This window comes from Cupressus sempervirens, chromosome 8 (assembly GCF_028749045.1).
Source record: "Cupressus sempervirens isolate cs-2001-9-10 chromosome 8, ASM2874904v1, whole genome shotgun sequence".
Classification (NCBI taxonomy): domain Eukaryota; kingdom Viridiplantae; phylum Streptophyta; class Pinopsida; order Cupressales; family Cupressaceae; genus Cupressus; species Cupressus sempervirens.
In genome coordinates, this window is record NC_143125.1 from 745375103 (window position 1) to 745519281 (window position 144179).

The window sequence follows — 144179 nt, forward strand, 5'->3', positions numbered from 1 at the left end:
CAATGCTCATCGGGCTCCCGAAAATAGCATAAAATAGCCCAGAATCACCACAAAAACTTAATAATCTATCACAAAAGTATAATCATATCCAAATACATATATTCAGCTCTATTTTAATATTTAAAAGTCTGATATACAGCAGCAACCCAAACTGATATAAAATACTCAACTGGAAACACCAAACTCTTACAAAATATACACCCAAAAACCCACAAATTTGTACTGTTTAGCACAAAGGCAAACTCTGCATGAGCATGCACATGGAATGGCTTCAAACTCCTGTCCTTAGCCTTCTTGGAAACCTACAAACTCCCATTCTTGGGTCTCCCTGGAAACCTGCAAACTCCCGTTCTTGGGTCTCCTTCTACACAGGTTTGGCAGCCTCTGAAGAATAACAAAGAAAATGAGCAAAAATCAAGTTCTGGAATTAGCCCAAAATGCCTCCAAACCCCTTAAAAGAGGGAATAACCCTAACTCACATCCAAGAGGGGTTAATAAAATACATTTTAATAATAATCTTCATTTATTAGTCCATTAGCTTCCAAAGATTATCCCCTTTTTCCAAAACTTCACCTTTTTGGGCATGCCTGCCTTAGCAAAGATTATTATTTTTAATTATTTGAAAAGGGGACATGACAAGTCCTCCCCTCCCAAACATTTCTTGTCCTCAAGCAATGGCTGAACAATAAACCAATCAATCCACCTAGATCCCAAATGTAGTCATGAACTATACTACTACCAATTAACATAGGCTCCTACAATATCCTCTACAATATGACCAAGAGGAATCCATAATCAAACTGACAATTATAGCTCAACCAAACTCCAAAATCACAACTTCCACAGTCAGAAACCCACGAGACACAAAATCTTAGAACATCAAAACCCAAGTAAAGTGGACTACCAACACAGTAAATACCATCAATGCATTCCACTGGCCTATACGGAATGTACAATCCAACTTTGCAACAATGGTGAATGCTCCCGAATGAAACTGTACCAAGTATGGAGAATCCACACACTATATAATGCCTGCAGTCAACACAACTCTGTAGATCACCGACCACTATCTCATAACCATAACTACCATCACCCTTGACGGTGAAAAGCCATCACAAGATAAATAGCAAGAATTGGAACCCAAACCAAATTTTCCTGCCATCAACTCCTCAACACAAGGATCAAATGCTAACTGATGTACATACCTTGCAATATAATGTTGATAAAAAAAACCATCCTCAGTCAACAACTCACCATGAACAAGTGATACAACCCACTATGACTGATCACTGGCTAAGTCAAGAGATGTCATAGCCAAAGGAGTAGAATCAATAAAAACACCCACTGAAGCATCACTCTGAAACTCCTGCTCTATGTAATGTATTATCAAGCTGTCAATTGTAGAACCTATCGCCATGTTGTGTCCATCACAACTCTCATCTTGAGGCGTTAAACTATCCCATAACTGATGATAAGCACTAGGAACCAAAGTACATCTCTGTATCATCATCTCATCAACATGGTCATCAAAGGTAAATTGATGAGCATACCTTACAATGTAATGCTGATAGAATGCACCAATCTCAGTCAGTGGATCAGACTGCAATCTAGATGTAACTAACTACAATTGATCACTAACCAAGTTGGAACTGACTACTACCTCTAAAGACATCACCAAGGGAGTAGTATTACTAGCAGGAACCATGCCAACTATCAGCTCACCAACATCACACATGGTCTTTGATACAACATCTCTAGTCTTCATGCTATTAGTGCTAGAAGTCACCACCATGTCAGGCATACCACAACAATCTGCTATAGTACCCAACTCAACTGAACCTGAATCTAGTGGGGATGAACTCGATATGCCAATGTTAGTATCAAGGATGGATGCATCCCCATCTCCACTATCTTTGACAATCTCAACCATGGACATCCTCAGATCATCAGACACCACAACTTGTGAATGTACAGAATCTAGTAAAGACTGTAGTTGCTCTAACTCCATGGTCACCTTAGCCAAATGAAACTGTGACTCCTTGAAAGCCAACTGTGTACTCTCAAGAATCTCAGAAGTCACCTCAAGCTGCTCAGTAAGCTCACTCACCTCATCTTCCTTGGCCAACAATGCATCATATGTTGTACTGCCCCACTCCATAAGATAATCTCTGTCAGCTACCAATTGCATATAATCCTGTCTCAGAATCTGGATAGCCTCCCATAAAGAGTGGAACTCTGTCAAGGAAAGATAATTGCCTCCCTACTCATCACTAGTAGGAGAACCCCATCCATAAACTACTAATAATTGACGAGCAACATCAAAATGTTGGCAAGCAATAGCAATGTCTCGCTCACTAACTCTCAACTGATTAGACACATGATAGCACTGGCTTGACTGTCTCCTACAAACCTCCTCTGATGCACTGTCTAAAGGAGTATCCTCAAAGTTACTAGTCTCTAGAGTATTACCATCCATATCATGTGAATCAACTCTAAAGCTCATATCAACATATGGAGTATCAAAAAATGTAGCACTGCTGTCCAACTCCTTTGTACCCAAGGAAACTAAGTCTTCAAAACTGCCCACTGCATCCTCCTAGATGTCATCAATGTCAATATGATCCTGGGACTCATCTATACACACTGCCAAATATGAAATATCATCAACACATTCTAGCAAGTATGGTCAACTAGATATATGAACAAAGCCCAACACCGGTGTATAAAAACTAATACCAACATCGGACAAGCTGCTAGCACAAGAAAAGACAACACCATGCAATCTGCTAATCAAATCCATGATAGCACCCAAACAAACACTGCTACCAAAAAGTTTTAAAGATCTCCAGTCAACTAAATCCCAAATGCCAATATAACAATCTTGAGTCCATATTTGTAAACTAGAATTAGCTAGTAACTCAAGCAAACTCCTCACCTGAGTAATATGACCAATACCAACTAACTCCACATACCTATCATGATGAGATAATGTAGTCACAATACTGTCTTCACTCACCTTCAGCTGGCGGGATAAATCATGTGAAGTACTACTAGCCTCAACCTCATGTGACGAAGCATCTAACTGTGTCTGGTACTCTCTCTCAGAAAAGTCATGAATGCTCAATGTCTTCTCATCTCTACCAGGTATCTCACCATCATGCACAACAACAACCTCATAATCATCTTCCTTGAGGTCAAATCTATCTATCACTCTTTGACTAAAATCAACAAATGTAGTTACCCAATCATGACCTTGAGTAGTCATTCCATGATACCACCAATCATAGGCTGCATCTTCCAAGTGTAGACTTGCAATTTGAACAGCATCACTCTCCTTCATGGGGTTAAGTGTGAAGAAGGTCTGTAATTTTTGTAGCCATGCTCTAGCTGAAATTTTATTTGTTCCATCAAAAGTAGGTGCTATAAACTTGCTTATTTTATTTTTGAGCTCTCTTCCACTTATGTCATGCTCCCTTTTGTACTATTTCTTGGGCATCAAAGTGTTCATCATATCCACATATTTTGTAAAAGGAACTGAACTACGAAAGTCATCATCTAAGCCATTGTAAGTAGCTCTTAATGTAATCAAGTTACTTGTAACCTCTTCCACAGGATTAATGGCTGGTTTTGGTACTGGTGGCTCATCTGCAGGCAAAAAAATAGTTTTGGTTGATTTAGATGGTGTGGATTTCAAATTTTTTGGCTCCTCTGAAGTGCTCCCTTTCTCATTAATAGATGCAACTCCTTGTAGTTTTTCTATCAATATTCGCAAAGCCTCTCTAGTTTCTACCAAACTATCCGCTGTTTGCTTCTGAGTATTTTGGATGTCTTGGAAGAATTTCTTTGCCATCTCATTTGGATCAGCCATACTTTTCCCTTCCTTGGATTTTGTACTTTTAATTTCAACTGGAGGTTTGATCAAAATTTTTTTATTCTTTTCTCGTTGCAAATATCTTTTTTCTCTTTCACTTAGTTGCATGCGACCATAAATTTTGACATGCAACTGATTAGAAGCAACATGCAACCATAAATTATGACATGCAAGATCTGGGTAGTTGTCTAAACTGACATGCAAGATCTGGGTAGTTGTCAAAACTGATGTGCAAGATCTGGGTAATTGTCAAAATTGACATGCAAGATCTGGGTAGTTGTCAAAACTGACATGCAAGATCTAGGTAGTTGTCAAAACTAACATGCAAACTTCTATAAACCCTCAGGATGGCAAGATCATGGCTCTGATACCACTGAAATGTCCCTTTACTGATTTTGTATGATATTTCCAACCTCTAATCAGATCTTTAAGATCAAACAACCAATATTTCAAAGATCCACCAATTTCTCAATAAACCCCAAATCGGGTATGCCAGAAATAGTGCCAAAAGCTTCACAGCTTCACCTATTATTAATAAATCTAAAAGTGGAAATTTCTATAGAAATTTGAGCAGCATAAAAGCCTATAAAATGTTATTTCCAGATCTGTATAACATGCACACAATAGCTCCCAAACGGAGGACAAAAACAATGCTCATTGAGCTCCCGAAAATAGCACAAAATAGCCCAGAATCACCACAAAAACTTAATAATCTATCATAGAAGTATAATCATATCCAAATACATATATTCAACTCTATTTTAATATTTAAAAGTCTGATATACAACAGCAACCCAAACTGATATAAAATACTCAACTGGAAACACCAAACTCTTACAAAATATACACCCGAAAATCCACAAATCTACACTATTTAGCACAAAGGTAAACTCTGCATGAGCATGCACATGGAATGGCTTCAAACTCCCATCCTTAGCCTTCCTGGAAACCTACAAACTCCCGTTCTTGGGTCTCCCTGGAAACTTGCAAACTCCCGTTCTTGGGTCTCCTTCTCCACAGGTTTGGCAGCCTCTGAAGAATAACAAAGAAAATGAGCAAAAACTAAGTTCTAGAATCAGCCCAAAATGCCTCCAAACCCCTTAAAAGAGGGCATAACCCTAACTCACATCCAAGAGGGGTTAATAAAACATATTTTAATAATAATCTTCATTTATTAGTCCATTAGCTTCCAAAGATTATCCCCTTTTTCCAAAACTTCACCTTTTTGGGCCTGCCTGCCTTAGCAAAGATTATTATTTTTAATTATTTGAAAAGGGGACATGACAATTTCCTTGGCTAGACTTCGTAATATGTGTTTGGAGGATGTTTGTTTTGGTCTTTCCACATCCTCCTTGTGATCATCTTTAGTGGTTTAGGGTTGTATTTCTCAAGTTTTGGTTTTCTCCTCTAGCTGGTGACTAACCAAAGTTGTACTTCATGTATAGCCTTGGTCTTTTTTTGTTTGTAACCTCAAGCCCTTTCATCTTAGACCTCTCAGATTATGTAAATCTTGACATGATTTATAAATATTATATATTTTAATTGCTAATACGAATCTGGGTAGCATTTGGGAATGCTCTTTTTTTCTTTACTATTTTTTTTAAGTAGACAATTTTCCAATCATGAGATGAAGATTGTTTTAGTTTTTCATTTTGTAGATGTTGTTTATTTTCTTAATATGGCAATATTTGAAAAGATGAAATAAGGACAATAGCCTTCTCAAACCTTTCAACCATTTCCATAGCCATATGACAATGAGGTCTTTTCGAGTGTAGATTCAGTATAGTTTAACATTCAATTTTAGCAATGGGAGGTATTGCTCAAGATAATAAGAAAATTATTAACATAAGGATTAACACAAACTAAATATGATCGTTTAATCTTCTCTAATTAAATAACAACTTTTAAAACAATATTTATCACAACAACACTTTTTAAACCGATTGCATGTATTCCCATCTAAAAGTACTAAACAAACAATCCATCGAGTTGAATATGTAATGGAAGTTAGATCTATCTAAACACGAGATTGTATTGGGATATTTTGATCTTCATTATTTAAGCTTATGACTAACAATTATAATAAGGTTGATACGATGTGCAAAATTGCAGATTTACATGGTTATAAGGATTATTGTAGTAGAAAATAGTAATTTAAGTCCCAAGGATGAACTAATTTTAGTTTAAAGATTATATATTTTATTTCTAAGGTACAAAGGGACAAAAGGACATGTTTCGAGCATTGGTTCAAAATAACTAGGGTATGCCCTTCTAAAATATGTAAATAGCAAAGAAAGAATTTATAACCAATCTCCTAGTTCCAAAAAGGACACATGGAAACATTTATGTCAATCCTAATGTGGTCTTGATCGAAAGTTTTATTACTGGGGTATGTAATCTATAAAGGACTACATCTCGAGCAAGACTGGATGTTTTGTTCTCTGTTTTCCCCTACTAGTGCCCATTTGAACGGAGACTCAGTAATTTCCTATTTCTTAATTAATATATCACATGGCTTAGGCCATTTACCAATAAAAATAAATCCATCTTCAATCATACTTTGAAGAATGATGATCAACCTAAATAATAATGATGATCAAAACCCAGTGACATTTCAACTTTATATACATTGCTATTCTAAATTACATCTTTTCTTAATTTTTTCATTCTCACATAATCACTATCAAAACCTCATATCATGTCCTATAAATATTAAATAGTAGTGGTATTGCTAAATCTTTCATCTCATCGATTGATTTTGGTATTGGTATTGGTATTGCTAAATCATTCATTTCATCTATTATTATTAGTCCTATCAAATCTTTCATCTCATCCATTGATATTGGTATTCATTTATTTATTTTAAATCGACTATTACAAATATGTGAAATATTAAATGAATAGAATTTTTAAATTAAAATTATGATTAAAATTAAATATGTTTATTTATTTATATATATAAAATTAAAAAGTAACATGATATAACTTGTCAAATATATTTTAAAATATATACTTAACAATAATATTTATTTTGTTTAAAGAAATCAATCTTTTATATGTTTTGTTCAAGTTTGGAATTAAGAGTTCGCACAACATAACCATATTATGTATGTGTTAAAGGGTTCTTCTATGCTTAGAAAAATGCTTTCTGAACATAAAATAATGGTGCCATACTCATATATTTAAGGATAAATTTGCATCAAAATAAAAGGTAACATAAGATATGCAATTCTTACATTTTATTGACTTCAATATAATTTTTAAAAAATTACATTGCAAGTGTTCATTAATAAATATTGGTGAATTTAAAATCTTTAATTCCAACCTGGTTATTATGCATAATATTAAATGAAAATACAAGGCTCTCAATCTAATATTGTGTCTACTAAATTTCAAGTGGGAGGTCATTGGGAATGTCAAGTACAATGCTCACATGAACTTTCACCTTCTCTATGCTCTTCAATTATTCAATTCGATAATTTTAAAGTCTTCAATTTCAACTTGATCATTATCAATCATTCTAAATAAAAACACAAGGCTCTCAATTCAATGATGTATCACTTAAATTTCAAGTGGGAAATTGGTGGGAATGTCAAGTACAAGTCTCACATGACCTCTCACCTTCTCCCCCCTCTTGAATTGTTCACTTATCTTTATATAAATAAATGCATACAAGTCAGGCATGACATGGCATTCCAAAAATGAATAGAGCTATTTCATGATTCAAGAGTGAATGTAACAATTTTATTTTGAATCACTAATAATTTTGAGTTTTCTTCTACTTTTGGACTCTCTTATGTGTTCTTTAATTTGTAGACATCATTGCTACTTGAACATGTGTAGTGACGTGGCATAACTTTTGTCTATATTCCTCCACCACTATGCTGAGAAAGTCCTTTGGGGCCTGCATATTGCCAATTAGGCCTAGAATTTGATGGTCTATATTAGCTGTTTTTGCACTTTTGTACCGTATATGACAGGCTAAAAAATTATAAGACCGTGTTAAATGATAGTCTAAATTTTTAGAAAACCATCAATATGACAACCAAGTTTATTACTATACTATAATAAACCATCAATATTTGTTATAATTAACTTTGTATTTTATTTAATATACATAAATGTGATTTTATAATATGTATAATATATATGTATAATAACTATATATTATTTTATATTTATGTTTCTATTTTTCCTTTACATTGAGATATGTTTCTATTTTGATGATTGCATATTTATATTAATTTAGAAACTTGTTGAAATATAACATAATGAATTTTAAAATTTTATTTTTAATAATTTACAATATCATATATGTATTTTTATATTACATTTTATTAATTATATTAATTTAAAAATCTCTTAAATTAACATATATGATTTTAAAAACTACTTCTTTTATTTGAAATATATATATATATATATATATTACTAATTAGTAATTATTATTTTCTAATTTATTAAACATTTAAATTTAAAATGATTTGAAAACAAAACAATTTCAAAATGTCAAATGAAAGACATGAAAAATATTTAATTTTGTATATGTTACTAATTAGTAATTATTATTTTCTAATTTATTAAACATTTAAATTTAAAATGATTTGAAAACAAAACAATTTCAAAATGTCAAATGAAAGACATAAAAATAATTTAGCGGTCATTAAAAAAATTAAAAATTGTATGACAGGCAGGGGCAACCCTCAAATTCCAGACCTGTTGCCGATAATGAACGTGGGCACATGGGCACTCGTACTCGTCAATTGTGGATCATTCATTATGGAACAGCTCGAGATTAAGAGCTGAAGTGACATCAACGATAGAGATTCATTGCAGATATCAGCTGTTGACTGCAGTTATGAAAAAGCCAGTCATTAGCACATGGGCGATTGCCTAAAATGTGTTCGCACTCTCTCGGAAGTTTCCTACTTACCTATCAAGTTTGCGTGAGAGACCGGACGATGCGGACGAGCTGCCTGCCTTCCTCTTTTTTCATTGCAATTACCCCTGCTTCCTTCGATGAAACTGGCTTTGTCCAACAGCAGAGCCTAGAGATGGAGTTTATAGGAGGTACGCAAATACTAGTTTTTTTTTCACAAAATCTGTGTTTTTCAAATGACTTTTTTTCAGTACCCTTTATAGCTTTGAGTAGTTGTGACAGAGGAAAGTAGATTTAAATTTCTTTGCGCTCTGATTTGATATGTATCTGGTGGAAGTGGGTATGTTAAAAATAGCTTTTTATGCATCTGATATGTGTTATATATGCCTATTTAAGTACCTTTCAAAGCACCTCTTTAGATTCGTACAACTGTGGCCGAGAAAATATTTAAGATTCTTTTTATCAATTGTATTAAGCCAAGTAAAGAAAAATGCAATAAACAATCAAAGGACGCGCGCCAGAATTGTTTAAACCATCAAAGAACGCACAGCAGAGTTGTAATGTCAAAACTACTAGTGAAAAAGCAGAGAGAAAGGTTGGGGTTTTATGGGGTTTCAGGATTATAACAGTAGGAAGTCTGGTGAAGTCGATAAAGAATTAAAAAAAAGAAAAATTCTTAATTCTTTTCACCAAAATAAGCGATCCTATTATTAAAGGTCTAGAGGGTTGGGGCAGAGCTCTTGGAGAGCTTGAGTCCCTGTCTTGTGAAATTTAGGAATGGAAAAACTATATTTTGATAATAGTAGGCTTCAATGAAGTAGACATTGTGCTCAAACAATACACAAAACTTTTGCCAATTCTTTTTCTTATAAATATATTTTTGTTGGGAAAATGTCAAATCAGTTAAAAAAATTATACTATTAAAGATAAAGTCCTCAAATTTCTAAATGAATGGTTTTCAAATTATAAGAATTATTTTTTATTGTGATATTGCTATAAGGATATAACTATGTGATTTTTGAGTCAAACTCATTGACCCATGTTTCATGAGTAGTGATTCAACATGAATCCATCTCTCATGAGATAAATATAACACTTAGCACTCATTGGATGTGATGGCACTCAAAATTGCATTCTCATTTTGAGTGTCCATTTCAAATTTTGAGTCATTTTGAACCCCTATAAATGCATTTTTTTGCTTATGTACCCGGTTGTCATATTAAAGTGGAAGAGGTGTTTTATGTTTCTAACACCTTGCATTCAGCCTGCATATGCATTCTATAATGATTGTTGTTCTTCTATTTGTGACAATGAATATTCTAATGAGGTTGCATTTTGTGAACTCGAAGATGAGATGCTTGATGGAGTTGTCTTTGAAAATAAGCTGACATTTCATAGTGAGTTTTATGATGATTCATATGAGGTAAAAACTAATCAACATTTGAATTTTGATTATGATGGTTGATGAAATGGTTATTGAAAATATGCCTGCACTTTGCAAAGATTTTTATGATGAATGCTTTACTATGACTCATCCACTTGTTGATTGTGAAGAATCAATGGAGAGCCTTGGATTAGTTTTAGTTATTGACAAGGATAATTTATTGGTGAGTACAAATCTGAATACTCCTTTGAATGTCAACCGGCTATACATAGAGATACACATTTTCAAGGTGTGTTTGATCTTTTTCTCAAATTTGATAGCATGCATAATTCATCTATCGAAGATAGTTATCAGTTTGATCCTAGTATATTTGAGCATGCTGACCTCTATTTTCATAGTGAGCATTATGTTAAGGAACTCCCTAGTATGCACTATGAAAATTAGGGAAGTTATTTTGTTTTGCCAGCTGAGCTAATTGATAATTTTGCGTTGTTTGGTAAAACTAATGGAAAAGTTTTTTCTAGCTTACCTCAAGGAGACATAAGTGAAAATGATGTTTTTGACAAAGGTAAGAAGTTTGGAGAAGTTTGGTAGCCCGGGGTCACCATCTTGTATAGTAAATATATTCCTTGTTTTCAGTAGTTGGTTAAGAAAGTTTTTGAAGTGTTTGCTTCCTCTAGAGATCCGATTTTTTGCCATGCTTGCAAGCGGCATGCATCTCCAGATAGAGCCATTGATGGCACTCAAAATTGCATTCCTGTTTTGAGTGTCTATTCCAAATTTTGAGTTACTTTGAGCTCCTATAAATACATTTTCTTGCTTATGTGCCTGGCTATCATATTAAGGTCTAAGAGGTGTTTTATGTTTCTAACACCTTGCATTCAGCTTGCATATGTGTTCTATAATGGCAAACTGATATTTTGAATCATTCTGCGAAGTTTCATTTTAAGCAGTCTTTAGTTTTGCATTTTCTACTAGTGTCAAACAGTGATCGGAGGCCCAATTTGCCTTTGAATATTTTTCACCTAGTTATGATTCATGACTCACCACTTTGAAGATTTTTAGTATGCATACCAAAGAACCTATGTTCCAAGTTTCAAGTCGTTTCGACATGTTTTGACTAGGTTTTGAATGTCTCAAAGTTGGTCAATTGCCTCTGTTGTAAATTTGCATATTGTTCATATTTATGAGTAGCCCTATTTCACAAGTTATAACTTTTGACCATTTGATCCAAATAGGAAAATTCCTTTTGCATCATATTCTAGGGGTCAGAGACTTGCTACACTCCAGTTTTAAGTTTATGATGAATCTGTTTGACCAGTTTTCAAATGCGATTCCTAATGCAATTTGTAACTTTTTACTGGTGTCATAAAATGTAGATTTATTCGTGCCCCTGTTTGTCATGTCATATCTTTGAGTTTGTGATTGGTGAGACCAAATGGATTGCATCACTGTGTTTTATACTTTAAATACTACAAGTGTGCTAGTTTTTAGGTCTTGACAAATCCATCTGCGCACTTTCCCATGACCATTCCATTTGCAAAAAATATTTTTCTACTAATGTTTCAGTCTCACAAATTCTGAATAGCCCACTTCGCACGCTTGCCAAATTTGCCCCGTGATTCTTCATGAGTCCAAATCATAGAATTACTTTCTCTTCATGGCAATGAACTATTCCCCTAGTTTTCAAGCCCTCAAGTATTTGTTTGCTCTGTTTTCAAAGCTCAAACCAAACACAATTTCCAATTTTCTAACTTGTTTATCTGTAGGTAATTTCGACTAGGCAACTTTGAATGCCAATATCTTTTCACTGGATGGTCGCCATGTGATGAGAGTTGTCAAGGAGTAGGAATGCAGAACAATGAACCAACATTTTAGCTTTTAGAGCCTAGTTACCTGTTTGGGTCAGTTTTTAAAGCCAACCTACAGGCCTTCCTGTAAGCTAATATTAGTTTGTGAAAATAGGGTAAAAAAGTTTTTAATGATGATTCAGTGCTCGATTTTGATTTCAATCATTTTGAGAAGTTCTCAATGTATCAATTCCAAGAATTAGTAGTTTGAAAATGAATTTTTTTTTAACTGGACCCACTTTGGGGCTCGATTGATTTCATCAGTTGTTTAGAGCCGTAATAGTACTAGCTTTGCCAATGTTGCTTACAGAAGTAATTGAAACAATCTTTTACTATATGATTTTAAGGATGAATTCATTTTAATATGCTAGCATTGGTGTAGGGTCTCTGCCTCAATGGTAATCTTTACTCTAAGATCAGTGCACACATTTTACAGAGGCTTATGTAACAAATTATGACACTAGCTCCAACATTTATGCATTCTCCTGCAAATGAGAATCATGTATTACTCTTAAACTTAAGTCTCAAACTACATGCCCAAACTTGAGAATCATATTTTTGGGGTATGATACAAACTGAATCTCAAATGTTTTGAAATAAATATTTGGAGAGAGAGCAAAGCCCACAATGATGTATGAATCCGAAAAAAAAATGTAGTAGTCCCAAGAGATGAAATGACAAGGCACGGACTATAGTTTACTTTGAAGCTGGATACCTATGATTGGAGGCGCCATCAAAGGAAGTGAGGTGCAGGAAAGAGAGGAGTTTCCATCAGAGTTGAAGCTCCATTCGTAGCAATCAATGGTGGTAAGTGAGCAGGGGAGATGCCAGCCAACATCTAAAAAAGAGGAAGACCACTCCAAAGAGGAAGTCCACGTTAAGTAGGAGACACCTCACAACTACTGTTTGCAACCATCAGAGAGCATCCACGACAGGGGAGGCGATTTGCAAAAGCTGTTGACAACATAAAGGGGATGTACAGAGGCAGAGGCATCAATTTGTACATCCGAGAGAGCTCCAGGCAGTCTACGAAAGCTAGAGCAAGGGATCTCCGCAGTAAAAGAAGATGCTGCAACAACTGGAGGGAGTTTTGTGGATGGTTGAGCAGAATAGGAAGCTCTACGTCTAAAAAGGAGGGACGGCATGTGGTAGAAGCCCATAGTTCATGGTGTGTAGAAAGAAAGCCGCGACTTATAAAGACACGCCTTCAGATTTGCAGGCCCATGCAAAAAATGGAGCATCCAATTAAACCATAGCCCACGCAAAGAGATGAGCTGGTAGGGCAATCTATTGCTAGGCAGAAGGAAGATCCATGCATATGAAGTGTAATCAATCCATTCGGCTTCACGTGCATAACAAAGGTCCGCAGCTTGCAGGGACTTGGAGCAAAGCTCAACAGGTGGGTACCCATGTCCAAGACAGGACAGGGGCGGACATATCACATTGTCCCACATTCTTTAAAGGCTGGGAGTCGATGGTTTGTAAAAGCCCAAGGGCACAAGAGAGTAGCGCCTTATAGACAAGGTGAGCTACTGCCTGCTCGGATGGGGCCCGCCATGGGTAGTTGGACGACGAAAACAACAAAAATTTAGTTTTATATTCAAGTGTGGAGGCGGCTAGTTCGTAGCATCGAAAGGGTTCAATCCAAAGATTTAGTTTTATATTCAAAGTGTGGAGGCGGCTAGTTCGTAGCATCGAAAGGGTTCAATCCAAAGGTATCCGATGTTACAACCATACAGTGTATTGGATCTAGGTTTGGATCTAGGTGATCTTTACAGGGGTGAAGCATCGGGACTCTTTGGGAGGTCACCCATCCCTGTACTACTCCAACCAAAGCGTGCTGCTTAACTCCTGTGTGAGCATCACCTAGATTCAATAAATGCTATGTGTTCCATTTATTTTCATGAGAGATATATTCATGTTGGATCACTACTCATGAAACATGGGTCAATGAGTTTGACTAAAAAATCACACAATTTATACTTATCAATTATTTTTTAATTGTATTAAATTAATTTTGGTCATATAAAGCTTTCCATGAGTTAGTTTTGATTGTATAAAATGTGATTGTCAAAATTTAATACCATTTTATTTAGTTTTGAAGTTTAGAAAACTTAAAATGTATGTCATATATTCGAATTGTAGCACATGAATTTATTGAATTCCATATGTTTGCTTGGTTGATGGAGCAACCATGATTTAACTATAAAAAAAATCTAAAGATAAAGAAATACTTATAAAAATGAATATATTAAATTATATGTTTTATATTAAACATAATGATAAGTAAAATTAGATTAAAAAGTTATATTTGTTTATAGTGTAAAATAATGCAGTTCCATAAATTTAATTTATTATTTTAAATCAAAATCAAATTTATAAAATTGTAAGTATAAGAATATTTCATGAAAACATCAAATTTTATGTTTATTTGTGGAAAGATATATGCAAGAGTAGAATTAAAAGTTAAGTAGGTGGATTGTCTTTGGAAGGCATCGCAAGGAAGTAAGGTTTCATACGTCGCCATAGCTGCACAGTTTACACATGGAATTTTAGATACAAAAATTAAGCTTCTATTTGACGCTGAAAAACAAAATGAATTTGGTGACATACGTAACAATAATTAATATTAACTAACAATCATACTTTTGTGTTTGATGAGTGTGACAAATAGGTGTGGGAGGCAAATTAGAAAAAAAAATGGTCTACTTTTTGCATGATAGGAAACTAATGTTTCTCAGATCATATTCACCATAATGAACAACTATTTTCTTGGCTATAATGGAGGAGAAATCTATGTATGTGAAAATAGTTTCCATTAATTTGTTGGTTTTAGGAATAATTATAACTATCACACTAACACATTCTATATAGATGAAATTTAAGATAACTTGTATATAATAAGTTCATTAAAATAATATGTGATTAAGCCTTCTTTCCTATACAATACCATCTTGATTTCAAGATTTAAAAAATGATAATATTTTTTTCTTTTCAATATACCTTTTACATATTGTTTAAAACATAAATGTTGTATTGAATATTGGTTGTTAAATTTATATAAAAAAGACAAAAAATTTGAACAACAAAATCACATTATTTCTTGAATATTTCACACTCAAATTTTGGAGAAAGAGAATATTCTCAAATGATATATGTTGATGAATTTATTTTCCTAATATAATGATATCAATTTTTAGTATTCATATTATGTTCATTACAAAAAGTTATGTATTTTACAATACAACACAACAATCGAAGATTGTATTTAGTTCACCAATTATTATTATTATCAGTGCATTGAATTAAATTATTTATAAAAATATATTTTTAATTTTTAAAACTTTCTAAATGCTATTCATATTTCCACAATTTTTTCAATTTTTCAATTAAATAATAAATATAATAACAATCATTTATAATTTTTTTGGGTTGAATTACATATAAAAGTTGTACAACATTTTTTAGTGTCTCCAAATGAATTGGTTTGAATTGAACTTATAGAAACATGAAAATATGAAAAATATTTTTAAAAATTAAAAAATAATGCATAAATATTAAATATCAAGAAATTATCAAATCCAAATTGGCGACAACAAAAAGAATAGGAAAAAAAGGATGGTTCTATGGGGGCATAACAAGTGGCATGGACTGCCATCATTAACCCTTAATATTATAATTTTGAGGGAAACCAAGGATATTTGAGAGTGCATAATTATGAAAAATATGTTCTTCACAAGGTTGCTTTGTTGAGATATTGCAATATTTTACTCTGTTAAAAATATGGTGTCAAATGAATCTATTCTGTGTGTTTAAGTGTAGGAGCCACTCTATCCAAAATGTTTGGTAGCAACTTTTCAAAAGCTCTACTTTTTTTGGTTGTTTATGAGAAAGAAAAGGAATTTTATGCACTGTTTCTTGATAGTTTTGTTTCTGAAACAATTCATAGTTTTAAAAAAAATCAGGGAACAATTCCTTAGATCTCACCCACCACTCTCCTTTGGTCAATTTAACTTAGGCAGGTCACAGGTATGAGAGAGGAATATGCTTGCAGCTTGGATTACAAGTTTTTTTTTGACAAATGCAATGAAATGCTATCATTGTTATCATAATCCAAAAAATAGAAACCCTCATTGGAAATAATTAGAAAACAAGTTGTTGCCATTTCTTGCGGCCATTGGATAACATAAATAATTAAGAAACAACCATAGCTTTTGACACAGACAAAAAATTGTATAACTTTAGGGAAGATTCAAGAGATTATTTTTTGTTATTTTGTGTGTGATAAAATTAATTTTAACCCCACTAAAATTGATATCAACCGATAATAAAATAAAAATTACTACATAGAAATATATTTAAAAAATAAAAGCATTTAATACTTTAGAATGTAAGAATTATATTGTTCTGAAAATTCATAGGAGGGGGTTTAGTGAAAACATTAGTTCCCTGCATATATATATATATATATATATATATATATATATATACATATATATATACATACATATACATATACATACATATACATATATACATATACATATATATATATACATATATATATATATATATATATATATATATATACATATACATATATACATATACATATACATATATACATATATATACATATACATATATATATATACATATACATATATATATATATACATACATATATATATATATATACACATACATATATATATATATATATATATATATATATACATACATATATATATATATATATATATATATATATATATATATATATATATATATATAGGCAGGGACTAATAATTTGTGTACCTTTTTATGTTTTTTTTAATAGTATTGCATATTTGTTATATATTTATACATGCATTGTTATATGGGAATGCATATTTTAATCTTGAAGATTTTGTACAACTAGCAATCGCATCTTAGTGTATGCCACAAATAATTTGGTTTACCTCCTTTGAATCATCATTGTTTGAGATTTTATGTCTAGTAGACATAGGTGTTCCAACTAGTTTGAAATATTCCATTCCAAGTACTTTTAATATTTCCTTGATATATTTTGACTAAGTGATGAATATGTCATCCCTCATTTGATGAACTTGAAGACCCACAAAGAATTTAATCTCTCAAAACATAGACATTTCAAATTATTTTCTTATTTCTTTAGCAAATGACTTGCATAACATCTCAAGTCCTCCAAATATGATATTGTCTACAAATATTTTTGCAAGAAGTATCTTGTCTTGTGGTCATTTGTCAATAGACAAATTGCTATTATCACTTGTCTTTTCACAACCTAGTCTTACCAGATATCCATGTAGTCTTTCATAACATGCTCTAGGGGCTTGCTCCAATCCATATAAAATTTTGTGAAGTTTGCATACCATGTCTCTTTTGCTTGTATTGATGAATCCCTTGGGTTGTTCAATGTAGACTTCTTCTTCCAAGACTCCATTCAAGAAAGTTGATTTAGTATCCATTTGATATACTTTAAATCTATTTTGTGTTGCATATGCTAGAATTATTATGACTCCTTCAAGTCTTGCAATAGGGGAAAATTTTTCTTCATAGTCAATACCTTCTTCTTGAGCATAATATTTTCATACAAGTATTTCCTTGTTTCTTGTTACTTCTCCTTTCTCATTCAACTTATTTTTGAAGATCCATTTTCTACCAATCACATTCTTAACCGTAGGTCTAGGAACAAGAGATTGGGTTTCATTCGTTTCCTTTTGCTCAATTTCTTCATTCATTGCCTCTATCCAACTTTCATTTTCTAATGCATCTTTTACATATCTAGGCTCAAATTCACTAAGAAAACATATACCTTTTATTTTGTTCCTTGTAACTATTCCTTCTTGTTAGCATAAATGTAGATGATACTATACTAAGGGAGTATCCTGAGTATTGGAGAGTATTCATATGTTGCATTCATGACTGTGTCTATCATTAATGTCAACATGGCATTGTTTTTGTAATGACTGAGAGAGTAGCAAACATAGATCTTGATGGTATAGACAATCGTTTGATTGTATAGTCATGTGCATTTATGAACATGTACAACATAGTGTCTTGATGATGTGGTTAAGTACGCAGAGTGTAAGTCAATGGCATACGAAAGTTGTACCTCATTTATAGAGAGAAATTCAAAGACAGAGTATTGGGAAAGTTGTTCCTGATGATTGTTGTCCATCTTACATTTAAGATGTAATGAAGAGATGCATGGTCATGAAGTGATAAAGGATAGTTAGATGATGATGTCAGTGAGTGCACGAGTCTTAGTATTGTATGTGTAAAGTTTTGTATAGACTATGAGCCAACAATGCTATTGGAATTGTAATTCAATTAATTATCTTATTTTAATTAATTGGGAAAGCCTCAAGGTCGACTCAAGGAATTATTATGAAGATATGATACAAAGGAAATATTTTGTCCTTGATTGTAACTTTTCGAGTATTTAGATCATTGTTCAAGTGCAAATTGTAAAAAGGAGCGGAGTGCTTATTGAATGTGTGTAAGAAATCCAAGGGATTATTGGATCTATAGTTTGAGATCTGGTTACAAAATTTGAAGGAGTAGAAGTTTGATTGATAGGATAGAGACAAAGGAAAGAAGTACAATTCAGTTCTATTATTCTGCAAGGAATATTATAGAGATCATTTGGACAGTGGGTTCATTGGTCTTGCCCTTGGAGCTATTTGGGCAGTGGGTCCAGTAGCCTTCCACAACTCCTAATAGGGTTGGCACAACTGCTAACAGGGTTGTAATCTCCTAACAGGGATTCAAATTCTCCTAATAGGGACTCATATGTACTGAATGTTGTAATAGATTCCTAATAGGGTCTATCCTCTAAGAAAGAATATTTATATTAGTACATCATCCTATGGGTACCATCCCCATCGAGGTTTTCCCTCTGATGAAGAGTATCTTGTTGTGGTTTCAATTTACATTACTCGTATGGTTAAGATTATTTAAAGTTATTATTTGTGATATTATTCGGATAATTGATTCACCACCACACCCACCCCCCGCCCCGCCAGTTATATTAGTGGACTATATATAATTGATTCACCCCCCCTAGTTATATTAGTGGACTATATATTCTAACAATTGGTATTAGAGCATTAGGTCCTTGAAGGAAAGGCTTAAAAATTTTGGGAGATTAATGGCAAATATGTTCAGAAATATTAGTCCAAGATTCGATGGGATCAACTATGATAGTTGGAAGGAGAAAATGAAGACTCATCTATTGTGCATGGGTCTAGGATATTGGATCTTGAGAAAAAGTCAAAAGACAATCATTAAAAAAGATCTTGAAGGTTGTAGTGAAGAAGAGAGATCTATTCATGTGTAACATGAGAGAAAGAGAAGCCCTACTGAAAACACTTCTAGAGAATGAGTACAATCAGGAAAAATCACTTATAGCATCTCATGAAATTTGGAAAGCTTCAGAGTCTACTTTTGAAGGTGATGATCATGCAAAAAGAATGAGATCACAAAATTAGATATGCGTGTTTCATGATGCTAGAATGATGAAAGATGGATCTATAAGAAGTTATATTGGCATAATATCGCAAATGGCTGTAGGTATTTAGTCTCATGGTGGAACCAAGGAAGATGATGAAGTCATATTGAAGATCTTGAAAAGTTTGACACCACCATTCAAGCCAATAACACAAATGATTTAACTAATGATGCCTTGAACTAAAGATTTCACTAAGGAAACATTACTTGGAAGATTAGAATCAACATAAGTAGATCCGAGGCAATCTACTGCAAGATTCGAAACAACCTTTAGTGCCCTAAACATTTGACCTAATTTGACAAGGAGTGCAAGCACCTGTGGAGATTTTGCTAGTAGCAGCAAAGCTGATGAAGACAAGAAGATTGAGGAAGGAATAGCCCTTCTAGGGAGAAGATAAAAAGATGGTAAGAAAATCTTTAAATGTTGGACTTGTAATGAATTTAGTCATTATGCATTTGAATGTCCTAAAAGAGAGAAAAAGTATAAAGGGAGAAGAGATAGAGATAGAAATTGTTTATATGCAAATGAAGATGAAGAATTTGATGAGAAAGGTTAATGTGAGAGTAATGATAAATAAAGATTTGTGGCTATCAAGGAAGATGATCTTGATAGAAAAATTAGAGAAGAAAGAGCTTTGGTTATCCAAGTGGAAAAGAAGTTTGATTGGATAATTGATAGTGGTTGTTCACATTATGTTCACATCACATGATTGGTGATATGAATAATTTTTTAAAGTTTAAGAATCATGATGGAGGTATTGTTAGAGTTGGTAACAATACAAACTATCATATAATAGGAATTGGATCCATTACTCTTGATGGTAAAACTAACACTGATGATGTCTATTTTGTCGAAGGATTGAAGCATAACTTGTTGAGTGTTGGAGAGTTGGTGGACAAAGGTTATTAGTTGCAATTTACCAAGAAAACCTGCACTATCAAAGATAGAGATGGAAAGATGATTAAAACTGCAACTAGATCTAGGGATAATGTATTTCAGTTGAATCCTACCGAGATTGCGTGTTTTGTAGCTTTAGTGGATAACAGTTGGCTATGGCATAGAAGATTCTATCACATAAGCTTTGATAATATTGTGAAGGTTAGTAGCACTTTTGTAGTTAGAGATTTTCCTAAGATTGTCAAGCCTACTAATGTTGTGTGTAAGGAATGTATTTTAGCTAAGTAGAAAAGAGTATCATTCCCTAGTAAGAAGTTTACTACCACATAGAAGCTAGAGATCATTCACATAGATCTGAGTGGTCCCTCTAGAACAAGAGGATTCTATGGTGAAAGATATTTTATAATTTTTGTTGATGATTTCACTAGAATGATGTGGGTAGCATTTCTTAAAGAGAAATTTAAAGCTTTTAAGAACTTTAAGATATTTAAGAGTAAAGATGAAAATGAATTTGATGATAAGATTAAGTGCTTAAGATTTGACAGAGGAGAAGAATTTACCTCTAGAGAAATTAACATGTTTTGCAAAGAAAATGGAATAAAAAAACAACTATCTACACCTAGAACACTTGAGCAAAATGGGATTGTTGAGAGAAGAAACAAGTCTATAGCAGAGGCAACTAGAGCAATGTTATTTCAAAATGACATTTCTAAGACATTCTAGAGAGAAGTAGTGAATACAATAGTATATACTCTGAATAGAGTACATATTAGAAAAGGTATGAACACAAAACCTTATGAACTATGGTTTGGAAATTCACCATCAGTCAAACATTTCAGGATATTTGGGAGCAAATCTTATATTATGAGAGACAATGAAATTGGTAAGTTTGATTCAAGAAGTGATGAAGGTATGTTTCTATTGGTATCCAATATGGACCTGGTATTTAAATTTTTAGTTTATGATCTCGAACTCCTTTGAACCATAGTTCAAGGCAGTTCGAAGTGGTTCAATGGTTCTGGTAGTTAAACAATTTTGAAAGTTCTTTTTGTATTTCAACCAAAATCAGTGGTTTGATGTGACACAACTGATGTGTTTAGAGGATGGTGCCCAAAATGTGCAAGGCTATGGTGAGAACCTCAGGTTCAGTGATTCATATTTTGGTCAAGAGACTTCCTTGTTCCAAGTTAGTTGTTCAATTAAAAAGTTTATAATGCAATTTCAAAATGTAGATTCAGTTTTCAAAATTTGGAGTCCAAAGTTCAAAATTCAGATTCATTGGTTTGAAAGTTTAGAATTAGGGGATCAAGTCCCATAGATTTTTGTTCCAATTTTAGAGGCACAAATGATTAGTTAGAAGTCCAGGTTCACAATTCAAATTGCATAAGAACTCATGATTTGATTTAAAATTAAGTTCAAGAGATCAAGATGCATGTTTTAGACTTAATTGGTCAAAATTCACCATTCAAGTTGTACTAAGAAAGTAGGGTTGAACAAACCTGACTCTGTTGCTAACACCCCACATGATGAGAGTTGGAGGAATGTAGTAAAAAGAAGAAATGATGTGGTTCATCCTGATTAGTTCAGATGTTGGCAAATTATGAGGCTAAAGGAAGCTATATGAAGGAATCATTATCTAGCAGCAGTAATAGAATCATGGTTTATTAAAAGAGAGATTAAGAAATATATATCCTTATATAACCTAAACTAACCTGAGTGCATGGAATGGCTCAAAAGAAACACGGTATAGGTTCCTCATGATGTGACAAAATCATTATAGCCGAGCATCAGTCTTAATGGTAGACTCTCTCATCAAGTTCAAGCACAAATGCACTCAAGCTTAATGGAAACATGAACTTCCTATAGTAAAGACTCCTCATTGCAAAGCAGTTTTCTCATTGTGAGGAACGAGAACACTATTAGAGATACACTATGTCATTGTTTGGGCATGTTCACTAATTGCTTGACAAGATATATCAAACCATGGCACCTCAGTCCTTTCCTTTCTCATTGAAATCAACTTGGGCCCGAATACCTCTAATGTAGAAGGTCATAAATATAAGATGCTCACCCACATTTCCATCGGGCTGTTTGATGTTACACTTAAGGCATATCACAAATTTATTCCTTCATGAGCCCGATGCCAGTTTGGGGACCTCAATTGCAATAGTGAGGCTGATACTATCATTGATTCCAAGTTTGGAATATAATCCCACGGTGAAGCACATGGATTGCTTGATAGTTTTCCTATCGAAATGTGTAAAGACTTAGTTTCAAGTCATAAAGTTTGAAAATTGATGATAACGGCTAAAGTTATGTTGATAACTTCGAGCTCATAGTTTGAAGTCTCAGGTTCCTCAAGAAAGAGAAAGCATAAGGTGTGGCATAGAGATTGGCATGATGAAGGTATATAAATTGTTTAGAAAAATGTTCACAAACATATATTCCCGCAGATCACCTCACTCATTGGGAAAACATAAATTTTTGTGGAGGCGTAGAGGTACTTGAACAAAGGTGGATCATGATATCATCAATGGTCTATGCAAGTGTAATACAATCCGACATGTGAGAAGTATATCTAGACCTCACTCCTAGGCCCCACTCACTTCATTAAGAAAGTTTGAAGGCTCACAATCGTGATCGATAGCCAGGGACACTTTGTGCAACACATTATCATTGGATACAATGAATGCCAATGGTAGGAACATCACCTGCAGTCCCTCATGGACTCCATGTCACAAGGAAAGGCAGAAAAATGTTCGATCTTCATGCTCTTATACACACCTTAAAACACGAGGTCACTAGTCTTCAACCGTGGAGGATAATATCTTTACCGTGCCCTATGCCAAACTAAAACATTCGTTTCTGCACCAGTCAAATAGGAGGAGGCAACGATTTAGAGGCCATGCATATGAGAAAAGAAAGAGCATGAATGTCATCTGCTCATGGTATCAACTACGTGGCAACTCTATTCTGCTTATCGTGCTTTGTGATTCCATGTCTGCAACGGCTGTCAACGATGTGGTAGCATTGATTCTCTTAGCAATTGTTGTTACTCTGTCAGGCTCTGGAAAGAGTCTAGTTATATTGGTTTATGTTTTGCTATGTAGTGTAGTAACTGTGGCTTTTATGATGCTTGCAATAAGACCCATGACTGAAATCTCTGCATTCCAAGACATGCATGTAAACATTTGCAATGTTGCAGAAGAAAAGAGAGTCACAACGATTATTCTAGTCTTCAATAAATACCAACGTGTAGATGGAGTCTTGGAGTCTGTAAATGTTGGAATAAGGACAGTGAACTAGAAGGTATTGAAGCATGCTCCTTGCTTTATTGGCATTCTAGTAAACAGAGGTCTTGGGGGTCAATCCTAGCTAGCACCTTCCAGTGTCTCCCACAACATTGCATTGCTTTTCTTTGGGGCCCAGATGATTGTGAGGCTTTAGTCTATGGCGGAAGAATGGCAGAACATCTTGGTATTAAACTACTGGTCAAAAAGTTCTTGCCTAACAATGAAATGAATCACATTACACTCACTTAACCTCACTCCCCGCACATGACTGCAATGAGCCATCTGAATAAAATTAAAAATAGAGATAAAAGTCGTTGAGGCATAGTCATAACTGCATGTTCTGCATCAAAATGGCACGACAAGGGAAATATTAGGAATCAATCAGCATGATATCCAAAACTTTTGAGCAATTATCTCACTATCCATAGTCTCCTATACGTAGTGTCACTAATTGGGCCATATAAAGAAGAAATGATGCATGTTATTATAATGAAATAGAGATATGACAATCCTATACAGACAGATATAAACCCGATACAATGTATTACAACTTAGGGGGACATAGGTCACTAGAGTTGTAAACTAATATTTATTTGTGAATTAAACATTATATCTATGGGAGAAAAAGAGAAATGAGGGGGATTTTCAAGATTCAAAAATCAGTTATTCAAACCGAAAGGAAAGATTACTGGGAAAGCTTGGTAATAAATATGGGAAACGAGGAGAAGAACGGGTTCCACTCTTCTTTCTTGGATGATGGACTTTGTGTAATAGGAGAGGGAGTTTTTAGTGGTACCAGTTTTTCTCAGTTTTGAGAGTTCACCCGAAGGGGAAAGAAATCAGACTTTGGGTTGCGAAAAGCAGAGATGTTATTTTTCTAAACTTTGTATTAAGAAAAAGGGAAATCTTGTTTTCAAAGTGTAATGCAGGGGAGAGAATTTTAGTTTTCTTTTGGATAGTGATTTTGATGCAACTATGTAATAGGATCTTTGTTATTTTATATGCTTTCAAGAAGGGAGATTTGGAAGATAATTGCATATCAAAACTTGAAGTTTGGGTAGTTTTCTTTCCACTAAATGTGATCTTTGTATCGCTTTTAGTTTCTTCTAAATGCATTTGAATGTTGTTGTTTCTTGAATACATTTTGATTGCAAGATATCTTTAAAGCTTTGATTCTTCACTATCTCAAGAGGATGGAAAATATATTCCTTGATTTCATTCTCTTTGTAATGTAGCATTCAGGTAGATGAATTGTGTGTCATTTACTATTTATTTTCTTTCAATTAGATTAGTTTTTACCATGTCTATTTTATGTCTATGGATAGATGTTTGTAAACCTTTTGTGCTTTTTGGTTAAAAGCATCCATATTTGAATTCATTGTAAATCATGTACGGGAAGCTGTACTTAGATAAATTCAGAGGGCATTTACACTCTTCCAATAGTGAAGTGACCCAATTGTTTGTGCTGATTTAGTCTTCTCATCTGGGCATTTAGATTGATTTTGTATGTATTTTCTTGGAAGACAATCCGTTCACTAACAGTTTCTTGGCTACTCTTTGAAAAGTAAGGCTCAGATATGCACAACTATAGAACTAAGACAATAGTTAAATGCAAAAATGTAAGGATTGATAAGTATGGAATAAAAGAAAATGTGATATATTATAATTCAGGCGAAGAAGAAAACAACTATGCAATTGTTAAACAAAATGCTGAAGTTTTGTTTAAGACTAACAATGACTTATAGAATGATGTGCTAACTTTTGAGCATATAGGAGAATAGAGTTCTAAACCTAGAGAAGAGATAGGAATTGAGATGTCAACTCCTACCCCAAACAAAAATATGACAAGGATCCACCCTCCCAAGTAGATAATTAGAAGTAAAGACATAGGTGTTATGACAAGAAACAAAGAAAATAAGGAGATATGCATGATATCTCAAGTTGAACCTAAGTGCATAGATGAAGCAATCAAAGACAATCATTGGATCCAAGCAATGAAGCAAGAATTGGATCAAATAATAAAGAATGATAGACCAAAAGACAAAAATGTGATAGGAAAAAAATGGGTTTTCAAGAATAAGATGAATGAGCAAGGTGAAGTTGTGAGAAACAAGGCTAGACTTGTTTGTAAAAGTTATTCATAGCAAAAAGGCATTGATTATGAGGAAACATATGCACCTGTAGCAGGAATGAAAGTTGTAAGGAATTTCTTGGCTTATGTAATGAACAATAAATTCAAGGTTTATTAGATGGATATCAAATCTGCCTTTTTGAATGGAGAATTAGAAGAAGAGGTTTATATTGAGTAGCCTATAGGTTTTCCTTTATCAGAAAACAAAGATATGCTATGCTTATTGAAGAAAGCTCTTTATGGTCTAAAGCAAGCACCAAGAACCTAGTATAAAAGGTTGGACAATTATTTGGCAAAGCTTGGATTTGCTAAAGGTACGATAGACAGTAACTTGTATCTAAAAGAAATTAAAGATGGTTTGTTGATCATTGTAATATTTGTTAATGACATCATTTTTGGAGGTAGTGATGAAGCTAGTGATAAATTTTTTCAGGAGATGAAGAATGAATTTGAAATGAGCATGATAGGAGACATGAAGTTTTTCCTAGGCTTGCAGATTGTGTAGAATAACGATGTATATTCATTTCACATGCTTAGTATTTAAAAGATTTTTTGAAAAGGTTTGTTTTGGAAGCTTGTAAACCTATTGGCACACCTATGATAACTAGTCACAAGTTATCCAACAAATATGAAACAACTGAAGTAGAGTAGAAGAAGTATAGATCAATGATTAGAGGTTTGCAATATCTCACTCACACTAGACCAGATATAGAAAATGGAGTTGGAATTGTAGCTAGATTTCAAGTTGATCCTAAGGAATATCATTTTGCAACAGTTAAAACAATATTTAGATATGTGAAAGGGACATCTGATTATGGAATTTCATATGACAGATCAAGTGATTTCACACTTTGCACATATACTAATGTTGATTGGGCAGGTAGTATGGATGACAAAAAGAGCACCAGTGGTAGAGAATTTTTTCTTGGAGGAAGATTGGTTTCTTGGTTGAGAAAGAAGCAAGATTGTATTTCACAGAGCACTGCTAAGGTAGAGTATGTTGCAATAGAAAATAACTGTAATCAAGTTATGTAGATGAAGCAAATGTTGAAGGATATCAAAATTGAGATCAAATAACCTATTATCATTTACTATAATAACACAAGTACAATGAGCATGTCTAAAAATCTTGTATTACATTCTAAGACAAAGCATATATCCATTAAATGTCATGTGCTGAGAAAGAAACAAGTAGAAAAGGAGATCAGATTGGAGTATGTAAGTATTAAGGATCAAATTGTAGATATCTTTACAAAGTCGTTGCCCAAAGATACATCTGAATACCTAAGAGGTATGTTTGGGGTTATGCCCCTGCCTACTTTTGAACAGTTGATGCAGAGAGTACATTAGTCCAATGGTACAAAGAACTACTATTTGACTAGACTGAATGATGATGCTTCCTGTATGGGGGAGTATTTGGTATGTATTGAGTCATTGAAGACTCTTGGTATTTTGATATTTGGTATTGAACAATGTCTTTGGACACTTGAGTTGTTAATGACTTAGAGCAATTGATTGACAATTGGTATTTAACAATTGGTATTGAGATTGACACATTTGACATTGATGTCAATGGGGAAGAGAAAATGCATGAAAAACACTTCCTAAAGCATGGGGGAGAATATGCATGAGATGAGGATAGAAGCAACAATAAAGTACTACTTGGTATTCTTCACACTTGGATGTTTTTTATATATATTTCCATCAATGCCAAAGGGGAGATTGTTAGCATGAATGATGATGATAGTACATTGGGGGGTATCCTAAGCATTGGAGAGTATTCATATGTTGCATTCATGATTGTGTTTGTCATTGATGTCAACATAGCATTGTTACTATAATGACTAGCAGAGTAGCAGACAAAGATCATGACGATACAAACAATGGTTTGATTGTCTGGTCATGTGCAGTTATGGACATCTACAACATAGTATCTTGATGACGTTCTTAAGTGCACAAAGTCTAAGTAGATGGTGTATGATAGTTGTACCTGATTTACAGAGAGTAGTTTAGAGACAGAGTATTGCGAAAGTAGTTCTTGATGATTGTTGTCTATCTTACTTCTGAGATGTAATGAAGAGATGCACAGTCAAATAGTGATATAGGATAGTCAGATGATGACATCAACGAGTGTGCAAGTTTTAGTATCACTTGTGTGAAGTTTTGTATAGACTGTGAGTTGATAGTGCTATTGGAATTGTAATTTAATTAATTATCTTATCTTACTTAATTGGGATTTAGAACTTGTTCCACTTGCCTTGCCATGATCATTTGCATCATTCTTAAGTCCCATTGTTTGTGACTCAGGTCCTTGAGACTTGGTTTTCTTTGGTTGCAACTTGATATCTTTTGAATGGGACTTAGGTCCTTCAAACTGTGACTTGGGTTGCACTGGATGCAACTTGGTAGCTTCTGGAGATTTTGGGGACTTGGGAGGTGAAGTTTTTTGACTTCCAATTAGATTTGGCAATGTATTAGGTTTATATTAGATAAAATTTCTATAATCCTTAGGTTCATTGCTACTCTCTTTTTCAGTCTTTTCTGCAAACTCATCAATTCTCACATGTGCACATTGTATGATCTTGTGAGTCAATAAGTTCAACCATTTATATGCTTTACTTCTGTAGGAGTATCCTAGGAATATGCTTTCATCACCTTTGACATCAAATTTACCTTTCCTAGATTCTTTTAAGATATAATATTTGTTACCAAATACTTTCAAGTAACTTACATAGTTTTGTATCCATATCATAGTTTATAAGGAGTTTGATTTGAGTCTTTCTTCCGTTGTACTCTATTCAAGGTATGTACTATAGTATTGATTGCTTCCTTCCAATATTTGATTGCAATATTCTTTTCTATTATTAAAGTTCTTGCACAATGCATGATGTATCTATTCCTTTTTTCAAGTATACCATTTTTTTGTGGTGTACCAAGGGCTAATACCTGTCTTTTAATTCCTCTTTCAATGCAAAATTTATTGAATTCATTGGAAATGAATTCACAAACTCTATCTGATCTCAAACACTTCAACTTCTTTTTAATTTTCTTCTCTACTCTTGCTAGATACCACTTAAACTTTTGAAATGCTTTATACTTATTTTTTAGATACATTACAGTCATCATTCTAAAATAATAATTAACAAAAAAAATAAAATACTTATCTCCATTGTAGCTCTCAATTCCAATAGATCCACGTAACTCTATATGAACTAGCTCCAAGACTTCTTCAGAATGATAGTTTTTGTCTTGCCCATCTTATCAATTTGACTATTTTAACATATGCCCATATTAGGTTTTCTCAAACTAGGAATACCTCTCACTCTTTTGTTTTTTCTTTCTTATCCTGATTAAGTTATCAAAGTTCACATGACATAACCTTTTATGCCATAACCAACTTTCTTCTACTTGAGCAATGAAACATGAACATTCACTAAGATCTAGGTAGAATAAGTTACCTTTTGTTTGGTTACTAGATCCAACTAGATTCCCTTTTCCATCTAGCAGCACAACCTTCCCATGAACATTAATTCTACCTTGAATCCAATGTTATTCAATTGTGCCACACTCAGCAGATTATGCTTTAGTCCTTCAACCCAATAAGCATTATCACATCTAAGCTCATTGGTTAGTGAGATGCAACCTTTTCCTTTTATGAAACATGGTTCATTGTTTCCAAATCTCACACGTACACCATCATAGTGTTCCATATGTTCAAACTTTGTTTTGTCACTAGTCATATGATATGAACAACCACTATCAATAATCCATCAATCATTTTTGCTAGTTCATGAGAAATAATGCTATTTTATCTTCTTCATCATTAAACTCATCGTTTACAATAATAAAGACCATCTCATCATCATCACTACTATCTGAATCTTTAGCCATAAAACAAGACTTCTTACCTTTGTCCTTGTAGTCCTTGAAGTTCTTGAAATCCTTCTTGCATTTGAACTTGTTGTGCTTCTTTTCATCTTTGTCTTCTCTGTTTGGATACCTTGTAGCAATGTGACCAACCTCTTCAGAAGAAAAATAGATTAAAGGTATTTTACCTTTGTACTTTCCTTTTCCTTTGGGATACCTTCTTGCATGTAATGTTTCAATAGTTTCAAGATCATAGTCTGAACTTTCTTCCTCTTCACTTTCAGATTGTTTTCCTTTTGACCTTTTAGCTTTCTTCTTGAGTGACAACTTGGCTTCAAATGCAAACTCAAGATTGCTAGAACTAGGAGCATAATTATCATAGTTATCTAGCTCAAATGATGTCAATCTTCCAACTACTACATCCAATGGTATATCATTCTTTGGATTGCATCTCATTTCTTGAATTATTGATACTTTGATTGCATATATAGGAAGAAGTGTTCTAAAAAACTTACTTACCACTATCTCATCTTCAATCTTTCCTCCTGAAGCTTTGATTGCACAAACACTGGCTTTGATCCTATCACTGTACTTTGAAATGTTCTCATCTTCTCTTATTTTTATTTCTAACCTCTAATACTTTCAGCTTTAGCTCTTCTTACATTATCATCTCCTCCATATATAGCTTTCATCTTGATCCACATCTCATAAGCAGTTCCATAGTCTTTGACTTCATCAAATTTGACATAGATGAGAGATGAAGCAATATTAATCATCATAATGTCATGACTCTTCTTTACAATTTCTTCAACAGTCATAGTTTTAGCAGGTATCATATACTTGGTGTTTAGGTACATTAGGCCCATATCTCCAATGGTTGCCAAATGTGTTCTCATGAGTTCCCGCCATGCCTTGAAGTTATCTATGTTCAACTTAGGGATCTCCCTTTTGTAAGACATCCCAATCTTTAGCTTAGGTCCTTGACTCCTCTACAAGCACCAAAAGCTCTTATGCCAATTGTTGGATATATAAGAGGAATAACTAAGAAGGGAGGGGTGAATCAGTAACCACTAAAATAAATATCAGATCCATTAGATGTCAAGACAAAACATAAACTTAATTGAAAAATATTGTTGCTTAACAAACACATAGGCACTCAGTTAATATTGATAATGTGTTGTAACTTGGTAACCACTGAAATAACAACTGTAGCTCGAAAAATGCTTAACATGAAAATCTTAAGATATTATTTGTTATTAACTTTAATTAACCTAGTTGCATACACATGAAAGAAATGGCATGACCACAAGTGAGACCAAGATTTAACATAGAAACCCAATTTGGAAAAAACCACCAATTACAACTAGTTACTAATTTTCGCTCTTATGAAGTAAGCCCTCTTAGGATCCAACCCTGTTAAAGGTTACAAAACATAATGTTAGGTGTGACTTTGTTAGAGGATTTAGTCACAATGTTAGGAGTGGCCTTGTTAGAGGTCTGTAGACACTTCAATCTAGAATTGCCACCTTGTTAGAGGATTTACAAATAGCTGTTAAGCCAACTTTGTTAAGAGATTTAGATCATTGCTACAATGGCTAGAGAGTAACAATGAGATGACCTGATTTCTTATACAACTGAATTGTTGATTAAACAGATCTCAATTCTGGCTTGAATACTTGATCCTTCTTGATCAAATATATCTTTGCAACTCCTTAAGGATATTTTGTTTATCCTTCTAATTCACTTCCTCTTAACATCTTCTATTCTTCCATACACTTACTCACATTCAATCCTCAACTTGACCTTATGTTTATATCTTATGCATTGTCAAGTCAGGTTGAATACAACTTAGAATAATTAATATTCATCTCCTCAGTTAACTAGAACCAACAAACAAATCAATTTAACTCAATATGTCAAAACAAGAAAATCCTTCATTAGCTCGGTAGACACTAACTCACAAATAATTTTCCTGTGTTAACCAAGTGAACATGGTTAATACTAAATCTTTGCTAACTTCCTTTGGTAACTGAGTAAGCTCGGGTAACATTAGTTCCATCCAACATTTCCTTCGTTACCTGAGTGAGCTTGGTTAACACTCAACTTCTGCAAACTTTTCTTTGACGCCTGAGTAAACTTGGTAGATACTACCTTCTGAACTTGGAAAACACTGGAATGCTTGAAGGACACAAGAAACTATCTTCATTGTTCAAGTGAGCTTGACATACACTGACTGATAAAGATATGACATATTGTGTAACATCAAAGACAATACACAATTAACCAATTATCTTCAATATATATATATAAAATTTGTTATTATATAAATTATATAATTAATAAATACACATGTCCATTACAAATACAAGAGATTTTTCCATTTGGAAAACACATACCGATAGGCAATACTTAGTACATTTGCAACAATCCTGAAAATGACATGGTATGGGAGCCAAGTTCAACTAGGATGGAAACACCACAACACATACAATAGAAATATGAAGAGACTTATCATCATCTAAAAGGAAATGTTCTATCATTAGACGTTTCAACAATGAGAAAATGGGTAGAAAAAGAAGAAGTAAATATAAATAAAATAAGATAGTAGTTAGGTCCGTTAAGGTGTGGGTACTTGGCCCTATAAGACATAAGATTGTAATTGAAAAAAAGACATTATAAAAAGGACATAAAAGGAGTTTTCAAACAAAATATCCTCCTTATTGCTTGCAGGTTACATTCCAAGGTAACCACATAATAATTCCCCCTATCATGGATTCCAAAATGGAGTAGCAAATTGTTTGATAGAGTAACATCAAATAAATGCAAATTGTTTGATAGAGTAACATCAAATAAATGCAAAATTGGAAAGAGTTGATCCATCCCAAATAATGTAAAAGATAAAGATAAGATCATGGCATAATCAAGGTGGATAAATACTCCATTAGATTTGGCCCTAAAATTTCCCCATGTGTGCCAAATTGCATGTTGGAGGTGCCAATTGGTATTAGGATGATAAAGTCCCAATTTATTATGCATGTAAAACTAAGATTGAGTCTCACTAGCTATCTGATAAAATGGTGAAATGTAATCCTTATCTTATTCCATTTCAAACATAGTAAAGTTACCACACAAAACCCAAGTGACCATAAGCAATTAGTCATAAATCCATCGCTAGAGATAAGCTCTTTGTGTTGCATCAGTTGAGGTATTAATATTAATGGTACCAAAATAATTATTGTTAATATTGATTGGAATCTACTCTAGCCTATGCATGGCATCTTTAGCATAATCTATTATTGTTATTTTCCATTGTGGCACTAATAGGGTAACCACCCCTCCTCTACCAACTTCAAGAGATGATGACAAAACTAAGTTGAGGCCAAATAACATGACATATTGTTGTAAGATTAAATCCATTCAACTTTATTTCCTAGATACACATAACATATTTATGGGGGAACCAATCACATGAAATATCATGATTAAAATATTTTCAAGTGATGTTATTTAGATGCCTTACATTCTAGGAGAGAAAATGCTCTACACCCCATCATTTATGGTGTCTTCATACACAAGTGAGGAGAATTTGTTGTGCAAAAAATATGATCTTCAATAGAAAGTAGGGTAAAGATCTACAAGGAATAATTATCACTTTCCTATCCTTTCATCTTTGATCTCATCATGTCTTGGTGGTCTATAAGACTGGCGATGCAAAGAGACTATATTATCTAATGAAGATCATTGTAGAACCTTGGTTTACATTGTGGAACCATGAGAAAGGGTGGACTCCTCTATGATTGATGGACCTTTTCCTTATGATAAATAGGTTGAAATGGCCTTATCAAGGTTAAAAACTAAAGGGGCCTAGGATGGTGAAGCTTAAGTAGGAAAGCCTTGCTTTGGATAAGAAACTATGGGCTCTATTTCCTTATGGACCACTTCAGTCCAATTGTCATCTTATTTTGAAGGCTCTACTCCTTGATAAACTCCTAACTCCTCATAAGGAGGCTTAATTTTTTTAGCATCCAAAGGACAATCCTCAATTTTGTGATCTACATAGTAACATTGAAAAAATGTATTGGGAGAGTTCAAATGCATGACATACTGTGTACATTTTTTTACACTAATTTGAATGTTAATGGTTTTTCTAAGGTTGTGAGTAGGTTCAACTTCTAGAAAAGCCATATTCTGAAGGTAAGCATGGTAAAAATGCTCATGCTCCATGTAAAAAAACTAACCTAAGGTCTAAGCAATATTTGGTAAGAAAGGCCAACAATGCAAGGGAAAACTAAGAAAATTTACCTAGAGTAGGGCATTGAGTTTCATGTCATTGAAGATTACAAAGTTTCTTAGCCATGGGTGGAAAACATGGAAGGAAGTATGAACAAGCTATGAGCCATGTTTGAGAACACCCTCGATGTGTGAAGGGCTTCCAAAGAGGAACAAAAATAACTCCTTGGTGAGGTTCTGGATGCCATTAAGGAGAACCCCATGAGGGAGCTACAATCTTGTAACCCAATCCAATAACATATTTTCATGAGGAATTCTATAGACAAAACAACCAATCAAAGTGAAGTTTTCAAGCCATTCACATGCTTTGTTAAGATTTGGAAAAGGAAATGTTACTGTTGGACTAACTTCTAGCCTTCTGCTTTGGAATTTATGACATGGCTTAACTGCCTCTTGTGTCCTATAAGTCTAGTGGTTGTATCAAGCATTAACATGTCAATCTTTTGGTGCAACGACAACTCTAGCCTGTAACAAGTGGTATTAGAGCTTGGTCACAGGTTTGAATCAAATTGGGTAATTCTAAGGGGGGAATTGTTGGACTAATTGGCAGCCTTCCCCTTCGGGATTTGTGACATGGCTTAACCACCTCTTGTGTTCTATAAGTCTAGTGGTTGTATTAGGCATTAACAGGTCGATCTTTTGGTGCAACGACAACTCTAGCTTGTAACAGTTACAGTAAGAGTAGTAGAGGGTTTACTTTGTGAAATACTTTGGGAACAATTTCGCTAGGTATTTATTTGATGGAGCCATGAACTCCAAGAGCCAATGTTTCAACAACAACAATAATTGTTGTGGTAAAAATATTTGTATCTATACAAGTTTTCTTTTTAAATTCCCATGATAAATGTAGTGTAATTGGATTGACAAGAGAAAATAGTATGGAAATCCTAAACAATACTAAATGAATGCACATGCATAGATAATTGTAGAGCAAATATTTCTCTTTGATGAAAAGACTAAAATATCATCTTCATTGGATTGCCACATCTTTCTTCATAAAGATATACAATAATAACATTTGGTTAATTCTATGACTATATATAAAGATATATAATAATAATATTTGGATAATTCCTTGGCAGTTAAAAAATATTGAAAATTATTTTTCCTCTAACATAATTAAAGCTGAAGAAAAACATATAATATCTTCATCCAATATAATCAAATTTAGAATATCAAATTTTGACTAAAATATATTCCTCTAACAATCTTTTCTTAACCCATGGAAAATATAAGAATCTTCTGCACAAATTTAAATTAATTAAAAATTGGACTTTATATTCAAACAATTAAAATCATTACATTCTTATTATCTAGTGATTATAATCAAGTTTCAATCCGCAATCCCTTATTCATTAATTTTGTTGCAAGAAGCTACCCAATCATATATTATGAAATCCCTAACCCTAAGCCATTTTATACAAGTTTTTTGCCACTTACAAAATCAAGGCTAGAATAAGTTGTCCAATAGAACAATAGTAGTTGATCCACTTTACAATAATAAAGTCATTTGAACTTTCAGTGGTGATGCTCTTGAAAACCACTGTGGGGTGTTTTCCATCAACTCCACCCTATATTGCAATGGGGAGCAACCCCAGAACCCTACAAGGGGCATTTTCCCCAAACCTTGTAGATCAATATGAGGGTAATCTCACCAATTTAACTTTTGAGTCTTATTAGGCTCCATATAACAACATACAACACTATAAATAATCATTTACATATTCCATATTTGCTTGTTATCTTTTATCATAATTCTAAACTTGTTTAATCAGTTTGTCTAAATTTTTATTTGAAGAAAATAATTTTTGTAATTATATAAATTTGTTAAAGTTATTTTTAAATAACATTAGTCCTTATTGAGATTTAAGTTTCATATCAAGACAAGAAAATTATAGTTGTTGAATTTCACACAATTCATTAACATGAAAGATAATTTTATGTTTGAAGATTGGTTAACTTCCATAAGTACATGTTTGAACCTAAATAAAACATACAATCACTTATCTAATAGCATTTTGAAACTTACTTTTTAATTTTTAAAACTCAAATTTTTTTAATACAATTAATTTAATTATTTTTTATTTCTAATTTATATATCAAGTTATTTATTTCTAGTTATTTATACCATGAATATTAAAATCAGTTATTATAATTAACCCCCTAAATTTTTATCTATCTTGTTCGTATTAATATTTAAATTGATAAATCTGAAAGCTCTATATGACCTTTATGGTTAGACAAAATGGACTACTTTTGTTTATTTATATTTGAATGAAAGGTGCTATTTTGATTTTGTTTTATAATTTCATAGCAAAATGGAAATATATATGACCTAGAGATGTCTTGGAATTGCCCTAAGCGCTCTCGTGTCTATATATATACAGATACTCAGTGGCAACTTGTCTTCACAAGTGCTTTTATCCATGTATCCTCATGATCTCTTTCCAATTTATTGTGTGAAGAAGAATTTCCGATGGATCAGACCGGCACCACTCAATCGATTAATGGGGAAGGTTCACGCACAAACGACCACCCTCAAGCTAGGTGAGCTGCATTTTATTTGAACGTTACCGTCTTTTATTCCCCAAAAAATGAAAAAATTAAGCCGACTGGTTAATTTGATTAACAGTGATGATGGTCAGAAGTTTGATGCATTTCTCAGTCACAGCGGCGAGCAGAAAGAATTTGTGAGGCAACTAAACGAAGACCTGACAAACCAAGGCGTGTCCTCCTTCTTCGATCAAAATCGTGATTGCTTGCCAGTGGCAGACCGTTTTGGCGCTCGTATATTTAGGGCCATCGAGACATGCAATGTATCAGTTTTGCTTCTCTCACAGAGATTCCTCCATTCAAAGTGGCCCATGCTAGAACTCGCTGCTTCCGTGGAGAGATACCTCTCCGAAGCACATACACATCCGAAACTCACAATTTTACCCGTATTCTTTAGGATAGAAACCGATGCCCTGAAGCAAATCACGCCTGAGAATGAAGAGTGGACAATACTCGAGGGAATATCAGAGGAAGTGCGGGCCAAATGGCACAGTGCATTAGGAGTTGTAGGAGTAATTAATGGGTTAAAGTTTAAAGAAGGCGAAAATGAAGTGAAGTTCAGAGCTGAAATAGTGGATGAAATCAGGAAAAATCTTCCGACACCCACCCCAAGGTATCATGTCCGTGGTATGCAAGGAGAAGCACGAATGTGCCAGGTGAAAACACGTGATCACTGAGCCACTTTTTTACGATTCATTTATTTTTGTTACCTTGAACTGTTAGGCATATATGCATAGGAAATATGAATTTAGTATATTTATTGGTAATATGGTTGCAGGAGGTAGCAAATTTCATAGTGGACAAAGTTGAGCCCCAAAAAAGTAAAATCCATATTGCAGGATTGTGTGGAATAGCAGGCCAGGGGAAAACTACACTCGGCAAGGCTTTCTGTAACGTCAAATTGCATGAGTTTAAAGGTAAAGTATGCCATCTGGAGTTTTCTGGAGGCGATCCAATCGAAAGAACAAAACTGGCCCTGCAGTATCTGACTCCCCGCGGCTCTCAATCTTTTCTCCAAACACTGATAAGCCAAGATCAGGTGAACAATTTCATATGTCACTATGGAGGGCAGTGTGCCACATCATGATGTTTTTTATTAGGTTCATACACTTTTGGATCCCTACAAAAATAAAATATTTTTACACGATTATAATTTTGTTTTCAAACAGCTCTCCTATTTCATGTAGAATTGTCTTTACGGCTCCAGTTTTATGCAAATGACTCTAAACAAGATGACTCGTGAACATGATGTGTAATTCTAGCTTTTCTAATGTAAATTTCAGGCTCAAGCTGAGTTCGATAAAAGAGTGAAGGGCCAAAGGGTATTGTTGGTTCTGGACAACATCACAGACGAAAACATAGACGAAGTGAGAGATTATCTTCGGGTAGACCTGGGGGAAAACAGCCTAATTCTTTTGAGCGCTCGAAATGTTGATTTACTAGTAAAGTATTTCAATATAGACTCACAGTCATGCATGCAAGTCCCGAAGCTTGAAAAGAAAGAGGCCATAGCAATAATGTTGGATAGGGCATTTCCTAGAGAGCCAACGTTCACGGTAGAGGACGCAGATTTTGCTTTGAAGTGTGCAGAAAGATGTTCGTTCAAAGAGACCTGTTGCAACAGTACTGATCCGAGAACTCAAACATTTCATCCGTTGGCTTTACAAGCTTTTGGCGGCTACCTCTTCTGTAAATACGGTCGGAATTTGTCAAAATGGGCTGCTAAGATAGATGAAATGGTAGACAGAGGCCGTGACGGTTTGGATAAAGTATTCGCTTTGCTGGACAAAGCTTTTGACGACATGCCTGACCATTACCGCACCATATTCATGCTTCTCACCGTATATATGTTGCCAAATATTTCTCTCGGCAAAGTCATTGAGTGGGTCGCAATAAGCTGCAACCAAGAGATCTCATCTGTTGAAAAAGCAGTGAGTTGAATAATTGCTCTTGAACGCTCTCTGTTTGTGATTCAAGTGTTTTAATGGACAAACCATTGAATTTTTAATTTATATGTGGTTCCAGGTTCAGGATCTATGTAGGAAGGCATTTATTGAAGAATTTGAACCTCAAATTCGTATACACGATTTGTATATTGAGTTCGCTAAAATGAAAGCAACTAAAATGGAGAAATGGCTGTGCTGGAAGGAGGAGGACGACCAATCTAGTATACGCCAATTAATTGCAAAAGATAATGGCGGGTTTGAATTCGCCAAGTTAGAGCACTGCATGTATCAAACGATCTCCCCGAGGTACGTAAGACATTTATTTGTGCTTCAGCTTTCAGATGTAAAGAATGTGACCAACCTTGACTTGGGTAGGATGAAGAGCCTCAGAAGCCTCACATTACGCGATTGCAAATTACTGGAAAAACTTGTCAGGATGAAAAAGTTGCCTTACCTTGCGTGGCTTCAGATAAGTGGGGTACATCCAATGTTCGAACTTCCCGAGCTAAGCAGCTTCAAAGGGTTAAAACATCTTGAGATCAATATTCCAGGCAGTCAGGTCATTGATCAGCTGGGAGATCTTAGGAATTGTTGTCGTCTCAGAGAGATTTATGTTTTCTGTCCATCTCTCTTGGAGTTCCCAAGGTTAGAGGGTTTACAGCATTTGGAGAAAGTTGAATTTAGTTCGTGCGAAAAAGTGAAGGGACCCGTCGACTGCAGAGATTGTCCAAAGCTGCAAACTGTTGTCCTCAATGGATGTGAGAATCTATCCGAGCTTATTTTGTTGAACCGTGATCCAGTGACTGCTCCTCCATATGTAGATGCACCAAATGCTTATGATTTGGCGGCTAAAAATTCGGAATACATTTGCGAACTGAAAATTCTTCAACTGTGGGATATGCGAGAACTAGTGGAGCTTCCGAGTTTCAGACCTTTATCAAGTTTGTCTGTGCTCGAACTTGTCAAGTGCAGTATAAGGGAGCCCCCGGATCTTACGTGTTGTCCCAAGTTGGAAAATGTTTATTTTTTCCAACTAAAAAATCTAGTGAGTTTTCCCAGCTTCTCGTCACTAACCGAGTTGAAGAAATTAAGTTTATGTAACTGCAACAGTGTTCAAGATCCTCCGGATATCAAGAGATGCCATAAATTACAGGTGTTTCATCTTCTATACAACGATAGCATGAAAGGATTTTCAAAGATTGATGAGTGGGCAGAATTAGAGGAAATCCAAGTGAGTTGGCATTCTGCGGGTGAGGTTCAGTATCTGGGATTTAGTCCTTACAGTTGTCAAGCCAACGACGATCTTGAAATTTGTCTGGAGCACTTTAGAGACGAGAGGTTCGGGAACATAAGTGATGAAAGCATGCCAGAAGCATTGAAAGAGTTGGAGTGGTTGAAGGGCAAGAAAAAGCTAGTGAAACGGTATTTCCGTGGACTGAGGCTCTATTACTCACTCACAGCTCCGTTTGAGGATGGAGATGTACCATTGAAGGATTGCAGAAAAAAAAGAATTATTTTAGGAACGATGGATGGCAAGGTGACCGCGCTGTCCCTGAAGTTGGACAAAGACTCTCAAGATGATTGTTGGTTAAAAAAAGTGGAAGGATATTTTGGTGCAATTGCACCTGCAATCTTCACTTCAGGTAAGGGTTTACTACCAGCTTTAAATGGTTTATGTAGGGAAAGGAAGACGCAATCTTTCTTATAATTTGAAATTTGAACATAGGACGTTGCATTGTCTATTCCGTTACTTTCAAAACCTCATGTGGAAGGAAAATCAAAATTTAAGATATATATATATTTTAAATTGTTATTTCAAATTGATTTAATATATATTTGTATTTTTCTATGTATGTCATGATGTTTTAATTAAAGATGTTTATTTATTTGTAAAAAAATATTTTCTAGGATCCTTCATGGTGGGGCGAATATAATTGAGTTATAAGTTTTTACTAAGGGAATAATCAGGCTTCTTTCAAAGAAAATGAAATAAAACTAACTTTGACAAGGTTTGAAAAGTTAATCTTGAACTATTACGTTTTGTTGTATTGTCATGAACTAGTCAAGATATCTATTGGTGTTGCCTTCGGAAAACTTAAAGAATGCACTAATTGAAAGCTATACAACTTATTTTCCTATTGAATAACTTGGAAACCAATACCATATATCACATATGTAGAGAGATAAATATTGAATTCAGTTTTCTTGCCAATCTAATAATGAACATGGTTCAAGTTACTATTGGAATTGCAAGATTATGCATCATCCAAACACCACGAATTAGTTTAAAGATAACTAACAATACATTTTAAAAGTTTCCATTAGAATTCCAAGTCTAACTCCTTGACCTTAGATTCAAGCATTATCCAAACACCAAGAGTTTTCTTAAAAGATAGCTAACAATAGCACCTTTTAGATGATCATTTCAAATGAATTTCACTACATAATGTAAGTGATATAGATACATGCATCAATTTGTATTTATTTCCTCATTTCAAAAGATGGTTCATATAATAATTTTATATTCATCTGTCAAGGATCTTTAAATTTAGTAAGACACTTGATAGATTTTATTTAGCCCATTTTTAATACATTTAGTATCATCTCTTTTGACATGGTTCTACCAAATTCTTTTAAATATATTAGTGTATTTAATTACCGAGACTTACAAGAATATAACAATATTACATATAATTTTATGATATGTGACACCACTTTTTTATAATACATAACAAACACACTTTTTCATAATATATTTAACAAAAAAACACTTATGATTAATACAACGTTCTCACTTTGAAAAATGATAAAAAATTAATCCCTAATTACATCATTGACCACCTTTATCATGAAACTTAACGTAGAACTAATATAATGTCATTTTTGAGGATGAACAAAATGCACTAAAGACAAAACAAAGTCAACTTTTTTTCAGATTCACAAAAAGGTAGTGATTCTTTTCCAAATTTATTGTTGTTTTCAACTACAAACTATGCAGATCAAATGCTGAAATTTTCAGAAAAATCTATGATGTTTTCAATTTTTTGAAAATTGATCAACTATATAGTTTGTAGGCAGGATAGCCGTGTCCTATTTCACTATCATATGATTATATTACATTGAAAATGAAAAGAAAACTTACTTTAAATTGCTAACTAGTTCAGAATATTCCTTAGGTTGGTTTAGAGGAGGCGCAATACAATTATCGTACTATCAGATTATTCAATATCCTTTCAACTTTTATAGACTTATAATCTTGATATAGAATTTTTTTTCGGAAATAGATTAAGAAAAATCATTTTAGCGATAAAATAAATTAATATAGGTAGTAGATATTTTCCACAGCATAAATTATGTCAAAACATTTTTGTTGGTTCTCCATTGCAATTGGCACTCTCCCAGTTTGGTCCATCTGGTTCTAGATGTCGTTCTCTGTGTTGGAAATCTTCTCGTCGAGCGTATCCCCGCCTGCTGCTCCTTTGCATGGGGTTTTTGGGAGATAGCGTGTTCTGTTCTAGTTTATGCATTTAAAGCATTCAATGAAGCTTTGGGATGATATATATATATACACTAAAGATAAACATGTACAACGAATTGTGTGCTAACTTGGCTTCACTAGTGTGTCTTCCTCAGACATTGTGGAAGACAGCTCCTCCGTACTTCCACTCTCACCCATAGAAGGAGAAGACCGCATGTGCCAGGTTGAATATCCTTGCTAACTTACCTTACCTTATTCATTTTCATGTTTGATTATTATTATAAATATGTAGATATGTTTTTATATTAACTATATTTAAATATTGTAGGAGCTGGCAGATTTCTTCAACACTCTGAAACCAAATGGAAAAGGAATCCGCATGGCAGGATTATATGGAATGCCGGGCCAGGGGAAAACTACACTTGCCAAGGCTTTCTGTCGTCGTAATCTGAGGAATTTCGATGGAAGGGTATGCTATCTTGACTTACAGGCACAACATCTATTCAGGGCGTTAGTAAATGACGAGAAAGTGTTGTTGGTTCTCGACAATATCAGTGACCAGAACATCGACGAGGTGAATAATTATCTTGGCCGGATAGAGTTTGGGAAAGACAGCTGGATCCTATTGAGCACACGAAGGTTACATGTTCTTGAAAATGATTTGAAAATTGACTCGAGGTCCTGTATGCATGTCCCAAGCCTTCAAAAGAAAGAGGCCATAGCCATTTTCTTAGAAAGAATATTAAAGCTTTCGGGGGATTCGGGTTTGACGGTAGAGATCGAAGAATTTTCTTCGAAGTTCGCAGAGAAATGTTTATTCAAAGACGACAGAGGTTTAGATCAATTTCATCCATTGGCTTTGAAAGCTTTAGGCCGACACATTTTGTTACATTGGGTTGCCCATAATAAAGCTGGCGGCGGTTCAGAAATACAGTTTTTAGGTCAACACCTCCGCAAACAGTGGTCACATTGGGCTGCCGATGATTCAAATGATGTGTTCGGTTTGGTGGAGAAAGTTTTCGATGCAATGGGGAACAAATGCCGCACCATATTCCTTCTCCTAACTAGACCTATGGCACCCAAAATGTCTACCGTAAAAGCTTTTGAGTGCCTACAAAAAAGTTACAACGGAGACTTTGAGGATGTTCAAAAAGCAGTGAGTTGGTTGTTCTCTATGCACAGATTTATGTTTTCGTTTCATTTCCATTCTATTTGTTTAGTTCCAAAAAGTGGTATGGTATGTATTTTAAATTCTCTTTTTATAGGTAATGGATTAAAGTTTAGATTGATTATTATAATTTGTTAAAATAAATTATAATAATATTTTTAAGTTTGAGTAGATTCTAATTCAAAACTTTTTAAATATTTTGTCATTGTATTGTAGGTTCTTATCTAATATTTATAATGTTTGACACTTTCTTGATATTTGTATTGAATTTATTTTATAATATTTCTATTTATTTTATTGGTTCTCTATATTTTAACTAAGGATTTTGTCTTATTTTTCCATTTCTAAATTTAATAATTCTTTTGTTGATAATAATAAAGAATAATTTATACTTTCTAATATTTTTGCAAACTTAATAAATATCTTTTTAATGGTAATTCTTTCTTTTCTACCAATGTATAATTCTCATATCAAATTAAACACTTTATCTAATCAAATATTCAACTTATATTCTATTAATTAACAAGTATTGAGTTTACATTTTGATGTTTAATTTACTAATGCATTTCATCATTTCATAAAGTCTAAGAAATACAAATGTAAACCTTATATTTAAAATCTATAATATAATTATAACTTCAATATTATAACAAATTCAAAATTCAAAATTCAAAATTTAAATCACACCAATACCATTACAAATTCATGTATTATAACTTTTATAAACTACTTATATCCATTTGTACTCTAATTTCAACTCATCATTGAATTACTTAATTATAAAAGAATATAAAATTATATTAATTAATATTACATTGAGACTTTTTTAATTTTTTAAATTAATTTTATTTTTTTGGATTCTTTTTTATATTTTGAGTAGATGTTATGTCCACAACTCTTGTTTAGTCCACCATTAGAGTTTTTCTTTAAAAATGATGAATCTCACAACACTTAATTTAATTTTGGCCTCAGGTTTTGGATCTATGCGAGAATGGTTTCATTGAAGAAATCAAACCTAAAATTCACATACATGGCCTCTTCAAAGAATTTTCTTATAGTAGACACAAAGACAACTTATCCATGGGTATGTTTTCAATATCATTTTTTAGCGTTTTAAATTTAAAAGGTTAGATTTATTTTATAATTCTTTATTTATAAAATATTAGATTAGGTACAAATATTTATAAAATTTTATTTTAGTTTGAATATATATAGCTTTTTATTGTAAAAAAGAAAAAAAGGAGGTGGAGTTTTCATTTTTTTCAAGACGATTGATAATTGTTGCATCTGTGAATATATGGGGTAATAAATTGATCATGGTCCATCTAAATATTGTAGCTACGTTGTTCAATATTTTTTTTCATTCACTCTTGACATTGTGAGACTATGGTTTGGTATTTGTTTTTGGATTGTCATTGGAGGTGACATTGCTTATACTTTGAGAGTGTACATTTTACTACCCACCTTTGGATATAGTGCATTATTTTCATGTGATTGCCATGCTACATTTGATAGAAATCTGGTCATGCAACATAGAAATGCAGATATTGGTTCTTTATTGGTAAGGACAACAAAAGAAAAGGAGTCGTAAATCAAGAATCAGTCATAGAAGAAATGAAGAAGATTTGGGTGAAGAAGGGTGAAGATGCAACTTCTATAGAAGACCTCATGTCAATCAACATATGAAACTCATTTCATAATTAAGAAACTAATTTAATGCTTAGGGACTTAGAACTTCATTGAAAACATCAAACAATCACTTATATCATTTGAGCTAGGACATCCATCAACATAAACATATGCATTGATGATAAGAAGTATATGAAGTAAGAAGCAAGACAAATATGACCACTATAGAGCTATAAGATTGAAAGAAGTATATTTCTATGTTAGCAAAAGAGAAGTGAACTATTAGAATGGAGGATATTATCTATGATTGAGTCCATGTCGGTAAATAAAATCTTGTCGGCGAATTGCATTTAATGATTAGTACAAATAATTGTTGGACACTTTACTACTATGTATAGGAATGCCCTATTTTTCATTGTTACTTTACTTTCAAAGAACTATTGTGTGAACTAGTGAGCATGGTTGTCTACTGAATGAATTCATTATTTAGAAAGAATTTGAAGATCGATCAAGTTTTCTAACCCTAAGTGTTTATAACTCTTAGTAGAATCTAAAAAGTGTGGAAAACTTGTAGAAATATTATGGTTAAGAAGGTGGACACACTAGCATTAGTTTAGAGATTGAAGAACATGAGCTTCAATATAATCTACAATCATTGAGAGCTATAGAAGTAAATAGAGTTGGAGCATTGTCTTGGATACTATCTTGAGTCATACTAACTGAAGATGTTAAAGAATGTTTATTCATTAAAAATCAACTGAAATTGGAGATGTAGATATTGATCATGAAAGGGAATGAATGAATGATCAAGAAGAGTTTTGCATGTGCAAAATAGGACATTCATGGTGATTAAGGCATTATAACTTGAATTGCAAAATTAGTTAGAGGAGAATAGAGGAAGGAAGCAGTGAACAACAAAGAGACATCTAGTCAAGAAGGATCAAGTACATAGTAGGATATAGGTGCTTTGTCATAAAGCATAAGAGTACTAGTCACAGGATCAATGCTGAGACATTCTAACAAGTGAATTAGTTAAATCTCTTAACAAAGTAGTCCTAATAGGTTGTATGGAAGTCCTCTAACAAGATGCTTCCTTAATTGTGAACTAAAGTCCTCTTACTATGCACACTTCTAACAGGGTGTTGAAATCCTCTAACAAGGTGAGACCTAATAGTCTTTTTAAGCCTTTATCAGAGCAAACATTTCATAGGGTAGATCATGGTTCATGATCAAACATTGTAGCCTTCATTGGATACAGTTTATTACTGTAGTAGTGAACATTTGTTGGTGTCATCCCCACCTAGTTTTACCTTCTCATTGGAGGGTTTCTGGGTAATCAAATCTAGTTTCATATATGTGTGAATGCTTACTTATTTACATGCTTTAGATGAATATGCTTTATATGGTATTTCAGTTTATTTTTTGAATGTATGAGATGGATGTGTGGTGAATATTTTATGGGTCAAAGTTTAAAGCATTGATTCACCCCACCACCCACCCCCCTCTTAGAAGTTTACCTTTCCTATTGTAATTCCAACAAACTTTATTGATATTTCTTTTCTAGGTTGTTTTTTCTAGATCATTCTTTGGCATATATTTTTCTTCCTCGATGTATGCTTCTAATTTAATTTCTTGTAGAATAATCATTAATCATATTTTTCATGATGCAAAGTTGGAGGCTCCTTTAAGCGTGTCTTACAATCTTACATTATTTACCATTTTTTTAGGTTGAATACGTTTCAATAGGTTTAAATCTGGTGTAAGACCAACTGAATTTATCTATGAGTATGGCTCTCATATGATGTAAAAGATGAGAGATCTTTGGATAAAGTGTGTGTGTGTGTGTGTGTGTGTGTATAAAACTAGTGATCAATATTGCTTCAAAATACATGTATATGTGTAAATGATGAACCTTATAAAATGTAGATATGGAAGACTGATTGTTGCTATAGATGCTTGAGATTATTGTTTTGTTATATATCTTTCACTATGTGGTGACAATCTTTATTTATATGTGAAACTAGACTCAAGTTCCTATAGGGACATGACATTACATGGCCTATGGGCACGTAGGGTCATGCCCCATGGGCACGTAGGGTCATGCCCCTACATGGACTTTTGTCCATACGATCCGTAACAAATATATTACTTAGTTTAACTACCAGTAAGTTTAGCCCGATGATAATATAAGGAATGATCAATAAAAAGGTAATTTGGTACATGTCATTTATTATTATAATATATATACATATTGTTGAGTTGTCGTTTGGCACAATGCTTTAACAACAGGAATCCTTTTGAATTCTTCCCTTGAAAAACTAATCTGGGATAAACTCCAAGGTTTTGGGCAATCTTCTGACCTACCAGAATCCGCTTAATTGAAGATAAATGTTTTCGTTCATAGGGAGGTCTTTTCTTGTTCGCACCAATTTAGTGAAGATGTCTAATCTACTGTTTGAAAAAGTGACCACGAAAAAAATCTATTTTTTGGATTTTCCCTTTTGTGATGTATGCAAGTTATTAATGCAGCTATATGAATTCCTAATTTAACCAAGTGTTTTTAAAAGAAAATTACGAAGATAAGGTAACAAGAAGTTTAAGCAAATGACTTTGAAAAGAAAATCCTAACAGACATAAGCCATAGAAACAAAACATCTACGAGTTAAGTCTTTGAAAAGATTAGTCGGTAACCAATGAAAATAGGATCAACGCTTCCTCAATGCCACTGATTCAATCGTTGATGGGAATTCAGTAATAACCGTAAGATGTTTCACTTCTCATCAAATTGCAAGACCACAGAAAATGCACTCATACGAGACCAGAAGCTATTGTAGGAATAATAGGTGATCTCTTCTCCAACTCATTACATCAAAAAAATTTGTATACATGTGGCAAACACCGGAACTGAAAGATTGCACATTCAAAATAACACAATAAAATAATTGGCTTCCTTATAATTCATGAATATGCATTCACAAAATATTACACAATATGGCAATAATAACTACTCTCAAAATGAGAGCACCAATAACATATATTATTGTATCAAAATAACGGCCTATAATACATATTGTGTTCTTGAATTCATAGGAAATTGTCTCCTCAATTTCTGTTGAGTGTGAGAGATTTCTTCATACAAATATATGCTAAAAACTAATAAAAAAAATCTAATTATATACAAACTGACTCTCTAAATGGTGGTAAGTATGTCTCAACCATTGTTAATATTAATTATTGGGTGCATGAGCCTTTACATGACTTAAAACAATAAAATAAGGAGATAAGAAGAAGGAAGTTGTAAGAGGATCTGAGAGTCACTAGAAGCTCTAAAAGTGGAAGCTTGACCTTCTCTAGCCATTTATAGGAGTTGAACTACCATTAAAATGTGTTTTTGGTGCATGGAATGCCCTAAATTAGGAACTGACAGTTAACTATTGGTGCATTGTTACTTCTTCAAAATTGTCAGCACACCATTGTGAAAAGCGCACATGCACATCTTGATGACAAGTTCCAAAATAATAAAATTTCCCAAGTGTCAAAACTGAAATTCTAGTTTCTTGGTTTTGTTTCCCTTTATACCAGGGCTATGTTTGGATGTTTCCTCTTGAATTTCTTAATTATCTCCATTACTTGGGCGACATTTGACAAATCTAAAGTTTCATACTTGTTCTTTACTATTTGTCGACAATTGCTGATTTCAATGTGAGGGTCTGAAAAGTCCTCAAGTTTAGAGTCTAGTTCTAGAAATACCTCTTTAGTCTTAAATGCTTGCCTAATATCTTTGTCAGATGAAGCACTCTCGAAAGTTCCTCGAAAATGTTGAACTATTAAGTGCATTGAATTGAGCTTTATTTTTGACTTGTCTTAAAAAATGTCTAGGCCAACAACATTATAATATCTATCTAATTCCAAAATTTGCTCTTAAGTTTACTCTCTCAACTTTTGTATCTCCACATGTAGTGTCTCCATGACTTCAAAATGTTCAACTTGAAAGTGAGATTTCCTTGGTGCACCTTGGTGTTTGAAAACTACTAGTTTGGGAGAAATATTTTCCGCCGGTGAGGATGATGAAGATACCATTTTATCTGTACAAGAAGTAGGCCTTAATCTGGCAACCTAGAAATTAGCCCCAAACGAAATCCTAATTGATAAAAAATGTAACTAAAATATTCAAAATAGAGAAAACCTAGTTAAAAATCCCCAAAAAAAGCCCTAGAATGCAAAACACCACACCTAGTGCACCCTTAAAGGTGTGCTTGGTGCACTAAATAGCTATGTTAAGGCCATTGTCATGGTTGCACACCCGTGCACCCTCATGAGGTGCGCACTTGCGAATGTGCAGAACTGCACACATTGCGCGTGACAAGTGCAGTGGGGAATTTCAACTTAGTTTTATATTTATGTGCAGAAAGGGTGCACACATATGCACCTTTGCATGCACATCCTTATGAGCCTTAAGTGCTCGGAAAGCACACAAAAGGTGCGCATGTGTGCACATTGGGGAGTTGTGCACATGCACACTTTTCCTTTGGTTTTTACTTAGCTTAGTTTTGTAGAAGGTGCCCATATGCGCACCTTGAGGAGGTGTGCATGTGTGCACCTTCTAGTGTTCTTAATCATAGGTTTTATTAAGGTTCTTTTAGGTTTTCTTGGGTGAACAAAGTGCACATATGGGCACCTTGAGGAGGTGCGCATGTGCGCACCTTCCAGTTTATGTTCTAACATTGATGTTTTAGCTATGTTTGACTTATCAACCTTTCCTGATTAGAGATTTGGGTTTGACCTAGACCCAGTTGAGGATTTACAATAACCAAGACTTCGGACTAGATGCCTCATAGGAAATTTTGAAACTAGAGGGTCCCCATTTTGTGACTCAAAATGGGGAGTGTGTTGTGATGCCATAATACACACACAGACACAGACACACACATATATATGTATATATGTGTGTCTATATATGTATATATACATAAAAATATGTGTATATATACAAATATGTATATGTATATATATACATGTACACACACACACACACACACACAAAATTAGCAGAGACATATACATAAGCATATCAAGTTATAATATCAGAAGTACATGTATAAGTTATTTGGTTATCTGGTTCCATATCCATGGCTTGTTACTCCTTCCCTTCATTGCCAAGCTCCTGTTCCTCTTGCTCATCATAGTTTCTCCTAGTGTCTTTTCTTTTATGTCTAGGCCCCATTTTTCCCCTGAATTCTCCATAAAGTCAAACTTCTCAAGTTTCTCTGTTTAATGTTAGCTAAGAGTTTCTTTTCTCTCAATGTTTTTCTTGAGTATTGGTTCCCTTTCTAATTATGGTACCCATACTCAACATCAAAGACTTCATTTGTTTCCATTTTTATTTTCCTAGCAGCTATCTCTCGAGGTTTTGGTAGAGGGGGATGAAGTTTGGGAAGCCTTAGTAATTTTGATGGGTGTAATGAACCTACTCAAATCTAATCTCAAGGTGCTGATAAGGAACTCAAGGAATATCGTCAAACAATTCACTTGCAACCTCCCAGCTTGCTAGTTTATGTGATCAGACTGATATAATGCTTGTAGAAGAAACCAAAGTACTCTAAATGCTACAATGCATAAACTCTAACCTAGAAGCATCAATGACTAAATTTCATCTTTAACAATGTCATATATGACTTCTAAATGCAAAATGTGCACCTATAGCCAACTGGTAATTTTAGCAAATAGTTGGAATGCAACCTATATGTTGATAAGAACATCTATAGCCATTGACATTTTGTCAAATAGTTGGCATACATCTTCATATCACATTCAAATGAACATTACAACTATGTGAGACTTCCCAAAGATGATGTCTTATTTAAATGCAATTGCTTACACAAGTTTTCATGGAAATGCCAAAATTCTTGGCTTACAACATCACCCAACAGAAAATGCCAAAGTTTGATTACAATGTCTACCTACAACAACTCTATAAAATGCATCTAAATGACACGTAGATAGCATGAAATCTTCAAGGAACCTATAGCTTGAAGTTGACTTGAGTCTCCAATGGTGAAGCAAGCATTATCTCAGAAAATGAAGGACCTTATGAACCCAAATTGACCCACCTATGATGTTGCCCCTATTTTTGAAGCAATGGCAGATATAAAATAATATGCAGCCTCTGTTGCCAACAAAGCTTCCAACAAGATTGCTTAGACCCCTAATATGAAGTGCCTCCACTCCTAGATGAAATTGTCCCAAGATGAAGTGTCTATGAGCAAAATTGAACCTCTCACACAAGCTGATATGAAGATAGAAATTCTAGAAATGACTGATATAAAAATTTGAGCATGCAATTGAACTCCTTCATGCCAAACTTGCGGAAGACTTAACACCAAAGATGTCTCCATAAAGCCCTAAATTGAATCATATAAAAACTTGGCCAAAGGCCACTAAGTTTTAACAATGGAGCTCAAATAGAAAGTCTAAAGTAACTTTCTCCTAGCTGCAATAATTCAAGTGATATTTCACACCCTCAAAATTGCGCACCAATTGACAGTTTTCATTCTCAATGACCAAAGACAACTATAGAAACTTTGGGCTCCACAACCTTCAAACATCAACATCAACAACAACAAATCTGGATGGTGAGAATGAAGTCTAGGATGCCTATTTATTCTTTTTTCTCCACTTTCTCTAGAATCTTCTAGAACATTATTTTATTTTATTTGTTAAGTGACTTTATAAGATATTTTATAATTCAAGTCACTTTATTAAATTATTAAATATAAAGTTACCTTTTAATATTTATTTATTTGATAACTTTATAAATAGTTAACTTAATACCACTTATTTATTTAATTAAAATAATTACTTAGTCATCCTCATAAAATATTCAATATTTTGGACAACTTAATTAATTAAATTAATTAAATCAAATTACCTCCAAAATGAGGACATTACAATGGGTGAAGGGTTCAGGTTCGAGATTTGCAGATGGAGGCCTTTGAAAAATTTATACATGTAGAACATAAGGGCTTGATGGCAATTCGTGAAACTTTTACCCGCCTTTTTTTTACAAATATTTCTCACACAATCTTCCATAGAATGTAACAACAAGAATGGAAAGAAGATACATTCCCTATTCCTAATGTGGTTAAGGATAGGAAACTATTAATAATAACACACCTTGACTCTATGTTCCATGGTTATATGTCACATTATGACATGGTAGACCATATTGCATGGTTTTGGAAGCTTTTCACGGGTAAACCCTCCATGGAGCCACACAAGGGCTTCATTGGGTTGATATAATTTGTACAGTTTTATGCTTGTCTCATTTGCTTCAACCTGTAGCTTTTTTCCATCCATGATCAGGCTTGTTGCATTCATGGTCAACTCCTTGGTCACCTCCAACTAGATGCATTAATTGAAACCTGACAATTCTTTCATGATTGAACAAACTGCCAAGTGACCTTCTCATCATGCCCTTCTGTGCTCTCCATGAACGGAATAAACCCTCCCTCCTTTAGATACGTCCACACTGCTTTTTCTATCATTATGATTATGTTACTTTCTTACCATTGTGATAATTAAATTATTTAATAGGGCAGGATTCCTAGTTTAGAGTGTTGAAATCTTTTGTCAAGGTTACTCCCAAAAAAGTAAAGACTATAACAAATTTAGAGGAAAATATTTTAACATGGTACACCTGACAATGTTTTGTAACCCTTAACAAGGGAAGCTCCTAAGAAAGCATATTCTAGAAGAGTACAACTATTTGATAGGACTTATCTTACACCATGGTTTTCACCTAGATCAGGTTTCCATGAGATAAATTTTTGTGTCATTGTTGTGTAATTTTGTTTACTATTGTGAATGAATGTTTAATGAACTTAACTAATAACAATGTTATAGGAAAAATTGAATCTTATCGATAACAGTATTGAAAGTTGTTAAAAGTTTTGTTTTGGTGATTACTGATTTAGGCCAGTAATCAATCCTATACCTACATTACAACATATAATTTTCCATACCATTTTAATTTCAATGTCCATGGTTTGATAATACTAACGAGCTTAAGGAGTTAGTTGATAATTGCTTTTGGATTTCCAATCCATAAGTGGTAGTATTCTCTAGTTTCCAACCTGATTGATTTAGCAAGCATGCTTCATGGAACCCTAATTAGGTTTAGGAAGCCATAAAAGACAAAGGGCAAGGAATGATATATATAGGTGATCAAGGAGAAGCTAAAGAATATAGAGAAGAGAAAGGATATAAAATAAAAAAGATAGAATCATGCAGTGATCATAAAATAATTTAATTGAAGAATAGTCAAAGAGCTTAAAGGATCCAAAAAGCTTTTAGATGAAGCAATCAAAGATCAAAATGCTTGTTGACTAATTATTAACATGTAAGAAAAAAATTATGAAATCCCTTAACCATGTAGTCTTTAACAGGACTTAAAAGTTCTATTCTAAACTTTCGTAAATCCTTTGACATGGTGAACACTACATAAGAGGGATAAAAAAAGGTGTTTTGTGTAGATGCAAGATGTGTATGAGGAAGATCAAAGTTAGCAGTAGATTGAAATTCTGATAGTTTTCTATCCTCAAGGGCTATGTATTTTGGACAAATTTGTTGAGTGTGAGTTGTGTGTTAAAGGCAAATTTAGACATTATATTGTATGTAAGTTGTTGTAAGGGTTGCATTATTAGTTGTATCCGACACCCTAGAGTTTGGTTTAACAAATTGATGAATCATGTACCTAAAAAGAATTCCTATAGAATTAGCGAATATGACTGACACCTATGTATCTCAGTAGATGGATTTCTTTTTATATGGACTTAATAATCAATTTGATGCAGGTCAAGAAGGAGAAAAGCCAAAGTGATGATAGTTTTTCCATCATGTGAGTTTTTGGTAATTTGGAACCATTTCCAATGTTTCCACATCATGTGAGTTTGTAGTAATTTGAAACCATTTGTGATATTTGGTGGTCTATTGTAACCACTATTATGTAAGGTTTGTGGTTAGCTAAAACCATTCAAATGCAAAGTTTTTGGTCAGCTAGAAATCATTTGTGTTACATTGGTTAGGGGTAAGTTGTAAAACTAGAAGTGATTATGACAAGGAAAAGTAATATAAATGCAGTAGCATTGGTGGAAGAAATTAAGGCCCGAGTGTTGGCAAATATTAATTTCTTCTCCAGCCAGTCGTTCTTCAACCATCTCAGCCAACAACCCTCCAAAAGTAGTTGACAATATGTCGTCCAAGCACTTTCCAACACACCAGCTACACCACCCAACATTAATTATATAGCTAACTCTCTGTAATAGTAAGACTAGCATTTAATATGTATTTCATTATAAATATAATGGATTGGGCATGTGATCAACAGAGCCCATTTTTGGGTTTCTCCATGGCTTCTCCTCTTCATGGTTTTCTCTATTCTAATTTCTATCAAAAATCTCAACATAGTAGTCAGACAGTCACTCCTAATAGGGTGAAGTCATTCATAAGATGAAATTATTGTAAGATCTTAATTAGACACCTTATTATTGCAGTAATGAGTTGTGAGTATCATACCCACTACAGTCTTTCCCTCTAACCAAGGGTTTTTTGCAAGACCAAAATACTGTGTTATGTGTGTGGTCACTTATATTACATGTTTACCACTTTGAAAGCTTTACATTTCAGCAATAGGTAGCAAGTCATTTCATATCAGTAGATTACTTGATGGTACAATAGATATCAAATAAGGTGAATTAGAGTTAATTAGTTTATGATCAAAAAGTAAAGTGAAAATGTTGATTCTCCCCCTCTTTCCCTTAGCTGAATCATTCCAACACATGATTTTTATAAATAAATGTAATGTCATAGATTAGTGCATGGAATAATAATAAAAAATTGATCTTTTCTAGACAGACCCATGCCTCTAATAAATTTAAATTTGTTTGTGTACAAACCTTTCATATTGTTTGTGTGCTCTGTTCTGCCCCAAATCTCCCTTATCTTCACTGTCATGTGATCAATCTCCATTGCTTTTAGACTCTCATCCTTATGAAGAAACTCATGAAAGTGCAATAACTTATTTCTAAGATTGCTTCATAACTCCTCAAAATGGATCCCTTGAGCATTAGGTTTAAGTGAATGCCCATAAAGTGCATTTCATTGTCTTAGTTATTGAAATCGGAAATGAATTGTTTAGTCCTTAGTGTTATTTGATTTTTTGGGATTTAGATTTCATATAACAAGCTATAGCATTTGCTCTATCTTATCAATGCATGTCATAGAAACAATTTCACATTTCTATAAAATTCAAATAGTTAACTAGAAGAGTTCAATGCATCAATTGTTCTGCATTTGTATTATTTGGAGTCTAGGTGTTAAGAATGTTAGCTTATGTGAAATTGAATTTGTAATTTTATGATTATTCTCAAATAAACTTTACATAACTTATTATAGTAATTATATATATATATATATATATATGTAGAGAGAGAGAGAGAGAGAGAGAGAGAGAGAGAGAGAGAGAGAGAGAGAGAGAGAGGTCTATGTAATGTAATCAATTTTTAATCATATACTACCGATAGCACATGATATTATAATCTATCGATAATCATATTACTCATGTTGACCAATATTACTATACTGTCGATGGCATTTATAAACCTCTTAACAAATCGTAGATCATACATTGTGTTTACCGCCGAAGCATATTAACTATTATCATTATTGTGTCAAACCTTCATGACCTGTCCCAGGATCATTGGGATATATATAGGTTGATATGTGACTCTTCATCACGTCCTTTCACAACACCATTTCTTATACATATATATTATGATTCTGATTTGTAGTGTGTAGTAGATCAATAATAGTGGTAATCGGGTAAAAGCATAGATCTGTGTCACCGTTTGTGATACAAAAATCTGTTTTGGTCAAATCTCATTTCTCTATCAAAACTCAATTTTAAAAAAAAACTAAAAATACCCTTTTATAGATTTCAGATTCGATATCATCATTATATAAATTTTTGAGTGTTTTGATTAGTTATAATATGTTATAATCTAAAAATATTATAAGTCGATATTTCAACATTTCAGAAGATGCTCTCTCAAAAAATGAAAAAAAATAGTAAATCATATCAAAAAAATTAAAAAAAAATATTTATCACTAGAGGAGAGAATCCTCTTCATGAATATGTAATTTTTTTCAAGAAGGTATAGATTTGATAGGGAAGTTTTGACGGGAGGAAAAAACTGTTGGATTCTGACAAGGTCGAACTTGAGTACTTATAAAAAAGAAAATATACATCAAAAATAATTATTTCTTTTTTTGTACACTAGCTATACTTGTCATCTATAAAATATTTTCAAATCATAACAAAAAAAGATGATTTGCACATACTTGTTTGACGGGAACTACATCCTATATTTTTTTCAGTTAAAAAAGGGACTTCAAAATAAAATAAAATGAATAAATTCTTAGTCAAAAAAATAATAAAAATTATAGGCATAAAATTCATACAATTCTACACATTTCATCAGTTTACATCATCTTCATATTTTAAACACAAATACCATTTTTTTTGTCATTAATGTTGAACTGTCACATTCTGATATCACTTTTCTTTATAAAAGGTGACACAGGTTTGTGCTTTTACCCAATCATACTTTCACACTTGTAGATCATAATACATAAATCTAGGATATATTTTGTTCAAGAAATTATCATCAATAACAATCCAGAATTTAATATCAGTATCTTAACATCTTCATTTTCAAGATTAATAAAAATTGAGATTTACACCAATCAAGATCACAACATAATATAAAACTTTACATGGTATCAGAGCCAAATTGGTAGAGAAATCTCAAATTTTTTAAGGAAAAAATAATGGCAAATAAAGTCAGGGTGGAAGACAGACATGAAGGTGCATCAAATTTCTTCTCTTTGAAAACTTGTATCATCACGATTTTGGAAGAATTGGAACTTGAAGAATACATTGAAAAAGATATCCCAATACCTCAAGATGAAACCAAAAAACTCACCTGGAAAAGACAAAATAATAAAGCAAGGAAACTCATTGTTGATTTAGTTAAAGATCACATTCTTCCTTCCATATCAGAGATCAAAAGTGCATATGAAGTATTCAAGACCATAAAAAATACATTTAAGATAAATAAGTCAAGTAGACTAATCACTTTAAAATCCTAATTACTGAATACTAAAATGGAAAAAGGAGATTCTATTCACTCTTATTTTGGAAAAATCTTTAAAACAAAGAAACAATTATCTTCCATTGGAAACAAAATTGAAGATCAAGATCTCTTATTAATAGCTCTAAGAGGGCTTCCAATGTCTTGGGATACTTTCATACAAGTTGTAAGCAGACCCTCTATTCCTACTTTTGATCAATTGAAAAATGAATGCAAAGCATAAGAATCAAGGCTAATCTCTAGAGGGATAACTTCAAATCAAGAGGGAGAAAATAAGGCTCTTCACACTGTCTCAAACAAAAGAAAGAGAAAATTCAATAATAATAATAATAATAATAATAAGTTTAAGAAAGATCATTCACTTGTTAAGTGTTTTAAGTGTGAGAAAATAGGACACACATTTGGAAATTATCCAAAAAGAGAAAATTTTTTAGCCTCCCTTGTTGAAACAAAGGAAGATGAAAATCAACTATACTATTCTGCACTTTCAAGTGAAGTAAATTCAAATAAAGAAGCTTGGATTGTAGATAGTGGTGCATTCCATCACATATCTGGATTCAAAGATATGTTTGATACATTTGGAACTCATATCACTAAAGGAGTTACTATTGGAGACAATTCTACCTATCTTGTAAAAGGTATCGGGACATGTTCTATAAAATTAAAGGACGGAACTACACTTAATCTTAAAGATGTCTTATTTGTACCAAGCATAAAAAGGAACCTAATTTCTATCTCAATTCTAATAGATGATGGATATCATGTCACCTTCAACAAAGACAAAGTACTATATTGGCATAATAACTCAAATATGAAAAATGCTATTATCATAGGGTCTAGATTTGGAACATTATATAGATTAAGCAATATTAAACTCAAGCTCTTAGTCTTGAAACATCCAATGTTAATGAATTATGGCATAGATGACTTGGGCACATTGTGTTTAGTTCACATCCTAATTTAGATAAAGTAACTTTTGGTACTCCTTAACTAGACTCATCTCATAGAGGAACTTGCAAAGGGTGTGCTATAGGGAAAATCATAAAAAAACCTTTTACCTCTAGTGAACATAAGTCAAAATTAGTTTTGGAACTAGTTCAAACCTTTGTGGACCCATGCCCACGCCTTCTCTAGGAGGTTTCCTTTATTACATATCTTTCATTGATGACTTTTCTAGGAAGACTTGGATCTATTTCTTGAAAGTCAAAGAATCAAATGAAGTTCTATCAAAATTCAAAACCTTCAGAGCATTAATAGAAAATTAGACAAGTAAAAGGATTAAGACATTAAGATCACACAATGAAGGAGAATATACATCTAACATCTTCAAAAGTTTTTGTAATTCTATTGGGATTAAGAGGGAGTATATAGTACCTTATAATCCTCAACAAAATGGAGTCGTAGAAGGGACAAACATGTCATCATTGAAGCTACAAAAGCTATGTTACATGATCAGAATATGCATGCCTCATTTTGGGCAGAAGCTTCTAAGAGTATAGTATACATTCAAAATAGATGTCCACATTCATTTCTAAAGAATACCACACCTGGAGAAGTTTTCTTAGGGATCAAACTAGACCTAAGTCATCTTAGAATATTTAGATGTCCAATATACATTCACATACCCAAAGAAAAGAGGACTAAACTTGAACGTTATGGGAAGAGAGGTATATTTATAGGATATTGTCAAAATTCCAAGGGTTATAGAATTTACATTCCTGGACAAATATTAGTTAAAATAAGTAGAGATGTAATTTTTGAAGAGGATTTTGCTTTAAAACTTTCAATCGACATAGAAGATGAACAAATCTCAGATGATGAGGAAATTAGACAAACTGAAAATTAGAGGAAGCACACACCTGAAGAGAGAGAGCCAGATATAACTAATGGGAAGAAAAGACCATTATGGGCAAGGAAGATGCTTGAAGAAAACAATGTGGAACTAGATGAGATCTCAAAAGAAAACAAGAGAACTCGAAATCAATCATGTTATACTGCTCTCATAACTGAGATAAACAAAATCGAACGATCTGCAACTAAAGAAGCCCTAAAGTCACACGAGTGGAAAGATGCCATGGTAGAAGAATACAATTCCATAATTCAGAACGATGTTTGGGATATTGTACCTAGGCCTAAAGACAAAATAGTTGTATCTTCAAAATGGTTATACAAAATCAAATACACTGCTGATGGAAGTATTGAAAAACACAAAGCTAGATTTGTTGCCTTAGGATTCTCCCAAAAAGTTGGCATTGATTATGAAGAAACCTTTGCACTAGTAGCTCGTTACGCTTTTATAAGAACAATTATTGCAATTGCAGCATCAAAACGATGGAAGATTCATCAAATTGATGTAAAAATTGCTTTTCTAAATGGGGTCATTAATGAAGAAGTCTACATAGAACAACTTGAAGGGTTCATCATAAAAGATAAAAATTTATTTGTATGTAAACTCAAGAAAGAACTCTATGGTCTCAAACAAGCTCCTCGAGCCTGGTATGAAAGGATAGATAACTACCTTTCCAAACTCTGATACTCAAAAAATGAAGCTGATTCTAACATATACTTCAAAACCACAAGTGATGGAATGGTAATACTTGTTCTCTATGTTGATGACTTGTTAATAATAGGTGATGATAAATTAATTGAAAAAGTAAGCAAGAATTGATAGCGGAATTTGAAATGAAAGATTTAGGGTTATTACACTACTTCTTGGGATTAGAAGTTAATAAAAAAGAAGACTACATTTTCTTACATCAAGGAAAGTACACTCATGATATTCTAACTAGATTTGGAATGATGGATAGTAAGCCCTTATCTACTCCGATGGAGACAAACTTACACAAGCTAAAAGAAGAAGCATCAAAATTTGAGGACATTGATCCTACTCTCTTTAGACAAATAATTGGATCTCTTATGTACCTTGTGAATTCCAGACCCAACATATGCTATGCTAAAAATGTTCTTAGTCATTTCATGTGTAAACCTAAGAAGATCCATCTTATGGCTACAAAACATATATTAAGATATTTATGAGGATCTATTGGTTTTGGATTAAAATAGGAAAAAGTTGAGATAAATTTGGAAGGATATACTGATTCAAATCGGGCAAGATGTTCCTCTAACCACAAGAGCACTATAGTATGTTGCTTTAGTCTTGGGTCTGCAATGATATCTTGGTTCAGTAGAAAAAAACCAGTTGTTACCTTAAGTTCTACCGAAGCCGAGTATGTAGCCGCTTCCATGGGAGCACATGAAGTAGTTTGGTTAAGAAAACTTCTATTTGGGCTATTTAGAAAACCTCTAAAACCAACTGTGATCCATTGTGATAATCAAAGTTGTATCAAGCTATCAGAAAATCTAGTTTTCCACAATCGATCAAAGCATATTGAGACTCCCTATCACTACATAAGAGACATGGTCAGCAGAGATATCATTAAATTGTGTTGTATCAATACAAATGAACAAAATGTTGATATTTTCACCAAACCTCTTGCAAAGTTGAAAATTGTGTACTTCCAAGGAAAAATTGGTATGATATTATTGTAAATGCATCTATTATTCATGAATACAAATTATTTTCTTATTTTTGCTTGCAAGCTTGTATTGTGAAAAGTGATGACTTTTCTTGAGAAAGGTGACGACCTTTCATGTGTTCTGATCCTATGATAAAGTGATAACTTTATTTTAGTTGATCTATTTTCAAACAATGGTTGAAATTGTTGTTATCTTTTAGGCCGGATTCTACCAGACACATTGATAACCTTCATGGGTCTTTTTGAGTGATAGTCAAACACCATGAAAGCCCATTACTTTGAAAGTTTGGGCTATCTTGGTTCTTTGGGCTAGATTTTGCCAGACACATTGATAACCTTCATGGGTCTTTTGGGCGATAGCCGAACACCATGAAAATCCATTATGTTTTCTTTCTTCTTTCTCTCCCTTAGTTTAAAACATAATGTTGATTATATTTTATTGTGTAATTCAATTTCCCTTGCTAAAGAGGGAGTGTTAAGAATGTTAGCTTATGTGAAATTGAATTTGTAATTTTATGATTATTCTCAAATAAACTTTACATAACTGTTTACAATAATTATATATATATTTTTATATACATATAACACACACACACACACACACACACACACACACACACACACAGAGTGAGAGAGAGAGAGATTAGTTTATATAATGTAATCAGTTTATAATTATATACTACCGATAGCACACAATATTATAATATGCCGATAATCATATTACTCAATTCGACCATTATTTCTATACTGTCGATGGCATTTATAAACCTCTTAACAAACCGTAGATCATACATCATGTTTACCACCGAAGCATATTAACTAATATCATTATTGTGTCAAACCATCGTGACCTATCAGAGGATCGTTGGGATATATATAAGTTGATACGTGACTCTTCATCACGTCCTTTCAATGCACCATTTCTTATACATATATATTATGATTATGATCTGCAGTGTATAGTAGATCAATAATAGTGGTAATCATACTTTCACACTTGCAGATCATAATACATAAATTTAGAATATAGTTTGTTCAAGAAATTATCATCAATAACAATCTAGAACTTAATATCAATATCTTAACATCTCCATTTCCAATATTAATAAAAATTGAGATTTACACCAATCAAGATCACAGCATACTATAAAACTTTACACCAGGAAGATGGATTTGCTTTACTCATCCCATTTTCTGACTGAGACATAAGCATTCTCACATTTTAGAATTATCAAGCTCATCGAACTTTGCAAATTCTTCTCTTCCAAAAATAATATTTTTAGAATTCATAACTTGTGAAAATAGTTTAAAGGTGGGCCCCAAAAAGATGTTCTTGATATCCATAATTTTTTTCGAAAAAGTAGTTGTTTCGGCGAACAATTATTGAGGTCATAAATGTCATGGAGATTTATTCATGTGAACTCTAGAGTTGAAGAATTTAAGATATGATTCTGATATCTTGTTTACTTGCACCTCAGTAAGTTATCCCGTCGCTACCATGCACGGAGGAGCACGAATGTGCCAGGTAAAAGTAAAACCCTGTTGCTTCACTTCTATTGTATATTTCATTACTTTTTGAATATTCACCCATGAATGGTTTATTTAATGATTGCAGGAGCTTTCAAGTCTCTTCAACCAGCAAAATGGAAACCGCATTGTGGGATTATATGGAATGCCGGGCCAGGGTAGATCTACACTAGGCAAGACCTTTTGCATTCTTAATTTGCAGAATTTTGATGGCAAAGTATGCTATCTGGATTTTGGTCGAGTTAATAAGCTCGACAGACTAAAGCATACTCTGCGCTGTCTCTGTAATTTCAGTAAGGCCCAACTGGAATCGGTGACAGCGGAGGATCAAGTAAGCGATTTCGAGAATTTCCATCTTATTTGGAAGTTAACCTTCCTTCGCTGAAGCGATGCTTCTTGCACATAATGTTTAGCTAATATGCATTATTTTTTAAATATGATATACAGGCATACATGGCATTGCTTCGTGGCAGAGACAGAAATGAAAGAGAATTATTGGTTCTGAATAATGTCCCCGTAGAGTCAGGGAGAGAGGATGAGGAAGTGAATTGTTATCTTACAGGAAGGATAAACAGCTGGTTCCTTTTGATCGCACGAAGCGAAGATATTCTAACAAAGAATTTCAAGATAGAAAAGCAGTCTTGCATGCGAATTCCAAGGCTCGAAGAGGAAGAGGCCATATCCATCTTATTAGAAAGGGCATTTCCAGCGGAGTCAAAGTTAGGGGCACAAGACAGAGATTTTGCTTTGAAATGTGCAAAAAGATGTTTGTTCAAAGAGGCCTGTAGTTATAATGCCGTGGAGGATCCCACATTTCATCCGTTAGCGTTACAATGTTTTGGGAGACGACTCTTCCGTAAATACGGTGCCGATTTGTCACAATGGGCTGCTGAGGCAGATGGTTTGGGCGACGTTTGCATTTTTCAGGTGGACAAAGCTTTTGATTTTATGGATCCGAAACTCCGTACCTTATTCGTTCTTCTCAGTCTGCACATGGAACCTAATATGTCTCTCCGCCAAGTTGCTGAGTGGCTTGAAATTACCTGCAAGAAAGACATCGAGTACATAGAGAAAGCAGTGAGTTGAATATTTTACTTTCACAATGTTTTCTTTGTAATTGCGTCATTTAAATTGGAAAACCTTTGAACTATTGTTTTGTTGTTTGTGGTATCAGGCTAGCGATCTATGGATGATGGGTTTTATTGAAGAAATTGAACCTGAAATTCGCATACACGACTTTTATCTGGAGCTCGCTCAAAGCAAACCAAGATGGCTGTTGTCTAAGTGCAACCCCGTTACTTCAGAAGTTGGCGCAGCGTTGTTCTCAAAAGACGAAGCAGGTGTTGAATTGGTAAATTTAGAGTATTGTCAGAACTTAATTGCTCTTCAGGTTGTCAACCATAGATGCTGGTCGATGTGAAATCTAAGGAGCGTGAAGAATAATGTGGGAGTACTCCTTGGAAGAATGGAACATGGATTGCTTCACATAGGGAAGGTATCAGATTTCCAAGTCTTGAATTTAAGCATCCTAAATGTGTTGCAATATCTTTATATAGACATTGAATTTTGCGGTGAGCCTATTAACCTGGGAGATCTTACGGGTTGTGTTTTTCTACGAGAAATTTATGTTTCCGGTCCATATGACCGCGGTCTCTCGAAGTTCCCAAGGATAAATGGTTTGCCACATTTGGAGATAGCGAGCTTTGAAAAGTGTCGAGATGTTGTCGGCCCACTTGACTGTAGCAACTGCGTCAAGCTTCGAAGTCTTGTCTTCAAGTATTGCACGGATATGGTAAACATACCGATGATCGACGGTTGCACCAACCTATCCAAAATTGTTCTCAATGAATGCTATCCACCATATTCACAAGGAAAATATTTAGAGGGTGCAGAGATACCAGAGTTGTACATTTCATCTGAAGATGCTTTATCTTCGACCCCAGAGTGTTGTGGTGGAATTAAGAAGGAGCTCTTGTGGAATATTGTGACGCGGTGCGAGCTTCCGACTATGCATCGTATTTCAAATTTAACCGTGCTCAAACTATATGCCTGTAATGTATATCATCTACCGGATGTTACACGCTGTAGCATGTTGGAGGAGGTTTACTTTTCCGCATTGGAGAAGATATGGAGCTTTCCCAGCTTCTCTTCACTGAAGAAGTTGAAAATATTATGTTTGTCCAATTGCAAGAGGGTTCGAGCTCCTCCGGATATCGGGGGTTGTGAGGGACTAGAGGTGTTTCATCTACTCTACAACGGTGGTGAGTATTCCGAGTCGTTATTTCCAAAGATGGATGGCTGCCCTCTATTACGGGAAATCAGACTGAGTTGGCGGAATCCAGGTGCCGATGGTGAAGGGGAGAGCGAGGAAGACGAGATCTTGCCAGATTGGAATGATGTTATGCCGAATCTAGGTGGCGATGGTGAAGGGAAGCGCGAGGAAGAAGAGATCTTGCCAGACTGGAATGATTTTATGCCGAATCCCGGTGGCGATGGTGAAGGGGAGCGCGAGGAAGACGAGATCTTGCCAGACTGGAATGATTTTATGCCGAATTCCGGTGAAGATGGTGAAGGGGAGCGCGAGGAAGACGAGATCTTGGCAGATTGGAAAGATGTTATGCCGAAGGAATTGGAAGAGTGGCAGTGGTTACAGGACAAGGAAAAGCAGATGAAGAAATGTTGTCGTGGAGGGAAAGGGTATTATTGTTTAACAGCTTCATATGCATCAGGCGGTGGAAGCGGAATATTGGAACAAGCTCCTAATGCCTTCTTTCTTCGGAAATTTAGGAAACGGCGACGGAGTCGGTAATTCAGAGGTTTTTAAAAAAAAACGGAGTATAGAAATTCCCCTTAATACTCTCTCTTGAGTCGGTTATCTTTCCTAGTGCAGCTGCCATCACCGGTTTAGCTTTTTAGTCCCAACTCTAGGTGCCTTCTACACAAAAAATATATTGGGCAGGATAATTTAAAACATCTTACTTTACACTTTTAGTATACAATGGTCCTTGTTTTATTACAATAATCATAAAAATAATTATCTATATAATTTGGTATTTAGTATTTTTTTTAATAAGTTTAAAATTTAAACCTAGTAAAGTATTATAGATAATGAAAAATGTATGTATGTTTATTTATTTAAAAAGTATTTAAAGTTATTAGATTTATTTTTATGAACTATCATTATGGGTTTGCATCTTTTTATGCAACAATGTTTTGTATTAACAAAGCTATTACATTATAATATTTTTTTTATTGAATATATGATAGAAATAAAATTTTAGTAGGGTTTCAAGACACTAGGTCCATCTAAGTACTAAACATTGATACACTTTTCCATCTCGAGGGTTTACATCAGTTACACAAATATCAAAGTTATAGAGATGAATCATAACAACACTACACTTAAAACTTAAAGTATCACACCCTGTTCATGGTAGGGTGACTCATACCAAAGGGGCATGTCAGCTTCTATATATTCTTCAAAATGACATTAGGAACAATTTGTGGTCTTTTGGGTTAACTAAATTATTTATAGTGTACTTAGCAAATTGCATAAGGGGTGTGTAGTTTTTTGGTAATTGTACATCTTGAGGCTAAGCTCATTCCTAGTTTTCCATAATATGCACTCCTTGCATTGTCAAATTTTGTTTGTTGGCATCTTAGGAAGCCTTCTTTTTACTATCCCTCTTGAGTTGCTAGATGAATTCAACAAGACTAATTACCTTCTTATAATATTTTGTTTTTATTCAAAATTTGAAAATAGATGATATAGTGGTATTAGAAAATATTTATTTTTATAATACATAAATAGTGGGATTTTGTGAAATCTAACTTAAATGAAGTAGAAGGAATTAATATCTTTATTAATCTATCTTTGAAGATATGTTGAGTGAATTCCATAGAGAAATGAAATAGAATAATCAATGTAGTAGATTCTTCCATCAAGAAAGATATGCCTTTTGTTAAATATTACAATGTTGTGAAGATAATAAAATGCATAGAGGAAAAGATTAACATTGTAAAGATATCAAAAATAATAATAAAAAATATTTACGATGTATAAATATATCTAGATATTTGATGTATGAACTGCTTTTTCAATCTTGAAATGGTTGTCAAAGTTGGGTACACATATGTCCCTAAAGTCCATCTATGAGAAGTTGTTGAGTATTCCACCTTGTACCTTAAGGTTGCAGCCACTAAATGAATGTTCCATGGAATGGCAACATATAAGCATTTCTTAGTCACTACAATAGAAGAGCTCATCCAAATACTGAGCCAAATATTGAGGGAGACATTTTACAAGAAGGGTCAAAATATTTACTTAAAAGGACTAGAATAATTAATACAAGAGGATACTCACATCCCTCGAGAGTGAACCAGTGTTGTTGATTATCTATATAAATGGACTTCTAAGCATATGCATGATTGGATTATTGTTAGTAAGAGAAAACTATCCTTGATTTATTTCAAATTTTTAATCACCATGTTGATCAAGATAGGGTTCAATAGAGAGCTATCATGCTATTTTTGTACTTTTTCTTTATGTATTAATAAAAAATTACCCCTCATTTTGGTTTAATAACTTTGGATAACTTATCTAAATAAATAAAACTCAAATAAATTGAATTTTATTTGTACATACAAAGAAAATCTAAGGTACTAGTATAATGTCTAATATAGTTGATTGCATCAAGTTTCCTTCTATTCTCTTTTGAAATTTGACAGTATGCCTTAGTTCTCAAAATTCTCAAAAATGACTAGCAGCTGGGTTAATTCCAAGAAGAGCTTCATAAGGAGTATTTTTTGTAAGATATTTGGTAGATCTTCTATTTAAAATATAAATAGTTGTATTAACTACTTCAACCCATACATTATTAGGGACATTCTTCTCTTTCAACATACTCTTATCACATTCAATAATTGTTCTATTTTTTTCTTTCAGCTACACCATTTTGTTTAGGACTATGGAAAACTATATATTGCTTAAGAATTCTATTATCTTTGTAATATTTCACAAAATTATCTATAGTATAGTTCCCCCCTTGATCTTATCGAAGAATCTTAACATTGTGAGCCATTTGTTTTTCTACCATTGTTTTCAATTCTTTAAAATATTCAAAACTTCACTCTCATTCCTTAAGAAATGCACCCAATTATATCTAGTTCAATTATAAAAAAAATATAAGAAAGTAATATGCTCCACCAAGTGATTGAGTTTTCATAGGACCATACACATTTGAGTGCACTATTTCAAGAATGGTTCTTTCATTTACATTAGTTCTTATTGGAAATTCATTTTTATGTTGCTTTCCTAATGCACATCCAGCACAACTCATTTGTTCATCTTTGAATATTGGAAGACCTTGCACCATCTCTTTTCTTAGTAGAGAAATCAAATCTTTTAAATTTAAATGACCATACCTCTTATGCAATAACTCTTTAGTACATGCACATGTAGAAATCATTGTATGATGACTTTCCATTTTGACATCGAGTTCATATCTAAACCTCCCATCCTAATTCCTTCAACAATTACATTATTGTGATTTTACATATCTTTAACTTGACAACCTTTCTTCAAGAATTCAACTTTTGGACCTTGATCGACAATTTTGAAACTGAAATCAAATTCCTTATATTTCAAGGACTTACATAACATTAGAAAGATTATTTACATGACCATTACACAGTTGTACACTTATATCACTACATCCTTTTACATTATGTGACCTAGAAATCTCCTAAATAGATCTTTCTACCATTATTTTTATCTTGAAAATTTTAGAACCAATTTCTATGATATGACATGTAGATTGATGCACTTGAATCTATAAACCAATCATTACAATCACTTGATTTAGCTAAAAGAGCATAATTAGAGACAAACAACTTTATAGCATGAATATTATCACTATTCATATTATTACCCTCATATTTGTTATTTTTGGACTCATTTATTTTCTTTTTGTAATATTCATATGCATAATGACCAAGTTTGCCACAATAATGACAATTTCTATCTTTTCTTACATATTATTTTGATGTTGTCCCATCATGATACCTTTTTCTTTTCTTTTTTTTTTCCTTTTTTTTTTTCTCCTTTGGTTGTAAAATTTACCCCATCCTTTGTTCTTTGACCATTGCTTTCCTATATTGGCTTTTGTTCTTCCATCATCAAAGTTGACTCTACACTTTGATATCTATTACCCAAATATTTATTTCTCTCCTCTTCTTGTAGAAAGATACCTTCCAAATTTCCAAAAGAAAGTGTATTTTCTCTTGTAGCCAAACTAGTAATGAAAACATGATAGCCACTAACTATTTCATTCAAACAAACTATTACTAGGTCATTACTAGATACTTGTTCACCACCATCAACTAAGTTATGCCTCAATTCCTTAACTATTGATAGAAATTAACTAACACTTGCATTTACTCGTGTTTTGACACACAATAATTTTATCTTTAAAAAAAAGTCCTATTTGAGTTTGTAATCTCACACAAACCTTTTAAAGCTAACCATGTGCCACTACCAATAGCAATGACTCTTATGTCATGTAACTTAGGCTTTTACTGACATGCACAAGAGAATCTTGGGTTTTAATTCTTTTTTCTCCCAATCCTTGAAAGTAATAGGTGATGTATGCTTGGCCTCTTTTCCATTTACAATAACCCAAAAATTACAACCCTCCATTAGAGTTTGCATCTTGAACTTCCAATTAACATAATTGTTACCATCTAACTTATTTGATTCAGTTAGAGATGAATCTACAAGATTGATCATCACAAAAGAATAAGAAAAAACTAACAAATTTCTTTTACTAAAAACTTTCTTACGCTTGAGACTACTAACACAATGAGTACTCTTCCCAATAACACAAATTATATCAACACACTAGATGATATTATTTGCAGCTACTCCTTCTTTTGCAAATATATTATATCTTCAACACTCCAAAGAACTTTGAAAAACACTACTAAATAAATCTTAGACTTGGATCTAATACCATATTGAAAAATAGAGAAGCAATACTCAAGAAGAAAATAGACAAGAGAAGAAGAACTAGCAACTTAATATAATTTAATAATGGAAGCTTATTTATACAGTTGAATGAACAACCTACATTCCTAAAATATTGCAAAGAGGATTGACAACAAATTTTTAAGAGTTTGACAACTCACTAAGAGGATTTGACAACACAACAAGAGTAATGGACAAGTGGACTACCCTAGACAACTAACTAGATCAAAGAGAAAGATCTACTATTAGTCATTTGTTCAAGCTAGAACTCTATGACACAACTACAATTAAACTAAAGTCTTGCTACCAATAACTCAAACTTGAGTTGCCACATGTGCACTAGTTATTCATTATTCTAACATAATCTACCTACATAGTCACTATTTATTTGTCATGATGGGAATAGTATTTTAAAAATAAATTAAATAATAATCAATGCAAAATACATTATAAAGAATTTTAGTTTGGAAATAGTGTATTGGGTTTTCTTAGTGATCCACAACGAACTAACATTGCTCCTATTTTATTTTGCACAACAATGATAATAATAATATTGCTCTATTATAATTTCTCATATGTTAGTGCATGCTGAGATGATGAAAGAAGTTACCTTGTCAACTTTGGAGGTGGGATTAATGATCCCACTAGGTAATTGAGGTCTTGGCAATAGTTCAACTATTACCAATGTAAGGGGGTCATTTGTGACTATCACTCTAGCCATGTTATTTTACTTGATCTCAGAAACCATAGCTTTCATATAATTTTATAGTGTGAGATCGATGGGATGATTCATCCATTCACTTTTAATATTTACAACATTTGGATTTGATCAGAGATAAGTTTGATGTTGCTATTATTTCCCCTCAGTTAGCAAAACTCTAAAGGCTTACTTTCCTTAGCTTGGATCATACTAAATTTGGATATGAGATCCCTATGGAGTTAGGTAACATTACAACTTTGTGCCATCTAGATATGTTGATAGAAATAAACCCTTACTTGGAGAGTAGAAGTACTAGAGAATGGATAAGAAATCTATGAAGCTTGGAATACCTAGATATGTCTTTTTGAATATTTTAGTGGGATCTAAGGATTTGGGTAAAGCCCTAAGCATCCTTTATAATCTAAGTGAGATTCACCTAGATTATTTTTAATTGTCAGGTGCAATACCTTCTTTACTAAATATTACTTGGTTATTGCACCTCCATCTACAACTTTTTATACAATCCAATTCCAAGTTGGTTTAAAAATGTCTCATCCTTAGTTTCCCTTGATCTATTTGGTTGTGATCTTAGTGGTTCCATCCTTTCAAATTTCTTGCACTACTCAAACTTTAGTTATCTTCACTTGTCAGTTAATGACTATCTAGAAGGAGCAATTCATCACTCCTTTGCAATAGCTTTTCCCATGCTTAAGACGTTGTATCTCTCGTGGAGAAATTTCTTAGGTGATTTACCCCCTTTTGGATCAGCATCTAAAAGTGTATTTTCTTTTTTGAGCATAGGTCTTGAACACATAAAAACTTTGAGGGAGGTATTTCGACATCTTTTGGTAAGCTTTCTTCATTTAGACATCTAGACCTTGATTATAATCAACTAACTAGTGCTATCCCACTATTTTTGAATCAGTTTTGTGCACTAAATGAACTTAGATTTGATTATAATCAAGTTTATCAATTCCAGACACAATTTTGGAGCTTGTCCAAGTGAAAATATTATTTCTCAATTGCAAAAATTTCACCAATAGGGTTTATGATTCCTTGTTGGAAATTTTGGTTGAACTCAAGGAAGTGGACTTTTCTAGAAATAAATTAATAGTTGATATCTCATTAAGTTAGATTCCACAATTTGCACAATTGGATTACTTGGGTTTAAATTCTTGTAATCTACACAGTGAGATTTATTCTTTTTTGTCCACTCAATATTCACTTATGGCATTGGACTTGTCAAATAATAAATAATGGGAAATATTCCTATGTGATTGTGGGATCTTCCCCATCTTCAAATTCTCAATCTTTACATAGCAAACTAGAAGGTTCTCTACCCCCTGTTATTTCATAATATGTGTTTAGTTTAGAGTTGCATAGCAATAGCTTGTACGACTCTCTTCAAGATTGTACTCCATATTTATTAGGCCCGTTAGAAAATAGGCTCAATAGTTCTATTCCAAGATCTATGTGCTCCGCTGAAACTTCTATGTTGTTTTTGGACTTGTTAAAGAACAAGCTAAGTGATATAATTAATTTAGATATGGGAGGATGTTTTTGTCTAAAAATCTTCAATTTGGCTCAAAATAGTTTACAAGGTAAGGTACTAGAAGAGCTAGGGAATCTAACTGATCTCAAGACACTAAGTCTCAGTCTAAACAAATTGGAAGGTAATATTCCATCTTGTATTTCAAAACATGCATATCTCCAAGTGTTTGACTTGGTACATAACGGAATTCATGGGAGTGCCCCTTTTTGGATCAGACAACTATGGGAGGTATAAATTCTTAGCTTGGCTTTTAATGAGTTTCATAGTAGTATTCCACTAGAGTTGTTTAAAGTCTATTGAATCTTCAAACTATGGATTTGTCTCATTATAATTTATCAAGACCTATGCCTTACATTTTGGGGAAGTTGAATGCTATGGTGGATTAATCACAAAGTGACAAAATAGAGATGAGTTGAGGTGGGGAATATGCATTTAGTACTAGTCTTGTATTCCAAATATTAATGAATCAAGTAACAATTCGTATTAAAGGACAATTAACTAGATACCCTACAATTATCAATGTCTAGAAAACCATGGATATTTCACACAACAAGGTATTAGGGAATATCACTAAGGAAATGAGAGAATTTAAGGGTTTAATTGCACTCAATATTTTCAAACAATAATGTTAGAGGAAAAATTACCAAATCCTTGGGAGGTATGACTGATCTCAAACCTTTGGATTATTCAAGAAACATGTTGTTTGGTGGCATTCCATCTAAACTTGTAAGTCTCACATTCCTTTCTATTCTAAATCTTTCAAGCAATAATCTCTTAGGATTTATACTGCAAGGAAAGCAGTTTGCAATATTTGACGTTATTTCTTATCTTCTAAATTCCAATCTTCATGGTTGACCATTGGAAAATGGAACACTAAGATCTAGCTAGGCTGAAAGAGGCAATTGGGTACTGTTGAATAACATAGAAGATATAGATAAAGATCGGGATGAGATGGATTAATGGTGGACAATTTTTGTGGGGCTATATTTTGGTGTAGGATTTGCCATCATGATTGTAGTCTTGTGCTTTCATTTAGAATCAAGGTACCAATATTTTGGATAATTTTTATAGTATCTTTTCCAATGTTGAATAAGGTGTTGGATGGAGGGTGCAAATATCCTTCCTATTATATAGATTATATTAAGACTTAATTTTGAGGATGCAATTTGGTCCTTTTTATTTCTTACATCAATGTTTGTAGTTAATCTATGATTTATGAATATATTTTTCTTATTCGTAAGAGGCCAAAGTCAAGAACAAAAAATCTTCTAAATAAGAAGCAATTTTTCAAAATATGATTAAATATTAATGATATAAGTAAGAAAACATTTCAACTTGCATTAATTCACAAGATGTTGCTATTCTACAATATAGTAATACTTTACTCAGTATATTTTATTAAATTTATTAATCATAATTTACAATTAAAAATATTAAAATAGCATTATTTAGTTGGACATATCATTTAATAGGGTTCTAATTTTATCTTTATTGAAAAATATATTAAAAGTTATCTATTTTATGACTTTAAAGGACCCCAAGTTTATTCATAATAAAAGAGCTTATCTATTTTCTCCTTTTAAAAATTTAATTATAATAATTTATGGGTACGCCATAATTTTTTGTTCTAGGACAACCATGTGCCTTGCCATCTTCATTAACGACTAATGTACTCCCATTTAACAATTTGTATTTAAATACACATTAAGACATTTTAAATTTATCACATATGTGATCAATGTAGTTATTGATGTTGTGGAATTTGAATCTATGCCAACAAGACAAGAGTTTGAAACATAAATCAAAACATAAACTTCGAAGTGTACCCCTTGGTAATATTTATGTTTTAGTTTACATTTTAGCCAAGCATGTCAATTTTTGTGCGTGAATAGATACAAATCTATTACATCATATCATCTTACTTCTCTCTAACCTACAATAGCTTTATAGAATATTTACATAGCAATTAAAAAAGAGTTCCAAAAACTAGTTTGAAATACATAAATCTGTGCCGACATCTAGAAGCTTCATGAACTTGAAAATTGTAATAAGTGTGTCATGCAACACTAATGCGACTTTCTAACTAACTTGATGATTATAGGTATATTACTTGTGACATATAATAAAAGATTACATATAACATTCATAACATGATATTAAGGTTTTAATTCTTTCTTAATAAACTATTCCTCACTACCCAAAACAAGTACCAAAAACTTGTTTGAAATACAAAACTAGCGCAACCATTTTGCACCTAGAAGCCACATAAATTTCAAAATTCAAATGTTACGTGCGATGTTAACATAACTAGTTTAAATGTATGAGCTTATGTGTTATAACATATAGAACAAAAGATACATAGTTGTTTCTACGTATAAACCATTCATGTCCTTTCTTTGAAACTACATAGTGGAAGCTTTTCTTTTTTGACAATTAACTATTTTTCTTTCCAACAACCTCACTTTCCTCTATTAACAAATGTCACATGTGTTCATTAAACTCTCTTTGACCAGAAGTTTAAAGTCATCATGATTTGGACCATGTCCAATGGATGCACATTGAATCTCCACCTATATCAATGCATGTATTTTCTTTCATTTTCCCATATAACAATGTTGCTTTTTGCATTAGGATAGACAACTCCTATGAAATTGTAAAAACATCAACAAGTATTGATCTCTCTCTCTCTCTCTCTCTCTCCTATTATTATTATTAAAATTTTGATTTTCCCTCAACAAGGAACTTTACTCTTTGAATTTGAATGAGTCAAAATGTTGAAGTCACCTGAATAGGAAGCATTAGTTTATTTAATTGGAAGTATTCAAGAAATAATCTAGTCAAAAGGAAAATTAAGAAGAGTGTAGGCTCGAGGAAAGACACATATAAGATAAATTAATAAATAATTTAAGTCTTTCATCACTACAAACAATTGTAGAAAAGAGAGAGGAACATGAAAGTGCTCATAATATTTTTCATTAGAGCAACATTCTTCATCTTGTCTCAATCATCCATAGCTTTGTCAACTTTTCTTTCAGATACAATCATGGCTCCCTTTTGGTTCTGCATAACCACATGATGATTACTATGCTCTTCCACTTCTCATTCATAAATATATGCCTAGAAGATGAAAGAAGTTACCTTCTTGAATTGAAAATTGGGCTTAATGATCCCACTAGTCTATTAAGGTCTTGGAAACAATTCAACTTTTGCTAATGGAAGAGTATCATCTATGACTATCACTCTGGCCATGTTGTTTCACTTGATCTCAAAAAATCTGATTATGATTAGTGACTTCTATTACAAGGGAAGATCCATGCCTCCCTATTTGAGCTGCAACATCTCCAATATTTGGATTTGAGCTAGAATGAATTCAATAATACTACCATACCTCCTCAATTGGAAAAACTTTAGAAGCTTACATTCTTGATATTGACAAGTGCCAATTTTGGTGGTTAAATTCCTCTAGATTTGTGTAACATTACAACCTTGAGCAGGAATCACTTCAATGGTAGTACAATACCTCCTCAGTTAGAAAAACTCCAGAGGCTTACTTTCCTTAACTTGATAGACAATGATTTGGGAGGTGAGATTCCTCTAGAGTTGGGTAACATTACAACCCTATACCACATGGATCTCTTATTAGTTGTCAACAATCCCTCATTGAGTGCCTTGGAGAGTAGGAGGTTTTCAAAATGGATAAGAAACATAAGAATCTTGTAATAACTCGATATGGAAGGAATGAATATGTCAATGGCATTTGAGGATTGGGTAATGCCCTTGAAAGCCTCTCTAATCTCAAGGAGATTCACTTCTTTGGATGTGGAATTTTAGGTACAATACCTTCTCTCCTTAACCTCACTCAACTATCCCATCTAGATCTTCCATGGAATTCATTTTACTCCTTGTTGCCAACTTGGTTTCAGAATATCTCATCCTTGGTTTCCCTTGATTTGCATAGTTGTGGTCTTAGTGTTTACATCCCTTTAGATTTCTTGCATTGTTCATGAAGCCTAAGATATATTAGCTTTTTTTGGTAACTAGTATGTAGGAGAAATCCCTTACTTCATTGCAAAATTTTCAATGCTGAAGGAGTTGGACCTCTCATATAATAATTTTATAGGGAATTTACTACCATTTATGTCACTCATTGATAGGCATTACTTCCTTGGGCATTTGTACATTAGTAATATTCAATTTTCTAGAACAATTATAGATTGAATTTCAATGCTTCATTTTCTCAGTGATTTGGACCTTAGTTATAACCAATTGTGTTGAATAATTCTAGATAGAATTTCAAAGCTTTCTTCCCTCAGACATCTATACCTTAGTAAGAATAAATTATGTAGAACAATTCCAAATACTATTTCAAAACTTTCTTCTCTTAGGCATCTAGACCTCAATAATAATCAATTGTCTAGAATAATTCCAGATATCATTTTAAAGTTGTCTTTCATTAAACATATAGACCTTAGTGGAGACCAACTATCTTGAACAATTCTAGAATCCTTTCAAAAGTTCATACATTTAGAAGAGTTGTTACTTGGCTCCAACAATTTAATCAACAACATTTATTCTTCTTGTATGAAAGGTACCATACCTCAAGGAAGAAGATCTTTTTGAAAACCATTTGATGCTTAATATCTCTTTAAGATGGATTCCATTGTATGCCTAATTGATGTTTCTCAAATTAAGGTCTTGCAATCTTCAGGGAGAGATTCCTACATTTTTGTCTCTCCAATTTTAATTAGAATATGTGGACTTGTCAAATAAGAGAATTGTTGGTATTATTCCCACTTGGTTGTGGGAGCTTCCCAATCTTAGAGAGCTCAACCTTTCACATAATTGACTTGAAGGTTCTCTATCCCTTATTGTTAGAAAATACATAATACTAAGAGAGGGGGCAAGTTAGTATTTTACAAACTTTTTCCCATAACTGAATATTTTAAATTACTTTATAACTTGCATGTGAAAGTAAAACAACAATATTGAATAGTAAATATAACCATACAGATAGATAACTCATAAAACCATTATTTATTAACTAGGGAAACTTTGGCTAAGGGAAAACCTTGATGTGGATGATACCCACAAGATGATTCACTGCACAAAAGGATTCTGTTAAGGATATTGACCCTATTAGGAGTCTATGAAGTACATATAGTATATTGAGTCCTTGTTAGAGGACTAGGCCTTGTTAGAATCCTCAACCCTATTAGGAGTTTCTTCAACCCTGTTAGGAGTTCGTAGATCAAATATAATGTATGCAAGAAGAGTCTACTTCCCTAACATGCAATTATATAATTAAGTTCTTCACAAGAATAGGTATACATACAATACTTTCTCACTACTGTAATTTTTAGTTCCTCTAATCATATATTAGATCTTTTATTACATAAGGTTTGCATATCTTTTAGGTTATCCATACAATAGTTCACATATCATACAACTTCCACACTTATTGTGCAAGATAAGATCTTTACTTATACCTCACACATTCATAATTCATTGCTTAGTCAGCCTTCATGTCTTCACACACATAATATAAAATCACTTATGGATTAATAGTCACAAATTCGGCTCATCATGACTGGGTAATTAATTTTTTACCAAAATAATTCATACAACTCTACAACTCAATTCTCTACTATGCTCTGTTAAATACCCACACTAGTATTTTGACTATAACTCATTCCATACTATTTGTACAGAATCACACACTTAACCACATCATCATGACATTTTCATAAAGCTTTCCTCAACTATGCATAAGATAACTTGAAGTGTGTCATCCATACACATCACATCTATCTCTAAATTGCTACAAATTATCTAACACTTAGAGAATTTCCTATCTCTAAATGCATAAATAAACTGTTGAATATATGTTGTGACAACACTCAAGACACATATCTAGTGACATTGCCAACAATCTCCCAAAATGGTGTTATACATAACAAAAATAAGTAAAAGTAACTACACAAAATTTTCTTCAAGACATAAAAATTTTATTCATGTTTTTATGGGTCATTACATTCCTTACGACTCCTTACATTGATACATTAGTATGCCCCCACCCCATCCCCACCCACCCCTCTACATATACATATACATATACATATACAACTTCCTTACATATATTATTTCTCCCTCTTTTACATACAATACATATAATTTTCCTTACATATTACTCCCCCTTTGACATCAATGGCAAAGGTGTCAAAATTGTATCCACAAAACTATGCTTCCTTCTATTGACTAGCTAGACATTTTGGATATGCAATCTACAAAATCATATTTTAGCTTGTTAGAGTCCTTCTAGTTCTCTTTGACTGTATCTGATATATCGATGAGTGTGCAATGTACATAAGATGCCACTTAACTGTGCTCAAGTTAGTATAGACAAATTTATCATAAGATGTCTTAGCTACTAGACACCCCTCCAATTACCTCTACAAAATGAAAACATTGGGTGATAATTATTTTCCAAGGATAGAGAATGTCCTTAATACATTTTCCTTGTCAAACTTAATGCTTCTGATAGCATTGTGGATCTTCTCCATCTTAGTTTCAAAATCTTAAATTTTGGCCTTTAGTTGCTACAGTCTTGTAGTGAGTATCTGAAGCTTACTCATTTGGCCTTTGATTTTATTATCAAAATATGACAGATAACTATATGACATTGCACAATTGTCCATACAACTTCTTACTTTCATCTGTGCTCTTCCTTAATTCTTTGATGCATGCATCTAAAGTTTTTAGATCATTTGTGACATTTGTGCATATTGTATCAAACAATGATCCATCATACTTTTTCTGTATTTGTACTAAAGCTACTTTTGATAGTGTTGTGAATTCCTTATCAAAGGTCTTCACCAATTCCTTGGCCTTTGACTGTAGGTCTAGAATAGTTACAGTTTTGGTAATTGTCTTCTGTATTCCATCCAGGACTTCACTTAGTGTTAGTCTCTAAAGACTTTATTTATTTTTTCTTTTGGAGCAATTTATTCAAAGAACTCATTAGTGTCTTTTGATCATCATCATCATTAGATCCACTACTACTATTGTTGTTTCTACTATTGCTACAGGAGTTACAACTAGAGTGGATGTAACTACAATCTTCTTTTCTTCTTCCAATTTCTCAGTTTCTTCTTCTACTTTCTTTCTTTTCTCTTCATCTTCTTTCATCTTCCTCTTTCTTCTTCTTTTCTTCTTCCTTCTTTCTCTCCTCTTCTTCTTTCTTTTCCTCTTCCTTCTTCCTCTCCTCTTCTTCTTTCTTCTTTCTTTCCTCTACCTCTTGCTTCTTTCTTTCTTCTTCCTCTTGTTTTCTTTTCTTTCCTTCTTCTTGTTGTTGTTGTTCTTATTCTAGCCTTTTATTTTCTTCTTTTCTCTTTTCTCTTTTCCTCTTCTTCATCAACATCAGAGCTGGTATATGTTGTGATATTGATAACAATGGTTGGTCCATAGGCTGTAAAAGGATTCTCCTTTACATCCACAGTTACGTGTGTACTATCCACTTGCATGGACTCAATACCCATAACAATGTGCGATGGTGAAAGTGCCTGTTGTGTCTCCTCTACTTCTTCCTCATTGCTAGAAGGTGTACTTTCTTATATATACATTAGAATTTTAGGTTTGGTCTACACACTCACTTTTGGAACTTTAGTCATGTGTCTTACAATTGTCTCCTCTTTTCCTTCCTAACATCCTCATAGTTGCCCCCCTATTAGAAGAATTTATCTTCTTTTGCTCCTCATCAAGGGATCAAAACCCTTCAAAATTCTGTCTGACTCCTCCTTAGAGTCAACTTCACATAGTTTATTTGTCATTGTTATTCTCAAATTGATATCTTCTTCCAACACTCTCTTCTTTCTATTTATTATCCTATTATATAGGTCTTTAGGTATCTTGTTTTGAATATTCTCAAACTTCTTATATCTCATGATCATGTTCCTCATAATGAGATTTTCCAATTGCCCTCTATCCATATTACTATACAAATTATAATACTTATTTAACTGTGAAAAATTGTCATCATTAATAATTTGCATGTTAAGGTTTTCTACCGTTGGCTTCCATGCTCTCTTTCTAGCTAGTGTTTTTCCCTTCTTGCGCATCTTTCTCTATTAGTCTATCTTTAACTTCATCCTCAAAATCTTCAGAATCACTAACTTGTATCATTTTCCTTCTCTTTCCTAGTCCACTGGTGGTTTGCTTGACCCTTTTACTAGATGATGGTGCAGGTTCTTGTTTCATCTTAACTTGTCTCTCTAATTTCCTCTGCACAATAGGTATTTTAACCTCTGGTTACCTCCTTTTCTGATCACTCCTTGTCCTTGGTGGTTGTACTTGCACAACTGCTACATATGGTTCAATAGGGGCCTATACACATGGTTTTGGATTGGTTACACCTTTTGAAGGTCCTACAATAGCAATTAACATTGCTTCTATCACTTTAGATTTCCCACTTGCCTTTATTTCTAGTGCAATTCCCTTCACTTCATTGAATTCCTCCTAGGTCATATCGATTCCTTAAGGATGGAATCAATTACTTTCTCCACTTTCTTCGTACTCTTTTTTTTGTGTAGTTCATAATGAAATATTCTTATCTTCTCCTCATAGGTTCCCATCTAGGGCACTCAATGTCCTTCTCAGATTGAAGTATGATCTGTGCATACGCTTTAATAAGTTTTGCACTCATCTCATATCCCATGCGCTTTATGAATTTTACTCTTGGTTCCATAGCTTCTTTATAGGTGTTAACTATTTTCACCATGAAGCATATATCATCCTTATATTTTAGCAATGTCATCATCTTTGACATTCTCTAGCTTTGATCTAAAGCATTGAGCCATTGATTTAATTGTGCACTCGTTGCTCTCCCAATTTGTCATCCGTAGGAATTTATTTGTGGCATAGAAAGACAAATGAGTCAATAAGGACTCAAATCTAAAGATTGCACTCTTGGTTTTCTTCAATTTTGCAATGTTGTCTAACAACTGTAATCTGATAATTTCACACAAATTTACATTTCTTCCCAGAACTGCCATTACATATGTTGTGTCCAAGAATTTGACTAGTATTGAGTTAACACTTGAGCCATGGTTAAACTTGTACCCTAATATCTTACTCAATAATTTTACTTTGTTGTCCTAAATTTATTCTACCTTAATGTTCCTTCCATCAAATCTTGTATTTAGGTTTGTCTTAACCATCTTCCTTAATTTTTTTCATTTATGGGATTGCATTCCTCATTACTCAATCCCATGACCTTGTGAATTAGGTCATTATCAATTTCAACTTGTGCATCACCTAGCCAAAAAATTTTCATCATGTACCCTACTTAGAATGATTTGGTTCCAATCATTGTTGTCAAACTCTATATAAAACATATACTTCACAAGATTCAAACTATCTAAGTGTGCATAATTAGAGTTCAAGGTAAGGTCATTGTTACACATGATCCCTAAGTCCTTGTGTATATCTTCATCACCTATGCTCTTAATTTTACAATGGATATAGATTCTAATATCTTTGACATGAAGCACATTATGCGAAACTTGCATGAATGCACCTAATGGGTCATCCATAAGAGAAACAAATGGATGTTTCTTGAACACATACCTTGTCCTCTCACTAGCATCATAAATTGTTTGAGTAGACATTTTAACTATAACTATATGCACTGAAAAATTAGATGAATCACCATAAAATACCTTAACAATTTTATTTTAGGGCTTCTACAACTTTGCACTTCAAATGCCTTTGTTCACTCTTGAAATTATTGTCAAATCAATCTTCAATTCAGTCTAGACACTTTAGATGAACAAATGGTACACAAAAATTTTCATGATCCTTAAATCATTACAAATCAAACTATGCATTAGATGCATATCTACCACAAATTCAAATACTATCTCTATTTACCAGTAAACTTATTTTCTGAATTCTTACTTACTACAATCATAACTAAGCTTGTGCACTTGACCATAGTTTCCTCTCTATGTCCTGTATCTTTTGTTAACTGTGCAACTTCCAACTCACTCTCTAACATTAGTTCTAACCAACTAATGCTCTATCTCTACTAAAAATGCTTAATTTAGATAGGATGAGTCACAAACAATCTGTGACTTTAGTTTCCCCTTAGGTGTATCAAAGTACTGTTCTTCCAAAAATATATAAGAACTTTTTGGTTCCTTATATTTTACAAATGCTTCCTTCAATTCATCAACATGTTTGTTGATTGCTTCTTTCTAACTGTTATCATTTCTATTATCAATATTTCTACCATTTCTATTGATTTTCCTTCTATGATTAAGATTCTTATTAAAGCTCCTTTTATCCATTTTGTAGTATCTTTCTTTGTGTCCAAAGTTATCGCATAACTAACATATAGTTGCATTCCTTCTTTGATTGGTATCAAGTACTTTGCAATTCCTTGCAATGTGTCTAGTGTTGTTTAGTGTGGAGCCTAATCAGTCCCCAAGTGGGAGATTGCTAGATTGTAGTGACTAATTAGGAAAGTACTATACATACTTCATAAATTCTTTGGAACTTAAAATATATATTTTTGGGCCCTATTTTATCAAGATTTTGGGCTGACATATAATTATTAATTATAACCCTACAACGGTAAAAAAAACTTGTATAAAAGAGCTTAGGGCTAGGGATTGTTTCATAGTTGTGATGCAAAATTGGTTCTTGTGGTAGTATTGAGCTATAAGGTATTACAGATTTTAATTAGGTTATAATCACTGGATCGGAATAATATCAAACTTGTTGTTTGGTGGATGTAGCCCAGGGATTGGGTGAACCATATTAAATCTTGGTGCCTTGTGTTCTTTTCTGTGTGATCTATTATTTTCTGTTATTGGTTATATTTGCATGTAATTGTTATTTCTATCCATGGTTTTATCCTAACAAGTGGTATCAGAGTGAGGTTGTTTTTTCAGTTATCCTCTACAAAAAAGTCTGATAGTTGAGTGGGAGTCTCATGGTTGAGTGGAAGCAATGGCAAATGAGGGTTGATAGGTTTAATGGGTAGAATTTCCAATTATGGAAGATGCAAATGGAAGACTATCTTTATCAGAAGGATTTATGAAAGCTATTGGAAGGAAAAGCCAAGAATTAGGGATCTATGTCAAATGATGAATGAGATCTTTTAGATAGAAAGGCACTTGGAAGCATTTGATTATGCCTGGCACCATTGGTGACATTTAATATTATAAAAGAAAAGACAATAGAAGAGTTGATGAAAACCCTAGTAACATTGTATGAAAATCCCTTCGCTTCAAACAAAGTATTTATCATGAAGTGTTTATTTAATATGAAAATTCAAGAAGGTGTATTTTTTGCAGATCATTTAAATGAGTATAATGCTATTACTAGTCAATTATCTTTTGTGGATATCAATTTTGAATAAGAAATTAGGGCTCTCTTGATTTTGTGTTCTTTTCCAGAAAGCTAGAATGGCTTGGTAATGGCTATGAGTAATTTTGTTCCTAGATCTAGTATCCTAAAATATGATGATATGATCAGTGTTATTTTGAGTGAGAAAACTTGTAAGAAATCCTCAGGTGGATCTACATCAAGAAGTGCTTTGAATGAACAAAGTAGGGGCAGAATGACTGAGAGAGGAAATAATTCTAAAAATTGTGGAAAATCAAGAGAAAAGTCAAAGGGGAGGAGGTCTCAATCGAGAGGACCGAACAATTGCTAGTACTTTGGGAAACCAAGGCACAAAATGAAAGATTGTTGGAATCGAAAGAAAAATGAAGGAGATAAATCAGATGGAGATAAGTAGGCAAATGTGGTAAGTAACAAATCCAAAGAGGATGCTTTGTTTTTTTCTTTAGAAAGTATTGATGATTCATGGGTTTTAGATTCTGGTGCTTCATTTCATGCTACACCTCATAGAGGTTATTTCATTGATTATGTCCAAGGGGATTTTGGGCTTGTTTATTTCAGGGATAATGAACCCTATTAGATTGTTGGAAAGGGAAAAATTAAGATTAAGTTGCAGAATGGGAATCATTGGCTACTAGATAAGGTAAGACATGTTTCAAGGCTAAGTAGGAATTTAATTTCAGCAGGGCAACTTGGTGATGGGGGTTGTATAGTTACTTTTAATGATAAAAATTGGAAGGTTTCAAAAGGTTCTCTTGTAGTAGCAAAAGGTGTGAAAATAGGAACCTTATATCTTTGTACAAGTCATATTGTTCCTTCTACTTTAATTATTTTAGAGAAAAATAAATGTTCAGGAACAACTACTATAATTGAGTAAGGAGAATAAATAGTTGTTGTAGATTCTCATACAGTGTTGTGACACAATAGACTTGGGTACATGAGTGAGAAAGGTATGAAAGTACTTCATTCAAATAAAGTTTTACCAGGTCTAAAATGTGTTAATATGAATTTTTGTAAAAGTTGTGTGTATGGAAAATAAAAGAGAGTGAGTTTTGTCAAGAATGGAAAGGAAGACAAAAGGGAGAGATTAGAGCTTGTGCATACCGATGTATGAGGACTAGATCAGGTATCTTCCCTTGGAGGATTTCATTATTATGTTACATTTATTGATGATGCAACAAGAAAGGTATGGGTTTATTTCCTTAGATAGAAATCTGATGTATTTCAAATTTTTAAGAAATGGAAATACTTGGTTGAAAATGAGACTGGTAAGAAATTAAAATATCTCAGATCTAATAATGGTGGTGAGTATTATAGTCATGAATTTGAATATTATTGCTCCACTAATGGTATTCATAGATAGAAAACTATTCCAAGGACTCTACAGGAAAATGGAGTGGCTGAATGTATGAACATGACTATAATGGAGTGTGCAAGGAGCATGAGGTTGCATGTTGGGTTGCCCTTACACATGTGGGTAGAGGCTGTCAATACTATTTTATATTTGATTAATAGATGCCCCTCTACTCTTTTGGGTTGTGGTATTCGAGAGAAAAAATGGATTGGTAAGAAGGTGAGTTATTCTTTTCTTAAGACCTTCAGTTGTGAAGCTTTTGCTCAGATAGATTTCAAAAATAGAACCAAGCTAGAAGCTAAGTCAAAGAAATGTGTATTTGTTGGATATGACATTAATGAGTTTGGTTATAGGCTTTGGGATTTTGAAAATCATAAAATTGTATGAAGCGGGATGTCATATTCAATGAGAAAGTGTTGTACAAAGATCTATTGCAGCAACATGAGAAGAAAGAAGATGATTATGTAGTGTTGGATGATACTCCAAAAGCTGATGTTCTAGCCATTCCTCATGATGTGCAACAATCACAACAACAAATACCCCACACACCAGTGAATGTTAGACGGTCAACAAGGAAAATTAGACCTCCACAAAGATTTTCTCCCTCTTTGTATTCTTTTTTACTTATTGATGCTAGTGAACCTAAAAGTTATGATGAAGCTATGCAGGTGGATACTAAGATTCAATAGGAGTCTGCAATGAAAGATGAGATGGACTCTTTTCTAAAGAATAAGACATAGGATTTGTGCAAGTTGCCTATAGGTAAAAAGGCTTTATAGAATAACTGGGTTTACAGGTTGAAAGAAGAGGGAGGAGGTAAGGAATGATTTAAAGCCAGGTTAGTTGTGAAAGGATTTGCATAGAAAAAAGGAATTCATTTTGTTGAGATATTTTTTTTTCTGTTGTTAAGATGACTTCTATCTGTACTATTTTAAGTCTTGTAGCTACTGAAGATTGGCATTTAGAGTAGCTTGATGTTAAAACAACCTTCCTTCATGGTGATTTGGATGAAGAGATATATATGGCTCAGCCACAAGGATTTTAGGTCAAAGGTAAGGATAACTTAGTGTGCAAATTGAAGAAAAATTTATGTGGCTTGAAGCAAGCACCTCGAAAATGGTATCTGAGATTTGATAGGTTTATGCATGAGCATGGCTATTATAGGTGTCATTCAGATTATTGTGTTTATTTTAGGAGGTTGGATGATGATAGCTACATTATTATATGTTTATATGTTGATGATATGCTTGTAGCTAGGTCTAACATGGATAATATTAAGGGGCTAAAACACTAGTTAGCACATGCATTTGCTATGAAGGATTTGGGGGTAGCAAAATAAATCTTTGGTATGAAGATTTCTAGAGATAGGAAGAATAGAACATTGATGCTATCTCAAGTTCATTATGTTGAGAAGGTGTTGCAACGTTTCTCTATGGAGAATGCTAAAGCTATCAGCAGACCTTTACCTAGTCATTTAAAGTTGACTAGGAGATGTGTCCTAAGACACAAGAAAAGGAGGATAAGATTTCCAAGGTACCCTATGGTTTAGCTATAGGAAGCTTGATGTATGTCATGTTATGCACTAGGCTAGATATTGCACATGTAGTGGGAGTCGTTAGCAGGTATATGAGTCATCTAGGAATTGAGCATTGGAATGTAGTTAAATAGATTCTCAGATGTCTAAGAGGAATATCCAATAAGTGTCTACACTTTGGGGGCTCTACTACTGATTTACATGGCTATGTTGACTCAGATTTAGTAGGGGATATTGATACCAGGTGGAGTATTGCAGGTTATGTCTTTACTGTTGGTGGGGTAGCCATGAGCTGAGTTTCTAGGTTATAGAAGATTAATGCTCTATCCACTATAGAGGTAGAGTATGTTGCTACTGTAGACACCTAAATTTGATTACACTATTTTAGTAATCCTGTTTAGTTATCTAAAAAGGCATTATTAATTAAATTTCTATTTAATTAATCATCTATAGTCCTAATTGATAAATCAAATAATCTATTATTTATCAATTAAATCCTTTTCTCCTATCTAATTCCAAAAATCCCCATTTATTAAATAAATCTATTTGATAAATGAAATCCTCAAATTCAAAAACCCCTAACCTATCTCTAATCCTCCATTTAGCCTAATCCACTCCATCCACCCATACTAACCAAGCTTAGCCACTAACTCACCCACTAACATTCCTTAAACAAGTTTAAGACTTTCCTAATCCAAACCAAAGTCTCCCCTCAAAAACCCAACCACTAAGTCATGAGTGCTCTTACAAAACATAAAGACTCTTACAAGCCCACTCATGACTCTTACACCCATCTTCCACACTCTTCCCTCTTCCACACTCATTCCTCTTACATCCCTCTTACATACTCAACCCCACTCATCATGACTTTAACCAACCCTTTACCCTACCCTCTCACACTCATCCTCCTTATGACAAGTGTCACCTTTCCATTGGTGCTAAACAAGCACAATCCATGTGCTCTCCTTTGAGTGCATCTTAGCCCTCCTTAAGCCTTCATCCATCCTTGCATCTAAGCCCTCCATCTCTCTACCCCTTAGCCTATAAATTGAATCCCATCCTAAGCCATTTCATCAACAATCTTTGAGCTAAAGTTACCATGCTATTTTGAGAACCAAAGCCATCAACCATACCCTTATAATGCCAAATTGAGAGCTCGCAAAGCTACCAATTTTCCATTACCCATCTCCATTGAAGCAGCTTTTGAGCATCTTGAGCATACATCCACAGCAAAAGGACACATCTACAGAATCAAGAAAGCATGGAGTGTTTTCTCTTGTGAGGTTTGCACTTCTTGTTTGCTTTCTTTGTCTAAGCATATATGTGAATTTAGTTTTTGGTTTGTGAATGTTTACTTTATTTGTTAATGTTCTTTGCATACTAATTCTTGTTCTACATTTTGGCACGCCCGGTGGGACCCCACTATGGGTCATTTAATCATCTATTTTCATCTATATGTCATTTTTCTAACCATCTAATGTTTGTTGTTGTTTGAGTGTGTTGTGAGGGTGTTTTGCTTATTTTTGCAGGTTAAAGAACGCACTTAGGAAGAAGAAATACCATCTAAAAAAAAAAAAAAAATCGCGTTTTTCAGCTTTTTTGGCACAGTTTTGGCATCTGCAACCTGTTTTGTCTGCGAAAATCGACGTCTGCAAAAATCCGCGTCTGTGCAAATCGACATCTGCAAAAATCCGCGTCTGCGAAAATCAACGTCTGCAAAAATCTGCATCTGCGAAAATCGACATCTGCGAAAATCCGCGTCTGCGAAAATCGTCGTCTACAAAAATCCGCATCTGAGAAAATCGGCGTCTCTGCTTGTCACCTGTGTTCTGTGCTGCAAATCTGTTTTGTCCTCTTCATATTTTGGTGTCTCTGTATTTCAGCGTCTTCGTATTTTGACAGACTGTCTTCTCTGCTTGCTTATGTTGCATTTCTGCTTTATTATTTCTGATTTAGACCATTTTAAGCATTTTTACGCATAGAAAAAACAACAAAAAAAGTTAAATTTTTTTTCCCCATAGTTAAGCTCTCATTTTTGAAGATTTTGGCTAACTAACTAAATTGCTTTTTTTTTGTCTCATTGCAGGTTGGAGCACATATGGAACCACTAACCATGTTTCTTGCAGGTTTTCATGTTGCTAAAAAATGAACTTGAATGTTTAACCATTTGTCTTTGAATGCATGTTGCTAAAAAAAAAAAAATGAACTTGAATGGTTAAACACATTTTCCATTGAATGAATGTTGCTCAAAACACACTCTTGAATGTCATGGATTAAAATCAACTTTCTTTGGAATGCATGCTTAAAACAAAAAATCCAATCTTGAATGCCAAGGATCAATTAACCATTACAATATCAAACACTTCATTTGGAGCTTCTAAAATTGAACAAAACAAATCTCTTTTTCACATGCAATCTAGGTAAAGTTTGATTTTTGGACATTTAAGAAACTTTGTTAAGTTAAAATACAAATTTACAAAAATCAATTTGAGTAGTTCCTTGGACTCACTTCTTTTCTAATCACCCATCAAATATTAACCATTGGTTGCAATCTCAGCGCCATTTATGGGGATGGGTCTACTTGAAAAAGGTGTTAAATGTTGCACAATCTAACTCACTCACTTGGTCTTTGAACGTTTGCTTTAACTTTATCAAAATTCTTAAATGGCCAAAACTCTAGATTAAATCGATCACACTTCAAGTTTGGGCACTAAAATTGAACAACAACTGACGTGGAGAGCCTCCGGGCGCGCGCTTGAAATCGAATCTCACACACTTTTGTTTTGGGCTTAAAACAAACTCACACTCAATCTTGAATGCCTTAAAAAAAATTAATCGATACTTGACGTGGAGGGCCTCCGGGCGCTCGAGTTTGCTTTTGTTGACCCTAACTCTTCTTATTGTTTGCATTCTTCGATCGATTTACTTTTGTTGGCACTTCAAGTTGGAATTGAACATTGTCTCTTAAACATGAGTGCTTGCAAAGTCTAGATTAGCACACATAAGAGTTAGTTGGTAAAAGAACAAGCGTGTTTTTTAGCCCAAGGTCATCCGAGTCTTCTCTCCCCTTGTCGTCTTTCGAGGCCATCTTGGGTGCATAAGATTAGGATCCAAAACCTTGTTTCTTTTTAGGAGGCCTGCTTGGGGATTTCATCACCCCTTGGACGACCTCAACTCTAGTGCTCCGGCGGAGTATAAGAATCGAGAGGTGAATTGAAAGACACCTCTGTTGGGATCAAGATTTTGTCATTCGGGCTAAGCCTCAAGGAACTTTATACCCTTGAGAAGTGAAAGAGGAGAAGTGGGTTACCGCTCCTCTCGGCTATGTGACATCCTTTTGGTCTCATCTACGGATTTGGGCCTCACGTACCTTGCATATATCGAGGACTCCCTAGCTAAACCAATTGTCAGCCTTGCAGAAAACCATCTAGGATGTTAATGTGTTTGGAGTGATTGATCGAAACATTTGTAGAACATACACACTCCTTGGCGCAAGTATCACATTCTGAGAACCACAAACTTCTATCTGGGTGTTCCTATCTATTGCTTATTTTTATTTTACTTGTTGAATGAATGTTTGCCAAACTTGGTCAATCCTAGCTTAGGGCACACTTAGCGTAGTCACTGCCTATTTTGAAAGTTGAACAAGTTGAAGCAAAACAACTGAGATTTTTCCCAAAGCCAAGCAAATTCAGGAATTTATGTCAGAACAACCCAAACCCAAAAAGAAGTTTCACAAGGTCAAACTCAAGACATCTCTAGCATACCAAGAACTTTCAGCCAAGAGAAAAGAAATAACACCAAGCCCACGAATTGTCAAACTCCACAAAGCAGAGGACAAAGCTACCGACGAAGCACTTCAAGAGGCCTGGTTAGAGCGCACCATCAAATTTAGCCAACATCCAGGAGTTAATCCTGCTTATGCCTTACCAACTAGGCATGATTTCTATGATTAGACACCCTTGTTTCTCCACATCTTCTTGGATAAGCTTCACTTTAGAGTCATCTTTGTAGAAAAGCCAGCCATCTTAGGTTATCCCCTTAAGCATTATTAGCTCATCCATCTCATTTAGAATCAAACCATCTAGCCAGCAATCCAAAATCTGCACATCTAAGATTTCAAAATTGTTGTCACCTTGCTAAAAGTTTGCCATTCCTAAAATCTTCCAAATCCACCAATCTCACCAAGGTTATCCCTTTGACAGAGCTTTGTCTAGGGTAATCTAGCTTTTTCACTTGTTATCCCTCATCACCTTGAGCTAAAAGTTGGGATCCACAAGTGGTCAATCTCATGTTCTTCCTAAAGGATCATTAGTCTATCCTTAAGTTGACACAATCACCACCAAGCTTGCACATAGGAAAGCAGACCTTTTGTGCTTTGACAACATATCTTTGAAGTTAGAATCCCCAACCCAATCCTCCTTAGGTTTTGTCATATAGCTTTTCCTCAACCTAGGAAATCATTTGCATAGAAAAGCCTTCCCCCTTTTGTATCCATCAGCATTATTGCATCTCATCCCTAGGAGCATTTTTCATGCCACCCGTCACTCGCTTAGCCAAGAAGAAAGAAACAATGGAGCCCTATCATTTGGATCGAACAACCTCACCCCCCTTGAGCACTCAGCCATCCTTCAGCCCAGAGCAAGCTATGCCATCACCTACTGACATTGAAGCTTTCATGAACCAACCAGGAAATGCAGTATTGGTAAATGCCATTATAGACAAAAACAAAGAGACAATCATGGCTAATTTTCGAAGGGACAATGTAGGAACCTTTGACTTTGGAAGACCCCCTCCATTATCAGATCCATCTCACCCATTGTTTGGGCAGCTGCCACCAGCCATAGGCTCTTATGATCCAAATTATCCTTAATATATTCCAAAAGAAGAGCCTCCAGCCAATCCATATGACCCAACAGACCCAAACATACCATCATCCACCCAAGTTCAAATCTCCATGCCACAAGCCAACCCAGCCACCACCACTCCATCCTTGGTTCATACCTCTCCGCTCCAAACCCCCTTTACTCAAAATACCTCACCGTTCACCCCCTTCACTATTGCTGCTGCTCCCCAACCCAGCCTTCCAAATCCACCCATCTCCCAAATCAGTGCTAGCATTTTTGGCCAACCTCAATAATATACAACAGGGATGCCACCCATGGGGCCAAGTAATCAACCTTTCATTGCCCCCAGCTTGTTCACCACAGCCCAAAGTACAATCCCATCATTTCCATTAAGTCTTGGGAGCTCAATACCACCAACCACAAATCCACAAGCTACTACCTTCACTCCATAAAGTTATCAAAACCCACAAGCTACTGCCAATCTTCTACCAAGCTCCCAAGTGACCCCAGCTCCCACCACCACTCTACCAAGCTTCCAAATCCAGCCACAAAGCTATCAAACCCCATCAGTTCTATTCCCAAGCTTTCAATTCCCACCACCTCCACCACCAACTAATCCATTACCTCCAATTACCAACTACTTTTCAATTCCACTTCTAGGAGGTAATCCACCGCCCCAGCCAACCACCAATTATTTGCAGATACCATCCCAAATGGGGGCACAACCCACATATATTGGTCAAACCCCACAAGCCCTCCGATCCTTTCCCCAAGCCTCACAACCATCTTATACCTTACCTCCACAAAGCAATCCATTTATCCCACAGCCAGCTTATGTTCCTCAATCCCAACCTCAAATCCCATATCAACAACAAGCCTCGCAGCACATGCAGCAATATGCGCCACCTCCCCCTCAACAACCCATCATCCACCATGCAGCTGCCCAAACAATGTACAATCCCTATCAGCAAATCCCTCATAGCCATCCATATTCAGTGGCCCCATCTAGCACATACCTACCTCAAGGCACTCCTACATTGGGGGCACCCCAACCATCACCTATTAATTTAGAGCGGGAGCAAATGAAGACAACTCTGAAAGCCATCCAAGAAGGGAATGATCCAAAGACATTCAAGTTTGAGAATGTGTGTCCTTACCCATTTGACAGAGCCATTACCATGACACCATTTCCCAAACACTTTGAGGTACCTAAATTTGACAAATTCAGAGGAAAAGGAGACCCTATCACACATATCAAAGAATTTTACATGCATTTCCAGGACGTGGCATACAATGATGTCTTCCTCTTGCACCTTTTTTCCAAAAGCTTGGCTGGACCAACTCTTGAATGGTTTTATAGAATCCCCTATGGCACAATTAAAAACTTTGCTGAATTATCTGAGGCATTTGTAGCCCAATATACCCATCTTGTTGAAACAGAGCTATCAATAGTTGATCTTGTCCACACCAAGCAAAAAGGTGGAGAAAGCCTTGCCGAATAGCTACAAAGATGGCAAACCCTTACCACCCGCATATCCTGCACCTTGCCAGAACGCCATGTGGTGAAAATGTTTATTGATAATGCACATCCCAGCTTGGCTCACCACATGACCATGAACTGTTTGCAGACCTATAAGGATATCAAAGAGAAAGGAATGATCCTTGAGCAAGGGCTCATCAAAGATGGTGTGGTAAAGATTTACAAAGAGGCCAACGAAAATCAATCACATTCCAATGACAAGTCTTGGTATTGGAACAAAAACAAGCATGTTGCAACAGATGGGGTTACTGACACCAGACATGTGAATATCGTTGGTCCTTCTCAAAACCAGTCTAACCCACCATATCAAACAAACAACCAACAAGCTATCAATTACCAACAATGAAATAACCAAAGCTATCAAAACCACAATACAAGACCCAACTTTCAAGGGTCTAACAATCAAGCTAATGCCATCAATGTAGCTGCAGGGCAAAAGTCCAAATTCCAACCTGCACCTAGAAACTATACACCCCTTGGTGAGCCATTGGATGTTATTTTTGAGAAATTGGCTAAGGAAAACCTCATCAAATTTCCTCCTACCCAGCAAATTGATCCAAGCCAATCCAAAGCTGCATGGTACAAGGACAATGAGTATTGCAAGTTCCATAGGGTAAATGGTCACACCACCCTCAGATGCATGAAACTGAAAGACTATGTGCAAGACCTCATTGATCGGAAGGAAATCACTGTTGGTGCCCAAACCTCTCCCAATGCAGGCTTACAGATTTATCAAAATGCTTTTCCTCCACACAACAACCAAAATCCTGGAAAAGCACCTATCCAAAACAACACCAACAACCGCTAGCCAAACCAACAGCATGGGAAGAACAATGACCACACTTCATCCTATATAGACTATGGTAGCCTTATAGGTTGCATATCTGAGAAAGAGCCTTCTGTCAATGTTATCAATATCCGAGGACCAGACAATGAGTGTGCGGTCACCACTCGAAGAGCGCGATTTAACATCGCAGGCCCACCAGTTTCATCAACACCATCAGCTCCATCAAAAAGCCGGTACAATATCTTGGAACACCTTGGGAACATGCCAGCCCAAATATCCATTTTAGACCTTCTCCGCACTAGTCCTGTGTACAAAGACATCCTTGACAGTGCTCTCATAGAATCCCGTGTCCCTTCTGATATCAATGCTATTGATTTTTGTAATCTTGTTGGACACCTTTCATGCTCATGTGCCCTATCTTTCAAACCCACCGACATACCCGCGGTTGAGCCAGATCACACCCTTCCACTTCACATAGCCATCATGGTATCCAATTTTGCCGTGAAAAGAGTAATGATAGATAATGGATCAGCCTTGAACATTTGCACCCTAAAATTCATAAAACAAGCTAGGTATACTGAGGCAGATATGATCAGTGAGGTTATCACCATCAAAGCTTATGACAACTTGGAAAGGACCACAGAAGGGACTATTTTGCTACCAATCAAGGTTGGGCCAGTCATTCAAGAGACAGTTTTCCATGTTGTTGATCTAAACCTACCATTTAACATCCTCCTCGGTCGCCCATGGATTCATGCTATGAAGGCCGTTCCATCCACCTACCATCAGTGCATCAAATTTCCACATCAGGGCACTGAGGTAACCATCCATGCCGATCTAGAACCCTTTGCTTACTGCAATGCAGTTGAAGCTTCATATACAAACCATTTCCCTAGAATAGACATCGGTACAACCATCGCTAGCTCATCCCACACTTGTAATGACGCAGAAACCATCCTTGCCTCCACCCTATCTACTATAAAGATCAACAACAAAGGTTGTGGAGAATATAGTTTATTAGATGCATTTGCTGTCAGAGCAATCCCACTTGATCCACATACCCATGGACGGCCAACATATCACAAAGCTAAGGAGATTCCACCTCCTCGATACAAACAGTTTGGCCCAACCACCTTTGTGTCCTCAAAAACCCCTCTTCATGAGGAGCTCACTCCAGATATCAACAATTGGCTACATAAGGATGCACCTGCAAGAAATCAAGCACGCCTTGATCACTTCAGCCAGAAGTATCCCCAACAACATAAGCTCATCACTGAAAAATGGAACTATCAAGGAGGTGGACTAGGACTAGAAGAAAGGGGCATGCAATGTCCCATCAAAGCACATAATTGGGAAATAAAGTCAGGTCTTGGCTTTGGCATACCCACAACTGGGGGCACCAACGAGAACGGTCATGCTTTTTCGAACATCCACCGCGACCTTGTCAAAATCAAAGACATTCCTGAGGAAGTTGAAAAGAGAGCCTACGACGATATCCCAGACCAAATCTTCCTAGGAGACTCTGTTCTTCGAGAACTATCCATCCATCTCATTGACCTACCACTTGCTCATCCACAACTCATAGATTGGGACCAACCAAGTGTCATACATATTGATGAGTTTGCATCAGAGGAAGCGCTTCTAAGATTCATGGGAGCTGAAACTCCTCATAAGAAGACAAAGCCAGATTCTGCCTACATCTACAAGCTAGATCCCAAGGGGTATTTTGGAGAAAATCCCTAACCTAGTTTCGATACACCCAAAACTGGAACTAAGGTAAAACCGGGACTAGCTAAGGCAGCAAAGAGAACCCCTCAGCAAGAAAATCCAGAGCCACAAGTAGAACATGAGGATTTAGTATTTCCTCCTCAAGATAATCGACCAGAGGTGTCTTCTATTCTAATAGAGGATACTAGAGAAGTCAACATTGGTTCTTCAGAGATCCCTAGAATTGTTCACATTGCTGCATCCCTATCACAAGACCAAGCTGACCTCCTCTTTGAGGTTTTATGAGAGAACATTGGCCAATTTGCATGGTCATATTAGGACATGCCAGGACTTGATCCAAAGCTTGTAGTTCATCATCTTGCAGTCGATCCAAAGATCAAGCCCGTCAGACAAAAGCTTAGAAAAATGCACCCCAAGGTGGCATTACTTGTCAAAGCTGAACTAGAAAGAATGTTAGCTGCTAAGGTTATCCGACCTATCGACTACTCAGAATGGATCTCCAACATGGTCCCTGTCACTAAGCCTTCCAGTGACATCAGAATCTGCACTGATTTTAGAGATCTTAACAAAGCTTGTCCAAAGGATGATTTTCCCTTGCCCAACATAGATATGATTGTAGATCTCACAGCTGGACATGAAATTCTGTCCCTTATGGATGGATTTTTCGGGTATAATCAGATCAAGATTGCAGAAGAGGACCAACATAAGACAGTATTCACTACCCCTTGGGGAACCTTTTGCTACAACATGATGCCTTTTGGCCTAAAGAATGCTGGGGCTACCTATCAAAGAGCTATGACAGCCATTTTCCATGATCTTATCCATAGCATTTTGGAAGATTATGTGGACGATATCCTAGTCAAATCTCACACCTTCATGGATCATCTTGCTGACCTGGAAAAAGTCTTTGATAGGTTGGCCCAATATCATCTCATGCTAAATCCCAAGAAGTGTGTCTTTGGGGTCACATCTGGCAAGCTTCTAGGCTTCATAGTTTCTAAACGAGGTATAGAGATCGACCCCAAAAAGGTCAAGGCTATCTTAGACATGCCTCCTCCCTAGACATTGCGACAGCTTCGCTCTCTTCAGGGGAAACTTCAATCTGTTTGGCGCTTCATCTCCCAACTAGCAGATAAGTGTACACCATTTTCACACTTGCTAAAGAAGAATGAGAACTTCAAGTGGGATCTTTTATGTCAGCGCAACTTCGATCAGTTCAAGCAGTATCTCACCAATCCCCCTATCTTGGTTCCACCAGTTCCTGGTCGTCCCTTGATCTTGTATATATCATCAACACCTACTGCTCTAGGGGCACTTCTAGCACAACATGATGATTATAGCAGAGAGAGAGCCATCTACTATATCAGTAGAACCCTAGTTGGTTATGAAATCAATTACACTCCTATGGAAAAAGCTTGTTTGGCAATTGTTTTCTCAACTCAAAAGCTTCGCCACTACATGCTAAGTCATACCATCCAACTAGTCTCCAAGATTGACCCTCTCAAGTATATGCTCTCCAGAACAACACTTACAGGCCGTTTGGCCAAATGGGTTATGCTACTAAGTGAGTTTGACATCCAGTATGTGGATAGAAAGGCAATCAAAGGGCAAGCTATAGCAGATCACCTAGCTGATGCACCTCTAGTAGATGCATATCCTTTGCTCACAGAATTTCCAGATGAGCATATCTGCCTAATTGAGGAACAACCCCCATGGAAGCTTTATTTTGATGTCTCATACACCTCTCATGGATCAGGGGCAGGAATATTATTAGTTACACCTCAAGGAGATTACATTCCAAAAGCCTTCAAGCTACAATTCCCTAGCACCAACAATATAGCAGAATATGAAGCTCTTGTAGCAGGATTAAAGATAGTTGCAGAATGGAATATCACTGAGTTAGAAATCTTTGGCGATTCCCAGCTCATCATCAAACAAGTCTTAAATGAATATCAAACCAAAGATGAAAAGCTATTACCCTACAAAGAGCTAGTTGACCAGTTGACCCAGCATTTTACAAAGCTTCAGTTTACACAAGTACCTCGAATGCAGAATAAAGCAGCAGATGCCATGGCCACTATCGGCTCGCTCTTGGAAATTCCCCAAGATGCTATGCAGTATGAATTTTTAGTTGAGCAGCTCCTCACACCCGCTTATGCGAATGAGGATTCAAACCGTGTTTGTATCTTGGTTGGTCCCCAATCCCCTTGGTACCATGAAATTCACGCTTACCTTAACGATGGTATCATATCCCCTCACCTCACACGCACCCAACGCCAGAACCTCATCCGAAAATCATCCCGCTATGTTATCATAGCCAATACCCTATATCGTCGGGGTTATCACGATACTCTCTCTCGATGTTTAGATGAAAATGAGGCCGCGATGGCATTAAAAGAAGTACATTCTAGACTTTGCGGTGCCCACACGAGTGGTATTGTCCTAGCACGACAAATTTTTAGAGCAGGCTACTATTGGCCTACCATTGAAGAAGACTCTTGTGACTTTGTCAGAAAGTGTCTCCCATGTCAGCAGCATGCAAATCTTGTGCACGCTCCAGCACAGGATCTACAGCCTATTGCACCACCTTGGCCTTTTGCTTGTTGGGGCCTTGATCTAGTTGGAACTATCACACCTCTCTCATCTAATGGACATAAATGGATAATAACAGCTACAGACTATTTCACTAAGTGGGTGGAAGCAGTCCCCCTAGTCTCAGCTACAGGAGTTCAAGTCTCCAAGTTCATCTTGTACCACATTGTTTGCCGCTTCGGCATCCCATCCACCATCTTCACTGACCACAAAGGTAATTTTGAAAATCTCAACATGGAAGAATTATGCACTTCCCTCCGCATCCATCACCGCTTTTCTAGCCCATATTTCCCACAAGGTAACGGCCAGACAGAGGCAACTAATAAAACCCTCCTCAAAATCCTAAAGAAAGTTGTCAATGATTCCGACCGTGATTGGCACCATCAAATAAATCCGGCTCTATGGGCCTATCGAACTTTCTTCCGTACATCCACAGGCACAACTCCATACTCCCTAGTCTATGGTGCCGAAGTGGTATTACCTATAGAAGTTGAACTTCCCTCACTACGCATATCTTTGCGAGGGCAAATCTCAGATGAAGAATACAGAGTAGCTCGACTCACCCAGCTAGATCTCTTAGACGAGAAGAGACAACAAGCCTATGACCATCTCACATTCTATCAAACTCGTCTCAAAAGGAATTTCAACAAGAAGGTGCTCCCACGACACTTTCAGCCAGGTGACATGGTCCTCAAAGAAAATATGAAAGTCCAAGCAGATCGAGAAAAGAAAGGCAAGTTTGAACTTACATGGCTTGGTCCCTATGTGGTTACTGCCTCCTTTGGCTCTGGAGCCTATCAATTATCTACACCAAAAGGAGAACTCTTGAATGATCCCACTAACATCATTCATCTCAAGAAGTTCTATACTTGAAGATCCTTGGTATACCCAGCTTTTGAAAAATACAAGAAAAAAATACTAAAGAGAAATAAGCGTCCAATGGTGAAAACTTGGCAAGTCAAGCGCCTTAGATAGGTACCTTGGTGAAAACCTGGTAATTCAGGCGCCTTGTGTGCTAAAGACTAATCCATTATCTATCACTATCCTATCCCTCATCCATCCACCCACCATCCCATAAAACACCTGCTTGTTCCCTTGGTGTTCTAATCAAATATCCAAAATTTGATGGAGCTTGTTAATACCTCCTGTATAGCTTGTAAATCTTGTACCAAAGCTTGTATTATACCTTGTAAATCTTGTACCATACCTTGTATATATCCAAATCTTGTCCAAAGCTTGTACCATATTCCAGCTTGTAAATAATCTTGTACCCTAGCCCGTATCCTATCACATGCACACACAGAATCCCATTTTCCTTAAGCTTTTCACAAACCATCTACCTATCCACCTATCAACTATTATAGACATCCCATCCTTCAAAAACATTTCCATCTCACAAAAAAAAAAAAAACATGAACAAACTTGTACATTTGTAACATATCTTGGTCTATCAGCTTGTATATCCTCTTTAGCTTAGTATCATTGTATCTATCCAGCGTTCATGTCAGTTTGTCCTTGATCAACATCTTGCACACATCGCACACCTTGGTTAGCTATTCCAATGCATCCTTTAGCTAGATCTCATGTCACCAAAGTGTTATCCTTCTTAGTTCAGCTTGCCAGATGCATTACTCATCCCGATCCATCAGCTTAGGTGCTCTCTGATAGGTCCTTGCAGGATATAGCTTTCCTCATGTCTAATCTTGGTCCATTAGTACCTTGTCCTACCCATCTCGTTGGTAAACAGTTCTCTTTTGGATTTTCGCTTTCTTTTGGTTTGGGATCTTCCCTTTTGGGTCTTGAAATATCTTTTCCAAGCAATCTCCTTGTTCCCTCCTCAAGGTTGCCACGATCTTCCATATCATGGTATGCTACGAATGGGGCAATTAGAGCATAAGGTCTTGATCAGGTCTTTTGCTTGTTTTCTTTTTCTGCTTGTGGGTTACCTAGTGTCGTTTCCACGCTGCTTCCTTTGGAATTCATGTGTGATACTGGGGAAATCTTTGCATGTTTGTTTCCAGTCAGTTCGTCAGTCCTCTGGATAGTTGGTGAAAAGGCCTTGATGTTCTTGGTAACCTTGGCAATTAACCTACAGTCCTATAGCAAATATAGTGCTCAACTACATGGTGGTACTTCTCTTTGAAGTATCCCCCCGCTCCAAAAGCTTCAATGGTTTTCGTTCATCTCCATTATCCCCCATCCATATCCAGCATCCATCTCTCCTACCCCAGCTTATGCATCAGTATCTCTTTGAATCACTCCTCACGCTTAGCTTTAGGGATCCACAATCCTAGTCTTAGGGATCCACCAATCAAATCAATCCACCAAGCCTCATCTTTCGAGATCCACAATCCTAGTCCTAGGGATTCCCAAAACCCATCTTCCGCCAATCTGACTCTTTGAAATCTTATTGCATCATCTTTATCATTCTATCTCCCTACCACAAATTCCTTTTATAGTGCTCCGCTCCTCCATCTCCCCCCCCAATCCTGGAAAGTCTTAAGCTTGCTTTAGTATTGTGCCTCTAATTTCCCTTTATCATTCTCCCATAGTGAGAGTTTGAGCTAATTCAGCCCCTTCTCTTTGCCAACCTGCATCTCAGCTCGTCTCAATTTCTTGTACTTTTCAAGAAGTCGCCGAGCCTCATTTCTCTCCCCGTCGCCTTCTTGAGGGGGCATCATCTAAGTCTAGTCTCTCCTCTTCTTATCCGAGACTGGGGCAACCTTGTTGCTAAAACATCTTCCTCGTGTCGTCTTCATTCAAACTTCTTTGAAATAGTGTTGTCTTAACACTATGTCAAAGAGGGGCAAAATGTAGACACCTAAATTTGATTACACTATTTTAGTAATCCTATTTAGTTATCTAAAAAGGCATTATTAATTAAATTTCTATTTAATTAATCCTTTGTCATCCCCTAGTTGATTAATTTAATTAATCATCTATAGTCCTAATTGATAAATCAAATAATCTATTATTTATCAATTAAATCATTTTCTCCTATCTAATTCCAAAAATCCCCATTTATTAAATAAATCTATTTGATAAATGAAATCCTCAAATTCAAAAACCCCTAACCTATCTCTAATCCTCCATTTAGCCTAATCCACCCCATCCACCCATACTAACCAAGCTTAGCAACTCACTCACCCACCCTTATTAATGCCATCCACTTGCACATCTCTAGCATCCCTAAGCTAATCCTAAACCCAAGCCTAATCCACCCCCTAATGTTGTCACATTCCTTAAACAAGTTTAAGACTTTCCTAATCCAAACCAAAGTCTCCCCTCAAAAAACCCAACCACTAAGTCATGAGTTCTCTTACAAAACATAAAGACTCTTACAAGCCCACTCATGACTCTTACACCCATCTTCCACACTCTTCCCTCTTCCACACTCATTCCTCTTACATCCCTCTTACATACTCAACCCCACTCATCATGACTTTAACCAACCCTTTACCCTACCCTCTCACACTCATCCTCCTTGTGACAAGTGTCACCTTCCCATTGGTGCTAAACAAGCACAATCCATGTGCTCCCCTTTGAGTGCATCTTAGCCCTCCTTAAGCCTTCATCCATCCTTGCATCTAAGCCCTCCATCTCTCTACCCCTTAGCCTATAAATTGAATCCCATCCCAAGCCATTTCATCAACAATCTTTGAGCTAAAGTTACCATACTATTTTGAGAACCAAAGCCATCAACCATACCCTTATAATGCCAAATTGAGAGCTCACAAAGCTACCAATTTTCCATTACCCATCTCCATTGAACCAGCTTTTGAGCATCTTGAGCATACATCCACAGCAAAAGGACACATCTACAGAATCAAGAAAGCATGGAGTGTTTTCTCTTGTGAGGTTTGCACTTCTTGTTTGCTTTCTTTGTCTAAGAATATATGTGAATTTAGTTTTTGGTTTGTGAATGTTTACTTTATTTGTTAATGTTCTTTACATACTAATTCTTGTTCTACAACTACTATAGAGGTAGCCAAGGAGATGATATGGATTTAGTTCTTCTTAGAAGAATTGGGACATCCTCAGAAAGATAATTATTTGTTTACAGATAGTCAAAGTGTCATTCATCTTGCAAATAATTCAGCTCTGCATTCAAAGACCAAACACATATAGTTGCATTATCATTTCATTTGATTAGTTTTGGAGGATGGATAGTTAAAGCTAGAGAAGATACATACAAATGACAATCCAATAGATATGTTGATAAAGGTAGTAACAAGGGAGAAGTTGAACTCCTCTTCAGCTTTGGTTGGTCTTCTAAACTGAACATGAATAAAAGAATAGTAGAGTCTAGGGTGGTTAGATCCAGTGGGAGCCTCATGGAGTAGTGGCATAGCTATAGAGCAGTCTCCAAGTGAGAGATTTTTGTTTAGTTTGGAGCTTGATTAGTTACCAAGTGGGAGATTGTTAGATTGTAGTGACTGATCAAGAAAGTACTATACATAATTCATAATTTCTTCGAGGCTAAAAAATTTTTTGAGCCCTATTTTATTGGGATTTTGGGATGACATATAATTATTAATTATAACCCTAAAGCCTTAAAAATACTTGTATAAAAGAGCTTAGGGTTAGGGATTATTTCATAGTTGTGAAGAAAAAATGGTTCTTGCAGTGGTATTGAGCTATGAGGGATTATAGATTGTAATCAGGTTATAATCACTGGATTGTAATAATATCGGACTTGCTATTTGGTTGATGTAGCTTAGGGATTGGGTGAACCATGTTAAATCTTGGTGTCTTGTGTTCTTTTCTATGTGATCTATTAGTTTTTTTTGTTGGTTATATTTGCAAGTAATTATTATTTCTATCCACGATTTTATCCTAACATCTAGGATTGTTACACATGTAATATACAATCTTCTTTCTCTCACCATTAGGTCTCTCTCCATCATTGGATCTACTTCAAGATCTTCCTCTCTCATTACCTATAGGTTTTTCTCTCCTAAACATTCTACTATTTGCATTATTACCATCAAACTTAGGTATCTTATAGTCTATTGCTTTATGCCCATAAGCATGACAATTAATTATAACAATAGAAATTACTAATATGTTTAAAAGACTTACCTATGCAATCTCTTTTCATAGGACCAACTTCATTACATATGAAACATCTACCTCTAAATTCATGCCTCACTTTTTTGGATGGTTCATCTTGCTTAGGTTTGTCAATTTTCTTTGTTATCTTAGGCTCATCATGTTTCTCAGAGAAATCAACTTATTTAGATACTTCTATAGTTATGCTTTATTCTTCTTTACTCAGTTTAGATTCTTTAGGGGATTCAGCAATTGGATGTGGTTCTTTCCTAATTTCAACTTTGTTAGCTGAATTTTCTCCAATAAGATATCAAAGTCCTATTTTGTAATAACAAGATCTTTGGATTAATATCTTCTCATCAATTTTTTCACTAATTGTATAACATTTCTCCAACAACTACTTAGTCTGAGTCAGTTCTCCTTTTATAATGATATTTTACTTTTCCAACTTAGCATGTTCTATCTTAATAGAATTCAATTCAGATGTCACTTAACTTAATTGTGTTCTAAGGTCTGCATTCTCAGATTTCAAATTAGGTTCATTCTTGCTATCATTCTTCTTAAGACTTACTTAAGTTCAACTATTTTCAATTCATGCTTCAAAATCTCATTTTCTTTCTTAAAAGTTTCTATTTCATCATTGTTGCTAGTCTCCTCACTAGGTTCTTTCATGAATTTAAAATGATTTATATTTTTCATTTTAGTTTACCAATATAGATTTTCACATCTTCTTATCTCTCTTTAAGGATGTCGTTTTCTTCTGTAAGAAGATCAATCTTCTCAAGATCTTCTTCAAGGTTTCTCTTCATTTATTCCATATCTATAGGGATCTTACTAAAGTTGTTAATCTTTTTCAGAGTAATTGTGCTCTGATACTAATTAGGAGTCTATGAAGTACATATAGTGTCTCAAGTCCTTGTTAGAAACTATTGTAGATTAATTTGAAGCTTTGCATCCTTTTTTGTGATTAGGAAGAGAGAGAGAGAGAGAGAGAGAGAGAGAGAGAGAGAGAGAGAGAGAGAGAGAGAGAGAGAGAGATCAAGTGTTACTTTTGTTCTCTCTAGATCAATAGTCAGACCATCCTTAGATATAAGGTGTCCTAACAATTTCCCTTGATTGGTGGCAAAGACACACTTGCTTGGATTCAAAGATACTCCATACTCTCTACATCTTATGAATACTTGCTTTAGATGGCCAAAATGATTTTCTACAATATTTGAATACATTGTGATATCATCAAGGTAGACCAATACAAACCTTTCAAGCATACCCTTGAGAGATCTGTCTCCATTGCTTTTTGAAATGTGGCACCTACATTAGTTACCCCAAAGAACATCTTACTATAAGCATAAATGCCCCACTTAGTGGTAAACACAATCTTATATCTTATTAGGCTCCTTGACCAACACTCAATTCTAACCAAAGAATCCTTCAAGGAATGAGAATATTTCAGAACCACTGACCTTGGATAGGATTTTCTCAATAGAAGGAAGGGGATGATGATTTTAAAGGGAGGCTTGGTTAAGGTCCCTAAAGTTCATACACAATTTTATTTCTCCATTCTTCTTCCTAACAAGAACAAGGTTTACTACCCATGATGAGTGCTTGATAGAAAAAATTATAGTAGCCTCAATCAACTTGGATAGCTCTTTTCTCATTAAGAGTTCAATTTTAAGATTCACTGGCCTATATTTTTGTCTAATAGGTTTGACATCATTCTTCAAATCAATAGTATGTTAAAAAAGACTTGGGTTAAAACCTTTTATATCATCATATCTCCATGCAAACACATCACTAAATTCTTGACATAGATGAATGAAATTTTCTTGCTCTATTTTGGTACATATCTTCCCCATATTTAGAGTATTTCCATCAACAAATAAAATTGGTATGTGATCACCTTCATTGGAAGCAAGGTTCAAACCTTTGTCCCTTGCTTGATCATTAGGGTTGAAGACACTTTTTAAGGTGATTAAACCTTTAGAAAACTTATTAGAACTAAGATTGATGATCTGATCACCATACAGGCTACGCAACTTAGATTGATTTCTCTTTGAGAACTCTACCTCATTTTTTAGGAAACTCAAAATTTGTGCATCAGATTCAAACACTTGCCAATTAAAATTATTATCAAGAATAGAAGGCCTAAACACCACTCTAATGCGTTTCTTTCTCTCATCTTCAAGACTTCTTAGCACATCATAAGCTGCACCCACTATTGCAAGTCTATCAACATGTCCATTTTCTTTCCTAGGAATGCTTTGAATATTAAATGCATTGAAACCTTCAAGAAAATTCCATACTCTATGTTTATCAGACTTGAGTAAACCATTCTAAATGACATTCTAATTTCTCACCTAATGTGCAATCAAGTTACTATCTCTGTATATGCTTAAAGCTTGAATTCCTCTTTTTTAAGCAAGTAGGAGACCTTGGATCAATGCCTCATACTTTACTATGTTACTAGTGCAACTAAATTGAAGTTTAAAGGAGAAGTAATACCTTTCTAATGTAGGAGAAATCAACATCACGCAGCCCCTAATCCATTTTTATTCATTGACTCATCAAAAAAAATACTCTAGATCTCACTTGTATCTTCTTTGGTTTTCGTGAGATTAGGGACACAAGTATCCTTTTCTTATATATAATATCTACCAAGACTCATCTCCAAGGTTTCTAATATAGGATCAAACTAATATGTATTAGACTACTCATCCAAATAGAAATCAGGAACCTCTACCAATAAAGTAGTAGGCTCCCTTGCTATGTCTTTATCCTCTAGTTCATGCATAGTGCAATTCATATTGATGAGGTTAGGAGTGTAGGGCTCAATATGATTGAGGTCTAAGGGCTCTACTCTGATTAAAGCTTTATTCCCAAATATTGTTCTAAAAAATATATATGAACGATCAAAGGATATGTAGCCACCTATTTGGGCAGTGAAATCTCTTGAGAGACAGATGGAAAAGTATGGCCTGACTTCAAAAATTGATATATCTTGGACTATGGTGCACCTAGGGCATGCATGTAGGGCCATTTCAAAATTCCTAAGGATTCCTATAGTCTTGATAGTACTACCATACAACTACAGTACATCCCTAACAATGGATTCATATTTCATTTCTAGAGCATCAACTACAAATTTAGGCATCATTGAACTACTAGCCTCTGAATCAATCATGCAATTGTGGAATTGTTTATCCCCTATAATCTTAGAAACTTAAAATGGAGGAGGTCTAAACTTTTCTCTTATTTCTATCTCTCTTACTGGCTACACAAGACTTGTGGCATTCTCTATGCTAAACGACCCTTTGATTTAATACTCTCCAATTCTTGCTGCAATAACTTTTTCTACATAGGTATAGTAGCAACAACATCCCACATGGAAATGTTCACATTTGTCTTCTCCATCTATACTGCCACACTAATTTATGCATTAGGTTCTTTGGTAGAGACCTTGGGAGTTACATGCATAGGGAGTTGAGATGGAATGATTTGGGGACCATTCACATCTCTCCTAGAATTAATTTGCCTTTACTATTGAGGGGCATTTGATTGATCATTTACTACTTGTACATGATATATTGCATTTGATGTTGAGGCCTGATTAGGATGAGGGGTAGCATCTTTGGTAGCTCTTCTCTTACTCCTAGTGTTGTGATGTCATGTCCCCTTTTCAAATAATTAAAAAAGAAAATCTTTGCTAAGGCAGGCAGGCCCAAGAAAGTGAAGTTTCGGAAAAAGAGGGTTAATCTTTGGAAACCGTTGGACTAATAAATGAAAATTATTATTAAAATAAGTTTAATTAACCTCTCTTGGATGTGAGTTACAGTTATGCCCTCTTTTAAGGGGTTTGGAGGCATTTTGGGCTCATTCCAAAACTTGATTTTTGCTCATTCTTTGTTATTCTTCAGAGGCTGCCAAACCTGTGGAGAAGGAGACCCAAGAACGGGAGTTTGCAGGTTTCCAGGGAGACCCAAGAACAGGAGTTTTCAGGTTTCTAGGAAGGCTAAGGATGGGAGTTTGAAGCCATTCCATGTGCATGCTCATACAGAGTTTGCCTTTGTGCTGAACAGTGCAGATTTGTGAGTTTTCGGGTGTGTTTTTGTATGAGTTTGGTGTTTACAGTTGAGTATTTCATATCAGTTTGGGTTGCTTCTATATATTAGACTTTTAAATGTTAAAATAGATCTAAATATATATATTGGGACGTGATTAAACTTTTGAGATAGATTACTAGTTTTTTTGTGGTGTTTCCGGGCATATTTTGTGCTATTTCGGGAGCCCGATGAGCATAGTTTTGGTCCCACATTTTCGAGCTGTTGTGTAAAGGCTATATGGATCTGGAAATTTCAATTTGTAGGCTGTTATGCTGCTGAAAGTTCTATAAAAATTTCCATTTTCAGATTTATTAATAATTTGTGAAGTTGTGAAGCTATTAGCACTATTTTCAGCATACCTGATTTGGGGTTTCTTGAGAAATTTGGTGGATCTTTGTGATATTAGTTGTTTGATTTTGAAAATCTGATTAGAGGTGTGAAATACCATATCAAATCAGAAAAGGGGACATTTCAGTGGTATCAGAGCCATGATCTTGCCAGCCTGAGGGTTTGTAGAAGTTGCAGGTCAGTTTTGACAACTACCCAGATTTTGCATGTCATAATTTATGGTTGCATGTTTCTTCTAATCAGATGCATGTTAAAATTTATGGTTACATTCTACTTCTAATCATTTTCATGTTAGTTCTTAGTGAATTTGGTGGTTGTAGAAGTTTGCATTTCAGTTTTGACAAGTACCCAGATCTTGCATGTCAGTTTTGACAACTACCCAGATCTTGCATGTCATAATTTGGTGGTTGCATGTTGCTTCCAATCAGTTGCATGTCAAAATCTATGGTTTCATGCTACTTCTAATCATTTTCATGTTAGTTCTTGGTGAATTTGGTGGTTGTAGAAGTTTGCATGTCAGTTTTGACAACTACCCAGATCTTGCATGTTAGTTTTGACAACTACCCAGATCTTGCATGTCATAATTTGGTGGTTGCATGTTGCTTCTAATCAGTTGCATGTCCAAATCTATGGTTGCATGCTACTTCTAATCATTTGCATGTTAGTTCTTGGTGTTTGAAGAAGTTATATCCTATTGGGGTTACACTCTACTTTATCCAGAATGGACAGGTATAGTACAGAGTCTCAGAGGGAACGATCTTGGACAATTGATAGCCAAAGTCAAAATAGTAGAAAGGATGGTTATTTAGACATTCGAGATAAACTTATGAAAATAAGCCATGACATGTCTAAACAGTTGGTTGAGCACCACCGTATAAATGACATGTTATTTGACCCAGCTAAGGTAGATAAGTTGACTGGATTTCTATTTGGCAGATTTTCTCACAGGACAGATGACACAATTCCCAAGAACTTGCATGAGGAGTTTGAGAAACTAGTTGATAGCCAGGTAGAGGTCTCAGATTCTACTCTGCCACAAGAGGTGGTGGGAAAGGATATCACATAGATTGATAGTAACAGTCAACTTGATACTCAAATTGAGACAATTGTTTACAGGTCGTCAAAGGGTGATGCCACAAGTATTCAAGATGGTATAGTTACAACAGGCAGTGGCTACAGTGTAGTGGGTTCAGATGATGATTATGAGGATGTTGTTGTGCAGGATGGTGAGATACCTAGTAGAGATGAGCAGACATTGAGCATTCATGACTTTACTGAGAAAGAGTACCAGGCATAGTTAGATGCTTCATCACATGAGGTTGAGGTTGGTAGTACTTCACATGATTTGTCCAGCCAACTGAAGGTGAACAAAGATAGTATTGTGACTTCATTATCTCATCATGACAGGTATGTGGAGTTAGTTGGTATTGGTCATATTACTCAGGTGAGGAGTTTGCTTGAGTTACCAGTTGATTCTAGTTTACGAATATGGACTCGAGATTGTTATATTGGTATTTGGGATTCAGTTGACTGGAGATCTTTAACACTTTTTGGTAGCAGTGTTTGTTTGGGTGCTATCATGGATTTGATTAGCAGATTACACGGTGTTGTCTTTTCTTGTGCCAGTATCTTGTTTGATGTTGGTATTAGTTTTTATACACCAATGTTGGGCTTTGTTCATATATCCAGTCGACCATACTTGCTGGAATGTGTTGATGATATTTCATATTTGGCAGTGTGTATAGATGAGTCCCAGGATCATATTGGCATTGATGACATCCAGGAGGATGCAGTGGGCAGTTTTGAAGACTTAGTTTCCTTGGGTACAGAAGAGTTGGACAACAATGCTAATGTTTTTGATACTTTGTATGTTGATATGAGCTTTAGATTTGATTCACAGGATATGGATGGTAATACTCTAGAGACTAGTAACTTTGAGGACACTCCTTCACACAGTGCATCAGAGGAGGTTTGTAGGAGACAGTCAAGCTAGTGCCATCATGTGTCTAATCAGTTGAGAGTTAGTGACCAAGACATTGCTATCACTTGCCAACATTTCGATGCTACTCGTCAATTGTTAGCAGTTTATGGATGGGGTTCTCCTACTAGTGATGAGCAGGGAGGAAGTTATCTTTCCTTGACAGAGATCCACTCTTTATGGGAGGCTATTCGGATTTTGAGACAAAATTATATGCAGTTGGTAGCCGACAGAGATTATCTTATGGAGTGGGTTAGTACAACATATGATGCATTGTTGGCCAAGGAAGATGAGGTGAGTGAGCTTACTGAGCAGCTTGAGGTGACTTCTGAGATTCTTGAGAGTACACAGTTGGCTCTCAAGGAGTCACAATTTCATTTGGCTAAGGTGACCATGGAGTTAGAGTGAATACAATCTTTACCTAATTCTATATAGTCACAAGCTGTGGTGTTTGGTGATCCGAGGATGTTCATGGCCGAGATTGTTAGAGACAGTGGAGATGGGGATGCATCCATCCTTGATACTAACATTGGCATATCAGGTTCATTCCCACTAGAGTCAGGTTCAATTGAGTTGGGTGTTGTAGTATATTTTTGTGGTGTGCCTGACATGGTGGTGACCTCTAGTACTAATGGCACGAAGACTAGAGATGTTGTATCAAAGACCATGTGTGACGTTGGTGAGCTGATAGTTGGCATGGTTCCTACTAGTAATACTACTCCCTTCACAATTTCTTCAGAGGTAGTAGTCAGTTCCAACTTGGTTAATGATCGATTGCAGTTAGTTACATCTGGATTGCAGTCTGAGCCACTGACTGAGATTGGTGCATTCTATCGGCATTACACTGTGAGGTATGCTCATCTATCTACCTTTGATGACCATGTTGATGAGATGATGATACAGAGATGTACTTTGGTTCCTAGTGCTTATCATCAGTTATGGGATAGTTTGATGCCTCGGGATGAGAGTTGTGATGGGCATGACATGGTGATAGGTCTTGCAATTAACAGGTTGATAATACATGACTTAGATCAAGAGTTTTGGAGTGATGCTTTAGCAGGTGTTGTTATTGATTCTACTCCTTTGGCTATGACATCTCTTGACTTAGCTGGTGATCAGTCATAGTGGGTTGTATCACTTGTTCATGGTGAGCTGTTGACTGAGGTTGGTTTTTTTTATCAACATTATATTGCAGGGTATGTACATCAGTTAGCATTTGATCCTTGTGTTGAGGAGTTGATGGCAGACAAATTTGGTTTGGATTCCATTTCTTACTCTTTATCTTGTAATGTCTTTTCACCATTAGCAGTGTATGGGAGTTATGGTTATGAGATAGTGGCCGATGATTTGCAGAGTTGTGTTGACTGCAAGAGTTGTACAGTGTGTGGATTCTCCATACTTGGTACAATTTCATTCGAGAGGGTTCACCATTGTTGCAGAGTTAGATTGTACATTCCATATAGGCCAGTGGGATGCGTTGATGGTATTTACTGTGTTGGTAGTTTGATTTGTCCACTTTACTTGGGTTCTGATGTTCTAAGAGTTTGTGCCTCATGGATTTTTTATTGTGGTAGTGGTGATTTCGGAGTTTGGTTGAGCTATAATTGTCAATTTGATTATGGATTCCTCTTGGTCATATTGCAGAGGATATTGCAGGAGCCTGTGTTAATTGGTAGTAGTATAGTTCATGACTACATTTGGGATCCAGGTGGATTGATTGGTTTACTGTTCAGCCATTGCTTGAGGAAAACAAATGATTGGGAGGGGAGGACTTGTCATGTCCCCTTTTCAAATAATTAAAAAAGAAAATCTTTGCTAAGGCAGGCAGGCCCAAGAAAGTGAAGTTTCGAAAAAAGGGGGTTAATCTTTGGAAACCGTTGGACTAATAAATGAAAATTATTATTAAAATAAGTTTCTTTAACCTCTCTTGGACATGAGTTATAGTTATGCCCTCTTTTAAGGGGTTTGGAGGCATTTTGGGCTCATTCCAGAACTTGATTTTTGCTCATTCTTTGTTATTCTTCAGAGGCTGCCAAACCTATGGAGAAGGAGACCCAAGAATGGGAGTTTGCAGGTTTCCAGGGAGACCCAAGAACGGGAGTTTGCAGGTTTCCAAGAAGGCTAAGGATAGGAGTTTGAAGCCATTCCATGTGCATGCTCATACAGAGTTTGCCTTTGTGCTGAACAGTGCAGATTTGTGAGTTTTCGGGTGTGTTTTTGTATGAGTTTGGTGTTTACAGTTGAGTATTTCATATCAGTTTGGGTTGCTGCTGTATATCAGAATTTTAAATGTTAAAATAGAGCTGAATATATATATTGGGACGTGATTAAACTTCTGAGATAGATTACTAGTTTTTTTGTGGTGTTTTCGGGCATATTTTGTGCTATTTCGGGAGCCCGATGAGCATAGTTTTGGTCCCACATTTTCGAGCTGTTGTGTAAAGGCTATATAGATCTAGAAATGTCAATTTGTAGGCTGTTATGCTACTGAAAGTTCTGTAAAAATTTCCATTTTCAGATTTATTAATAATTTGTGAAGTTGTGAAGCTTTTAGCACTATTTTCAGCATACCTGATTTGGGGTTTCTTGAGAAATTTGGTGGATCTTTGTGATATCAGTTGTTTGATTTTGAAAATCTGATTAGAGGTGTGAAATACCATATCAAATCAGAAAAGGGGACATTTCATGTGAGCAATGGAATCTTGATTCACATGACAATATTACTATTTTTTGTGATTCATGAAGGAGAAATTACCCTATTGTTGCAAATATGATGCATCTTTGGGTTGGCTAACATTATATGATTGTCCCACTACAAGTTTATGAGTGGTTAGAGCTAAATAAGATTTAACCTTCTAACACATACAATAGGCATAGGAGTAATTATAGGAGGGACAAAAATCTTGATCTTGTGCCATATTATTTTGAGGAACTATGAGCCTACTTTAATTTGCATTTGAAGTAGAAGCATGACCATTTTGTCCATTCTGATCAAAAGAAGAATTCCCTTGATTATGACTTGGAGGCCTACTATTCAAAGGAGTATGATATTGTAGTTGACAAGCCTCATTACCTTGGGCTTTATGTCTCTCCAAAGTCACCACCTTATTACTAACCTTTTGAATCAAAGAGAAGCTACCCTCCAACTTGTTGTCTTGTATTTCTAACTTTTTGCCAATATCTTGCATTAGGGCCTTAAACTGTCATAGCTCACTAGATGATGTGGAAAATTGAGGGGCTAGAGGAAGGGTTTGGGATGTGGAAGGTGTGGGAATAGGGGCCTACTATTGGTTGGTGAATTGGTATATTAGGGAAGAAGGGCATAGGAGGCCTTGGAGCTAGCTTACCTCCTTGTATTAGAATGTTCTTTGCCTTTATTGCTATCTCATAAGAATCAAGTAATATATCTCCTCCCATGGTTTGGATTGTAGTGGCAGTATCACTATTTATGGATCTTAGATAATGTAACATGACATTATCAGGGGTAGGCTTCAAGTAGTATTCAATCCCATATTTCTTGGAATTTATAATTGAAATCTTTCATACATTCATGAGGTACTCTTTTAATGGTTGTTAAGTACTCTAAAAGTGACAAATGATCACTTTTGTCTTCAAAATGCTTACATAATCCATCTCCCAACCCATCCCAATCAATAATAGAACTATGTGGTAGGCCCCTATACCATTGTAAATATTTTCCTTTCAAAGATGAAGCTATAAGCCTAACTTCTACATCATCCTTTGTAATACCATGTATATTATACACATTTGCAACTTCTTGGATGTGTTCTAAGGGAGAGATAGAAGTTTCACCAGTAAACTCAAGTATGCTTTTAAGTGCAACTACTAGTATATCATGTCTTTGAGCTAATAGAAGAGGACTTCCACCATTTAAGGTGGAAAAAGCATGAGCTCTAGCCATATAAGCAAGTGATTTATTGATATGAGTAGATAGTATTCTAGGTTGAGATCTAATGATAGGAGGAGTGGAGATGGATCTTGCATGTGTATGTGTTTCCTCTATACTCCTAACTAGTAATAGAGATATTCTAGCTTTCCTTTTTCTAGGATTTGAAAATGAGAGCTCTTTGTGGTAAAAATTACCTCTAGAAGATGCCATTGTTTCAGCTTTGGGTATTAATCACAAAAAATATGGTCTGAAACTAGATAAGAAAATTGAGTAGAGTCACTAAGTACTTGAAAAATAAACCTCTTGAAGGCCTAAAACATTGAGAGGAACACTATCTCCTTAGAACTAACTTGAAATTACTTTTCTTTGACACTAGTGAACTTGAAATGTTTTGATAGGATTCTCCCACTAGTGTGCCAAAAACTATTGTTATAAAAGTTTGCACTCTTGTCTAAAGTTTTTACCTAAAGCCAACCTTGTGAAACATGTAAACAACTGATGGTCTCAGATTGGTTTTGACAATTGAGTGTCAATACACTTAACTAATTCTTCAATTGATGTCGAGTATAATACAGAAGCCAAGCTATAGTATATGCTGAGCTAGAAAATTCAATAGGTACCAAGTGAACTTCAGGTGCCGAGCAATTTTTAGGTGCTGAGAGAAGTTCAAGTACCAAGTGGTGTATAGATGTTGAGTCACTATAGATGCTGAGTAGAGTATATGTGCCAAGTGAGATAGAATTACTATAGGAGCTAAGTGAGCTAGTTTTCCTATATGTGTAGAGCATCAACAACTAGTATGTGTTGAGTAACACATAATCAACATATGAGTTTGTATCTTCACAAAATCAGATGTAAACCATTTTTAGAACTGACATAGGATGAATCTCAAAGGATCTTGAACATAAGATTGAATCTTTTGCATTACCTATGTAATTAGCATGCAATCGATAAGAAAAATGGAGAAGGCATGCAACCAATAGGAAAAGTGCAAGAAATGAGTGGCAAATGAAGATCCAATATTGATTGTAGATTCTTACCTAATCCTAAGTCTTCAAAAAATTTAGTAGGAGGATGAAAACCCATTGTATGTGTGGAAGAGAGAAATGTATGGGTGAACTATAATGAAATTCAAAGGGGAGTTCAAAAGACTTAGTGAAGAATAAAGCCATATTGCAAAATATACTTATTGACGAACAAAGTATCAGAACTATGTAGAGTGACATATCAGATCAAGTAAGGATTAGATCAGCAAGAGTAGAACAAGGATCTAGAATTAACAATTTAAGATTGTAGAGCTATCAGGTCAAAAGGCCTTCTAATATTCTCTAGCAATTGTATTAATTATGGAAGTCCTATGAACTTAGGTTGGATTAGTAGCCATTTGTAAATCCTTTAACAAGGTGGCATTCCAAGTGAATGTAAAAAATTCCTTTAAGCAGGGTCACTTTTGGTAGGGTAGTGAAATCTTTTAACCAGGTCACTTGTGACAAAGTGTAAAGTCTTTAATAGGATAGGCCTTTCATAGAGTAGACCATTAGAAGTGGTCAAACATTGTAACCTTGACAAGCTACACATTGCTGCAATAATATTTTGTGGGTGTCATCCCCACCTTAGTTTTACATTCTCATTTTGGAGGGTTTTTGGGTTACCAAATTTGTGTGTTATCTATTTTCAAGCATGTCTTTACTTTCATGTTTATTAAATAAATTAGATACATGTGAATTGTTTCAGTTTAATAAATTTGAAGAGGTTAGAGTTGGTTACATCTAATTCAACCCCCCCCCCCCTCCCTCAAATGTAAATATTTCCACTTGTTAATTCCAACAATTGGTATTAGAGCTAAGTTCTCACAAGAAGGAGCCTCACAACTTGGAGGAAAGATCTAGGAATGGAAGTCTACAAACTTTTGAAGATCATAGAGAATCAGGAAATTGACATACAACTTTCTTTAAATGCTTTGGAAGAAGCTAGGGGAAAACTAAAGAAATTGTTAAAAAGAAGAAAAGAAGTTTCCATAGCTGAGAATGACACTAAACAAAGGTAAATTGTTAACAAAGGTAAGAACACTAAACCTACTTGTCATTTCTATGGTAAAAAGGGACATACCTCTAATGTGTGCAAGAGAAAGAATGCCCATTAGCTTGACAAGTCTAAGAATGCAAGCTATTGTTATAAGGCAAAAAGAAAGGACATCAAGCACATAACTATAGGACTAGGACTATTAAAACACCAAAATTTGAAGGTCATTGCTACAATTGCAAGAAGTACATGGACATATAGCTTTTAAGTGTAGATCAAAGCCTATGTGGACATCAAATTAGGCAACAAGGGAAGGTAACCATGGTCATCATTACAATTGGGAATACAACACTAGGTATAGCTATCATTACTATCAAGAACATAGACACATTCTTGAAAATTGCATAAGAACACATTTTAAAGGGAACTACAGAAGATGGTTGAGCCAAACCACATGTTTTAGTTGCTTGAAGACTGGTCATTTTAGAAGTAATTGCCCAACCAAGTCAAAGGCACCCAACTCAAAAAATGACAAAGGAAAAGAGAAGGTAGATGTTGAACACATCAAAGGAGAAATGAACAAGACACGAAAGAAGAAAGATGGGAGTAGCACATCAAATGAAGGCATCACTTCACCTAATAGGTCAAGTGGTTACACTTCATCAAACTAAGCAAGAGAAGGCATAAGGGATTGATTTACAAAGCTTTATCATACATTGGTTCCTAGACAAGAAAGTGCTAAAAGGAATAGATTAGTATGAACAAAGTCAAAAGTTTAAAGATTTCACAAGTGTTGCCAAGTTACCCTTAGAAGCCAAGTAAAATCCAATACAAGCTGAGTTAGTAGAGGAAGTTGTGTAAAGAAGAAATCTCGGTTGAAAATGAGCAAGTAATATTCTAGTGGAAGCTGAGTAATGTAGGATCCTTCAGCAGCCAAGTGGATAGTTGTAAACATACTGAGCATTAAATGCAATGGAAATAGGGTATAATATCTCATTTTCGTTCATTTTTCTACATCGAGAATGAAGAGCAAAGATGAGAAAGAGTACAAAGCAAATCCAAAGTAGTGAAACTAGTGTGTAAGATGATTTCAACAGTATTTTAGTATGTTTCAATCAATTTCAAGGTATTTACGACTATGCTGAGCTATGTAGTTTCATGTTTTCTCTATGTTGAAACCTAGATTGTCTGAAATGGCATCTAGCTCTAGAAAAGCTTAGGAGAAGGAAACATTTGAAGTTCAATTATTATCAAAAGAGGTTAGACAACCCAACTTTCATCCTATCCTAGAGGTTACATACAAAAGTGATCCTCCTGGTGCAAAAGTTGTAATGGTTCAAGGTTTAAGGAAATGATATAACTACAAAATTGGAGCTATTGGTGATATGGAGATGAGGGAGGCATATGAGAAACTATGTAAAAATGGAATATTGAAAGAGGAATACAAATTTTTTGAAAACAAGGGTTTAATGCATGCCCTAGAATTCCCCACTATGTTTAAGAAAGAATGGATTAGACAAGTGTTGAGCCAAATGTATGATCATAGTTTATGGTTGGAGGATCGACCCATAAAGATCACAAAGAGAATTGTACACAGAGTGATAGGGTACCCAACCTTAGATCAGTTGATGACTCTAAGGAGTGATGCCAAGGAGGCAATTGAGAAGAATACTAGTACAAAATGGAATAAAAGAGGAATGGCAATTGACACTATCCAAGACCCTCTAGTTGATTTTTTTATTAGGGTTATAGCACACAAATTCTACCAGTCCACTAGACTCAACAATGTGCCTTGTGTTATAGTGGATGTAGGATACAAACTAGTGAAGAAAGATCATAACTATGATCTTGCAAAGCTATAACTACAATAGATCAATGAAAATCTAGCAGCAATCATAAGAACAAAGGGAGCAAAATGTAAATTTGGTGCAATTTGGTTATATATTTTCTTTTATGTTCAGAATGAATTTTTTTCATTTGGTAAAATGGCATGGAGAAATGATAAATCTATTATAGCTCAAGCCAATGAATACATAGAGTAGACGTGATCTAATTTTGAGACCTTGATGACAAGTTATTTTGAAGATTTTAAGAAATTAATGATGCAAAGGCTTAGAATTCTAGTTTCTTTGGTAGAGAAACATGTAAATGATGTATTTTTCTTGTAGATATTGATTACACATACATTCAAGCTTCCATACCAAGAGTGAGATTGTTGAGACCTCTTGGGTATGAGATTAACATAGATGAAGCATCAACATCAATAACTGCACTACTTGCAGAGGAGATTGACAAGGATGCACCACATTTTGGAATGTATGATGTGGTGAGATCCAAAGTGGATATGAACTTGAAGACTACCTCCACTTTGAAGAAGAAAGACAAACTTGTTAAGAAGCTGAAAGAAAAATTTGGGGAACGCACTATAGAAGAAGCCGAGGAAGAAGATGAAGACTCCAAAGGTGAAGAAGAAGAACAAAATGAAGTGCCACTTGCCCTAACCCAAGGTATGGGGGAGGATGTAGATGAAGAGGAAGGTGTCGAGTAGGAAGCACCAAAGGCTAAACCAAAGAAAAGGAAAGCTCAGAAGTAGTAAATTACATAGCCTCAAGGGAAGAAGAAGAAACTTGCAAAGCCAAGTCCAGCCAAGGCAACTGCAAGAGCTAACACTAGGGCTACAACACAAGGGGAAAAGGTGTAGGAGAAAAAAAATGCAATAGAATAACAAGGGCCCACTAAGAAAAAGAAGAGAATAAGGTATGTTGCACCCACAGAATCAGACGAGGAAAGAATAGAATCTGATGAGGATTAATTTAGATTGATAAGCCATTCAACCACTTCTAAATTGGAAAATATTTGCAATAATATTAGAGATAATGCAGATTTTTTTGGTCTAAAGATCATTGAAATCAATAAGTTTCTAAAAGAACAACAAAAAATAGTGGAAGTGTCTATCTACACTATGATGGCTAAGTTCAAGACCACCCCACTTGGACTAGATACTTCAATACCTACGGAGCTAAGCTCATTAGTGGAGAATAAGTGGCATTACTGTTTAAAGATGGAGAAAGAAATAAGGGAGTCTACATTGGCTCATGTAATGCCAAACCTTGCTAAAGGTCAAATAACAAAGGCTAGCAAAAAGCATGGGACAAAATTTGCACCCAAATATAGAGCCTTCAAAATTTTGCAAAACTAGATTGAAGATGTCCAAAAATCCACACAAATGTGGAAATTGATATATGGTTTAACAACTGTAAAGGAATGATAGGAAGACCCATTTGAGGGCAGGAATGATGAAGAAGAAGAAGAATGAGAAAGAGGAAGAAAGAGAGAAAGAAAAAGATGGAGATAAAGAAACAGAGAAATGGATAGTGGAGAAGACCCATGGTGAAGAGGCAACAATTGAGGAACAACAAACTGAACAAAGAGTCCAAGACACACAATTGCCACCATAAAGTCCTTCGCCTAGAACACTTGTAGAAACAATAATCGTTAAGGATGTTCCTAACACCTCAGGTCAAAACATCAATCTTTTAATTGTAGAGAATCTCCAAAAGGTCCTTCACCAATCAACAGTTTAGGCACAACTTTCTACAAATCTAGTATTGGTGAGTGTTGATGAGTTATAGAAGGTTGTAGTAGAAATAACTAGGGAGAAAGAAAGTGCACAAGACCAATATTTACAACCTCCCACGGGTACAACAGATCAACCTAAAGAGCAAGAAGAATAGGACAAAATTTCTACAGTTGATTCTACAATATAGGTAACAGCTATTGCTAAGGAGAAAACAAAGGAACAAACAAGACAAGATCTTCCTATAGCACAAACCCAAGGTGCACCTTCACAAATTATCATCATTGATCAAGGTAGTAGAGAAGAGGAGAAAGAAGAGACGAAAAGCCCTAAGGAGCAGGAGGCAATACAAATGTTGGTGAACTTGCCTACCTCAAGGTCTCCGAATAAGAAGTCGAGCACTGATGCAATCCCATTGCAAATTTCAACACCAAGCTCGAGAAGTACCAAGGTTGCAAGGGTACTTCACTATGGAGACCTTGCACTTGATGAAGAAATAGTCATACCAAGTTATGACTCAAGAACCATGAACCTGCAATAGATAAATGAAGTGCAAGAGACACTAGAAAGGAGGAAGAGACAAGAGATACTAACAAATGAGTACAAGTAGAAGCAAGTGCTAGTAGAAATTAAGGACATATTTCTTAATGCCTTTAGCTTGCAAGTACTTGATGAAACCCAACCCATTATGGAGCAACTGTCCAACATTGTGGACTAGGTAAAGAATGAGGACCTACAAACTAATGTCAAATTATTAGAATGGTCAGAAAAGAAATTTTAGATGAAATTGAATGAGAAGATATCAAGTGAAATAACACTTTCACAAGTTGAATTAGCAAAGAAAGTTGAAAAAGTACAAAATGTACTTGAGAATGTATTCTCATTGTACAAAAGGTTGCATTATTCCTAATATTTCACACAAGAAACAAGCCAAAGGATACTGAGCTTGGAGAAAAATCTAAAGATTTCTAGCACTCAGCTACCAAAAGATCCAACTTATAGTGAGAATAATTTTGTAGCTATGCTTCACACACAAAAGGAATCAAGCATGTCGATAGTAGAAGAGGCCAATAGTAAGGCTAAATTGATGCAGATTCAATCCTCCATAACTCCACATTTGGAAGTACTTCATAAGGAGCAAGCCTATGTAGAAAATGTGCTAAAGAAAGACCCAAGTCTTTCTACTTTAGAAGGCCTTGTTCATCTTGCAATAGAGACAAAAATCTAGCACAAGTTATCGGAGATAGCTTTAGATAATTGGGATGCTTCTCTCAAGATGATTATGGAGGTAAATAAAACATTTTTGGCAAAGTATTCTATTTATCCTTAGGATCCTTTGACATAAGTGTCAAAAAGGGAGAGAATATATTCATGGGAGACATAATGTTTTGGGGAGATGTGAATAAGAATGGTTACATAATAAATTCTTTGATGGAATCAATAAAGAATATCAAAAGGAGGAGGTATTTAAATTCACATTTTGAGGAAACAATAAAGCCAAAAGGATAAACAATTGCAAGGAGATGTGAAAAGGAAATAGATACAGATAACAAGAAGCAAAAATAGGGTACATAGATATAGTAAAGGAAAATAAGGAAAAAAGCATTAGATACATCAACATTAGACATATTCAACACAAGAATTTTGGTTACAAGAATGGTAACGACACATCAACTCAAGAGGAGTTACAAGATTTTGAGGTATACAATATTTTAATAAGTTTTTTGAAGTCTTGTACATATGTCAAATAGATTATGTAGTATACTCATAAAGATCAGATGCATAAAGTTCAGTTAAGTTTTTTTTCCAATCATGTCGAAGGGGGAGATTTTTGGTCTCAGATTGGTTTTGACAATTGAGTGTCAACACACTTAACCAATTCTTCAATTGACACCAAGTATCATACAGAAGCTGAGCTATAGTGTATGCCAAGCTAGAAAATTCAATAGGTACAGAGTGAACTTCAGGTGCTGAGTAGTCTTTAGGTGCCAAGTGAAGTTCAAGTGTCAAGTAATGTATAGATGCTGAGTCACTATAGATGTCAAGTAGAGTATAAGTGCCAAGCAAGACAAAATTACTATAGGAGCCAAGTGAGCTAGTTTTCCTATATGTGTCGAGCATCAACAACTAGTATGTGCTGAGTAACTTAGAATCAACATATGAGTTTGTATCTTGACAAACTCAGATGTAAACCAATTTTGGAGCCAATATAGAATGAATCTCAAAGGATCTTGAAGATAAGATTGAATATTTTGCATTACCTATGTAATCAACATGCAACCAATAAGAAAAATGGAGAAGTCATGCAACCAATAGGAAAAGTGTAAGAAATGAGTAGGAAATGAAGATCTAATATTGATTATAGATTCATACCTAATCCTAAGTCTTTGAAATATTTAAAAGGAGCATGAAACCCCATTGTATGTGTGGAAGCGAGAAGTGTATGGGTGAACTATAGTGAAATTTAGAGGGGAGTTCAAAAGACTTAGTGAAGAATAGAGCATCATTGCAGAATATAATTATTAAAGAAAAAAGTATCAGAACTACGTAGAGTGACATATTAGATCAAGAAAGCGTCAGATCAATAAGATTAGAACAAGGATTTGGAATCAACAATTGAAGATTATAGAGCTATTAGGTCAAAAGGTTTTCTAATACTCTCTAGCAATTGTATTAATTATGGAAATCTTATGGACATAGGTTGGCTTAGTAGCCATTTGTAAATCCTTTAATAGGGTGGCATTCCAAGTGAATGTAAAAAATTCCTTTAACCAAGCCTACTTTTAGCAGGGTAGTGAAATCCTTTAACCAGGTCTCTTTTGACAGAGTGTAATGTCTTTAATAGGACAGGCCTTTCATACGGCAGACCATTAGAAGTGGTCAAACATTGTAACCTTGACAAGTTACACATTGTTGCAATGATATTTTGTGGGTGTCATACCCACCCTAGTTTTACCTTCTCATTTTGGAGGGTTTCTGGGTTACCAAATTTGTGTGTTATCTATTTCCATGCATGTCTTTACTTTCATGTTTATTAAATAAATTAGATGCATGTGAATGGTTTTAGTTTAAGAAATTTGAAGAGGTTAAAGTTGGTTACATCTGACTTAGTCCCCCTCTTAGATATAAATCTTCCCACTTGTTAATTCCAAAAAAAACCTCCATGTTATGGGGCTTGAGTAACGAGGTTTAGTCTCCAGAGAAGGTCATCTTCCCTTTTTATTGGGATGCACCTAACTACTCTTGTAGGGGAAAGGGGAAGAAGTCATGAATAGAAAACTAAACTAATCTATCATAAGGAGCTAATGCACCAAAATAGACTGTTTTAACCAATCTCTTCCTAGACATGCATAGTTGAACTACCATGACATCCAAAAATATATAGATTTAGACTTGTTTTAATGCAACAACCAAATGCAGATTCGATAATCAAATGAGTGATAAAAGGAAGAAAATTTTCACTTATATGTCATTCCAAGGCCAAAAAGAGATACAATCATGCAAATTGTAGATATTCACAATACATTGATGAGAGGAAAATGAATCTTATGTAATGCATAAATGGACAAAAGGGATAAGGCATAATATCAAAAAGTTCAGACATAAAGGGGATTTACAATAAGCATGCTAGAGCAATGCCAGAGATAGAGAAGGATTGACCCTAAAAATAATTAATTTTTTTAATTTTATAGTTCAAGCATAACTTAGATAGCTTTTTCCCTAAGGAAAAGCTCAACCACTACATTCAATGGTTATAGAGAACAATCAACACAAAATTTGGGAGAAGGTCTGATCATGGTACACACCTAGATATAGGAAAATCATCAAAACCCTAGCTAGAATGACTCTGAAGGTGACAAAAATGATGCAATTAGTACCAAAACTCTCCTAAAGAATAATTAGGTAATGGAAGAAATTTCTTCACGTCGATTGTAGCAAAACATTAATTCTAGATTGGCTAAGACTGATCATAGAGATCATACTATGTAGGAAAACCCATCTCCTTTCATTCCTAGTTCAACAAATCAGCAAAAATCAACAGTCAAACTAGGCTCAGCAACTAAAATGAACCACATGGACCAATAAGATTATTTTATTTTTCCACCCTAGAAGTCTTTACATGTTTGACCAATAATCCACTTAACCATGCCACCCTTTTAACTTAACCATGATTACTCCATGAAACTTTCAACTTTAGCTTTGATGTTAACTCTTTAAATGCACTTGCTTTCTTTCAAAATAGGTCCATAAAGACATGAGTCACAAGCTCACTTCCTTGCATTTGTAAAAGCATGATCATCTTTAAAATGCAAATAAGTGAGAGATGTTGATCTCTATCATCTAGCAACTGAGAGAAAACCTCAATATTGTGACCCTATTAGTACTCATAATCAATCAAGAACTGCCAACTGTCAACTAATTTAACATATTAAATTGACTTTGCAGCCCATAATCTGAAGTTGATCCCATGTCAAGCACTTGCTATCTCACATGAAATAAAACTCACACATCTTCACAAAGCAAGAATCTGACAATCCTTTATCATAAACGATTGGATGGTCAGAATCAATAGAAGCTTATGCACTTTCAAACCTTTCTTGATCAACTAGGAATTGCTAAGTGTTGATCTCTAACATGCCTCAATTTTGTGGCTTGAGCCCTAAATTTTGGTCCCACCTGGAAATGTGGCAAACTGTCATTATGTTGCTGTAACTAAAGATTGATCATTTTCCCATAGCGATATATCAATAGTCATTGATCTACTCGAGATCAGTGATGGACAAAAAGATTGCAAGAAAATGGCCTACATTGGAGAAAGCATTAATAAAACATGAAAAACCTAGTGACCTGTATAGATACCCACTAGTCGCAAAAGAGAAAGAGTGGTCCACTAGTACACATGGCACACAATCCTTATGTCGCATGAAATAAAACTCATGCATCTCTATAAAGTGACATAGTGATAGCTATAGATCATATTTGATCTAATGGTGGACAAAAAACATCAAAGAAACCTTGGCACACAATACTAAGAATGAACCATAATTTGCTAGCTAGGCTCCTATCTGACAACCTGATCGGCCGAAAAGAAAGGAAGACCCACCCTGGATATGTGTTATTCACCCATTATGTCACATGAATTAAAGTCCTTACATCTTTTGATAATGACATAGTGATAGCCATGTATTTGACGAAGATATGACACCCATAATCAAATAGGAAACATTGCATGCTCTTGTACCCTCAACCTATCCAAAAATGCCACTTGGCACAGTTCTAGCTTGCTTCAAATTTCATCTTGCACAATAAGACTTGCTCCCACCTAAACACACATCAAAAGCTCACTATGTTGCATGAGTTTAAGTCCTCAATTTTCTACAAAGTGACATAGCAATGATTGTTGATATCTTTACATCAAACATATGAGAAAATGTGGGCCCACTAAGGTATGAAAATGCATAGTTACTTAAAGACTTAGGAAATAAAACATAACCTAAGGTCTTAGTAAATATATTTTTCATGTGCCCCTAATATTTGAATATTCAAATATATGAGCATTAGCTAGGTTTTGAATTCAAATATTTTAAATTTGGCGGGAGGGAAAAAATAGCTAATGGAAGCCTCAACCTTGTTAAGAGTTTCTTTAATCCTATTAAGAGTTGGTAGATCAAATACAATGTATGCAAGAAGAGCCCACTATCCTAACATGCAATTATACAATTAAATTATTCACAAGAATTCAGGTATACATACAATACTATCTCACTATTGTAATTCACACTTCCATTGATCATACAATAGATCTCACATTACATAAGGCTCAGATATCTTTTAGTTTATCCATACAATTGTTCACATATCATACAACTTCCACACTACACAAGATAAGATCTTCACTTATACCTCACACATTAATAATTCACTACTTAGTTGGCCTTCATGTCTTCACAAACTTGACATAATATTAAATCACTCATGTATTAATATAAAAAATTTCACCTCATCATGTCTTAGTAATTATTTTGTTACCAAAATAATTCCTACAACCATATAACTCAATCCACTGTTATGCTATGTTTTGCACTATTAAATACCCGCACTGTTATTTTGACTATAACTTGTGTCATACTATCTATTCACATCTATGTAATTAACCACATCATCTTGACATTTTTATAAATCTTTCCTCAACTGCGCATAAGCTAACTCAAAGTGTGTCATCTGCACACATCACATTTATCTTGGTATTATAACAAAATGTCTAACACTTTAATAGTTTCCTAACTCTAAATGCATAAATAAAATGTTGAATATATGTTGCCATAAATAACAACACTCAAGACATATATCTTATTATATTACCAAAATTTTTTATTTATGAATCTATTTTTAGTGTCAACTTGCACAACAATAGCTTTTATGGTTCTATTCTAGAATATTGTGGATGGTTTTTAGACAATCAGAGAATAGGTTTAGTAGCTCTATTCCACACTTTTTATTCATTTCTAATAGCTTGATGTTATTGGATTTTTCAAAAAATAAACTAAGTGATGTCATTCCTACAAATGTAGTGTGGTGTTCTCAATTAGTAATCTTGAATTTGGCTCAAAATTATCTTGAAGGTGAGCTGCCATAAGAGCTAGGAAATATAACTCTACTCCTAACATTCAATCTCAATGATAACAAATTTCACATTTTGATCGCTCCTTCTATTACAAAATGTACAAAACTTTAAATATTTGACATTAGAAATAATAGAATACAAGGGAGCATCCTAGCTTGGATTGCTAAACTAGTAGAGCTACAAATTCTCAACTTGGCTTCTAATAAGTTTCATAGTTCTTTTCCACAAGAATTAGTTTAACTCAAGAATCGTCACATTCTAGGTTTATGTCATAATTATTTATCAAGATTTATCCTCAAGAGCTTGAGGAATTTGAATGCTATAGAAGATGAGTTAAATAGTGATGAAATAGAAATGAGCCTGAGTGATGGTGGTCATGAGTTTTATGTTGGTCCCAATTCCCCCATAATATTTGTGAATTAAATAATAATATGGATTAAAGGATGAGCACTTCACTACCCTAGGTTAAGCAAAGCATTCCCAAGGAAATAGGAGAGATGAAGGGCTTAATTGCTCTCAACATTTCAAACAATAATTTATGTAGCACCATTCTAGAGTCCATTGGAGGTATGCCTCAACTAGAGTCATTGGACTATTAGGAAACATGTTGTGAATCTCACATTCCTTTCTACTTTGAATCTTTCAAGCAAAAATCTTTCCATTTTTATTCCTCAAGGCAAGAAATTTGCAACTTTTGAGTCTTCTTCTTATTTGGGGAATCCCAATCTTCACAAACCTCCATTGGTAATTGCAACACCAAGATATGGTTATGATGGAAGAGGAAGCTAGAAGAGTCAAGTAGCACAATATTTATAGGTAGAAATACAAATTAAAATGAGATGGATTAATGGTGGGAAATGCCAATGGGGTTGTGTTTTGGATTGGGATTTGGAATCATTATAGTAGCGTTGTGCTTTAACTAGAGATGGAGAGACAAATTTTTTGTAGTGCAGGATAATTTTGTTTGAAATATGTTTTCAAAGTTGAATCCATGAAGGCCATATGTTTTGTAGGGGATTCTTAGATCCTTCTTGATAATGAAATGGATTTTATCCTTTTAAAAGGATTAATTGTTTTCAAAACCATTTGGAAGGTGTAGAAGGTAATCAATCATCTAGTGATTGGAAAAGGTTTGATTGAATAAAACAATAATATCTATGGTACTAGATCCATTTGGTGGAACATCTCTTAGATTGTTCTAAACCTATCCCTCTTCCATGGATATTCTTTCAAGATATGGGCTACTAAGGGCACATGTTCTATTAGTGATATCATCACCAATGGATCCCTTCTGAATTGGCAAGACTTGTCTGCTAAATTTGATATTCCACCCACTTATTGGAGAACATACACCATCTTAAGTTGCAGTTTTTCCCCCTAGCCTTCATAGACTCTCTTGTACTTTCTACATTTTCTCCTCTAGCCTTTCATGGGATGATTCTTCCCACCTTCACAAGATTATGGAAAAAACTCTCTACACCCTCCTTTCACATGAATTTGACATACTTGAGTACCTCAATAAAAAATAGAACCTCAATCTAGAACATCAAACCTATAGAAAACATTTGTTTAACCTATGTAGTAGAACAATTAAACTTGAAATTCAATGTTTCAATTATCCACCCCTACTTCATAAATTTCCTTTCAAGAAACCCAATGGTGAACCTAAAAATTGTGTTGTCTTTGATGTTGTGAATTAGTCTAGCAAATTTTATTTGATTGCCTCTTTGATAAAGAAGTCCAGGGAACATTTTCCCTTGTCTTTGGCACTAATTTCCATATTAAAAATATGATTTATTGATATATTCACAATAACAATAAACTTTGTAATATCTTTTAGTGCATTCCTTCTTCTTTGTTACTATGGATGATCTAGAAGTATAGGAATGATGATGAAATCAATGTGAAGGTTGGACATCTTACTAAGTCTTTAATGAGACTCATATTTTCTAACATTACCTTGCTAGTCATTACCACTTTGATGTTGAAAGAAGGTAAATTTATCAAAGTACTGAGAGAAGGAAAGGAAAATTGAAAAGGAATAAGATCCCATATAGTTAAACCACAATCAAGTAGAGAGATGAATTTTACATTAGGGTATGTGCATGATCATGGTCAACCAAACTATGCCCTTAAGTGGCAGTGAAAAACTAGCAAATAAGGGTTATGTCAACTTGACGCCCAATTTTAAAGTAGTTATGGAATTTATATAAAAATGTTGTAAGAAAATAATCTATAAGAAATTTAATTTAGTTTCTAAACTACTAGGCCTTATCTAAATAAAAAATAAATTGATTGGTCAAAAGTTTGAATTTTAATGTAGTAGTACAAATGTTTTAGGACAAAAATAAGAAGTAGGTGAATGTATGACCACCTTAAATAAAATGAAATGATAATATTTTTAATAAGATTCTAGATATAAGACGTAAGAGCCTACAACACAATGGTAAATAGTGAGCCTCTTATCTAAGAGGTCTTGGGTTTGACTCTACACAAGCTCAATATTAATAATAATTGATCACATCACATAATAATAATGAATCTTGGCTTCGGCCTCTTACCAATAAAAAGAAGAAGAAGATTCTAGATATAATAAGTACACTCATGCCTAGATGTGACATATTCTTTTGTGTTTTCTTATTCCAAATAATTAATTAATTATAAATTTTCTACTATACCATTTTTAGAATTAAAAAACTCTTGTGTTTGACCACCTTAGCTAATTAAAAAAAATCAAAACTAATTTAATTTTTTTTTTGCCCCTTATAGTATTAGAATCATAGAATGTGACACATCTTTCGGATTTCAAAAATCTTATACCATTTGAAGGTCATAGCTATTTTTCAATTAGTATGTCAATTAGCACTTTGTAGCTAACTCCATTAGAAAATAATTAATAATTAATTACTAAAATGATAATTCAACAAACATTATATTGATGGAAATTTGAGCAAATTTTCAAGAAAACCTTTTCATGTCATCAAATTTGGATGAAAAAAATTGTTAGCTAAACACACAATAATAGGCCAAAAATATATTTTTGGAACATCTTTGGTGTTGATCATGGAGGATTGTTATCCAAAGCAAAACCAATCCTAATCGGATACCCAATAACATTGGGTACCCCTTCCCAAATCAAATACTCATTCTCAAATTGGACACCTATTTTTTTGTTTTTTAATTTTTAAAAATTATTGTTAATAATAGTAAGACCCTTTTTAAGTATGCTTAGTATGTATTTTTAAAGGCTTAAGGACCCTTAAAATTGGACACTAAATCTCAAATCAGATACCCATTTTTGTTTTTTTTTTTTGTTCTTTTTAATAAATTGAAAAAAAATCTCAATATTTTTAATAATAGTATGACCCATTTTTAGGATCATTAGTATGGTTTTTAAAAGGCTTTAGAACCCTTAACCATACATATAATGGTTCCAAAGGATCAAAAGGTTATATGGTACCCTTTGACATTTTTTGACCCATTAAATCACAATATGTATGCTTATGAGTCGTAGGACCCCTAATCACATAAATGATGTGATCAAATGGCTCAAAAGGGGTCCTAGAGTACTCTATGACCCCTTTGATCCATTTGATGAGATTAAGTGTGCTTAGAGCATCATAGGGTACTCTATTACCCCTTTCAACTCATTCAAACACATGATATATGTTCCTAAGACCCCTAGGAACATGTTTTACTATTTAATGGGTCAAAAGGTGTCATAGGAAACTTTGTGACCCCATTCAACCCATTCAAAAACATAATGTATGTCCTTATAGGAGCATATGTTGTCATATAATATGTCTAAAGGGGCCACAGGGTACTCTATGACCACTTTTGACTCATTTGAACACATGATATATGTTTAGAAGGGTACTAGGACCCTTAGGAACCTATATTCTCATTTAATTGGCCAAAGAGCATCATAGGGAGCCCTATGACCCCATTAGACTAATTCAGACATGCAATATATGTCACTAGGGGTCCTATTAGCCCTAGAAATATATGTTCACACATAATGCATCAAAAGGGGTCATAAGGTAATGTATGAGCCCTTTCAACTCATTTGATTACATGATATATGTTCCTATCTATCCTAGGATCTCTAGGAACATATGATATCATTTAATGACTCAAAAGGGGTCATAAGGAACCCTATGACTACATTTGACCCATTCAAAAACATGATGTATCTCCCTAGGGGCCCTAAGACACTTAGTAGCATACTTTGTCACATAATGAGTCAAGAGGGATCAAAATTTACCCTATGATCCATTTCAATCCATTTAAACATATGATGTATGTCCCTAGGGGTCCTTGTACCAATAGGAACATACATTGTCATATAATGGGTCTAAAGGGATCATAGGGTACCTAATTGACTCTTTGAATTGATTCAAACACATGATGTATGCCCCTTAGCAGTCCTTGTACAACTATGAACATATTTGTTCATATAATGGGTTGAAAGGGGTTATAGCGTACTCTCTGACCCCTTTTAGGTAAGCGCACAAGATGTTGAAAAAAGTGGACACCCCCCTACCAAAAAAAAGCAAAATTTTCAATAACTCGATTAGGTTATATGAAATTTCAAAAAGCGACTAGGCTTGGTTACCAAGCCTAGAAAAATTAATCAAAAAAAACAATCAAGTTTTGAAACCTAATTAGGTTTTAGGACAAAAAATAAATTCAAAACTATATCAGGTTATTCAAAACCCAATCAGGTTTTGAAGAAATAAAAATAGGCTCCACTCTAGAAGCCATAACTTTCACATCCGAACTCTGATTGACCCTATTCAAAATGTGTAGGAAAGATAATGGAGAGATATAAAACATTATGAAATTAAAATAATAGTTGGAAATTAATAATTTCTTTTCCATTCATTATAATCAATCATGGTCTAAAATAAATAGTCATTATTTTTCAAACATGGGGCGAATAGATAGGTAAGAGTATTGTGATAGTTTTTATCTTTATATCATCTTTCTCTCACTCCCTCTATCCCTTTCTCACATAGAAAATCACTCACTCATTCACTCACTCATTCACTCACTAACTCCTAATCTCTATCTTTCTAACTCCTAGCTTCTCTCATTCTCACACCAACTCCTAGACCCCCCCTCCTTCTTTCTCTCTCTCACACACACACATATTATGTTGTCTCCCTTAGTCTCTCTATCCTATCCCACCTCCCCTCTCTCTCTCCATCTTATGCCCCCTCTCTCCATCCTAACCCAACCTACTCCCTCCATATTTCTCACTCTCTTTGTCTATATACAATCCCCTCTCACTCTTTCCATCTTATCCTACTCTCTCTCTCTCTCTCTCTCTGTATATATATATATATATATATATATATATATATATATATATATATATATATATATATATATATCACTCTCTCTTATCCTATCCCCTCTCTTTCTTCACATCCCCTACTCTCTCTCTCTCTCTCTCTCTCTCTCTCTAACAGCTAATCCCTAATCCCAATCTCTCTCCCTGATGTCTAATCCTTGAAATAGTAACTTCATGTAGAGTGAAAGAGCATAGGGTATAGGAAGAGGGAGAGGAGATAGGATAAGAGAGATTGAGAGAGATATGGAGAGAGTGAGAGAGAGATGAAGTGGAGAGAGGGACATAGGAGAGAGATTAGGGAATATGATAAAGAGAGTTATAAAGATGAATTGATGAAGAGAGAGAGAGAGATGAATTAGTTGAGAGAGAGAGGGAGGGATATAAGAGAGAGAGAGAGGGAGAGGGGGAGAGAGAGGGGATAGGATAAAAGAGAGTGATATAGAGATGGATGGAGAGAGAGAGAGAGATGAACTGATGGAGAGAGGATGTAGGAGAGAGAGAGATTAAGGCATATGATAGAGAGACAGGGGCAGGGAGATGAAAGAGAGAGAGGGGTTTTAAGATGTAGAGAGAGATTAGGGGATGAGTAAGAGAGGTTAGGTTTTAGTGAGAGAGGGAGCTTAGGGATTACTTGGTGAGAGATAATGCCTAAGGATAACAAGTTAGACAGAGAGAGAGAGGTTATTAGTTAGTTAAAGAATCTAAGAGGTTATGAAAAGTAAGAAATGTGCCTTAGGATTTATTTAGTTACTAAGTGATTGTGTTTATGTGTTTTTGAGAGAGAGAATTAACACTATGTTAGCAATCATGTTTACCTATTGATTATGCATTTGGAAAATAATAACTACCTGTTTCAGATTATGCTTAATTCAAATTATTAGAAAATATAATTTTGATGACATAGGATTGATTTATCTACATCCTATTGTAGATCTCTTCAATATCTTTCCAACACTTTTTGAACAAACTCAATCGGACTCCATATGTGAAAGTTATGGCCTTTGGAGTAAAGCCTACTTTTAGTTCTTCAAAACCTAATCGAGTTTTGAACAACCTAATCAAGTTTTGAATGCAATATTTCATTTCATAACCCAATCAGGTTATTTGATTCCTAGAAACATGATCGGGTTATGGCTTCGTGATAGCATAGGGAAATGACCCAAAGGCTTGGGAGACTATTTTCCTTCCAATTTCTTCCTTTAATTTTTTTTCATCTTCTAAGATGAATTATTTTCTTCTCCTTCATTAGATTTTCTAATGGTGAAGTGGTATCTCTAAAATCACCACCATTATCTTACATGTCTTCTTAGCTTTCTAACCATATACAATTTTCTTTTTTGGACAACATTAACATTGTAAACTTTAATTACTTTTACCAATCCCTTGACATTCTTAAAAATTAAAAATAAATTATTTATTACTGTTCTACACTAATTCTATACACTTTTAATAAAAAAAAATTTCATTTTCAATTATTTTGATACAAGTTATGCTCAGCACATGAACAGGTACCAAAATTTTAGGATGTAGTTAGTTCAATAGTTCATAATTAAAAAATACTAATTGTAAAATTTCAAAGAAATACACTTCTAGATATGACTCTTAACTATCATCCTACCAAAGGGATATGGAAGATACTAAAAATAACTTGATCTTTTGTGCTGCACACAAAAACAACTATATTATATTTTCTAAAAAAACTAGGGACTTTTTTGTGTGCATAGGATTTCACCCACCTAATCTTATCCATTTTCTAAAAAATCTAGTAGTTTAGAAAGTAGATTTAGAGTATAACAATTTATATGTTTTATGTGTCTTGTCATTTTTAGTGGATGACCCTTAAATGTCTTGTCCAAGTTCAAGTTTACCTAATTTCAGAAAAATATGTCCTCTTATACCCACCTTTTTGTACACCATCTTGGTGCACTCACCCTTTCAACTTATTCAAACATATGATATATGTTTCTCAACATCCTAGATTTCCTAGGAACATATGTTATCATTTAATGAGTCAAAGGGGGTTATACGGTACTATGTCACCCCTTTGAACCCATTCAAACACATAATGTATGTCCCTAGGGGTTCTAGGAGTAGTAGGAACATATGTTATCATATAATGAGATGAAATGGGTTATAGGGTACTCTATGACCCCTTTTGACTCATTCAAACAAATGAAATATCTTCTTAGGGGTCCTATGGCCCCTAGGAACACATGTTCTTATTTAATGGCTCAAGAGGTTCATAAGGCACCCTATGACCCTATTCAACCCATTCAAACACATAACATAGGCTCCTAGGGTTTGTAAGACCCTACGACCCCTAGGAATATATGTGGGAGGGGTCAAAGCATACAATATGACCCTTATGGATCCATTCAAACATATAATTTATGTCCCTCAAGGTCCTCATACCCCTAGGAACATGTGTTTTCAGATAATGGATTATGGATGCAATCAAGTTATATGAAATTTCAAAAAGTGTCTAGGCTTGGTTACCACGCCCAGGACAAATACATTAAAAAAAGACCCAGTTGGTTTTTGAAACCCGATCAAGTTTCTATGATAAAAAATCAATTCAAAAGGGTCTGTGTAGGATCATAGTCAACCAAACTATGCTCTTCAGTGGCAATAAAAAATTAGAAAATCAGGGTTATTTCATCTTGATGTGCAATTTTCTACTTGTTATTAACTTTATATCAAAATATTGAGAGAAAATAATCTCTAGCAAACTGAATCTAGTTTCTAAACTACTAGGGGTTATCTCAAAAAAAAAAAAATTATTGGTCAAAATTTTGAATTTTAATGCAATATTACAAAAATTTTAGAACAAAAATAAGTAGACATATGTCTGACCACCTCAATAAAATTCAAATGCTAATATTTATTAATAATATTCTAGATATAAGTAGTAGACTCATGCCTGGATGTGACACATATTTTTGGGTATTTTTAGTCTAAATTAATAATTACTAATTAATTTTTGACTTTAGTATTTTTGAAATTAAAAAGCTCTCATGTCTGACCACCTTACCTAATTCAAAACTCTACAAAATTTGATTTTTCATTATTTTTCCTTATAGTAGAAGAAACATAGAAAGTGATGCATCTTTTGGATTTAAAATATATTGTACCATTTCAAAGTTATAGTTGTTTTTCAAGTAGTGTATTAGTCAACACTTTATACATAACTCCATTAAAGAATAAGTAATACTTACTTTCTAAACTCATAATTTGACAAACCTTACATTTATGGAAAGATAAGAACATTCGTAAGAAACCCTTTTCATTTCATCAAATTTTGGAGAAAAAAAGTTATCAACTACATGTTTGAAGTAAAAATCACATAAATATAGACTAAAAGCACATTTTTAGGATGTTTTAAAAGTTGAACATATAGGTTTGGTATCAAAGATATAATAGACCTTATAAATATATTAATTATTTTCATTTAGTATTAGGGTGGGTGGGAAAAAGGTTGGAATAGATTATCAAATGGTTTGTGATATTTTAAAACTACAAATTTTTTAGATCACCACCTTTTGGCACACCATGATCTTGCACATACCCAAAATCTAATCAGGTTATTCAAAACACAATTAGCTTTTGAAGAAATACAAATAGGCTCCACTTTGGAAGCCATAACTTTCACATCCTGACTCGGATTGACTTTGTTCAAAATATGTTGGAAAGATATTGAAGAGATCTACAAGATTGTGCAACTAAAATAATAGTAGGAAATCAAAAATTTATTTTCTATTCATTATAATCAATCATGGTCTAAAATAAATAGTCATTATATTCTAAACATGGTGCAAATAGGTGGGTAAGAGTATTATGATAGTTTTTATCTATATATCATCTCTCTCACTCCTTATATCCCTTTCTCACATAGAAAATCACTCACTCATTCCCTCACAAATTCCTAATCTCTCTATTTCTAACTCTTAGCTTCTCTCATTCTCACACCAACTCCAAACCCCCCCCCTCTCTCTCTCTCACACAAAAACATAGATTCTGTTGTCTCTCTTATCTCTCTATCCTATCCCATCTCTCTCTCTCTCTCTCTCTCTCTCTCTCTCTCTCTCTCTCTCTCTCTCTCTCTCTCTCTCTCTCTCTCTCCATGCTAACCCATTCTCTCCATATTTCTCATTCTCTTTGTCCATGTAAAATCCCCTCTCACTCACTCCATCCTACCCTACTATCTCTTGCTCTTTCTCTACCTCTCTCTACCTCTCTCTCACTCTCTCTTATCCTCCTCAACCCCCACCCCTATCTCCCTCTCTTTCTTTGTCTCTGTGACACCTAATTTGTAACCCCCATATCTCTCCTTGACCTTTGATCCTTGTAATTGAAACCTCACATAGAGTGAAAAAGAGTAGGGGATAGTAAGTGGGAGAGGAGATAGGATAAGAGAGAGTGAGAGAGAGATGAAGTGATGTAGAGAGGGACATAGGAGAGAGAAAGAGAGAGATTAAGAAATAGGAGAGAGAGAGTTAGAGATATGAATTGATGGAGGGAGATGGACATGGGGGGGGGGGAGAGAGAGAGAGAGAGAGAGAGAGAGAGAGAGAGAGAGAGAGAGAGAGAGAGAGAGAGAGAGAGAGATATGAAGTGATGGATAGAGAAGGACATAGGAGAGAGAGAGAGAGAGAGATAAGGCATATGATGGAGAGGGACAGAGAGGGGTAGGGGAGTTGAGAGAGAGGGGGGTGTTAAGATGGAGAGAGAGAGATTAGGGGATTAGTGAGAGAGAGAGATTAGCATTTAGTGTGAGAGGGGGTGTAGGGATTACTTGGTGAGAGACAATGTATAAGGGTAACAAGTTAGAGAGAGAGAGAGAGAGAGAGAGAGAGAGAGAGAGAGAGAGAGAGAGAGAGAGAGATAAGGCATATGATGGAGAGGGATGGAGAGGGGTAGGGGAGTTGAGAGAGAGGGGGGTGTTAAGATGGAGAGAGAGAGATTAGGGGATTAGTGAGAGAGAGAGAGAGATTAGCATTTAGTGAGAGAGGGGGTGTAGGGATTACTTGGTGAGAGACAATGTATAAGGGTAACAAGTTAGAGAGAGAGAGAGAGAGAGAGATTATTAGTTAGTTAAAGAATGTGAGAAGTTAGGAAAAGTAAGAGATATATCTTAGGATTTATTTAGTTAGTGAGTGATTTTGTGTATGTGTTTTTGAGAGGGAGAGAATTAACACTATGTTAGCAATTGTGTTTAACTATTGATTATGCATTTAAAAAATAATGACTACCTATTTTAGATTATGCTTAATTCAAATTTTTGGCAAATACAATATGATCTAAAGAACCTCCACTATACAAATGAAAGAGAGAGGGGGTGTTAAGATGGAGAGAGAGATTAGGGGATGTGTGTGTGTGTGTGTGTGTGTGAGAGAGAGAGAGAGAGAGAGAGAGAGAGAGAGAGAGAGAGAGAGAGAGAGAGAGAGAGAGAGAGAGAGAGAGAGAGAGAGAGAGAGAGAGAGAGAGAGAGAGAGAGAGAGATTTTAGGGTTTAGTGAGGGAGGGAGTTTAGGAATTACTTGGTGAGAGACAATGTGTAAGAGTAACAAGTTAGACAAAGATATAGGTTTTTAGTTAGTTAAAGAATGTGATAGGCTAGGAAAATTAAGAGATATATCTTAGGATTTATTTAGTTAGTGAGTGATTTCATGTATGTGTTATAGAGAGAGAGAGAGAGAGAGAGAGCAGAGAGAGAGAATTAACACTATGTTAGAAATCATGTTTACCTATTGATTATGCATCTGGAAAATAATGACTACCTATTTTAGGTTATGCTTAATTCAAATTATTATAAAATACAATTTTGATGACATAGGATTGATTTATCTACATCTTGTTGTAGATCTCTTCAATATCCTTCCAATGCTTTTTGAATGAAGTCAATTAGACTTTGTATGTGAAAGTTATGGACTTCAGAGTAAAGCCTACTTTTAGTTCTTCAAAACCTGGCTTTTGAAAAAGTAAATTTTCCTTCTTGAAAATCCAATTGGGATTTGAATCACCTAATCAGGTTTTGAATGCAATTTTTCATTTCATAACTAGATCAGGTTATTTGAATCCTAGAAACTTAATCGCATTATGGCTTGGTGATAGAATAGAGAAATGACCCAAAGCTTTGGGAGACTATTTCCCCTCCAATTTTTTTATCCTTTAAATATTTTTTCATCTTCTAAGATGAATTATTTTCTTTTTCTTCATCAAGTTTTCTAATGGTGAAGTGGGCATCCTTAAAATCACCACCATAATCTTACACATCTTCTTAGCTTTCTAACCATATAAATTTTTCTTTTTTGGACAATATTAACATTGTAAACTTTAATTACTTTTACCAATGCCTTGACATTTTTCACATACATATGTCTACCATTTTTTAAATATATTTTTATATACTTAATGATATTCAAAATAAATTATTTATTACTATTCTGCCTTGATTCTATACACTTTAAAAAAAATAAAGTTTTCATTTTTGATTATTTTGACTCAAGTTATGCTCAACACACAAATAGATACTAGAATTCTAGGATTTAGTTAGTTCAATAATTCATAATAAAAAATACTCGTAAAATTACAAAGAAATACACTTCTAGATATGACTCTTAACTAGCATCCTACCAAATGGATATGCAAGACACTAAAAATAACTTGATCTTTTATGTTGCACATGAAAACAACTATGTTATATTTTCTAAAAAAATTAGGGACTATTTTTTGTGTGCATAGGATTTGACCCACCTAATATTATACATTTTCTAAAACTCTAGTAGTTTAGAAATTAGATTTAGAGTACTACAATTTACATGTTTTATATGTCTTATCATTTTTAGTGGATGACCCTCAAATGTCTCATCCAACTTCAAGTTTACCTGATCTTAGAAAAGGATGTCCACTTATACCCCCCTTTTTGTACATCATCTTGGGGCACTCACCCTTTCAATTAATTCATACATATGATATATGTTTGTTGGCATCATAGATTCCCTAGGAATATATGTTATCATTTAATGGGTCAAAGGGGATCATAGGGTACCATGTCACCCTTTGAACCCATTCAAACACATAATGTATGTCCCTAGGGGTCGTACTGTATATGAGCAATGTTAGTATGCTAATAGAAACCAAATTTAAATAAAGCTTCTACAAACTAAACAAAATTCATAAACTTCAAGATAGACTAAGATGAGCTCTCAATTGAGAATATGAGCCATTAATGGACTCTCTCAATAAGAAGCTCTCTTGTTGAGTAGCTTTGTCTAAATAGATAGGATGTATGCTCAAGCTTTATGCTTCAAAAAGGGCTTTAAATGGAGTTGGAATTTGGACGTGAGTGTATGGTTTTGATGTAAAATGGCTTCTTAAAATGGCATTATGACTTTACTTCATGGATTGTGTTATTTTGCAAAGGGGAAGGATCCAATTTATAGGCAAGAAGCTTGAGGGATTGAGGGCTAAGATGCAAGGATGGGAAAAAGCTCATGGAGGGCTCAGATTGCATAAGAGGAGAGCACATGGATTGTGCTTCCTTACAGCCAATCAAGGAGTGACACATGTCACATGGTGAGAGGATGGAGGAAAGGGGAAGGATGAGTCAACAAAGGAGGCTCAAGGGATAAAATCTTCATAAAGACCCTCATAATGGCTTGTAAGAGCAATAAAAGGGCTTGGAAGAGTCATTTATGGCCTAGTGGGCTTCATAAAGTTTTATGGTTGAGATATTTTGAGGGAGATGAGAGAAATTTCGACTTGGGCTTGATTAGGAGGGTTTTAAGCTTGCTTAGGCTTGTGCAAATGATTAGAGGATGGATTAGGATGGTTTAGGATTAGCTTAGGGATAGGCAAGTGGATGACATTTAATGAGGGTGGGTGAAGGAGGAGATATTTGTTAACTTTGGCTTGGGTTAGTAAGTTTTAACCCATGTTTAGGGAATGTGACAAGGTTAGGAGGGGATTAGGATTAGGTTTAAAGACATCTTCTAGAAGAGTGTAGACTTTGGATGAGGATAAAGACTTTCTAGAATAGTCTAGAATTTCCTAGGATGAGGATGAAGACTTTCTAGAAGAGTCTAGAACTTCTTAGGATGAGGATAAATTAGATTTTTAGAAAATAAATAAAGTTTTATTTATTTCAAGGGTTTGGGTTGAGGAGATACTTATTAAAACTTTTTTAATAAACATGAGGATTAATATTTAATATTAATTAAATATTTTGAGTTGGGATTAAGGGTAGGAAATGATGGGATTAGCCTTTAATCAAAATTAAAGAAGGATTAGAAGATTTTGGAAGAGGTTAGTGGTCTTAAGGAAATTGGCTAAGTTTTGGGCAAAAAATAAATTTTTTATTTATTTTGGGTTTTTTGGTCAATTTATTAATTAAATAATTAATAAATAAGGAAATAATGTTTAAATAAGATTTAAACATTTTTGGGAGGGATTCCTTAATTAAATATTTTTAATTAAGAAAAAGGGATTTAATGGCATAAAAATAAATAAATTAATTAAATAATTAATTAATTAATAAATGATGATGTCATCAGAATTTTTTTAGAAAATAAAAACACTTTATTTTCTAAAGGTTTTTAGGTGTCTACATTTTGACCCTCTTTGATGTGATGCTGCAAGTGGCATGGCATCAAAGATAAGAAAATAAGATGCCCAAGGCTAGATCAGAAGAGGAGAGAATTGACTGCAAGATGCCCCCTCAAGAAGGTGGCGAGGAGAGAAAGCGAGGCTCGACGACTTCTTGAAAAGTACAAGAATTGGAGATGAGCAAGAAGACTCATATTGGCTTAAGAGAAGAGGTTTAGTTAGCTCAAACTCTCACTACGGGAGAATGATAAAGGGAGAATTAGAGGCACAAGAGGAAGCAAGCTTAAGATCTCAGGGATTGCAGAGGATGAAGGAGCGGAGCGCTATAAAAGGAATCCAAGATGGGGAGATGGATGAGGGGATTAAAAAGCTGATGCAACAGGATTTCAAAGAGTCAGATTGGCAGAAGATGGGTTTCGGAGATCCCTATGACTAGGATTGTGGATCTCGAAAGATGAGGCTTGGTGGATTGATTTGGATTGGTGGATCCCTAAGACTAGGATTGTGGATCCCTAAAGCTAAAGGTGAGGAGTGATTCAAAGAGATACTGATGCATAAGCTGGGGTAGGAGATATGGATGCTGGATATGGATAGGGGACAATGGAGATGAAGGAAAACCATTGAAGCTTTTTGAGCAGGGGGATACTTCAAAGAGAAGTACCACCATGTAGTTGAGCACTAGATTTGCTATAGGACTATTGGTTAATTGCCAAGGTTACCAAGAACATCAAGGCCATGTCACCAACCATCCAGAGGACTGGCGGATTGACTCAAAACAAACACACAAGGATTGCCCCAGCATCACACATGAAACCCAGAGGAAACAGTGTGGAACTAACACTGGGTAACCCACAAGCAAAAAAGAAACAAATGAAAGACTTGATTAAAATCGAATGCTCAGATTGCCCCATTCGCAGTATACCATGATATGGAAGATCGTGGCAACCTTGAGGAGGGAACAAAAGGATTGCTTGGAAAAGATACTTCAAGACCCAAAAGGGAAGATTCCAAATCGAAAGAAAGTGAAAATCCAAAAGAGAACTGTTTGCCAACGAGATGGGTAGGATGAGGTACTAACGGGCCAAGATTAGACATGAGAAAAGCTATATCCTACAAGGATATATCAGAGATCACCTAAGCTAATGGATCTGGATGGGTGATGCGTCTGGCAAGCTGAACTAAGAAGGATAGCACTTTGGTGACAAGAGATCTAGCTAAAGGATGCATTGGAATAGCTAACCAAGGGTTGTGCGATGTGTGCAAGATGCTGATCAAGGAGGAACGAACACAAAAGTTGGATAGATATAACGGTACTAAGCTAAAGAGGATGTACAAGCTGACAGACCAAGATATTTACAAGCGAGCTAATCAAGATATGCTACAAGCTAACAGACCAATGATACATATGATACAGATGGATAAAAGCTCAGGATGAGAGGATAGCGGGATGGCTCAATTTGGTGCAAGAGGTAGAAGCTAAGGATGAGGTGATAACGAAAGATATGGATTTGACAAGATGCATCCAATGATGATGATGGGGACAATGCTAAGGTTGGTGGTAGCTGAACGGATAGATGGCACTAGAGTGAATGGCTAATGAGAGGATGACATTGGATTTGCATGAGGATAGCCTAGAGAAGGATACCAATGACAAGGGAGGATGGACAAGACAAGATCTCTAAGGAATATAGTGCCCCCAATCAGAAGATAACATATAGAAGGAGGTCTTATGATGGATGTGATAGGATTGAAGCTAGGATGGAAAAAGTTGAAGGGGCTAGGGAGATGGATGATAGCTAGGATGGTTGGCTGAAGCTGCAAGAGATAAGTGGATGGTGTGAGATGGACGATGGAGGGTGGAGGATAGGTGGATAGATTGGAAGATGGAGTTTGATGTCAAGAGATGACCAAAAGCATGAGGGTGATAGGCTAAGCTGGGGATGGTGGGATTACGCATGACGCTTGTTTGCCAAGTTTTCATCATGGTACTTGTCCAAGGTGCTTGAATTGCCAAATTTTCACCAGTGGACGCTTTATTTTTTTAAACTTTTTTTTGACTTTTTGACTTTGGACTTAGCTGGAATGATTTTGGCTTTCTTTAGCTATTTTTGGCTCATAGATGTTGGTAGGATGGATGAAAAAGTATTGGATTGAACAAGTGGAATGGTCGGTGGGAGTTTGACAGATAATGGATGCAAAGACATAAGGCTTGTGGGTAAATGGATGAGGAAAATGGAAAGATCATCATTGGCACACACCTTGAGAGGTCATAAAATAGTGGGAAAGATGGTTTTGAGTGAGGTTGAGGAGAAAATGGAGGAAGAGAAAGATAAGGACTAAAAGTAGAGTTGGAAGATGGAGGAAGGGAAATTTAGGATAAGAAGCATATGGACTAAAAGTGGATTGGGGGGATGAAGGATGCTTATATGGGGATTTGGATGAAGGATGGATGGATGGGGCTTTTTGAGTAGCATGAATGGATGCCAATTGAGATTTTTCTTTGAGATGCATTTCTTTTATGAGCATCTTGGGTATCCACATGATTTTTGACTTTTTTAGCTTGGGCTTTTGTGGCCTGTTGACTTTTTCTTTGATTGGGATTAAATGTTTCTTATTTTGAACATGTATTTTAGAAGGGACATGTTGAGACTTGGATTTTTGTGGATTTTTGGATTTATGCTTTTGTATTTTGGCATCCAATATGCTTCTATTAGCCATGGGATGGGAACAAGAGCATGAAGGAGATGGAGGGATAATTGATGGAGTAATAGGGTTTAAAGGTTGGAAGGGATTCAAGGGTGAGTGCCTTTGATGATCTAGCTGGTGGATTTGAGGGGATGGAAGGATAGATTGGAACATAGGATATGGATGGATATAATTGCCCAAAATGGATCAAGGGAAGGAAGGATATGGGCCCAAAATAGATGGAAACGGGGAAGGTGTAGGTCCCAAAATAGATGGAGGGGATAAAGGATTCATATTAGGCATGTAAGGACCCAAAATGGATGGAAAGGGTGTGGGATTTAGATAAGGGATATATGGACCCAAAATGGAGGGTTGGAGATAAGGAGTAGGATGAGGGCCCAAAATAGATTCGGAATAAGATGGATGGATGAGGCTTTGGGGTGGAGATGGAAGGACTTGGGACCATGCAGGAATAGCGGGGATACCAACATCTAGAAATACATTTTCATTTCTTTTTTCAATATGATGTTCATTATTTGGAACACAAGATGTGAGTCCATTACTAGCTAAAGGAGTTGGAGCTTCGGATATGATAATTAATTATTTTTCGATGGATCTATCATCATGGATTATGGGAGATGTATGATCATGAAGCAGAGGAGATGGGAGGATAGGATCTTGAGTTGGGTGGGCTGAGGGAAAGGGATCTTGAGATGGAGTAAGTAAGATGGTAGGATATAGATATGGAGGGGATGGTAAAAGTGGATCATGTAGGGGAATAAGTGGGATGGCGGGATCTGTTGTTCTGTCGAAGGGTATTTCAACATGCTTTTGGACAAGATCTTGATAGGAATGGATGGGAGTGGATGCATGAGGTTCATTATATGGGATTTGGATAATGCTTGGAGGAGGAGATGTGGATAGGATTTGGAGCGATTCGATGGGTGGTGGGATTTTGACGCTTGTGGGAATTGGAAGGATTTTAAGCAATTTGATGGATGGTATGGGGATGGTAGCTATGGGAGATGGAGGTGATATTATAGATGGGGAAGCTTCATCACTAACTACTTCACACGGTTGGATTAGATGACATGGCTTATCAACTATTAGAGGCGGCTTTTCTTGTATTTCCTCTAGGAGATTCCTTGGAGACTCGTGTGTCGAAGGTGGAGGTGGATTGATAGGAATAGCTAGTGTGATGGGGGTGGAAGATTGGAAGCTTGGTTGATTGGGTGATGGAGGAGAAGCTGGGATATTAGATGGCATGACTAGATAGTTTGGAAGAATGCATGGATTTTGTGGGATGCTTGGGGGAATGTTTCTAAGGCTTTCAATATACCCGTCATAGTCAACAAGATTTTCATCATCATCGGAATAGGAGGTGGCAGGAGCAAGGACAATACGACCGAACACATCATGATAGGTTTGGGATTTCATGTTTTGATGATAAGTCGGATGGGGATGGGGTCTTGCATATGGATGAACACGGAAGCTCATGGTTGGATTTGGATTAAGCACAAATTTTGGATTGGCTGATGAAGGATTTCCTAGGGAGAGTCAAAGTTGTATGATAGACCTAAGGAGGATTGGCTGGAGATTTTTGGCTTTCCTGTGGATGGAAGACTTCAAGGGCATGCTATCAAAAGGTGAGAGTTTTGCTTTCCTATGCACTGGATTGGTGGAGATTGTGTCAACTTAAGGATAGACTAATGATCCTATGGGCATGACACGAGATTGACCACTTGTGGATCCCAACCTTTAGCTCAAGGTGATGAGGGATAACAAGTGACAAAGCTAGATTACCCTAGACAAAGCTCTATCAAAGGGATAACCTTGGTGAGGCTGGTGGATTGGTTAGATTGATTGGATAGAAAATTCTAGCAGAATGACAACAACTCTCTAAAGGCTTGGGTATGATTTTGGATTGGGTTTCTAGCTAGCTGGGGGGGATGATTTGGAGAGAATTTGAATTTGGGATTGTTCTAAAGAAAGGAACTAGATAGATTCGGTTGCAGCGGGGGAGCTTGGATGATTTTCTAATGAGGCAGTGACTATGCTAAGTATGCCTTGAGCTAGGAGATTTTTTCTTTTTTGGGATTTTGACCAAAGTTGGCAAACATTCATTCAAAAGCTATGAACAAACAAGCAGACAAAATTTTGGAGCAAGCACGTCAAACACACCAACATCCTAGGAAGCTTTCTACAAGGATGAAATTTGTTATAGCTAGGGAGTCCTCGATATACACAAGGTATGTGAGGCTCAAATCCGTAGATGAAACCAACAAGATGTCACACAGCCAAGAGGAGTGGTAACCAACTTCTCCTCTTTCACTTCTCAAGGGTATAAAGTTCCTTGAGGCTTAGCCCGAGTGACAAAAATCTTGATTCCAAGAGAGGTGTCTTTCGATTCACCTCCCAATTTTTATACTCCGCTGGAATGCTGGAGTTGAAGTCGTCCCAAGGGGTGATGAAATCCCCAAGCAGGCCTCCTAAAAAGTGTAAAACAAGACCACATACATGATCTTGGGCTTTAAAAGACACGCATTTTTTCCAATTGATGATTTAGATTTTGTAAGCTATGTTTGAAGACACTTGTGATTATGGCATACAATGTTCATTCCAATTTGACAACATCATCAGCATAATGAAAGTCGAGAGATCGTCAATATAAGAAATGCGAGCATCATTGAAAATGCATCCAAACCATGCAATGTTCATTGATTGTTAGGCATTCAAGATTGAGTGTGAGTTTTTTTTAAGCCCAAAACAAAGATGTGTGAAACTCGATTGCCAAGCGCGTGCCCAGAGGCCCTCCACGTC

The 144179-nt window shown here is 34.9% G+C and overlaps 1 protein-coding gene across 1 annotated transcript; it reads left to right on the forward strand.

The window, feature by feature from the left end:
* Positions 1-8746: 8746 nt before the first annotated feature.
* On the forward strand, positions 8747-65115 carry LOC149544570 (uncharacterized). Its single transcript, XM_089795190.1, has 14 exons — positions 8747-8941; positions 36462-36543; positions 36629-37205; positions 37328-37588; positions 37833-38480; positions 38575-38801; positions 38931-40138; positions 42129-42196; positions 42302-43129; positions 44114-44225; positions 61994-62040; positions 62131-62373; positions 62490-63119; positions 63217-65115. Exons 1-14 carry the CDS (start codon positions 8770-8772, stop codon positions 63460-63462), a joined length of 5349 nt encoding a protein of 1782 aa, XP_089651316.1. The 5' UTR covers positions 8747-8769; the 3' UTR covers positions 63463-65115.
* Positions 65116-144179: the final 79064 nt, after the last annotated feature.

Coding starts and splice junctions, on each gene's coding strand:
- LOC149544570 (XM_089795190.1), top strand. CDS start 8,770: ATGTGTTCGCACTCTCTCGGAAGTTTCCTACTTACCTATCAAGTTTGC. Junction 37,206..37,327: donor GAGAAGCACGAATGTGCCAG/GTGAAAACACGT, acceptor ATATGGTTGCAG/GAGGTAGCAAATTTCATAGT. Junction 62,374..62,489: donor CGGTGACAGCGGAGGATCAA/GTAAGCGATTTC, acceptor TATGATATACAG/GCATACATGGCATTGCTTCG.